Source organism: Neoarius graeffei, chromosome 20 (genome assembly GCF_027579695.1).
Source record: "Neoarius graeffei isolate fNeoGra1 chromosome 20, fNeoGra1.pri, whole genome shotgun sequence".
Classification (NCBI taxonomy): Eukaryota; Metazoa; Chordata; class Actinopteri; order Siluriformes; family Ariidae; genus Neoarius; species Neoarius graeffei.
This window is the reverse complement of record NC_083588.1, coordinates 55,660,490-55,782,404: the sequence shown is the minus strand read 5'-3', so window position 1 is coordinate 55,782,404 and position 121,915 is coordinate 55,660,490. Positions and strand designations below refer to the sequence as shown.

At 41.6% G+C, this 121,915-nt stretch overlaps 1 protein-coding gene and 1 pseudogene across 2 annotated transcripts; one reads left to right on the top strand and one right to left on the bottom strand.

Annotated features, from left to right (window-relative positions):
- Nucleotides 1-38,317: 38,317 nt before the first annotated feature.
- Nucleotides 38,318-115,265, bottom strand: si:ch211-198m17.1 (mucin-2). 2 transcript variants are annotated; one of them, XM_060902045.1, is made up of 14 exons: nucleotides 114,976-115,265; nucleotides 69,167-69,643; nucleotides 64,961-66,757; nucleotides 64,774-64,875; nucleotides 64,569-64,678; nucleotides 57,333-57,391; nucleotides 56,290-56,417; nucleotides 51,722-51,859; nucleotides 51,008-51,050; nucleotides 50,787-50,824; nucleotides 50,487-50,580; nucleotides 45,382-45,553; nucleotides 43,115-43,126; nucleotides 38,318-40,085 (listed from the first exon to the last, which is right to left on the bottom strand). In XM_060902045.1, the coding sequence occupies exons 1-14, from the start codon at nucleotides 115,043-115,045 to the stop codon at nucleotides 39,948-39,950; spliced, it is 3,378 nt and encodes a 1,125-aa protein (XP_060758028.1). In that variant the 5' UTR covers nucleotides 115,046-115,265; the 3' UTR covers nucleotides 38,318-39,947. The 2 variants fall into 2 exon arrangements, with proteins under 2 accessions (XP_060758028.1, XP_060758029.1); XM_060902046.1 differs by lacking the exon at nucleotides 43,115-43,126.
- LOC132869374 (zona pellucida sperm-binding protein 3-like) lies at nucleotides 74,817-77,638 on the top strand (annotated as a pseudogene).
- Nucleotides 115,266-121,915: the final 6,650 nt, after the last annotated feature.

Here is a 121,915-nt window from a genome sequence, read left to right as displayed (position 1 = left end):
TAATTCTTTTCAGCCCTGTGATGACCTGGCGACTTGTCCAGGGTGTACCCCGCCTTTCGCCCGTAGTCAGCTGGGATAGGCTCCAGCTTGCCTGCGACCCTGTAGAACAGGATAAAGCGGCTAGAGATAATGAGATGAGATGAGATAATTCTTTTCTTATTATAAGCATGTATTTCTAGAAAGAAGCTAAATTATCTGCTCCTAGAATAAGACAACTGAAAGCTTGAAATGAGATAAAGCGTCTAAAAAAGGATGAATAGCTTTATATTTTGTTTATAATAATCTCGTGTGAAGAAATAAGAGGCACGTTTGCTCATATTCAAAATATTCTCCCTTGCTAAAACACAATTCTGTTCAGTGGGTTTGCAGTGGGTTTTTTTTCGTTTTAGTTTTGCAGTGGAGCTGTAAGGCTAGCTCAGTGGTAAAGTAGTCTAGAGTATTCTTTAAGTGAAGAAAGCAAAAAGACCAATGGGGTTTTGTTGTTGTTGTTGTTGTTTTTGTTTTGTTTTGGGGTGTGTGATGTGGATGGAGCTCTGTCTCAAATCAAATCAAGTCAAAGTCCCTCTCACACCAGAATCTGGTCTTCCCAGGCAGTCTCCTGTCCCAGTACTAACCAGCTCTTTGAGGCGTATGGGTGCAGCGCCAATCTCCATTTCGATAGCCCTCGGCCTCTCGCCTATACAGCTAGGGTTACAGTGGGGGGCTAGTCTTCTGGTAACCGCGAGAGTTTGACTTCCCTACTCGCATCTACACTACCGTTCAAAAGTTTGGGATCACCCAGACAATTTTGTGTTTTCCATGAAAAGTCACACTTTTGTTTACCACCATAAGTTGTAAAATGAATAGAAAATATAGTCAAGACATTTTTCTGGCCATTTTGAGCATTTAATCGACCCCACAAATGTGATGCTCCAGAAACTCAATCTGCTCAAAGGAAGGTCAGTTTTATAGCTTCTCTAAAGAGCTCAACTGTTTTCAGCTGTGCTAACATGATTGTACAAGGGTTTTCTAATCATCCATTAGCCTTCTGAGGCAATGAGCAAACACATTGTACCATTAGAACACTGGAGTGAGAGTTGCTGGAAATGGGCCTCTATACACCTATGGAGATATTGCACCAAAAACCAGACATTTGCAGCTAGAATAGTCATTTACCACATTAGCAATGTATAGAGTGGATTTCTGATTAGTTTAAAGTGATCTTCATTGAAAAGAACAGTGCTTTTCTTTCAAAAATAAGGACATTTCAAAGTGACCCCAAACTTTTGAACAGTAGTGTACATTGCAGCATGCCTTGCCAGACAGTAGTAGGTACCATTTTTATGGTGGTCTTTGGTATGACCCAACCGCAAGTAGAACTCGCAATCTCCCAGTCAAGAGGCGGACACGCTAACCACTAGGCCAACTCACGGTCTCTGTTCCAAATATAACCCCTAAAAACAAACTATGCCTTTTGTTCTGACCAGAATATCACATGGTTTCTTGTCAATCAGTAAAAGTGCCTCACATAATCTGACTTAACCTAACCCCACCTAATCTGAGAGAGCGAGCGAGAGAGAGAGAGAGAGAGAGAGAGAGAGAGCATACTCTCTTTCCTTCTGTCTTTTTTCACCACAAACATCTGTCTCTGAATTTGAATGTAACTGTAGTTAGGAGACTATGAGACATAGATCAATACTGTTACACTGTTATTTAGGCTTATCATATTTGACTTCGTGGGGCGGTACGGTGGTGTAGTGGTTAGCGCTGTCGCCTCACAGCAAGAAGGTCCGGGTTTGAGCCCCGTGGCCGGCGAGGGCCTTTCTGTGCAGAGTTTGCATGTTCTCCCCGTGTCCGCGTGGGTTTCCTCCGGGTGCTCCGGTTTCCCCGGAGGAAACCCAGCTGGTTCAAAATGCAGCGGCGAGGGTTGGCAGCTTCAAATCTAGGTTAAAGACTAAGCTGTTTTCAGATGCTTTCTGTTAAATAATTAATATTTTTACATTTTTTATAATCTTTACTTTCTCTGCATGTTTTAAATTTACTTTAATTTTATTCTATTTTATTCCGCTGGTTTCTTTTTCTTTTTCTCCTTTTTTCTTTTTGGCATTTTATCATTTTATTATTTTAGTTCTACTGTTGTTTAATTCTTATTATTTTCTTTTAATTCTTTTAATTAATTGTTTTAGATTAAAAATAAAATTATTTTATGTAATTTTATTTCTCTATTGTTTACTGTTTTTGTTTTTGCTTCTGTAAAGCACATTGAACTGCCATTGTGTATGAAATGTGCTATATAAATAAACTTGCCTTGCCTTGCCTTCCCCCACAGTCCAAAGACATGCAGGTTAGGCTAATTGGTGGCTCTAAATTGACCGTAGGTGTGAATGTGAGTGTGAATGGTTGTCTGTGTCTATGTGTCAGCCCTGCGATGACCTGGCGACTTGTCCAGGGTGTACCCCGCCTTTCGCCCGTAGTCAGCTGGGATAGGCTCCAGCTTGCCTGCAACCCTGTAGAACAGGATAAAGCGGCTACAGATAATGAGATGAGATATTTGACTTTGGGATTTTGTGTGTGTGTGTGGTCTGAATGTGAATCACAGGATGATTCTGTTAAAGTTGTACTTTCATAAAGCATAAAAGGACAGGTACTAATGAACTGTACGGTTTTAAGAAGAATATGATGTTTACGAGTTCAAAACATTTTACATTACAGGCATTTAGCAGAAGCAATGTACAACACACCCAGAGCAGCCTGGGGAGCAGCTGGTGATTAGATACCTTGCTCAAGGGCACTTCAGACTTCATTCCCGCTGTCCCTTGGAACCAAACCAGTGACCTTTTGGTCCCAAAGCTCCTTCTCTAGCCTTTCAGCCATGGCTTCTCCATTGAATGGTGTTTGGCCTTATTCCTGTGTTGTCTTGTGTTCTGACTTACAGCACATCATTAAATACGATTCATTTATAAAGCACAGAGTAATCACAGGTAAGCTCTAATAATGTCTGATAGCTAACTTTCAGAAACCTTATCACCTGTGGCGGATCATCCATAGCGCCAGGTGACCCGTGCTCAACATTTTTGAACATTTCCAGTCAGACAGGATAATGACAGGATTGCCAAATTGGGCTAGTTTATAGTTTAGTTACAATATACTGTGGCATCCCATCCATTATATCAAAGTAGAAGGGCGCTTGGAGAGCGCAGACCTCCACCAAGGACAAAAGTCGATTCTTCTATGATATACAAATCTGCAGGGAGAACCACTTTATATGTCTGGGTATACTCCCAAAACTATTAAATAGTATGTGCCTACATGTATATCCCGGAAGATTACTGGTACCTGTGAATGTGGATCGCGATATGGGTATCTTATTTCTACATTAGCTATGTTTCGTCACTATTGAACTTTACTGCCCTGTACTGGATTTTAAGATGTATTGCATTGTTGAGCACAAACTTCCACCGAGGCCAAATGCTGTATCCTGCAACATTAGTGAAACTGAAACTAAATGTGTGGATCTGCCATGTGACTCACGCTCCAAAATTTAATGGGTTTTTCCTTGGCCTTACACCTTTCCACCAAGTTTCATGGAAATTGGGTAGGTAGGTTTTGCATAGTCCTGCTTCAAATCAGACAAACTGAACTGAAAACCTAACCTGCTTGGTGAAGTCTCATCTCATCTCCTCTAGCCGCTTTATCCTGTTCTACAGGGTCGCAGGCAAGCTGGAGCCTATCCCAGCTGACTACGGGCGAAAGGCGGGGTACACCCTGGACAAGTTGCCAGGTCATCACAGGGCTGACACTTAGACAACCATTCACACTCACATTCACACCTACGGTCAATTTAGAGTCACCAGTTAACCTAACCTGCATGTCTTTGGACTGTGGGGGAAACCGGAGCACCCGGAGGAAACCCACGCGGACACGGGGAGAACATACAAACTCCACACAGAAAGGCCCTCGCCGGCCACGGGGCTCGAACCCGGACCTTCTTGCTATGAGGCGACAGCGCTAACCACTACACCACCGTGCCGCCCAGCTTGGTGAAGTAATAATCAGAAATCAAATTAATTTCCATGAGCAACGTGTAGGTCCAGATGGAGTGCCTATGATGTACAGAACCATTTCTAATTAACAGTTATTAATTCGAGAGCTAAAGATGTTGCGGTAATGTTGTAGGAACATGAAAAATTGTTATTGAAAAGTTATTCCATGAAATCGAGTCGTACATGAGCTGATAGCCGATGAGCGCTGGGTTGGCTATAAGCCATGTACAATGAGATTGAGTGGAATAACTGTTTTATTCTAGCCACATTCACTGGATTTTGAGAAACAGGACATTTTTATTTTTTGCAAATTCAAGAAATAAAAACTTTATACAAAACGTCCGACAAAATAATTTCCACTTAGAATGTAAACAAACCAGCGAAATGACAGGAGCAATTTGTGAAAAATGCTCTAATAATTCTTGAAAAATAAAAAAAGATATGTTCTTACCATCAAATACTTTCATTCCATAATTTGTTGCTTTTTTGTATTTTTGGGGTTTTGTTTTTGAGTAGAGTTTTTATTTCATCCTTGGTTGGCTCTGCAAAACATGCCGCCATTTTGTTTTTCTCTACTCACAGTATATGAGCTGATAGCCTAGTAGTAGAGTAGCCAATCAGAGCATGCGATTACTTATATCCAGTGAATGTGGATAGAATAATTTAAGATATATTGCAAAGATTGAGAGAACGAAAGCTGGATTATGGAATGGAGAATGTCCATGCACATGACAAGGAACATTTTTTCCCCAAACACAAGCTAAGAAAATGAATTTTAAAAATGTTTTCCAATGTTCAGATATTTGGGACTAGTTTTAAGTCTATTGTGTGGATTTTGTGATGTAGTTGGGCTGGAACCTTTGCTGAAACGTGGCTCTAAATGAGCTGCGAGCCTGTATGCTGGATGTTATTGCATGGGCGCCGCCAGGGGGGGAAAGGTTAGAACAATTCTAGGGGCCCAGCACTGCCATGGGGCCCTTTAAGGGGCTGATAATATGCTTTTAATGATTTTAATAAGACTTTTGAAATAACAACAATGCAATATTCCATCTGGTAAAATGAGCTAATTGAACAAGGTTGTCTATTTCTTGAGTTCTTCAACATATTGTCATTTAACCCTCCCCCTTTTGCGAAATGGTACGGTCCAGTTCTGGTAGAAGCGCGATGCGTTAAATCTGTGTGCTGATCAGTGCAACGCTACTTGCTGCTGTGTCGCGGTGCAGCAGCCAGCCAGCCAGCAGTGGAGTGCGTATAGTCTATGATCGCTAAATATGAAGCGTGGCTGTCAAAACTGTAAAGAAAGGCAGCTGAAAGCTGAGAGGGACCGGAGAGGCAGGCAACTGGTCACTCAGTTTTTCCCAAAGAAAGGTAGCTATCGCTCACATGTGTGTTCAAAATATTAGCGAATGGTAAATGAACAGTACGAACGTGGTTGGATTAGCCTATCAAGAGAACACTTTTACAGTTTGTACAGTGACATTTTTTCCATTTTAATAACTGAACTGACTTGTGTGATAAACAAGATGAAATATTACGTTATGCTGGTGCTAATAACTAGTGCTAATAACCAGTTTCATAACTAATGGGGTGCCCTAAATATGCACAGATTCAGCCTCAGGGGGACCTCCGCCCTACCAAACCACTGAACCCCCCTTTGGAGAAGGAGGTAAGCAGCAATACAACCCATAAATGCTTTAGGATTGAAGTTTTTAATGAGCGAGCGCCATATACAGTTTGCTAGATTAAAGTGTTGCTAATAACGGACACCAGTCAAGTGTTTGACATGGTTGTGTGTGTGGAATGTTCACACGTTCTAAACCATTGGTTTCAAATTGAGGAGCTGGAGAAAGCGCAGCACACATAAAAGAGGGATATTGGTTACAACATATGACGAAATACGTACGTAATTGATTTCCATAGGTATTTTGATGGTGGGTAGAAAACTTTTTCTATGATTTATTAGCAGTCACATCACACATTTCACTACCAATTGTCCTAGCACAAGAAGGCATGTGGCAAAATCTTGAATTTTCATTTGTGATTGTAAATGCACCAGAATTAGTCACTGACCAGTTTTCATCTAGTCCCTGGTAGGTTAATACATAAAATGTAATAACAAAGTCACAAACTCAAGGTCCATGGGCTATCAAAAGTCAAATAATGACAATAGTGCAATTGTGACGAGGGTGGGCAAAGTTGGGGGGCCCAAAATTCTAATCTTTCATGGGGCCCAAAATTTCTGGCGGCGCCCCTGGTTATTGACTCTCAATGGGGTTACTCTAAAAATTCACGAGATAGTTGACTATAGCATGAGTTAACTGTAGTAGCACGATGTTATCAAGGTCGTCCTTCCCCAACAAAACCTACAGTCATGAGCTGCTGAGTTATAGCCGATATACAGTATATATAATTAAAGGCGCAAAAAAAACCTTAAAAAGGTCGAACAGTAAATAAATCAAAAGGATGCAACATTATTATTTTTTTTTTGACACACAAGCAGCAGTACCGCACTTTTGACACCACTCTTACATTTGCGTGAATGTTCGCAGAGGAGTATTACAGCGTAAAACCTGTTGTAAGGAAGTATCTATTATTACAGGAGTGTCTCATCTGTCTACTTATTCTCTCCAGAGCCTGGTCCAAGCAGACTGGATGAATATCAATACTCATATGGAGGTCGATAGGTGAGGAATGGAAAACATGGTAGCTTCCTTCCCTATACACTGCAAAAAATGGCCTTTCAAAAATAAGAAGTAAAAGACTAAAACAAAGCATATTTGCTTGAATCAGGTGAAAAAAATCTGCCAATGGAACTAGTCAAATTTGACTTGGTAAGATTTCTTAAAGTAAGATGAAAAATCTAACCTGTTTTTAGATGAAATAATTCCCAAATAAGATTGGGGAACTTATTATGCGAGATCTGATTAACTCAAAATAATCAAAATAGTTCTTATAACAAGATCGTACTTCTTACATTTAGCCATTCAAGTCATTTTTATTTATTTCATTTTAAGGGTATTTCACTTAAATTCATGACAAAGTCTTAGCAGTAAAAACTGAATTGAAGATAAATATACTAATATTAGGATTGTTAAATTCTACAGCTAAGCATTGCTAGCTTAAAAGATTCTCCTTTTGTGACCTGTAATTAGTAAAATACTCTAGATATGAGACCAGAGACTATCTTGAATCAAGGTTGTTGTTTTTTTAAGATTTCTTTTGGGCTTTTTTCACCTTTATTGGATAGGACAGTGTAGAGACAGGACAGGAAATAAGTGGGAGAAAGAGACAGGGAGGGATGGGGAAATGACTTCGGGTCAGAATCAAACCCGGATTTATGGTATGGCGCCTTAGCCACCTGAGCCACGATGCCCCGTCTTGAATCAAGTTGACGACACGTGTAGCATTGCAACAAGTTTTTTTTTTTTTTTCCCCATTTCAACATTCAAACATTAAAACATCTCTTAAGATTCCACTTCCCCAGGACCTCAGGCACCAAAAAATAAATATATATATATATAAATAAAAGGGGCGGCATGGTGGTGTAGTGGTTAGCGCTGTCGCCTCACAGCAAGAAGGTCCGGGTTCGAGCCCCGTGGCCGGCGAGGGCCTTTCTGTGTGGAGTTTGCATGTTCTCCCCGTGTCCGCGTGGGTTTCCTCCGGGTGCTCCGGTTTCCCCCAAAGACATGCAGGTTAGGTTAACTGGTGACTCTAAATTGACCGTAGGTGTGAATGTGAGTGTGAATGGTTGTCTGTGTCTATGTGTCAGCCCTGTGATGACCTGGCGACTTGTCCAGGGTGTACCCCGCCTTTCGCCCGTAGTCAGCTGGGATAGGCTCCAGCTTGCCTGCGACCCTGTAGAACAGGATAAAGCGGCTAGAGATGATGAGATTTTTATTTTTTGCAGTGTAGGTGAACATACAGTATATACAGTACACTGTAACTTTATGTAAAGACAGAGAGGTAACGAATGTACACACACACACAAGCTAATGCCTACAATTTAATAAACCTGGATATATTAGTTCTCCATCATTACTTCATGCAGGCCAGCTCCATTTTCTCCCAAAGACAATCGAATAAGTATTAGCTGTAATTGCTAACGTACTGTGTCAAACTCACACTCCGTGAGTTCAAGGACAGAGGCTTGAGGCAACCCTTAAATTGAGTTTAAAGCAAATAAAGTGGAGGTGGAAAAAAAGCGTGTGCCATCTTATTCGTACTGCACGCCTTCTCTCAGTGGGTGATGACATCATTCCCAGTCCCAGAGTCCTTACAGTGATATCATCACCTTGTGGGATCAGTTACAGCAAGTGTTCAGAAGGCATGGGATACACTTAGCTTGTTTATGCCGTGTGGGAGTGTGTGCAAACAGGAGTGGGAATATTTACCCAGCTCACGATTTTCACGATTGTTATGATGCGATTATAAAAAAGATTGTTAATTAACTTTGGGGGTTTTGTTGTTTGTTTGTTTCTCTTGTTGTCTACTGACTGCTTTGAAAACATAATAGTTATAATAATGCTATTTATTATGAAATATGCAAGAATTCATGTATTTCTACCTTTCCTTCAAAGATGTATACACCGATCAGCCACTGACAGGTGAAGTGAATAACATTGATTATTCTATCCACATTCACTGGATATGAGCAATTGCGCGCTCTGATTGGCTACTCTACTACTAGGATATCAGCTCATATACCATGAGTAGAGGCAAAGCAAGGCAAGTTTATTTGTATAGCGCATTTCATACACACAGGCAATTCAATGTGCTTCACAAAAAATAAAAGCATAAGAACAGTAACAAAGAATTAAAGTAAAAGTAAAATCATTAAAATCCAAGATTAAAAAGAAATTAAAGAAAGTAAAATCATTAAAATCAAAATTAAAAGAAATTATGTTAAAGGAAATTAATTACACTTTAGGTAAAAATTAATCACGTGAAAGCATCTGAAAACAGCTTTGTCTTGAGCCTGGATTTAAAACTAACAACAGTAGGAGCATTTTTGATCTCATCTGGAAGTCGGTTCCAAAGCTTAGCAGCATAGCAACTAAAGGCTGCTTCACCACACTTCGTTTTGACAGCTGGTATTACTAGCAAGTTTTTCTCCTGTGATCTTAGAGACCTAGTTGGTGCATATAATTGAAACATATCCAGTAGGTAGCTGGGTCCCATCCCATTTAATGTTTTAAATAGAAGAAGTAATGCTTTAAAGTCAATTCTATAGCTCACTGGGAGCCAGTGCAGAGACCTTAGGATTGGAGTGATATGGACGACCCTTTTTGTTCTTGTAAGAACCCTTGCTGCTGCATTTTGGATTAGTTGAAGCTCTTCGATGGTCTTTTTTGGAAGACCTGTGAAAAGGCTATTGCAGTAATCAACCCTACTGGAGATGAAAGCATGAATAAGTTTTTCTAGATCATGTTTTGACATGAGACCCCTGAGTTTAGAAATGTTTTTTAGGTGATAGAATGCAGACTTTTTTACCACTTTCATATGACTGTTGAAGTTAAGTTCGCTGTCAATAAGGACACCAAGGTTTTTGACAGTATCCTTTGCTTTAAGCCCCTTAGTTTCAAGAACAGTGGCAATCCTAAGCCTTTCCTCCTTTTTGCCAAATATAATTGCTTCAGTTTAATCTGCGTTCAGCTGAAGAAAATTGTGAGACATCCATTTGTTAATTTGGTCAATGCATCTACGAAGAGACTCAAGAGGGGCATAGTCATTAGGTGACATAGCTAAGTAAAGCTGAGTGTCATCTGCATAGCTATGGAAGTTTATTGAGTTATTCTTAATAATTTGTCCAAGTGGGAGCATATAAAGGTTGAATTAATGGTCCCAGGATTGAGAAAAACAAAATGGCGGAGCGTGTTGCTGAACCATTTGAGGACAAAATAAAAACAAAACCTCCAAAAAATACAAAAAAAAAACTGGAATGAAAGTATTTGATGGGAAGAAGGTATCTTTTTTGTTTTTCAAGAATTATTATTATACTATTTCTCACAAATTGTTACCGTCATTTTGCCGGTTTGTTTACATTCTAAGCGGAAATGATTTTGTCAGACGTTTTGTACAGTGGTGCTTGAAAGTTTGTGAACCCTTTAGAATTTTCTATATTTCTGCATAAATATGACTGAAAACATCATCAGATTTTCACACAAGTCCTAAAAGTAAATAAATAGAACCCAGTTAAACAAATGAGGCAAAAATATTATACTTGGTCATTTATTTATTGTGGAAAATGATCCAATATTACATATCTGTGAGTGGCAAAAGTATGTGAACATCTAGGATTAGCGGTTAATTTGAAGGTGAAATTCGAGTCAGGTGTTTTCAATCAATGGGATGACAATCAGGTGTGAGTGGGCACCCTGTTTTATTTAAAGAACAGGGATCTATCAAAGCCTGATCTTCACAACACATGTTTGTGGAAGTGTATCATGGCACGAACAAAGGAGATTTCTGAGGACCTCAGAAAAAGCGTTGTTGACGCTCATCAGGCTGGAGTCAAAGTCCTGACCTTAATCCAGTCCAAATGTTGTGGAAGGACCTGAAGCGAGCAGTTCATGTGAGGAAACCAGAGCATTTTTTAACATAGTTACTGGGAGACCAAATGGTCTCCCAGTGGCCAGATTTGGTCTCCTAGTCAATGCCAAACCAGCTTCACTGGGAGACCAAATTTTAAACCAAGTCATGTCTTATCATTTGGTTCAATCAGTTGCAATTAATTAACCAAGTACTATGTAAGTATACATTTAACAAGGAAAACGAAGATCTATGTTATAAGATATACACACAAGATCATGTTGGTTAAGAAAAACAAAACTAAAATTTGGTTACTGAGATGGCTGATGTCAGAATCTGATGTCATTACTCTGTAACTTTGAGTGTCCTTGACATAACATTTGTGCTTGGTAATTGCTCTTGATAGCTGTGTAGTCACTGTAGTGTGTTTGTCTGTATGGTGATTGGTGAACCATTTTGCATCACAGAATATGCCGCAGCGGTGCAGCCGCATGGACTCTGGGGCCTGTGATTGTATTGCCCAGACCAGTTGGTCTCCTATTGGAAAATCCTTAAAAAATGCTCTGGAGGAAACCCACCAACATCCCAGAGTTGAAGCTGTTCTGTACGGAGGAATGGGCTAAAATTCCTCCAAGCCGGTGTGCAGGACTGATCAACAGTTACCGCAAACGTTTAGTTGCAGTTATTGCTGCACAAGGGGGTCACACCAGATACTGAAAGCAAAGGTTCACATACTTTTGCCACTCACAGATATGTAATATTGGATCATTTTCCTTAATAAATAAATGACCAAGTATAATATTTTTGTCTCATTTGTTTAACTGGGTTCTCTTTATCTACTTTTAGGACTTGTGTGAAAATCTGATGATGTTTTAGGTCATATTTATGCAGAAATATAGAAAATTCTAAAGCATTCACAAACCTTCAAGCACCACTGTATAAATTCGATATTTATTTATCGAATTTGCTAAAAATAAAAATGCTGTTTCTCAAAATCCAGTGAATGTGGATATAATAAAACAGTAAGTAGCTAGTCAGCTAGGTATTTGCGATATCAGGAGATATTTAACAGTTATTCCACTCAATCTTGTCGTACATGGCTTATAGCCAACTCGGTGCTATGCGCCTCATCGACTATCAGCTCATATACGACTCGATTTTGTGGAATAACTGTTAATTCTCTCATTACAATGGTACCTGTCAAGGGGTGGGATATATTAGGCAGCAAGAGAACAGTCAGTTCTTGAAGTTGATGTGTTGGAAGCAGGAAAAATGGGCAAGCGTAAGGATCTGAACGACTTTGACAAGGGACAAATTATGATGGCTAGATGACTGGGTATGAACATCTACAAAATGGTACATCTTCTGTGGTGTTCCTGGTATGCAGTGGTTAATACCTACCAAAAGTGGTCCAAGGAAGGACAACCGGTGAATCAGCAACAGGGTCATTGGTGTCGAAGGCTCATTGTTTTGCATGGGGCACGAAGGCTCAGCCATATGGTCCAATCCCACAGAAGAGCTACTGTAGCACGAACTGCTGAAAAACTTAATGCTGGCTAAAACAGAAAAGTGTCAGCATTAACTTTTTCAGCAGTTTGTGCTCCAGTAGCTCTTCTGTGGGATTGGACCATATGGCTGAGCCTTCATGCCCCATGCAAATCAATGAGCCTTCAACACACAATGTAACTTCCATTTGCCCGTATCGACGAGCTAAAACATTTTTGCACAAAATCCCACACACATAAACCTGCCTGTTGTGCACTTAGTCTCTCAAAGCTGAACGCTAAAGTGCAAATTATCAACCCAGCATGGATTCTTTTATTTATATCACTTCCTATTCTTCTCCATTTTTGGACTTAGACTTTTTTCTCCATTGTTAGACTCTTAGACTTTTTTTCTGATCATGATTTCATTTCCTTAATAATAGTTATTCCATCCATCCATCCATTATCTGTAGCTGCTTATCCTGTCCTACAGGGTCACAGGCAAGCTGGAGCCTATCCCAGCTGACTACGGGCGAAAGGCGGGGTACACCCTCGACAAATCACCAGGTCATCACAGGGCTGACACATAGACACAGACAACCATTCACACTCACATTCACACCTACGGTCAATTTAGAGTCACCAGTTAACCTAACCTGCATGTCTTTGGACTGTGGGGGAAACCGGAGCACCCGGAGGAAACCCACGCAGACACGGGGAGAACATGCAAACTCCACACAGAAAGGCCCTCGCCGGCCACGGGGCTCGAACCCGGACCTTCTTGCTGTGAGGCAACAGCGCTAACCACTACACCACTCTGCCGCCACCCCAACAACTATTGGCACAAATTTCGTCTTTGAATTCAATAGCTTTCCAACCTCTCTAGCTAGATCTTGATACTTGTCACGCTTTTCTAATTCTTTCTGTATGAGTTTACTGTCCCCAGGGACAGCGATGTCTACAGTGCTCGTCTCCCTAGTCTTCTTTTTCTGAATTACAATATCTGGTTTTCAGTAGTGAATTACTTGGTCAGTTTGAATAATAAAATTATTATTATTACTCAAAAAAATGTCTTTTAATTTTTTAAATATTTTTCATAATAAATCATAAATAATTCCACAATATATATAGGGGTCCGTGGAATTTATTTTACAGTTAAAGGGGTCTCTGGCTACAAAAAGCTTGAGAACCACTGTTTTATTCTGTCCAGCTCTCTCATGTCCTCGTATGTACAGTCAGCTGAAAGCTTCTGCCATCAACGCCAACTCACTCGTCATCCCAGAGATCACAAACTAGCTGAGATGGGTCTCTGCCAAACTTAGTGCATCTGTGTTGTATATAGTTGCATTGCATCCTGGATCTGTGACTCTGCAGCAATGTCTCCACCACTTCTGCGTTGGATTTGTCATTAATCCTGAACACTGCTGGAAAATAAGCAAAAAACAGGGAAAATATGCTCGCAATATCCCCTGCGGCGTACATCATCAGCATCAACCAACAAATTAGCACCAGTACTACGAACCAGATCATAAATATTTCTTATAATATGATCATTTCCATCAGCCCTTTCTTGAAATTATTACAGTCCATCTGCTGTTCAGCCACTGTATCTGTCAGTGTAATATTTTGCTGGGATGAGATGATAATTTACTGGGGTAATGGGATGGAGTAAAGAATTTATACTGCACGTTGCATCGTTGATGCTGATGCAAAAGCTTGCTGTGTTTCGGTGCAAACTGTTTTGTGGTTTTAACACCAGCTTGTGCTGCATAGCATCAGTAAATTTCAATAAGTCACAATGCACGTTTATCTCTTCAAAGGAAATGTACGAATGACAGTAAACAATATATATTTATTGGATAAAATTAGAAAGCTGCCAAAGAAATTGGCAGTAAAAGAAACTGACCATCTAGCAGAGATCATTATTAAATAAAACTATTTAACAAGTTGTAATTAGGGCGGCACGGTGGTGTAGTGGTTAGCGCTGTCGCCTCACAGCAAGAAGGTCCGGGTTCGAGCCCCGTGGCCGGCGAGGGCCTTTCTGTGTGGAGTTTGCATGTTCTCCCTGTGGGTTTCCTCTGGGTGCTCCAGTTTCCCCCACAGTCCAAAGACATGCAGGTTAGGTTAACTGGTGACTCTAAATTGACCGTAGGTGTGAGTGTAAATGGTTGTCTGTGTCTATGTGTCAGCCCTGTGATGACCTGGCGACTTGTCCAGGGTGTACCCCGCCTTTCGCCCGTAGTCAGCTGGGATAGGCTCCAGCTTGCCTGCGACCCTGTAGAACAGGATAAAGCGGCTAGAGATAATGAGATGAGATTGTAAGTAAATTAGCTTGTATCGTTCTAGAAATAACGTTTCTGCTCCATTCTAAAAACAATCGCCGTAATAAAGGTTTGCTTAACAACGTTATTAGAATGTTGCTCACACAATGTTCCCAGACATTAAAGAAATGTTAGCGCTAATATTTATACAGCTAAAGATGTTGCAATTATGTTGTAGGAACAGGAACAAATGTTATTTAACAGTTATTCCATGAAATCGAGTCGTAGATGAGCTGATAGCCGACGAGGCACGTAGCGCAGAGTTAGCTATAAGCCATGTACAACGAGATTGAGTGGAATAACTGTTTTATTCTATCCACATTCACTGGATTTTGAGAAGCAGAGCATTTTTATTTTTATTTTTTGCAAATTCGATAAATAAAAACTTTATACAAAACGTCCAACAAAATCATTTCCGCTTACAATGTAAACAAACCGGCGAAATGTCAGTCGCTATTTGTGAAAAATGTGATAATAATAATTCTTGAAAAATAAAAGATACTGTATGTCCTTACCATCAAATACTTTTATTCCATATTTTGTTGCTTTTTTGTATTTTTGGGGGTTTTGTTTTCGAGTAGAGTTTTTATTTCGTTCTCGGTCGCTTCAGCAACATGCTTCGAAATTTTGTTTTTCTCTACTCACAGTATATGAGCTGATATCCTAGTAGTAGAGTAGCCAATCAGAGCGCATGATTGTTCATATCCAGTGAATGTGGATAGAATAAATATGAATGTTCTCAGAAGTTCTCATAACTTGACAGATTAAATGTTCTTGAAACTAAAAGTTCCAAAAATTATACCATTCACAAAAAAAAAAAGCTGCCGAGTTGATGCTACATTTATGCAGTGCTTGTGTTTAGCTAGAAGTTCACCAGTTCTGGTGCTGTGCTAATATATATATTTAGGCACAGCCGAAAAGCAGAGCTCCCGATGAGTGTAAAATGTGTTAATAAATAATCCCATGTTTGTTTGTTTTTTTAAACAAATTAAAAATAAGCACTGGGTAAAAAAGCATCGATCTTATGTAAATAAAGACAAATTTAATTGTCTGGTGGTCAAGTGTTTATGAGACACATTGCCTTGGACTTACGATCACTACACTGTAGTGGTACATGTATGTACATACGGATGGACGTCATACGGTCACAAAAGCCATTAAAAATCATGTCGATGCATTACTATCTTCTCTTTAGGGTGAAGCTTCACTTCGCGAACATTTTTCAGTCTGGTTAGTGGTTGATGCTCAGTGTCATTAGAGTGTAATTTTTGTTTTTTCAGACTAATTAAGAACACAAAATCTAAGACACATGTGGATACTCCTCGTGCTTTTGTTTTGTTTTTACTCTGACCATGCCTTCACTGAATCAATTTAATTCTAAGAGTCCAAATTTCCAAAGTTTCCAACAAACATGAATTTATCAACACATCTGTGGCAAATGTTTAGAATTACAGATGGTTTTTAACTAGTTTTCATTGTCACCATGTCTTTTACCTTTAACTGTGAACAATCTAACAGTGATGTAGTAGATGTTTTCTTACAAAATTTACAACTTAAACAACACGGGTGGATGTTTTCTTCCTCCCATGTTCAAAGCACAAATTCACAGTAATCTGTGGTTGGTTGAAGAGAGCAACTGGACTTGTTTGAAGATTCTTGAAAACGTTTCGCCTCTCATCCTAAAGACATCCTCAGTTCTGTCTGACTAATAGGGAGTATCCAGTATTTATCCTCTCATGGATCATCATAGAATCCGAATCAGAATGCTAATGGCTGCATTGTCGGTGGCTGATCAAAGATGTCCTAGACACCCACCTCTGTTCAATGATGGTCGTTCCAGGTTGACAAAAATGAATGATCCTCTCTGGCTAAGATGTCTGCCAGTTTTCTGGAAGTCCTCTCATAGGGATCTCATCCCAAAGTGCGTAGAAACATATCTGTGACGAATCTCAGTCATCCAGGTACATAGTAATCTGTGGTTGGTTGAAGAGAGCAACTGGACCAACCACAGATTACTATGTACCTGGATGACTGAGATTCGTCACAGATATGTTTCTACGCACTTTGGGATGAGATCCCTATGAGAGGACTTCCAGAAAACTAGCAGACATCTTAGCCAGAGAGGATCGTTCATTTTTGTCAACCTGGAACGACCATCATTGAACAGAGGTGGGTGTCTAGGACATCTTTGATCAGCCACCGACAATTAGCATTCTGATTCGGATTCTATGATGATCCATGAGAGGATAAATACTGGATACTCCCTATTAGTCAGACAGAACTGAGGATGCCTTTAGGATGAGAGGCGAAACGTTTTCAAGAATCTTCAAACAAGTCGTCACAGATACACAAATTCACAGCTTACCAACTTTCCACCAACTGACCACAAACATGTAATTACTCAGGAATGCTACAAACACGAGTCATAAAGTAGCCAGTCATTTTCAGGGTAGTAGTAATACATAATGATGATGATGATGATGATGATGATGATGATGATAGTGTGATGAGAGAACATGCTGGACTGGGGGAGTCGGGTTGAGAAAGTTGTGTCAGTTATCTTTCACAACATGTTCATCATTCTGGGAGTGTTATTTTTTTTTTCTTTTAGCAGTTCATTCTGTACTCACTTGCTCATTTGACAGACAAGTGGCCCTCTGGGAGTCCTGAAATTACTTATCACCATTGTTCTCAACAACCAATCACTGATCATCAGTGTTCTCAACAACCAATCATTAATCACCATTACTTTCAATGACCAACACTGATCATGAGTGTTCTCAATGACCAATCACTGATCACCATTGTTCTAAGAAACCAATCACTAATCACCATTGCTCTCAACAACCAATCACTGATCACCAATGTTCTCAACAACCAATCATTGATCACCACTGTTCTCAGCAACCAATCACTGATCACCATTGCTCTCAGCAACCAATCACTAATCACCATTGTTCTCAACAACCAATCACTGATCACCACTGTTTTCAACAATCACTGATCGCCACTGCTTCTAATGACCAATCACAAATCACCACTCTTCTCAGCAGTCACTAATCGCTGTTGTTTTCTGTGACCAATCACTGATCACCAGTGTTCTCAACAATGAACCACTGATCAACATTGCTCTCAATGACCAATCACAGATCACCATTGTTCTTAATGACGAAGCACTGGTCACCACTGTTCTCAGCAACCAATTACTGATCAGCTTTGTTCTCAACAATCAGTGATCACCATTGCTCTCAGAAACCAATCACTAATCACCATTGTTCTCAATGATCAATCACTAACTTCTGTGGTTCTCAATGACCAATCACTGATCACCATTGTTCTTAATTAATCTATTATCTATCAACTCTATTTCTATGTATCTTTATGAATAATATATATTAGTTACTCCATCTCTACCCATTTCTTTCACATCTATTTCCCAGCTTCTTCCTACCACTGCTTCGTTTTGTCTGCATTCTTGATTTAACAAACTTCTGTTTGTGATTTATAGTATTTTGATGTCCATAGATGTAAATAGCTTGCTAATGGTGTCAGGAACAAAGACATTTTCGTTCAGAAATGATTTCTATTCTATTCTATTCTATTCCTTGTGTTTTCAGAAGGACTTCCTTCTTCTCAGAACATGTTTCGATATGCAAATGAATAATTACCACAATGTCATCTGGTGACTTCGAGCTACTTTTTGAGCATACATTACCTACCTTCCCCTGAAGAATGTTAGAAACACTACATCCAAACTCTTTTTTTTTTTCTCATGCAGTGTATGACCTGAATGGAATTCTACTGGGTAAAAGTAAATGTGGCACAATGAGCTGCCCCACATTCTGCTCTTCTGACTTTCCTCATGAAAAAAAAAACTTTAAATATAGAATCATGTTTGATTGGATAGTGGATTAAATCAAATATGGCCTGTTCTGGGGCTTTACAAAGTTAATGGTTAATGAGATATGGAGTCAACTATTAAATTATGCTGCACTGCCTAATCAAATGAGTCCATATCCATCCTATTTGTGTGGGTAACTTTAAATACCAAACAGCTGAGCTGCATTTGGATGGTTCTTTTAAAAAAATATTTCATTTTAGATGTAAGGCAGGGCAGCACGGTGGTGTAGTGGTTAGCACTGTCGCCTCACAGCAAGAAGGTTCTGGGTTTGAGCCCAGTGGCTGATGGAGGCCTTTCTGTGTGGAGTTTGCATGTTCTCCCCATGTCTGCGTGGGTTTCCTCCAGGTGCTCCGGTTTCCCCCACCATGTGTCAGCCCTGCAATGATCTGGCAACTTGTCCAGGGCATACCACAGTCCAAAGACATGCAGGTTAGTTTAATTGGTGGCTCTAAATTGATCGTAGGTGTGAATGTGAGTGTGAATGGTTGTTTGTCTCTGTGTGTCAGCCCTGCGATGATCTGGCAACTTGCCCAGGGTGTACCCCGCCTCTCACCCATAGTCAGCTGGGATAGGCTCCAGCTTGCCTGCGACCCTGCACAGGATATGCGGTTCTGGATGAATGGATGGATGTAAGGCAGCTCAATGACCTGATATGTAACTCACTCACTCACAAAGTGAACTTTTGTCCCACCCGTTCCCTCTCCAGGGATTTTAAAAAAAATGTAATGCTAAGTTAAGATAGCGTTTTTAATCAGTAAAGAAGGGGCACAGCATGTCCTTGTGTTTGCTATTGATGCATGCTTGAGATAATCCTGGTGTGAAGCAGAATCGAAAATGCCCCTTTCACATCCAGCTTCCTTTCATATTCAAATGAACTTTTCTATAAATAAGTGAAAAAACAAAACAATAAAGAATGATGTGAAAAACTGTTGAAACAAAAATAAAACTGTTGGCAGAGCTGTATAAAAAGGTAAGAGCAGAAAGGGCAGACTGGTTCAAGCTCACAGGAAGGCAACAGTAACTCAAATAGGCACTCTTTACAACCATGGTAAACACAAAAGCATCCCAGAATGCACAACACATCGAACGTTGAAGAGGAATTTGAGGCTCCACTCACCAAAACTGGCTCACCAAAACTGGACAGTTGCATGTTGGAAAAAGATCAGGCAACATTTTGTTGTGTTTATCTGTCATTAAGTGAAGTTCTTGACCTCTATCTGCATGATTTTATGCATTGCTACCATATGTGACTGGCTGACTGGATAATAGTATGAATGAGCAGGTGTAGAAGTGTTCCTATGACACTGAGTGAATAGATAGATATTCGATATTAATAATTATTATACATACAGGACACTTTTTCAATGGAATTAAAAACGTGTTCTATTCCCTTCCAGCGGGTTTCATTCATTTGGTTTGATAGCATGCAATATTGTAAGCATATCGCTTATCCTACGTGTATTACATCACTCTACCCAATGGAGAATGAGTGTTGAATATGGTTTGTCAAGACAACATGATGTCACACGTCAGAGCTGATGCAAATATTCAGTGAGAAAGCTTTCTGCTGCGCATGCACAGAAGCGTTTCTTTGTTCGCCGGGAAAGAGAAAGACGCACTGAACACCTGAAAGGTTACCAAAACTTCATTAGATATTCTTCACACATATTTACAAGAGAAAAACATACCAACAGACATTGAAAAACTGGAAAAGAGACACGTCAGAGATGTAAAACTGCCATGCTAGCAAGCAACTGTGACAATTTGTAAACAAACATGGCCGCCAGGTTTGCTTCATTAAAAATGAAAGAATTTGAGATAATTTTGAAAGACAAAGATGTGTTGAACACCCGAAAGGAGTGCGTATAATAATAATAATAATAATAGCTTTTTTTCTTGGTCTATCAGATGTATTCCATTCAGCTACCCATCTTTGACTCATTCAATATCATGCTAGCTGAATGGAATACATCTGATATACCACTCAACGCCAGCCAATATTATTTAAATGACTGTTATTGTTCAGGTGTCAGTGATTTAGTATACTTCTACTGCATGTATATGAAGGGTGGCATAAATTCAACAGAAAAGATACTTAAGTCATTAACAGAAGTCGTGTGTTTCACTCATTACCATCAGCAAAAAAAAAAAAGAAACTGCAGAGTTTTAGCAAAATTGTGGCATAACTCTGAGCAAGAAAGGTTGTTACCTGGGTGTGTATATATATATATATATATATATATATATATATATATATATATATACACACACACAGACAGTTAAAACGCAATATAATGGTATTCGTCTGGTATTTTAACATTAAAAAGGATGAACTATGAGTTCTAGTTAATATCACTCCTGAGATACAGCCTCGAGTAGCTGGATTCACACACTGTCAGAAATAAGGGTACCATAGGAGTCCATTTCTGTCCCCCATGGTACAATCTACACTCATGTACCCCACAAGGCTCATTATTGGTCCTCAAGGTAACTATTGCCGCTTTTCCACAACCAACGCGGCTGAGTTGGGCTGAGCCGTGCGGTGCTGAGTTGGGCTGAGTCGAGCTGAGCGGGGCTGTTGGAGTTGCATTTTGACTACAACCGCGCTGAACCGTGCTGGCTGGAAGTGGGTGGACACATTGGGTGGAGTTAGCGAAAGTGGGTGGACGTCACGTGATGTCGTTAGGCGGCGCAAACAGTGACATCAGTGACCTTTTAAGCGGTAGTCTCACGACCCCGATAGTAAACAATAAACATGGAGTCGTTAGTGTTGCTGGTCTTGGTGCTGTGGCTTGTTGTCACCGACAACGCCAACAGATACTGGCAAGAGCGTATAGATGAGGCGAGGCGCATAAGGCTTCAGAAATTCTCGTAATTCGTAATTCTTCTTCTTCCGGGTTTACGGTGTTTACAGATCCCAGCGTGCTCGCGGGGCGTGTGTGGGCATGTGAGGACACTCCTCCTCACCAATCAGTGCACAGAGGAGTGTCTGCTCACGCCCCCAGCCCCACTAGGCTCGGTTTGGCTCGCTTCAGCCCCACTCCAAAACCGTGCGAGTTTTGGGGGCTGAGCAGGGCTGAAGCGAGCTGAGTCGTGCTGTTCTGAGGTAGTCGAAACGCGAGCCGTGTCGGGCTGAAGCGAGCTGAAGTGAGCTGAAAAAGGGTAGTGGAAAAGGGCCATATGTGTACCTTTTTAGGGCCAAAAAGGTACATATGTCCCAACAGTATATAAATGAGACAAATAAGTACCTTAGAGGGTCCTGTTCCAGCGACAAGCCAGTGTACCCCTAAAGGTACAATAATGTACTTTATTTTCTAAGAGTGCATTCACTTCATCATCAGTCCTCTGTTTGGTATCTGAGCGTTTCTTCTCATCGATACTGTCTATATAGGGCTAATGAATAATGCTGATGATACACTTACAAACACACACATACACACACACACACATACACACACACACGGGATGTTGTGTCCCTAAAACCACTAAAGACCTAATCAGCCCATTGCACTCCCTGCAGCTTGCTTGCACCGACATGTGGTTCCTGTGTGTGTGCCTGCCTGCCTGTCTCTCTCTCTCTCTCTCTCTCTCTCTCATACACACACACACTGAGATAAACACACGCCCCTCAAAATATTGTCTCATGCCTGCCTCTCGATAGAGGAGGATCCCTTTGTGTGTCTCTCTGTCTGTTTCTCTGCAGTCAACCTGCAGTGCTGCTCTGCTCTTTTGGCAGAGAAAATAAAGGTCCCTGAGATGCATTCATAGGAGGTAAGACACACACACACAAATAAAGAAAGAAAGATATATGTATATAATTACATACATATGTTGTGGAAGATCTCCTTGTTTGTATTTACATTTATAGCAGAGAGAGAGAGAGAGAGAGAGAGAACGCCATCCTACCTGTATCCCTCTCTTTACGTCTGCCTGCTCCTCACCCAGGATCTGGATCTGTTGTTCCTCCTCTCGGTTATCCTTTCACTCTCTGTCTGCTGCTGCTACCTCCCTGCCTCTTTTCCTCCTCCCTCCCTTTCTCTCTCTCTCTCTCACACCAACACATACACACTCACTCCCCTTTCTCTCCTCCCTCTCCCATTGATTCATAACACTGCTCTCTCTCTCTCTCTCTCTCTCATCTAGGCATTTGAGTAGCAGGTGGGTGTAGTAGCAGATGGAGGGCTGGTGTGTCGTTAGTCAACACTGATATGTCCATTTGACTCCATCCATCCCTATCTCGCTCTCACCCACCCACACATGTACACACACTCTTTCTCCAGCCCATCCGTCACCATGGCATTTTATTTCAGAGGTAATTGTATTCACTTCATCAGAACTGAAAGCCCATGCACTCAAAAAGACGAAGAAAGAAGCCACTCCCCTCATCTACCATCCCCCAAATTCCAATTCAGTCTCGTCCAGTCCAGTCCAGTCCAGTCCAGTCCAATGCTCACCTCACTTCCTTTATACTTTTTCCATTGGCCACCAATCCAGTGCCAAATATTCCAGTTGTATGGTTTGTAGTATCTGCTCAAGACTGGCACCAACAGGAACTGAACAGGAATGCACCAATGTTTTTTGACTACAGTGGTGTTTTTTTTTTTTTCAAAAACATCTGCAGTGTATATGTGATCATCACATGCAAGAACACATGCTTTTTCAAAAACATCTGCAGTGTATATGTGATCATCATGTGCAAGAACACATGCTTTTATTTGAGTCATGTATATAAGTGACACCTTCCGCCCTGGTCACGCTCCAGCTCGCGATGGGTTTGTGAATACTTGGTGATGAAAACTTGGTAGCATCGCCACCAATCATGCGATGCATGGTGAATGTTCTCCAAGTTTGTGAGTTGTTTATTGGTGTGTCTCCACCTCATAAGTGGCCAAAAGCATTGAGAAAATTTTCAGTGCCCACATTGAAATTTGGTGGCGAAATGTGGTTTTTGTTGGCAAACTAAATGCCGAATACTCGCAGATGGGTTTGGGAATTCTTCCCGAAGCTCAGGGAAGCATCACCACCAAGTGCCTCATTTTCATCGATGACCTATCACAAAGCTTCACGAGCTGTAGTGTGACTAGCCTTAGTCAACTTATAGCACCTAAAAAATGACCATTAGATCATGAAGCTGCATAGCATGATGAAAGGTTTAAACTCAGGATAATAATCGAGATCCTGTGAGTTGCTATATTTCATAAAGCTTATTTAACAGGTCAACAACAATTTGTATTCATGTAGACACCAGTAGTTGCCCTGCCGTAATCGAATCCTATGTTTTAATGCTACATAGAGCCTATGCAGAACCAGCCAGCTGACCAGACCATAGCCAAACACAGAGAGGGATAAAATAGGTTTTTTTTGTTTTGTTTTGCCACGCAGTATTAATGTCGACAATAAATTTGTGTTGTCCAGATACAACAAATGAGCTGCTGCAGTCAACTGAGCCTGGATGCATTGGAGAAAATGGTGTTTATGTGTGAGAGAGAAACTTGGAAGCCATCTTTATATGATCACAGTCTTGTGAGATGGCATGTCATCTGGGATTTTGAATGTTGTAATATCTCATCTCATCTTATCTGTAGCCGCTTTATCCTGTTCTACAGGGTCGCAGGCAAGTTGGAGCCTATCCCAGCTGACTACGGGCGAAAGGCGGGGTACACCCTGGACAAGTCGCCAGGTCATCACAGGGCTGACACATAGACACAGACAACCATTCACACTCACATTCACACCTACGGTCAATTTAGAGCCACCAGTTAACCTAACCTGCATGTCTTTGGACTGTGGGGGAAACCGGAGCACCCGGAGGAAACCCACACGGACACGGAGAGAACATGCAAACTCCACACAGAAAGGCCCTCGCCGGCCACGGGGCTCGAACGCGGACCTTCTTGCTGTGAGGTGACAGCGCTAACCACTACACCACCGGCATGGTGGTGTAGTGGTTAGCATGGTTGCCTCACAGCAAGAAGGTTCCGGGTTCGAACCCAATGGCTGGCAAGGGCCTTTCTGTGCGGAGTTTGCATGTTTCCTCCGGGTGCTCCGGTTTCCCCCAAAGACATGCAGTTAGGTTGACGTGGGGTGGCCTTGAGCAAGGTACCTGACCCCTGACTGCTCCCCGGGCACTCTGGTGTGGCTGCCCACTGCTGTGTGTGTGTGTTCACTGCTTCAGATGGGTTAAATGCAGAGGATGAATTTCACTGTGCGTGAAGTGTGCATGTGACGAATAAGGGTTTCTTAGTTTAGTTATAATATAGCTTAGAATTTGTCTTTGTGGTCCTAAAGGAGAGAGATGTGAGTGAGAAATGATATTTTTATTAAACTGATGATAAATTTTAGGGCGGCATGGTGGTGTAGTGGTTAGCGCTGTCGCCTCACAGCAAGAAGGTCCGGGTTCGAGCCCCGTGGCCGGCGAGGGCCTTTCTGTGCGGAGTTTGCATGTTCTCCCCGTGTCCGCGTGGGTTTCCTCCGGGTGCTCCGGTTTCCCCCACAGTCCAAAGACATGCAGGTTAGGTTAACTGGTGACTCTAAATTGACCGTAGGTGTGAATGTGAGTGTGAATGGTTGTCTGTGTCTATGTGTCAGCCCTGTGATGACCTGGCGACTTGTCCAGGGTGTACCCCGCCTTTCACCCGTAGTCAGCTGGGATAGGCTCCAGCTTGCCTGCGACCCTGTAGAACAGGATAAAGCGGCTAGAGATAATGAGATGAGATGATGATAAATTTTACTCATGATATTTAATAGTCAATGGACACATGCGTCGGTTTCCTGAGACATTATGGATGTTGACAATAATAACTTAATAATAAGGAGACAGAAACTGAAGTGAACTCCATAAATGCAAAAAGAGCAGTGCAAAAATCACGAATAAAAATGACATAACCTTTGAACGTGTGTGAGTGATATTTCTTGTAAAGTTAGATAGAACCTCGCCAACTTATCAATGCCAGTCTCCTTTAAATAATACAAGCCCCAGGAAAACCTGACTCAGCCCCTGGTCCTTTCAACAGCCAGAAACGGCCCGGCTAGGGACCTCCCGGCTAGGGACCTCCATCTGGATTTCTGTGAAGCTGCTTTGTGACAACGTCTGTTGTTAAAAGTTCTATATGCATTAAGTTGAATTGAATCAGGGAACACATCGACACATCTGGAGGTGAATAGAGTGGAACTGGAGCGGCAATTTGCGAGTTTAAAGAACATTTCTGTTCATGGATACAAAGAATACTGCAGTGTTTGTGTGTTTGTGGGAGTCGTGTTGAAATGGCCTGGTGTGAGATTTACGCTGTGTGTCCCTCATGAATTAGTGTAGAGTTCGTTTGGGGTCATGAAGGTTATGGGCTTCTGTCTAATTGATTCGCAGGTGGCATCTGTTAACACTGATTCGGCCCTCTGTCTTCGTGGGAAAGATTTACATAAGTCTTACTGCCTGTGAACGAACACACACACACACAGAGGGAGGGATAGAGAAAAGAAATACAGCAAGCAAACAAGCATCATTACTCACATCTCACTCAAGCATCTGATATTTTCTCCAAAACTAGATTCGATGTGTCTTTAATAATACAATTTATTTTTCCAGCAGGTAGTGTGACTGCTCAGGGTTCTGAAGCTGAATATATACAGTGGTGCTTGAAAGTTTGTGAACCCTTTCGAATTTTCTATATTTCTGCATAAATATGACCTAAAACATCATCAGATTTTCACACAAGTCCTAAAAGTAGATAAAGAGAACCCAGTTAAACAAATGAGACAAAAATATTATACTTGGTCATTTATTTATTGAGGAAAATGATCCAATATTACATATCTGTGAGTGGCAAAAGTATGTGAACCTTTGCTTTCAGTATCTGGTGTGACCCCCTTGTGCAGCAATAACTGCAACTAAACGTTTGCGGTAACTGTTGATCAGTCCTGCACACCGGCTTGGAGGAATTTTAGCCCGTTCCTCCGTACAGAACAGCTTCAACTCTGGGATGTTGGTGGGTTTCCTCACATGAACTGCTCGCTTCAGGTCCTTCCACAACATTTTGATTGGATTAAGGTCAGGACTTTGACTTGGCCATTCCAAAACATTAACTTTATTCTTCTTTAACCATTCTTTGGTAGAATGACTTGTGTGCTTAGGGTCGTTGTCTTGCTGCATGACCCACCTTCTCTTGAGATTCAGTTCATGGACAGATGTCCTGACATTTTCCTTTAGAATTCGCTGGTATAATTCAGAATTCATTGTTCCATCAATGATGGCAAGCCGTCCTGGCCCAGATGCAACAAAACAGGCCCAAACTATGATACTACCACCACCATGTTTCACAGATGGGATAAGGTTCTTATGCTGGAATGCAGTGTTTTCCTTTCTCCAAACATAACGCTTCTCATTTAAACCAAAAAGTTCTATTTTGGTCTCATCCATCCACAAAACATTTTTCCAATAGCCTTCTGGCTTGTCCACATGATCTTTAGCAAACTCCAGACGAGCAGCAATGTTCTTTTTGGAGAGCAGTGGCTTTCTCCTTGCAACCCTGCCATGCACACCATTGTTGTTCAGTGTTCTCCTGATGGTGGACTCATGAATATTAGCCAATGTGAGAGAGGCCTTCAGTTGCTTAGAAGTTACCCTGGGGTCCTTTGTGACCTCGCCGACTATTACATGCCTTGCTCTTGGAGTGATCTTTGTTGGTCGACCACTCCTGGGGAGGGTAACAATGGTCTTGAATTTCCTCTATTTGTACACAATCTGTCTGACTGTGGATTGGTGGAGTCCAAACTCTTTAGAGATGGTTTTGTAACCTTTTCCAGCCTGATGAGCATCAGCAATGCTTTTTCTGAGGTCCTCAGAAATCTCCTTTGTTCGTGCCATGATACACTTCCACAAACATGTGTTTTGAAGATCAGACTTTGATAGATCCCTGTTCTTTAAATAAAACAGGGTGTCCACTCACACCTGATTGTCATCCCATTGATTGAAAACACCTGACTCTAATTTCACCTTCAAATCAACTGCTAATCCTAGATGTTCACATACTTTTGCCACTCAGAGATATGTAATATTGGATCATTTTCCTCAATAAATAAATGACCAGGTATAATATTTTTGTCTCATTTGTTTAACTGGGTTCTCTTCATCTACTTTTAGGACTTGTGTGAAAATCTGATGATGTTTTCGGTCATATTTATGCAGAAATATAGAAAATTCTAAAGGGTTCACAAACTTTCAAGCACCACTGTAAATGAATGACTTCATCAAAAAGAGCTGTAATGCATTCTAACAGCACTGTGCATGTTCTATTACAGGACCATGGAGAAATTCCTTCTTCTCATTTGACAGTTTTTCTTTTATTGCGTTCATGTGTCATACCTGCATGTTGTTTGTGAGGTGGGTGAGAAGGACACTGGAGAACAAACTCAAAACTCTGCACAGATGTGAAGAAAACCTGATTTCATGACTGTACCGGGGAATTTGGAGCTGTGAGACAGCAACACTACCCACTTAGACAAACCCAGAGCTCAGGAGAGCTGACTCAGAGACTTGTGATGTAAATTTTATATTCCTGTTTTGCAGCACAAACCACATACACGGTTATTTTAAAGGAGCGCTTCGTATACTGTATACGGGTGCATTTATTACTGGGCTGGACGCCAAGAACAAGCCTGAAATCACTTCTCCAAACCGGCTGGATAATTTACTGCACAGGAAGATATATAGCCTGATGGAGTGTGTGTGTGCGTGTGTGTGTGTGTGTGTGTGCGCAGGAGTTTCTGTTATAATTCCATGCCTGGATTAGTAGGACTTAAGCTTAATGGCCTAAAAGCCTCATTTCATAAATGAACCTATTTATTTATTTCTATATTTATTATAATCTATAATTTCTTATAATTATCTATCATTTATTCAATAATCTGTAATTTATATCTATAATTATTGACATTTATTTTATTTATTATGTGATTGTTATATCTAATTATTTATTAATCATTAAGTTAATTTATGTTGATAATTTATTATAATTATAGTTATTATTATCATTAATTTGCGCTAGCAGCGCTGGCTCAAATTGTCACTTTCACTCAGAATCTTTCTACTTTATTATTATTATTATTAATAACATATTAGAGAGTATTTACTGTACCCTTCAATCCTACCACTACATGGATTTCTCAGCTATTCACACATCTTGGCCTTCAGACTTCACTTTTTCTGTCATTATTTTTTGCAGGGAGACATGAGACATTGAGGGAAGCTATGGGACATTATGTTGGGAGACTTGGGACATAGAGAGGAGACATGGAACAAAAAAAAAAAAAATACCAAGGCCTACATGTTTAATTTTTATTTATTATCAAAACTTGTGGCGGCACGGTGGTGTAGTGGTTAGCGTTGCCACCTCACAGCAAGAAGGTCTGGGTTCGAGCCCCGGGGCCGGCGAGGGCCTTTCTGTGCGGAGTTTGCATGTTCTCCCCGTGTCCGCGTGGGTTTCCTCCGGGTGCTCCGGTTTCCCCCACAGTCCAAAGACATGCAGGTTAGGTTAACTGGTGACTCTAAATTGACCGTAGGTGTGAATGTGAGTGTGAATGGTTGTCTGTGTCTATGTGTCAGCCCTGTGATGACCTGGCGACTTGTCCAGGGTGTACCCCGCCTTTCGCCCATAGTCAGCTGGGATAGGCTCCAGCTTGCCTGCGACTCTGTAGAAGGATAAAGCGGCTAGAGATAATGAGATGAGAACTTGTGGCGGCACGGTGGTGTAGTGGTTAGCGCTGTCACCTCACAGCAAGAAGGTCCAGGTTCGAACCCCGTGGCCGGCGAGGGCCTTTCTGTGTGGAGTTTGCATGTTCTCCCCGTGTCCGCGTGGGTTTCCTCCGGGTGCTCCGGTTTCCCCCACAGTCCAAAGACATGCAGGTTAGGTTAACTGGTGACTCTAAATTGACCGTAGGTGTGAGTGTGAATGGTTGTCTGTGTCTATGTGTCAGCCCTGTGATGACCTGGTGACTTGTCCAGGGTGTACCCCGCCTTTCGCCCGTAGTCAGCTGGGATAGGCTCCAGCTCGCCTGCGACCCTGTAGAACAGGATAAAGCGGCTAGAGATAATGAGATGAGAATGAGATCAAAACTTGTACCATATAAACTGTATGAACACACATAAATGCTGGTATATCGATAGAAAAATGTCTGTTTACCAAAAACCTGATGAGACAAAACAGTTCCATTCTTAAGAAAGAATGAAATAAGCTTCATCCTCATGCAGGGGCATGCCTGAATTTAACAAAAAATGTTTAAACAATTTTATATTTGTAAACCATAAGAAAAAAACCTGTAACATGATGAACTGTCCTAACTCTCTCTGTTTTGAGAAGGGAAAAAGTGCAAACCAAGGAAGTAAAACAATGGACTGCGGAATCAGTTATGTGCCTTCGGGAGTGTTACGACTGCACAGATTGGGACATTTTGAAAGAATCTTGTAATGACTTGGATGAAATTACTGATGTTGTTTGTTCATATGTGGCCTTTTGTAGAGATATGATTATTCCCTGTAAACAAGTTAAGATATAGTTAGGTCCATAAATATTTGGACAGAGAGAACATTTTTCTAATTTTGGTTCTGTACATAACCACAATGAATTTTGAACAAAACAATTCAGATGGGGCGGCACGGTGGTGTAGTGGTTAGCGCTGTCGCCTCACAGCAAGAAGGTCCTGGGTTCGAGCCCCGTGGCCGGCGAGGGCCTTTCTGTGCGGAGTTTGCATGTTCTCCCCGTGTCCGCGTGGGTTTCCTCCGGGTGCTCCGGTTTCCCCCACAGTCCAAAGACATGCAGGTTAGGTTAACTGGTGACTCTAAATTGACCGTAGGTGTGAATGTGAGTGTGAATGGTTGTCTGTGTCTATGTGTCAGCCCTGTGATGACCTGGCGACTTGTCCAGGGTGTACCCCGCCTTTCGCCCGTAGTCAGCTGGGATAGGCTCCAGCTTGCCTGCGACCCTGTAGAACGATAAAGCGGCTAGAGATAATGAGATGAGATGAGACAATTCAGATGCAGTTGAAGTTCAGACTTTCAGCTTTAATTCAGTGGGTTGAACAAAATGATTGCATAAAAATGTGAGAAACTAAAGCATTTTTTAAACATGATCCCTTCATTTCAGGGGCTCAAAAGTAATTAGACAAATCAAATAATTGTAAATAAAATGTTCATTTCTAATACTTGGTTGAAAACCCTTTGTTGGCAATGACTGCCTGAAGTCTTGAACTCATGGACATCACCAGACGCTGTGTTTCCTCCTTTTTAATGCTCTGCCAGGCCTTTACTGCAGCGGTTTTCAGTTGCTGTTTGTTTGTGGGCCTTTCTGTCTGAAGTTTAGTCTTTAACAAGTGAAATGCATGCTCAATTGGGTTGAGATCAGGTGACTGACTTGGCCATTCAAGAATATTCCACTTCTTTGCTTTAATAAACTCCTGGGTTGCTTTGGCTTTATGTTTTGGGTCATTGTCCATCTGTATTATGAAATGCCGACCAATCAGTTTGGCTGCATTTGAGCACACAGCATGTCTCTGAATACCTCAGAATTCATCCGGCTGCTTCTGTCCTGTGTCACATCATCAATAAACACTAGTGACCCAGTGCCACTTGCAGCCATGCATGCCCAAGCCATCACACTGCCTCCGCCGTGTTTTACAGATGATGTGGTATGCTTTGGATCATGAGCTGTACCATGCCTTTGCCATACTTTTTTCTTTCCATAATTCTGGTAGAGGATGATCTTGGTTTCATCTGTCCAAAGAATGTTCTTCCAGAACTGTGCTGGCTTTTTTAGATGTTTTTTAGCAAAGTCCAATCTAGCCTTTTTATTCTTGAGGCTTATGAGTGGCTTGCACCGTGCAGTGAACCCTCTGTATTTGCTTTCACACAGTCTTCTCTTTATGGTAGATTTGGATATTGATACGCCTACCTCCTGGAGAGTGTTGTTCACTTGGTTGGCTGTTGTGAAGGGGTTTCTCTTCACCATGGAAATTATTCTGCGATCATCCACCACTGTTGTCTTCTGTGAGTGTCCAGGTCTTTTTGCATGGATGAGTTCACCAGTGCTTTCTTTCTTTCTCAGGATGTACCAAACTGTAGATTTTGCCACTCCTAATAATTGTAGCAATTTCTCGGATGGGTTTTTTTTCTGTTTTCGCTGCTTAAGGATGGCTTGTTTCACCTGCATGGAGAGCTCCTTTGACCGCATGTTTTCTTCACAGCAAAATCTTCCAAATGCAAGCACCATACCTCAAATCAACTGCAGGCCTTTTATCTGCTTAATTGAGAATGACATAACGAAGGAATTGCCCACACCTGCCCATGAAATAGCCTTTGAGTCAATTGTCCAATTACTTTTGGTCCCTTTAAAAACAGGGTGGCACATGTTAAGGAGCTGAAACTCCTAAACCCTTCATCCAGTTTTAATTTGGATCCCCTCAAATGAAAGCTGAAAGTCTGGACTTTATGTCCATGTCTATTATATAACTATAACTTGAATATGTTTCAGTAACAGGTAAAAAAACAAAATTTATGTCAGTGTCCAAATATATATGGACCTAACTGTATACCTATAACAAACCATGGGTGAATAGGTCTACAGTATAAATGATAGTATAGAGAAAGAAAGGCAGGCTCATAAGCAGGGAACTGCCTCTGATTTACGTGTAGCCACCAAGGAGCTTAAAATTGAGATATCTAAAGCAAATCAAAGATATAAGTCTAAACTTGAAGATAGGATGGCCAAAAATAACCTTGGCTCTGCCTGGTCCAGTATGAAAACCATAGCGGGCATCCAGAATCAGAGTAACAGTAGCCATGTCGATCTAGAGGGTTTTAAATCTGATGCTGAGCTTGCCAATGCTTTTAATTGTTTCTATATCCATTTTGATAAGTTTGATTGTAGCCAGGAGGTTCAAGCACTCCAACACAAATTCAAGGATAATCAGCATTTCAATATCACATGTAAAGATGTTGAAAATGTCTTTCGTAGGACAAAGATGAATAAAAGTCATGGACCAGATAATATTTGTGGACGTTTACTCTGTGGGCGGCGCAGTGGTGTAGTGGTTAGCACGGTCACCTCACAGCAAGAAGGTTCTGGGTTCGAACCCAACGGCCAGTGAGGGCCTTTCTGTGCGGAGTTTGCATGTTCTCCCTGTGTCTGCGTGGGTTTCCTCTGGGTGCTCCGGTTTCCCCCACAATCCAAAGACATGCAGGTTAGGTTAATATGGGATGGCCTTGAGCGAGGCACCTAACTCCCAACTGCTCCCTGGGTGCTGTTAGCATGGCTGCCCACTGCTCTGGGTATGTACCTGTATGTGTTCACTGCTTCAGATGGGTTAAATGCAGAGAGGAATTTCACAAGTGTGTGATGAATAAAGTTGTGCTTCCTTTAATTAAAACATGTACAAGAGAGCTGAGTTACATATTTCAATATATTTTTTAATAAATCCCTGCAGACACAATGTGTACCAAAAGTCTGGAAGGATGCTGTAGTGGTTCCAGTCCCTAAATGTAGTAGTTCTAAAACTCTTAATGATTTTAGACCTGTTGCTCTTACTTAAATTTTAATGAAAATTTTTGAAAAACTGGTAAGGTTACAGATTTTAAGGATCACTGAACATGCATTGGATCCCATGCGATTTGCCTACAGGCCATGGATGGGAGTAGTAGACGCCACTCTCACTCTGCTTCATTTGCTTTTTAAACACCTTGAGGGAAGTAGGTCCCATGCACAAATTCTTTTTATTGATTTTTCATCCGCTTTTAATACAATTCAACTTCATATTTTAGCCAATTGCCTTCTTGAACAATTTGGTTTAAGCTTTAATCTTGTTGGTTGGCTTTTGGATTTTTTTAACAAACAGGACACAGAGAGTAGCCCTGTGATGACCTGGCGACTTTTCCAGGGTGTACCCCGCCTTTCGCCCGTAGTCAGCTGGGATAGGCTCCAGCTTGCCTGCGACCCTGTAGAACAGGATAAAGTGGCTAGAGATAATGAGATGAGATGAGATTTCAGCCAATTGCCTTCGTGAACAATTTGGTTTTAGCTTTAATCTTGTTGGTTGGCTTTTGGATTTTTTTAACAAACAGGACACAGAGAGTAGCCCTGTGACGACCTGGCGACTTGTCCAGGGTGTACCCCGCCTTTTGCCCATAGTCAGCTGGGATAGGCTCCAGCTTACCTGCGACCCTGTAGGACAGGATAAAGCGGCTAGAGATAATGAGATGAGATGAGATGAGATGAGATGAGATGAGATGAGATGAGACAGAGAGTAAGGGTAAGGGTGAACAAAGTTCTGTCTGGTCAGCTCTGCTCTTCCACAGGCTCACCACAGGGGTGCGTACTTTCACCCCTCCTGTTTATTCTATATACGAACATGTGTCAGAGCAAATATGTAAATAGGACCATTATTAAGTATGCGGACGATTCAGTCATCGTGAGCTTGCTCCATAAAAATGGCAGAGGCCATGGACCAATAATTGAAGACTTTGTCCAGTGGTGTGAGGAGTCACACCTTCAATTGAACATATCTAAAACAAAAGATATGTATATTGATTTTGGTAAAACTCCAAGATACGAGGCCACAATTATAAATGGTTAACTTGTGGAACAAGTAGAATCCTATAAATATCTAGGGACAATTATTGATTCTAAATTAAATTTCCAGCAGAACTGTGAAGCTGTCTGTAAAAAAGGACAACAGCGTCTATATTGTCTGAGAAAATTGTTTCATTTTCATATAGACAGGACCATGATGACATTGATTCGATAAAAGCACAATAAAACAATCATATCTTTCTCCCTAGTGTCATGGTTTGGGTGTATTTCAGTTAAGCACAAGAATCGCCTAAATCAAATTGTAAGATGGTCAAGTAAACTGACTGGTGAGTCTCAGCTGTACCCCACATCCCTGTATGCTAAACAACTACAGCGGCTAGCTATGGCTATCTTAGAAGATAGCCTGCACCCTTTGAATAGGGAATTCCAGTATCTTCCCTCCGGACGGAGGTTATAATCCCTGGTTGTAGAACCACAAGATTTAAAAACAGCTTTGTTCCAGCTGCAATCACTCTGTTAAACAGGCTGTAGAGTTATTTGCACACAAAGCACTTTGGTCATGTACTGTAGCTGTATCCATGTTCTGTTGTCTGTCTTATATGTTTAATGTTTTGTGTGTTGTGGTGGTCTATAAAGTGTAAAGGATGCCCTGCCTCTTACACTGTAAACCTAGTTTACCTACGGGTACCAATAAAGTAACCTGAACCTGAACTCTCCCTATCGGGGCATTAAAAAAAAAAAATCCTTAAATGTTTTTTCCCCGGAATTTAAGTTTAATAAATAATACTATATCTGGTCACTCTAGGCTACATACTTTAATTCCTAACAAATCCCCAATTCTCCAGCGTACATTACATCATAGAATGAAGATAGAGGCGAAGTAGAAAATACAAGTTTTGGTTGAGAAAAATATTGAACTGCAAAAACCTGACTGCAGTGTCCAGCTTCGTGGCGCCAAAGGAAGTCGGTTACTCGAAGGGGCAACATCTAACTTCTGATGTCATCGAAAACCTGATTGGTTGGAATTCATCTCATCTCATCTCATTATCTCTAGCCGCTTTATCCTGTTCTACAGGGTCGCAGGCAAGCTGGAGCCTATCCCAGCTGACTAGGGGCGAAAGGTGGGGTACACCCTGGACAAGTCGCCAGGTCACCACAGGGCTGACACATAGACACAGACAACCATTCACACTCACACCTACGGTCAATTTAGAGTCACCAGTTAACCTAACCTGCATGTCTTTGGACTGTGGGGGAAACCGGAGCACCCGGAGGAAACCCACGCGGGCACGGGGAGAACATGCAAACTCCACACAGAAAGGCCCTCGCCGGCCACGGGGCTCGAACCCGGACCTTCTTGCTGTGAGGCGACAGCGCTAACCACTACACCACCGTGCCGCCCTTGGTTGGAATTAATTTATGCAAATACAAATTGTCTCATGTCTCCCCCATCCCAAGTCTCCCCACTCTCCTCTACCTGATCACAGGACTGATGGCTACTTCTTGTCTAAAAATAATAAAGAGAGAAATGTCTCTTCTGAAGAAAAATAAGAGCTTAGATTGTGCTGTTATTTCACAGAAGTATGCTGATATTGGTCAATAAATTCTCTCATCTCATCTCATCTCATCATCTCTAGCCGCTTTATCCTGTTCTACAGGGTCGCAGGCAAGCTGGAGCCTATCCCAGCTGACTACGGGCGAAAGGCGGGGTACACCCTGGACAAGTCACCAGGTCATCACAGGGCTGACACATAGACACAGACAACCATTCACACTCACATTCACACCTACGGTCAATTTAGAGTCACCAGTTAACCTAACCTGCATGTCTTTGGACTGTGGGGGAAACCGGAGCACCCGGAGGAAACCCACGCGGACACGGGGAGAACATGCAAACTCCGCACAGAAAGGCCCTCGCCAGCCACGGGGCTCGAACCCGGACCTTCTTGCTGTGAGGCGACAGCGCTAACCACTACACCACCGTGCCGCCCAATAAATTCTCTCATTTCTCTAATTTGGAATATTGGAATGTAAAGAGGTTTGAGACTTTTGTATTTGTTTCGAATATACAATGAGTAATAATGTACAACTCGGTTATCTAAATAAATTTATTTGGTTTTTTTACATCTTTAATTTGGAACGTCAAATTACAAAAATTATTTACAAAAAAAAAGTTGATTTACATTTTGAAAATAACACATTTGTGGACATTTGAATAAAAGATAAATGATATTATATGTATATCTAAATAAATTATTCATTATTGGCACTGCCACTGCAATAAATGAAATGCTTATCTGTGCATAAAGTTCCTATGTGTAAAGGAGCACTGAGAGGCGTACAGAAATAATTAATACCAGAGTGTGCACAAAAACAAGTCCCTTTGGAGAAATGAATCACTAGCCCTCGAACAAAGAGCTTCAACCCTTCTTAAACATTCATTTATATCTAAGGCAACACAATACATCATTTAGTCGTCTTTATCACAACTTTTAATACGTTTTAATTATTGTGATGTCATTTTCTCTCCATATTGCGATGCCCTACTTATAGCATCCTAAAACATGTGCAAAAAAGTGCAGAAGTGAGACAAAAAGGTGAAATGAAAACAGTAAAACAGTCACAGTACAACAGTGATTAAATCTGGCCCTGATTCAGAAGTAGTTGTGATGATGGAATGAGTGAGTGGATTTCCAACATTCAGAAAATGCTGGGAAGCAAAATTATTTGATCTAAAGTCTCTCTTCTTGACAGTTTTCTCTTCCTAAAGCAGTTTTTCATTCTAGTGGATATTTAACAGTTATTCCAAGAAATCAAGTCGTATATGAGCTGATAGCCAATGAGGCGCGTAGCACCGAATTGGCTATAAGCCATGTACGAGGAGAGTGAGTGGAATAACTGTTTTATTCGAGCCACATTCACTGGATTTTGAGAAACGGAGCTTTTTTTTTATTTTTTGCAAATTCAATAAATAAAAACTTTATACAAAACATCCGACAAAATAATTTCCACTGAGAATGTAATCAAACTGGCGAAATGACAGTAGCAATTTGTGAAAAATGCTTTTATAATAATCCTTGAAAAAAAAGATGCATTCTTGCCATCAAATACTTTCCTTCCATTTTTTGTTGCTTTTTTTGTATTTTGGGGTTTTGTTTTCAAGTAGAGTTTTTATTTCATCCTCGGTTGGTTCAGCAACATGCACCGCCATTTTGTTTTTCTCTACTCACAGTATATGAGCTGACAGCCTAGTAGTAGAGTCGCCAATCAGAGCATGTGATTGCTCATATCCAATGACTGTGGATAGTATAAAATATAATAGATAAGATAATATTAAAATTGGTCAATGGATGACACTAATTGGATGACCCCAATGATGTGGGATGACTCGTTTACAGCCCGATTCAGAGTGACACAAAAAATCATGAATAAAACCAAACACACACCATGTATAGACATGATGGTTTCATCATAGTTGTAGCATATTCTTTCCATGACTTAATGTTGCTCTAAGGGACTTTTTTTTTATTTAACATGATTCCTTGAACTTCATAATGCTGTTTTTTTAGGTAACAAACTCTTAACTAATTGCGTGAATTCTGAGAACGAATTGAGAGGTTTTAAATCAATAGGGGGTGAATACTTATGCAATCACATCTTTTTTTCTTTTACAAACTATATTGATTCTTCTTCCAGTTCAATGTTCTGGGATATTTTGTGCAGATTCAAGCCATATAACTCCATTACAGCCATTTCAGTTCCAGGTTGTAACACTATAAAATATGGAAATGTTCAAAGGAAGTGAATATTTTTGCAACACACTGTATAAAACGTCATCGTTCAGTTGTAGAGCGAACATGACAATAAACACAATTTCTACTAGTTACGATGATTTTACATTACTTACAGTACTTTTGGGAAACCAAGCCCTGATTATATTCACCTGAGAATAATAAGGTGAAATAAAAGTGTTGAAAGTAAGGACAACAAAAAGATTTCTCTGATTCAAGAGTGGGCTGGATGAAAACGCTACCAAGCCGAAGCCATCCCTCTCTTTCAAGAAAATACAACCAGATGAGAGAAGCAATATTGTTTGCTTGCTGTATGGCTAATTATTATGATCAAGATTTGATACACTACATGACCAAAAGTATGTGGACACCTGCCCATTACACCCATATCTTGACAGCCTTCAAATCTCATCTCATCTCATCTCATTATCTCTAGCCGCTTTATCCTTCTACAGGGTCGCAGGCAAGCTGGAGCCTATCCCAGCTGACTACGGGCGAAAGGCGGGGTACACCCTGGACAAGTCGCCAGGTCATCACAGGGCTGACACATAGACACAGACAACCATTCACACCCACATTCACACCTACGGTCAATTTAGAGTCACCAGTTAACCTAACCTGCATGTCTTTGGACTGTGGGGGAAACCGGAGCACCCGGAGGAAACCCACGCGGACACGGGGAGAACATGCAAACTCCACACAGAAAGGCCCTCGCCGGCCCCGGGGCTCGAACCCAGGACCTTCTTGCTGTGAGGCGACAGCGCTAACCACTACACCACCGTGCCGCCCAGCCTTCAAATTATTGTCAAAAAGTTAGGAGCACACACTTTATTATCTTTCTTTGTTGTAACATTAAGATTTTCCTTCACTAGAAGAAAACAGGTCAAGCCCAAACGTTTATATTAAAAGGTTGATGTTTAAGAACTCAATGACCTGCACAGAGCCCTGACATCAACTCCACTCAATATGTGAGATGAACTGAGCACAAATCCCCACAGCCATGCTCCAAAATCTAGTGGAAAGCCTTCCCAGAAAAGGGTAGGGACCAACTCCAACAACAAGTATGGGTGTGATGGGCAGGTGTCTGGATACTTTTGCATACATGTCAACCTATACGGAATGTCCGTATTTTATATGGATTTGATTCAATAAACGTAGTATACGGGCGTATAAATAAAGTTATACGGATTCTTTAAAAAAACTTCAATATTTATTTAGAGCTATAATCAATTCCCACGATGATAAAAGAGCGCATAACATTTACAAACGTACTGTACACCACAGACAGCCAGTAAAGAGTCTTATGAAATCGCGCGTTATCTTGTGGTAGCGAGACTTCGTTCCACTTTTGATCATGCGCACACCGCATTGCGAGAATCCCGCCAACTGTGAAGTCATAGACATATAAACATAGACGCCGCCTTCTGCGTAGAATCATACGTCATCCTCGCCGCCATATTGGATGTGGCAAAGTGGAGATTCTTCAACCGTCTCTGGTATAGCGTCTAGACAGTAGCCAAGAATAAAGATGCCTCATTCATGTGCTGCGTTTAACTGTACCAACAGGTTTACCGTCCAAACGAGATCACATGGGATTACCTTTCACAGGTGAGACTGGAAAAATACTTTTCATTGTATTTGGTCATTATAACGTAATTTTACGAACAGATTTTTCTGACTTTGTGGCTAATATGAAGTCTCGCGCAGTGAAACCCGTCTCCAAACAACGAAGTATTTCCTTCGTAACTACGCTGATAACACTTTATGTTTTTGTCAAACATTGGAGCTTTGTATTCATTCTGAAGGTTTATTGTTATTAATATTGAATAAAAAGTAACTGGGATATATCATTGTTAATTATCATTCAAATTTTAGGTAAATTATTTTAATTTGCATCTTATACGGATTTTATAAGGGAAATACGGATTTTGGAGGTTGGTTATACAGGTTTGATTGACCAAAGGTTGACATGTATGCTTTTGGCCACATACGGTAGTGTATACTGGACTAAAGACATGGTCTGGGTCAAAGAGATATTAATTGCTAATTGTTAAACAGTGAACATAAGGAGTTAAGGGGTTAAGACTTTATGAAAGCAGCTGTAAAGCCAATGCTAGCAATATGTTAAAGAACTCAAAGCCATCTGTTACAAAGACATTTTACAGTTTTACATAAAACAGATTGGAAGGAGGAACAGATATACAGAATTTTCCTCAACAGAGCTGAAACTGGACCAAAGAGTATGAAAGACTGGGTTTACACCCATCTTCGTCATCTCCTACACTTCACAAGTGTCCTACGTATTAACCAGTCTCCTCTCGTCTCCACTCATGATGCCGTCATTTGCTCATCTGCTGAACTGAAGTAAGGGTTTTCACGGCCTTCAACCAAGTAAGAATAGTGAGAGGGGTTTTTGCCCTTAAAAGTTTTCATGTCATCTAATGGCATGAGGTCGTAGGAGCCCACCTGAAAGAGAAGCAGCAGCGAATATTAGATCAATTGATCAACGTAAGCCTTGAAACTATACATCTCTGTCTTTCACCCCTTATATCACCCATCATGCAGGAGGATAACTAAATGTCTGTCATGACACAATAAAAAAGTTGGTCAGCTGATTTAATAACTAAAGAAAAACCATGCAAAGCAAGTAGGACATACACTGTACGTTCAAATGGAAGTCGTTAATTTATGCTTTCATGCCTGGCAACTGGGGAATATAGGCGAGTTAAAGATGACAGCTAATTATTTAGCTAGCACATCGCGATTATGTCTGTTATACTGACAATGTAAAGGCAAAGTGACAATAAAAAGGAGACAAAACTGTCTGGAATATCAACATTTCTCTCAGGTATGATGTTACATTTTTAAGAAAAGGCTTCAAACAAATAAAATAACTGTTAAAAAGTGCAATTACACTTAGCATTGAATGCTAACAACTCCAGGCTAACAATACAGCTACAGTGGTGCTTGAAAGTTTGTGAACCCTTTAGAATTTTCTATATTTCTGCATAAATATGACCTAAAACATCATCGGATTTTCACACAAGTCCTAAAAGTAGATAAAGAGAACCCAGTTAAACAAATGAGATAAAAATATTATACTTGGTCATTTATTTATTGAGGAAAATGATCCAATATTACATATCTGTGAGTGGCAAAAGTATGTGAACCTTTGCGTTCAGTATCTGGTGTGACCCCCTTGTGCAGCAATAACTGCAACTAAACGTTTCCGGTAACTGTTGATCAGTCCTGCACACCGGCTTGGAGGAATTTTGGCCCATTCCTCCATACAGAACAGCTTCAACTCTGGGATGTTGGTGGGTTTCCTCACATGAACTGCTCGCTTCAGGTCTTTCCACAACAATTCGATTGGATTAAGGTCAGGACTTTGACTTGGCCATTCCAAAACATTAACTTTATTCTTCTTTAACCATTCTTTGGTAGAACGACTTGTATGCTTAGGGTTGCTGTCTTGCTGCATGACCCACCTTCTCTTGAGATTCAGTTCATGGACAGATGTCCTGATATTTTCCTTTGGAATTTGCTGGTATAATTCAGAATTCCTTGTTCCAACAATGATGGCAAACCATCCTGGCCCAGATGCAGCAAAACAGGCCCAAACCATGATACTACCACCACCATGTTTCACAGAAGGGATAAGGTTCTTATGTTGGAATGCAGTGCTTTCCTTTCTCCAAACATAACGCTTCTCATTGAAACCAAAAAGTTCTATTTTGATCTCATTTGTCCACAAAACATTTTCCAATAGCCTTCTGGCTTGTCCACATGATCTTTAGCAAACTGCAGATGAGCAGCAATGTTCTTTTTGGAGAGCAGTGGCTTTCTCCTTGCAACCGTGCCATGCACACCATTGTTGTTCAGTGTTCTCCTGATGGTGGACTCATGAACATTGGCTAATGTTAATGTGAGAGAGGTCTTCAGTTGCTTAGAAGTTACCTTGGGGTCCTTTGTGACCTCGCCGACTATTACACACACTGCTCATGGAGTGATCTTTGCTGTTCGACCACTCCTGGGGAGGGTAACAATGGTCTTGAATTTCCTCCATTTGTACACAATCTGTCTGACTGTGGATTGGTGGAGTCCAAACTCTTTAGAGATGGTTTTGTAACCTTTTCCAGCCTGATGAGCATCAACAACGCTTTTTCTGAGGTCCTCAGAAATCTCCTTTGTTCGTGTCAAGATACACTTCCACAAACATGTGTTGTGAAGATCAGACTTTGATAGATCCCTGTTCTTTAAATAAAACAGGGTGCCCACTCACGCCTGATTGTCATCCCATTGAATGAAAACACCTGACTCTAATTTCACCTTCGAATTAACTGCTAATCCTAGAGGTTCACATACTTTTGCCACTCACAGATATGTAATATTGGATCATTTTCCTCAATAAATAAGTGACCAAGTATAATATTTTTGTCTCATTTGTTTAACTGGGTTCTCTTTATCTACTTTTAGGACTTGTGTGAAAATATGATGATGTTTTAGGTCATATTTATGCAGAAATATAGGAAATTCTAAAGGGTTCACAAACTTTCAAGCACCACTGTAGTTATTACATAGCTGTTCAGAATATTACAAGTAAAAGAAGACTGACGGTGGAAACAAAACCAGCTCAAAAATCAAATTTGCCTCAGATGTCTTGGTAAATGACTAAGAAATGACTTTGAACAACTACAATTTGACCACGAAGCGAATGTTCATGGTTTCCACCATACTGAATAATAACGACACAACACTGCATCATGAGCCGTGAGCTCAGTCAAAGCTGTCATAAAATGAATTAATTACTAAGACGAAGCTGTTCATACGACAAACATGACCCAATTTGACCCAAATGGAGCAATACTTCTGCAGCATTTCTGCAGTATAGCTGTTTATTCCACAAGCTAGCAAGCATATATGCAGCTTTTAAGTCTAATGGCAGACAGACTGACAGTGGAAATGGGCCAAGCTGTTCAGAATATCAACATTTACCTCATTTGTTGGTAAAAGTCTTAAAAGCCTTGAGAACTAAGGCATCTCTGAGGTCATGTATGCAGAAGAGGGTAGACGGCGCTTGCTTCCAAGTATGTTATACTGCCCTGTGATGCAGCGTAGCTTCACGTCTCACAGGAAGCACATGTTAGCACCTTAGTCCCACCATTTGGTAGTTGAAAAAACTTAGCATTGGCATTACAACATGAAAACGCATGACATGGAGGTGTCAAAAAAATTATCGGCTGCTTATGTTTAATCTTCTTGCAAACACAGCAGACACGACTCCGTTTGAACGTAGCAATAGCCTTTATTTTTGAAAAACCTGTTTTGCATGATACAGTGGTTTCATTGTGTTGTGTTGTGAGTAGTAAAGTGATCTGATGAGAAAACGGGGACCTGACCACCACCAGCAGCCACACATGCAAACCCAAAACTATTTGATTGGGCTGGATAAGAGAGCAGATCAGCAGACAAGACCTTGTCTTGTCGTGTCTTACCTTTCCTCTTAACTTGTAAAGCATCAAAATGGAGGGATTGAGGAACATGCAAGGTAAAGCGAGATGGACATCACATGCATATCAACAACAGCGCACACACACACACACACACACACAGAGGTTTAAGAAGGTGTTAATGTGTGATGCAAAGAAATCCATCAAACATTCATAAGTATGTTCCTTCTCAAGTCTCTATCTTCTTGGAAGTCCATTTGGGAGTACCCAGTGAGCACTGACTAACAAGAGATATGTATATGTATGTCTTCGACTCATTCAATATCATGCTAGCTGAATGGAATGTATCTGATATACCACTCAACGCCAGCCAATATTATCTCATCTCATGTCATTATCTCTAGCCGCTTTATCCTGTTCTACAGGGTCGCAGGCAAGCTGGAGCCTATCCCAGCTGACTACGGGCGAGAGGCGGGGTACACCCTGGACAAGTCACCAGGTCACCACAGGGCTGACACATAGACACAGACAACCATTCACACTCGCATTCACACCTACGGTCAATTTAGAGTCACCAGTTAACCTAACCTGCATGTCTTTGGACTGTGGGGGAAACCGGAGCACCCGGAGGAAACCCACGCGGACACGGGGAGAACATGCAAACTCCACACAGAAAGGCCCTCGCCGGCCACGGGGCTCGAACGCGGACGTTCTTGCTGTGAGGCGACAGCGCTAACCACTACACCACCGTGCCGCCCCGCCGATATTATTATTATTATTATACATACACATTCCTTTCGGGTGTTCAATGTGTCTTTCTCTTTCAGAATTCTCTCAAAATCTTCTGCTTTTAACAAAGCAAACCTGGCGGCCATGTTTGTTTACAAATTGTCACAGTCGCTCGCTAGAACAGAAGTTTTACGTCTCTGACTTGTCTCTTTTCCAGTCTTTCGATGTCCGTTGGTATGTTTTTCTCTTGTAAATATGCGTGAAGAATATCTAATTAAGTTTTGGTAGGCTTTCAGGTATTCATCGCATCTTTCTCTTTCCCTGCGAACAAAGAAATGCTTCTGTGCACGCGCAGCAGAAAACTTTCTCACTGAATATTCACATCGTGTGACGTCATGATGTCTTGACAACCATGCAATATCATAAACCATATTCAACGCGGGCGGCACGGTGGTGTAGTGGTTAGCGCTGTCGCCTCACAGCAAGAAGGTCCAGGTTCGAGCCCCGTGGCCGGCGAGGGCCTTTCTGTGTGGAGTTTGCATGTTCTCCCCGTGTCCGCGTGGGTTTCCTCCGGGTGCTCCGGTTTCCCCCACAGTCCAAAGACATGCAGGTTAGGTTAACTGGTGACTCTAAATTGACCGTAGGTGTGAATGTGAGTGTGAATGGTTGTCTGTGTCTATGTGTCAGCCCTGTGATGACCTGGCGACTTTTCCAGGGTGTACCCCGCCTTTCGCCCGTAGTCAGCTGGGATAGGCTCCAGCTTGCCTGCGACCCTGTAGAACAGGATAAAGCGGCTACAGATAATGAGATGAGATATTCAACGCTCATTCTCCATTGGGTAGAGTGGCGTAATACACTTAGGATAAGCGATGTGCTAACAGTATTGCATGCTATCAAACCAAATGAATGAAATCTACTAGAAGGGAATAGAACATGTTTTTTATTCCATGGAAAAAGTGTCCTGTATGGATAGTAATTTGATATATTACTCCACAGGCAACTATGGGTGGCTGGTATAAATGGACTAGCAGGCCATTTATCTTTCGAAGATAAATCGATATCAGATTTTGTCTTAAAGCAGATTATTCTGGATTTTTGTGTAACCGAGTTGTGTTACTGAGAGTATTAATAAATACACCGAATGGTTTGAAGAAGCAAGGTGAGGCTGGGACTGATTTCTTTCCAGACCAGACTGTATCATAATCTTTTCACTGAAAGAAAGTCACTGAAACCTTCAACTTCTCGTAAATGTCTCACTGGGTATAAGGTCTGTTCTGTACTTACAGGCAGGAAAATGATAGAGCTTTGTGAAAGATCTCATCATCGTGTACATTGGTGGTGGCAGCAGTGCTCTCATCATTTCAATTATCATCATTATTGGGCAAGTCAAATACAAGCAAGTGTGCATATCAGTTATCATCATACACACAGTGGGTCATGCATTATATAACAGCCGGATAGATCTGTTAATAAGAATTAAATAAATAATTGAAGCAAATGACGTCCACTGTGAGATGAGCAATAACTGGCGGGATTTAGAAAACGTGTCGAGGCGAAGTAGACCAGGACTTGCGGGAACTTACCAAGCCGTTGCTGGGTTTTCTTCTGTCTGGCATGGGCATCTCCGTACCATAGAGCTCAGAGTGAGCACTGTGGCCAAGAGATGCACGAGGGATGGGAATGACTGGTTGAGAGGACCAAGTCTTAAACTCGTCTGAGGAGTAAGGACTTAAGGGGCTGGAGGCATGCTTTGTCCTGTGAACACACACACACAGAACATGTATATGTTACAGGTCAAAAAATTTCAACCTAGTTGATTTTTTATTTGACCTGGGTTAAATTTTTTAACCTAGTTCAGAATTTCCAACGTAGGTAAAATTTTGGCTTATCGAAGATTCTTCAAAGGGATTTTCCATCACTTCTTTTGTCTCTCTTTTTCCATGCACCTCCTCATTGTCTACACCAACCGAGTATTTTCTCTTGTCTCCCTAATTAGCATTTTTTTTCATACTTACACTACCGTTCAAAAGTTTGGGGTCACCCAGACAATTTTGTGTTTTCCATGAAAAGTCACACTTTTATTTACCACCATAAGTTGTAAAATGAATAGAAAATATAGTCAAGACATTTTTCTGGCCATTTTGAGCATTTAATCGACCCCACAAATGTGATGCTCCAGAAACTCAATCTGCTCAAAGGAAGGTCAGTTTTATAGCTTCTCTAAAGAGCTCAACTGTTTTCAGCTGTGCTAACATGATTGTACAAGGGTTTTCTAATCATCCATTAGCCTTCTGAGGCAATGAGCAAACACATTGTACCATTAGAACACTGGAGTGAGAGTTGCTGGAAATGGGCCTCTATACACCTATGTAGATATTGCACCAAAAACCAGACATTTGCAGCTAGAATAGTCATTTACCACATTAGCAATGTATAGAGTGGATTTCTGATTAGTTTAAAGTGATCTTCATTGAAAAGAACAGTGCTTTTCTTTCAAAAATAAGGACATTTCAAAGTGACCCCAAACTTTTGAATGGTAGTGTAACTGGGATTTAAACTCAGAACCTTCTGATACTTAACCCAACATCTTCACCACTAGACCAGCAATGACTGCAATGGAAGGAGTGATATATGTATATTTTGAATTTATTAACGAGTCCAGTCTTATTACATCATCAAGTAGTTGAAAATACAAAGTCTTCCCAAATCCTAACCTTCAACCTCATTCTAGATATAGTACGTCTCCCAAATACAAGTAGCAAATTATGAACTGGGTTAAAAATTCTAACCTAGGTTAAAAAATTCCACCTGACCAACAATTCTGACCTGTAACATTCTGTATATTATTGAATTTCTCATTCAAAATACTTTCCACTTCTGGATAAATATACTGATCGTCCATATGGGGACTCACGCAATATGGACACAACAGTCTTTAATGCCATCATGTATGATGATACACAATAAGCAAACACATTTGGTGAAACTTTGGGGTCACATTAATGCAAATTTTGGAGATATCAGGATCACAAAGTCTGCTGTTGGAATGCAAGAAAAAAAATTCTGTCATGTCCTGACTGAAATTGTAAGCTCCGCATGCAAGGATAGTTTTGTGATGTTGTTGTTGTTTTTCCAGGGAAGTTGGGAAGGATCAATCAATCAAGACTTTATTTATCATCGATATGTACGGTATAATGAGTCAAAGACTCATAGCAAATACATTCGAGCTAATAGTGCTATAGTGCTTTTAAACTTGATTAGAGAATCAAGATGTCTCAGATCTCATCTCATCATCTCTAGCCGCTTTATCCTTCTACAGGGTCGCAGGCAAGCTGGAGCCTATCCCAGCTGACTACGGGCGAAAGGCGGGGTACACCCTGGACAAGTCGCCAGGTCATCACAGGGCTGACACATAGACACAGACAACCATTCACACTCACATTCACACCTACGGTCAATTTAGAGTCACCAGTCAACCTAACCTGCATGTCTTTGGACTGTGGGGGAAACCGGAGCACCCGGAGGAAACCCACGCGGACATGGGGAGAACATGCAAACTCCACACAGAAAGGCCCTCGCCGGCCCCGGGGCTCGAACCCAGGACCTTCTTGCTGTGAGGCGACAGCGCTAACCACTACACCACCGTGCCGCTCACATTAAACTACTATAATAGATAAATATATCAATGAGGTCTTATATAAGACATAATATTAAATTTAAAAAGCGTGGCATGGTGGTATAGTGGTTAGCACTGGCGCCTTACAGCAAGAAGGTTCTGGGTTTGAGCCCAGAAGCCGACAGGGGTCTTTCTGTGTGGAGTTTGCATGTTCTCCCCATGTCTGCATGGGTTTGCTCCGGTTTCCCCCAAAGACGTGTAGGTTAGGCTAATTGGTGGCTCTAAATTGAGTGTGAATGGTTGTCTGTGTCTATGTGTCGGCCCTGTGATGACCTGGCGACTTGTCCAGGGTGTACCCCGCCTCTCACCCATAGTCAGCTGGGATAGGCTCCAGCTTGCCTGCGACCCTGTAGAACAGGATAAAGCGGCTACAGATAATGGATGGATGAGATGGATGATCACAAATATTACATTTGCACAATGTGCCACTAGTAAGATTCGTTTTCTTTATAGTGCTTTTAAACTTGATTAGAGACTCAAGATGTCTCTAATTCTGTAACAAAAACTGCATCAGAAACAATTTAAAGCTTGTGTAAGGAATAAAACACTTGGTGTCATGCTGTTATAGGAAATAATCAACAACAGGGTGACGTGACATTACAGGCAGACAAGATAGCAGACGCTCTTACCCAGAGCAACGTACCGGCACAACAGGACCCTGACATACCCACAGCAATGAGCAGATGGGGGTTGGGTACACTTTAACCATTCCTGCTGGTCTAGGGAATTGAACTGACAACCCTTTGGTCCCAAAGCTGCTTCTCTAATTTTTAGGCCATGGCTTCCCTATGGCCTAACGTGACACAACTTGATACAAAGCTGCGTTCCAGTGACGACCCAGAAATGGATTATTTTCCAATCACAGCATGTTATAACAGCTTGTTATTCCTTCTTCTTGCCAGTGCAACCAAACCAATGAACACGCCATACGGTATGTTCTATCCAGTTTTCGCTACATTTACTGTCACTAATGTCCACAAAACAATTTAGTGTCCCTGCATTGCATTTCATTTTCAGCATGCTATTTTAAAACCACTCTTAAATTGCTAATGACAGCCAAAAGGGACACCTTTATGTCTGAATGAGCAGAAAATCGTACCAGGAAACTGGGGGACCACTAGTGAAGCTAATCACATTTCCCATTTCACGACAAGGAGAATACATTACTGTAATGCACTCTTATCTGTTTTACTCAAGAGTCCTGAACTTAAACGTGCTCAGAATTGACACTCGTTACATTTTCCTAAGTTCACTCCACAGGACACTGATAGCTATAAAACTGATTTTAACATCCACATTGGCCACTTACATCATCTAACCTCCACCTCCTGGTTATTTCTGGAACCAAGCTAAAGTGTAGTGAGTCTAACAAAAGTGTACAATTTACTAGCACATGAACTTTTAGTGGGCAGCACGGTGGTGTAGTGGTTAGCGCTGTCGCCTCACAGCAAGAAGGTCCTGGGTTCGAGCCCCGGGGCCGGCGAGGGCCTTTCTGTGTGGAGTTTGCATGCTCTCCCCATGTCCGCGTGGGTTTCCTCCGGGTGCTCCGGTTTCCCCCACAGTCATGCAGGTTAGGTTAACTGGTGACTCTAAATTGACCATAGGTGTGAATGGTTGTCTGTGTCTATGTGTCAGCCCTGTGATGACCTGGCAACTTGTCCAGGGTGTACCCCGCCTTCCACCCATAGTCAGCTGGGATAGGCTCCAGCTTGCCTGCGACCCTGTAGAAGGATAAAGCAGCTAGAGATGATGAGATGAACTTTTAGTGCCATGGACTTACTGACTTTTTTTTTTAATAAACATATTTGTAGGCGGGCGGCACAGTGGTGTAGTGGTTAGCACTGTCGCCTCACAGCAAGAAGGTCCGCGTTCGAGCCCCGTGGCCGGCGAGGGCCTTTCTGTGCGGAGTTTGCATGTTGTCCGCGTGGGTTTCCTCCGGGTGCTCCGGTTTCCCCCACAGTCCAAAGACATGCAGGTTAGGTTAACTGGTGACTCTAAATTGACCGTAGGTGTGAATGTGAGTGTGAATGGTTGTCTGTGTCTGTGTGTCAGCCCTGTGATGACCTGGCGACTTGTCCAGGGTGTACCCCGCCTTTCGCCCGTAGTCAGCTGGGATAGGCTCCAGCTTGCCTGCGACCCTGTAGAACAGGATAAAGCGGCTAGAGATAATGAGATGAGATATTTGCATGCTATTTATTTTGAATAAGTGACCATTTTCCCTGGATTTTATTTTACACCATGTGTCCATCATTTTTAAATATGAAGCTAATATAAATCAATTTTTATAATATAAATATTATATATTTAAACATTTTTAAAATATAATATATTTGAAATATGAAATGTTTTTAAACATTTTTAAATGTGAACCTATTATAAATAAATTTTTATAATATAAACATTATATATTTTTATCAGCTATGTATTTAAATATGAAGTGTTTTTAAACATTTTTTTAAAATATGATAAAATATTTATCAGCTATATTTTTAAACATGAAATGTTTTTAAACATTTTAAATATGAAGCTATTATACATAATTTTATAATAATATATATTTTTATCCGCTATATTTTTAAATTATGAAATGTTTTTAAACATTTTTATATATGAAGTTATTATACATTAATTTTTATAATAATATACATATATATTTTTATCAGCTATATTTTTAAATATGAGGTGTTTTTAAACATTTTTAAATATGACACTATTATAAATAAAATATTTATAATATAAATATATATTTTTATCTGCTATATTTTTATTATTTTATCAGCTTAGGATTTATTATATATTATATATAATAATATATCATAAATCCTGACCTGATAAAATGTTTCAACATTATATGCAAAGTATATTTTAATCCTTCAAAGCAATATTTTGATGAAAATCAGAAGAAAGGTATTTCTAACCTTAATACATTTTGGATAAGATAAGATAAAGGTCCGATGGAACTATATAATTCCAAAGTGGTGACCGATTTTATTTTCTCCTGCATGTACGCACCCGTAGATCGCACAGTAGATGATCAGGGCCAAAACCAGGATTAGCAGAATCCCACCTAAAACAACGGCAACCACCACCAGTGCCAACAACGCCGCTACCACAGAGAAACACAGCATTAGTTTGTTTATACAGGACAAAAGGAATTTATTAAAGAAGCAGTTTGTAATTTCACTTAAAATACTAACGATCCTTTTCATTCCGTGACTTATCCCAAAAATTTCCTTCCTGAAACTATATATGTATTGTGAGATATTATAATAGAGGTCATTTGAAATCCTGAATAAAATGATCGTAACTTACAGTCATTGCAGTTGAAGCCGGAATAACCAAACGCACACCTGGAAAATAAATGACGCTATTAAAAGTGTTGAAAATGACAGTGACAGCGACAGCAATATTATTAGCATCTCTTTATCATGCTGATATATTACTGCAGCACTAGGGGGCAGTAGATACAAACACATGAGACGATCATCATAACAAAGCCAACCTTGAGTTCGACTTAAGGTAGATTTACTTACGGCACACACTTTTGGCCTTCTGCTTTCTGGCCACTGGGACAGGCTGAAAAAAAAAAACAGGCAGATTACGGTTAGAGTTTGTGTGAGTGTGTTATACTTGAAAAGTCGAATCAATTTTGTCTTTTTTTTTTTTGCCTAAAAACCTCACTAGATTGGGACTGACAAGGTCAAATGGAATTGATTTTACAGTTAAAGTGGTTAAAGTATGAGAACCTTTGTTCTGTTCTGCATTTTGAGATGCTTTTCTGCTCACCGCAGATGTAAAGAGTGGATGTTTGAGTCACTGTAGACTTCCATGCCAGTCAAAATCACCAAGATTACAATTTCTTCTGATTCTGATGTTTGATGTGAACGTTAACTGAAGCTCTTGATGTGTATCTGTGTGATTTTATGCATCGAACTGCTGCCACATCATTGACTAAGTGGAGAATTGCATGATAGAGCAGGTGTTTTGGTGTAAAGTGGTCGATGACCATATATTCAATTGCGTGTGACATTGAGACATGAACTGACCCCATAAAAAGAAAAAAAGTGCAATCAGCCAAGCAATTTAATGTTTCATCGCTCAAGAGGAAGTACGTCAATATCCAGAGTCAAATAAAGACATTTCATGGTTACTTTAAAGCAATTTGAATGCCTTTGGGAGAACTCGGTATGCTCATTCAAACACACACACACCCATGCACACACACACACAGGGACATGATGACATACCCATACAGCTTTTATTACTAAATCCAGTTGATATGTAGCCCGGCTGGCAGAAGCACATAGCAAGGCCATCTGATTTACTGCTACACATCGTGGTGCTGGTGTCACATGGAGGTGGATCCTGAGCACAAAGCTCCGTAGCTATATAAAGAGATACAAGGAAAGAAAGAAAGAGCGAGAAGAAAGAAACAAAAAATACTCAAATTTATCAAAACATTTTACTGATTTTCTCACGAACGACATTTAGAGATTTACAGGCAGCACGCTGGTGTAGTGGTTAGCACTGTCGCCTCACAGCGAGGAGGTTCTGGGTTCGAGCCCAGCAGCTGACAGGAGCCTTTCTGTGCGGAGTTTGCATGTTCTCCCCGTGTCCGCGTGGGTTTCCTCCGGGTGCTCCGGTTTACCCCACAGTCCAAAGACATGCAGGTTAGGTTAAAGGAACAGTCCACCGTACTTCCATAATGAAATATGCTCTTATCTGAATTGAGACAAGCTGCTCCGTACCTCTCCGAGCTTTGCGCGACCTCCCAGTCAGTCAGATGCGCTGTCACTCCTGTTAGCAATGTAGCTAGGCTCAGTATGGCCAATGGTATTTTTTGGGGCTGTAGTTAGATGCGACCAAACTCTTCCGCGTTTTTCCTGTTTACATAGGTTTATATGACCAGTGATATGAAACAAGTTCAGTTACACAAATTGAAACGTAATGATTTTCTATGCTATGGAAAGTCCGCACTATAATGACAGGCGTACTAACACCTTCTGCGCGCTTCGGCAGCGCATTGATACGGAGCTCAGATATCAATGCGCTGCCGAAGCGTGCAGAAGGTGTTAGTACGCCTGTCATTATAGTGCGGACTTTCCATAGCATAGAAAATCGCTACGTTTCAATTTGTGTAACTGAACTTGTTTCATATCACTGGTCATATAAACCTATGTAAACAGGAAAAACGCGGAAGAGTTTGGTCGCATCTAACTACAGCCCCAAAAAATACCATTGGCCATACTGAGCCTAGCTACATTGCTAACAGGAGTGACAGCGCGTCTGACTGACTGGGAGGTCGCGCAAAGCTCGGAGAGGTACGGAGCAGCTCGTCTCAATTCAGATAAGAGCATATTTCATTATGGAAGTACGGTGGACTGTTCCTTTAACTGGTGACTCTAAATTGACTGTGAGTGTGAATGGTTGTTTGTCTCTATGTGTCAGCCCTGTGATGATCTGGTGACTTGTCCAGGGTGTACCCCGCCTCTCGCCCGTAGTCAGCTGGGATAGGCTCCAGCTTGCTTGTGACCCTGCACAGGATAAGCAGCTACAGATAATGGATGGATGGGGGCTGTCACCACCTAGTGGACAAATGATGAATTGCATTTCATGGTTATGGTTGACGCAAAGAATGGGAAAATCTTTGGTTGATGTTTGGGCCATTTTGAATCTTTGTGCAGGCTGGATGTGGCCCACGGGCCATATGTTTGACACCCCTGCTTTAGATTCTTTAATGTAGTCAGTGTTTACCTTGATGACACTTTGCACACTATTGGTGTTATCTTAACCAGCTTCATGAGGTCGTCACCTGGAATGCTTTTCAATTAACAGGTGCCTCGTCAAAAGGTAATTAGTGCAATTTCTGGCCTTCTTAATGCATTTGAGATCAAACAGTAAATAATAATAATAATTATACAGTTAACAGCCCTATTCCACAACTGTAGTAATCCAGATTATGTCAAGAACCACTCAGCTAAGTAAAGAGAAACGACATCAATCATTACTTTAAGATATGAAGTGACTTAATTAATAAAAATAAAGAAAAACTGTTGAATTAGAAGGGGTGTCCAACATTTTGACTGGTCCTGTGTGTGTGTGATATATATATATATATATATATATATATATATATATATATATATATACACACACACACACACACACACACACACACACACACACTTTATTTATCATATGAACTCACTACGTAAGCATTCTTCCACTCCACTGTGTTGATGTTTGTAGCTAACACTAACTGCTAGGTAGGTAAGATCAAAGAAGATTAAAAGATGGTTACATGGGTCCGATTTTCTGACATGCTCTGGGGATAAAATGATCAAAGTGCCCCATCCGTCCACCCTCATGGAATGGATAGACAACATGAAGTTGTGTCCCGATGTCAGCTACGTTGACATTGTCAATTATTTTATTCTTAGTGAGAACGCTGATGGCAAGGAGCTAAAGAACTACCAAAGCACGGAGGCATATGTGACCTCTCACCGAATCCAGGGACGCATGTCGGCCGAAACGAATCCGAGATAATCGCAAAAGAAGCGTTTTTTTTTCGAAATTTGTGATTTTCGTTTTTTTTCCATTATGTGCAAGTTGAGATCTTGAAGAATGCAATCAGTATTTCAGATAATAGATTGTTTTGTGGCGGCACGGTGGTGTAGTGGTTAGTGCTGTCGCCTCACAGCAAGAAGGTCCGGGTTCGAGCCCCATGGCCGGAGAGGGCCTTTCTGTGCGGAGTTTGCATGTTCTCCCCGTGTCCGTGTGGGTTTCCTCCGGGTGCTCCGGTTTCCCCCACAGTCCAAAGACATGCAGGTTAGGTTAACTGGTGACTCTAAATTGACCGTAGGTGTGAATGGTTGTCTGTGTCTATGTGTCAGCCCTGTGATGACCTGGCGACTTGTCCAGGGTGTACCCCGCCTTTCGCCCGTAGTCAGCTGGGATAGGCTCCAGCTTGCCTGCGACCCTGTAGAAGGATAAAGCGGCTAGAGATAATGAGATGAGATGAGATGAATGAGATTGTTTTGTTGGAAAAGCATACATTTTTTGTTGCAGATTGTCTCGTTTTTGTCAGGACTGTAGCCTGCTGGGGGGTGTGGGTAAATTACCATATGGGCCATTCACGTGACGATTTAAGTCTTTTTTTTTGCGTGAATCAGCTGTATGATACGAGCTGAGCTCGTGGCTACTTAAGCTGCATACAGGCATGTAATTTCACTATGGAATGAGCAAGCTAAACAGAGCGCAGAGGAGCTGACACACCGCGAAGCAAACAGATGCACGGTATTTACATCGGAGATCACCATTTCTAGCAAAAAAACCGCAACCTCGTTTTCCAGATTGAATGGAATACTTGAATGATCGGATGATACACGGACCGTTCTAGGACTACATTCCATCGGAGGCATTGGTGTGTGCAAGGCGATGTTTCTCTTTCTGATGGGGTAAGTTTATTAATCTAAGGCTGTGTGGTTATTTTTGCATGTAACGGAGAGTGTTGTGGTTTGGTTAAGCCTAGGTCACAACCGGACGTACGATTTTTTGGCCGTGCAATTTTTGGCATTTCCCAAATCGCTGCAGTTTTTTTTGTTCATGGAGAAAGACACGCGTTGGCCGTAAGTTTGTCTTGCAACCTGAAAAAAACGTAAGCGCCCGTAGAGTTTGTTTGACATGACAAAGAACCTCTGCGGCCGGTCTGCGGCTCGAAAATCAGCACATCACACGCGCGCTCTCGTGCGTTTCACGCGCGCCCTCCATGCGTTTCTTGCGTTTTTTGCATGTAGACCGGCTGTAGGAGCACGTACGGCCGGTTGTGACCGAGGCTTTACATGAAACTAGTGTTGTGTTAGTTGTGTCATCATCGTGCTATCTTTCTTTCTTACAGTGTGAGTAATTTTTCAACCACAAAACGTTAAAGTATACTTTAGAACTTATTTTTGTACTTCATAATTGTGTTGGGCATACTTTGCATGGAAGGAAAATTGACGTGGTGATCTTTGTTTACATGAAAGTAGCATCGTGCTAGCTCGTAGAGGGTAGGGCTTTCCTTAATGTCATGCAAATGAGCACCATTATGTGCCCGCCCTGCACCCAGAGTAGCTGAGATGGAAAACTTTGAGGGCGATTTTCTCCCTTTTCTGTTTTAAGAGATATGCACTTTCAAAAGGCCACACATTCTTCAAATATTGTCAGATCTCCACATGGAAGGCATCATTGGAAAGCTTAGAAACTGTACTTTCTGAATCTGTCAATAACTCAAAATGCCCCCGGGCGGACACGTGTCCCTGGATTCCGTTATCTGACACATATAGTTATCTACACAATAATAAAATCGTCAAAATTATGTGTAAAAGAGAAGGTGAGTTTGTTTGCTTAAAGGCTGAGGTTGAGCCTAGCCAGAGCAAAAAAAGGGGAAATTCTGCAGTCATGCAGCAGCAGTTATTATCTGGAAGGTAGGCTATGTCAGAGTAGAGCGACTGTATTATTATGTTAGTTTACTAATAATGTAGTGTTTATATCTTGTAAGTCGCTTTGGACAAAAGCGTCTACCATAACTATAAGAGTTACTGAGCACTGGAACTGGCTCTCGTTTATAATAATAACTGAATGCATTTTTTTGTCATGGGGTAGAACTTAATCCTGAATGAGACACTGTACACTAACACTGTATGATGCACATGAACAATTTGACATGAGAAACAACTCAATAAAATTTACTGAGTTGCACTAAATTGAACGCAATGACTTTCCATAATGTAAACACAAGTTATATTCAAGTCTGCAGTGCCAGAGCTGAACTTACGGGTAAAAGCAGCATCACGGATAATGCCGTTTTTTATGGCATCATTTATGGTCTGGTTTACAGACTGCTCCGTGGCGGAAGAGCTGGTTTGAAACACATTGTTCACTGTCGCCACCACACTGCCCTCACTGCAAATACAGACAGACACAGACACACGCACACACATGACTGGTTAGTACCTTGAAGTGTGGTTAAAATGTAATAATGCTTGTCAGAGTAGATGGTGAGAGTGTAGAGTAGTGTTGCACCGATACCATTTTTTTGGCCCCGATACCGATACCTATACCTGGCTGTGCAGTACCGGCCGATACCGATACCAATACCATACCGATACCACTCCGTTTGAAATGTGTGTGTGTATATATATATATATATATATATATATATATATATATATATATATATGAAGAGCTGCATACTTGGATGTAAAATCATTGCTATCATGGCTTTGTCAGGCTGCTGCTTACCTTTGTGAAACAGGAAAAAGACTAATACAAAGTGAATCCAGTAGAAACTCTTTGTGTTCGTTCACATGTTTCGTCTTCAAATGTTTTATCAGGTTCGAGGTATTGAAACTGGCCGATTTAACTCCACCTCTCGAAACTTTCAGGCCGCAAATCTTGCATGTAGCCATTGTACTCGCCGGAGTTTCTACGCTGAAATATATCCAGACCGCCGACATTTTCTTCTCGTGGTTTGTTTTTCCTCCGCATGAAAAAGCTGCCCCTGTATTGGCTAAGAGCGGCTATTGGCCCGCTCTCATTGGTCTGGAGCAGGTCAATAGCAATAGCTGCTTGGCGTGCTTGGCAGGCATGCACAGTGATCACGTGTGATCACACAACACAGAGTGTAGTGAGTGTCGGGAGAGAGAAGGCTGCGTTCAAGTGTCATACTAGCATCGGTAAATGGTATCGGCGCCCTATTTCTTGCTACTCGCCAATACCGATACCACCATTTTAGTGCCAGATCGGGGCCCCGTCCGATACTGGTATCGGTATCGGTGCAACACTAGTGTAGAGAGTCGTGGGTAAGAAGTCACTTACCTTAGTTTCAGAACTGTAGAGGTTATGTAGCTTTCTGATTTACTGAAAGCTTCATTCAGCTGGAAAAGTGGAAAAAAAGAGCAAGAAAACAAGAGAGAAAGTGGATGTCAGTTGGTATTGCTCCTAAAATATGGTGGCAATGCAGTGAAAACATAACATCTATTTGACTACAAATATATTGCCCTGAAATGTAGAATAAAAATTAAATCTGCTCGCAAGTCTATTTTTGCACTCAGTTCATTTTATTTAATTATTTGACGTCAACAAAGCACGACCTTAAATTCTCCGAATGTGTACTGACTCAGCACAGGCCATGTTACAAAATGTTCTACCTCAAGTAGCTAAAAGTTACATATTTCAACCAGAGAGAATCCTTAATGGCGGCACGGTGGCGTAGTGGTTAGCGCTGTCGCCTCACAGCAAGAAGGTCCGGGTTCGAGCCCCGTGGCCAGCGAGGGCCTTTCTGTGTGGAGTTTGCATGTTCTCCCCGTGTCCGCGTGGGTTTCCTCCGGGTGCTCCGGTTTCCCCCAAAGACATGCAGGTGAGGTTAACTGGTGACTCTAAATTGACCGTAGGTGTGAATGGTTGTCTGTGTCTATGTGTCAGCCCTGTGATGACCTGGCGACTTGTCCAGGGTGTACCCCGCCTTTCGCCCGTAGTCAGCTGGGATAGGCTCCAGCTTGCCTGCGACCCTGTAGAACAGGATAAAGCGGCTACAGATAATGAGATGAGAATCCTTAATCTTATATCCTGCAGTGAATAGTTGTTTATGATATCAGAATCACTTTTATTGCCAGGTATGTGGACACACACAAGGAATTTGACTCCGGTTTCACTTAGCTCTCATAGTACAAAACAGATAAAAAAGCGTACACAAAGCAAACAAAAAATAAAAAATAAAAATAAAAAATGGTGCAATAGGTGCATAGTGCAAAGTAATCCAAGTAAGTCAAGTATGAAATAGATAAATATAAAGTATACAGTGTGCACAGAATGACAGTATGAGTGTGCAGATATTTTACAAGTGATATTACTGATATATGAATCTGGATTTTAGCTGTTCATCACAGAAAGGATTTTCCCTTTTGGTGCAATATGGTGCATAGTGCAAAGATGAAATAGTAAATATAAATAAGTATAAATATAAATATAAGTAACAGTGAGCACAGAATGACAGTATGAGTGTGCAGGTATTTTGCAATTGATATTATTCATTCTCATTCTCATTATCTCTAGCCGCTTTATCCTTCTACAGGGTCGCCAGCAAGCTGGAGCCTATCCCAGCTGACTACGGGCAAAAGGCGGGGTACACCCTGGACAAGTCGCCAGGTCATCACAGGGCTGACACATAGACACAGACAACCATTCACACTCACATTCACACCTACGGTCAATTTAGAGTCACCAGTTAACCTAACCTGCATGTCTTTGGACTGTGGGGGAAACCGGAGCACCCGGAGGAAACCCACGCGGACACGGGGAGAACATGCAAACTCCAATTGATATTATTGATATATGAATCTGGATTTTAGCTGTTCATCACAGAGACAGCCTGAGGGAAAAAACTATTCTTGTGTCTGGTTGTTTTTGCATACCGTGATCTATATCGCCTCCCTGAGGGGAGAAGATTAAACAGATTGTGACCAGGGTGTGATGGGTCCACAGAGATGTTACCTGCCCGTTTCCTGACTCTGGACAAGTATAGGTCTTGGATGGAGGGCAGGTTGACACCAATAATTTTCTCTGCAGACCTTATTGTCCATTGCAGTCTGTTCTTCTCCTGTTTGGTGACCGATCCAAACCAAACAGTGATGGAAGAGCAAAGAACGGACTGAATGATGGCAGAGTAGAATTGTGTCAGCAGCTCCTTAGGCAGGTTGAGCTTCCTGAGCTGGCACAGAAAGTACAACCTCTGCTCAGCCTTTTTGATGATAGTGACTGTGTTGGTCTCCCACTTCAAGTCCCGAGAGATTGTGGAACCCAGAAACCTGAAGCTTTCAACAGCAATCACAGTGTTGTTGGTGATGGTGATGGGCAGCAGAGTGGGGGGGGGCTCCTCCTAAAGTCCACTGTCATCTCCACAGTTTTGAGCATGTTCAGTTCCAGATTGTACTGACCGCACCACCAGACCAGCTGTTCAACCTCCCGTCTGTATGCAGACTCGTCACCATCTCGGATGAGGCCAATGACCGTTGTATCGTCCGCAAATTTCAGGAGTTTAACAAATGGGTCTCTTGAGGTGCAGTCGTTGGTATAAAGGGAGAAGAGCAGTGGGGAGAGCACACACCCTTGGGGGGCGCCAGTGCTGATAGTCCGAGTGCTGGATATGATGCTCCCCATCCTCACCTGCTGCTTCCTGTCAGTCAGGAAGTTTGTAATCCACTGACAGGTGGAGGAGGGCACAGTGAGCTGGGTGAGCTTGGTGTGGAGGATGTCTGGAACAATGGTGTTGAATGCCGAACTGAAGTCCATGAACAGGATCCTGGCATACATCCCTGCAGTGTCAAGGTGTTGCAGGATGTAGTGTAGACCCATATTTATTGCATCATCCACTGACCTGTTTGCCCGGTAGGCAAACTGCAGGGGGTCTGTGATGTCCTTCAGGTATGACAACACCAGTCTCTCGAAGGACTTCATGACTACAGATGTGAGGGCAACAGGGCTGTAGTCATTCAGTCCTGTGATATTGGTTTTCTTAGGAACCGGGATTATTGTGGAGCATTTGAAGCATGAGGGGACTTCACACAGCTCCAGGGATCTATTAAAGATCTGGGTGAAGATGGGAGCTAGCTGGTCAGCACAGACCTTCAGACAAGAGGGTGACACACCATCTGGGCCAGGTGCCTTCCTGATCTTCTGTCTGTGGAAAAGCTGACAGACATCCTCTTCACAGATCTTGAGTGCTGGTGGGGGGTCAGAGGCGGGGGTGGCAGAATGGCAGGGGGCATAAATGGGTCTTTCATGACTGAAGGGAGGAGAGGTGTGAATGTGTCGAATCTGCAGTAAAACACATTCAGCTCATCAGCCAGTTGATGGTTCACTGCAGTGTTGGTGGATGGTCTCCTATGGACCCTTTTCATGTGACATCACGACAAACGCGGCCGCCATTTTGGACATGTACTACCAGTAGTTTACCACAGTCAACATTGAGGAACGGCAGCAAAGAAAGTTTTTACTTTCAGCAAGACTTCCATCATGCCACTATATTGTTGTGCACCTAGATGTAGTAACCATCAACAAACAAGGCAAGGTTTATCATTTTATCGGATCCCGACAGAGAAGATGGATAGCGGCCATTAACAGGAAAGATTGGCAGCCCTCGGCATACCAACGCTTGTGTAGTGACCACTTTGTTGGAGGTAAGACGAATAAAATTAGCCAGAAAAGGCATTACATTGCTGTTAACATTCTGTGGCGGCAAGTGTGTAACCAAGTAGGTTAAAATAACCCATTGTAACCTCTTTGTTCTTCTGTAGTAGCTATTGTTGACTAGCTAATGTCAACAACACAGTAGCTAGTATGTTACTGTAGCAATGTTTACGTTCAGTCATTTGGATGACTGTTAAAACCTTTCAGTCTCAAGTTTTTCCTTTACTGTATTTACTAGTTTACTGTAATTATGATCCGGCAGCTATTTATACCGGATCCAGTGTAAATAGCTGCCGGAGCCAACGTCCAAGGTTCCGGAGCGCGCTCCAGCTTGCTCCCCCTCAAATTAAGCAGCGTGCTCCAGCTTGCTCCCGGAGTGCTCCGGCTTGCTCCCCCTCAAATTAAGCAGCGCGCTCCGGCTTGCACCCCCTCAAATTAAGCAGCGCACTCCGGCTTGCTCCCCCTCAAATTAAGCAGCGCGCTCCGGCTTGCTCTGGAGCAAACCGGAGCGCGCTGCTTAATTTGAGGGGGAGCAAGCCGGAGCGTGCTCCGGAACCTCGGCCGGAGCACTCCTGGAGCAAGCCGGAGCGCGCTTCGGAACCTCGGACGTCGGCGTGTATGTGTATGGCGATGGGTTTTTAACGACATAGGTATACAGATCATGTGGGCCGAAGTCAGGTAAAGACAAGGGCTTCGTGTACTTCCGTACGTCAGTGAACAATCCTGGTGGAAGCAGGTAAACGTCGTTCTCTAAGCCTGCTAACCTCAATTTTTGCAAATACCTCTCCCTCTGCTCGCCCTGTAAATGCCCTACGTCGCTGGATAGTGAAGGTGTTTTCTGCATCTCGCTCCTTTTTCTTTTATGTTTTTCGTTTGTCGCCTTCCTCGCATTCAAACTGATTCGAGCCGAAGTCCACTACATGTCCAAAATGGCGGTCGCGTTATACGAAGGTCACGTGACTGAAAAGGGTCTATAGTTAGTAATGTTCTGCAGGCCTCTCCACATTGACGTTGGGTCATTTGCTGAAAGGCTGTTTTTAATCTTATCAGCATAGCTCCTCTTAACTGCTTTCACCTCCATTGTCAGTGTGTTTCTGGTCTGATTATACGGAACTCTGTCTCCACTTTTGTAGGCCTCTTCTTTGTTCTGACGAAGTTGCCTGAATTTTGCAGTGAACCAGGGTTTATTGTTGTTGTATATGCGGAAGGTTTTGGTAGGCACACACATATGCTCACAAAAACTGATGTAAGATGTCACAGTATCAGTCAGTTCATGCAGATCTGAGGCTGCAGCCTCAAAAACACTCCAATCAGTGCAGTCAAAGCAGGCTTGTAGTTCCACTTTGGCCTCATCGGACCATCTCCTCACCATCTTAACTACAGGCTTAGCAGATTTCAGCTTCTGCCTGTAGGACGGGATAAGATGAACCATACAGTGATCAGATAGTCCCAAGGCTGCACGGGGGACAGAGTGGTATGAGTCCTTTAAAACAGTGTAACAATGGTCCAGAGTGTTAGAGTCCCTGGTGGGACACTTAATGTGCTGTTTATATTTTGGCAGTTCATGGCTGAGGTTTGCTCTGTTAAAGTCCCCCAAAACAATGAGCAAAGAGTCCAGGTGTTTTTTCTCCACATTCTTTATCTGGTCAGCCAGGTGTTGTAACGCCTCAGTAACACAAGCCTGAGGGGGGGATGTAAACTCCAACCAGAATAAATGAGGAAAACTCTCGCGGAGCATAAAACGGTTTGCAGTTTATGAATAATGACTCCAGATGAGGACTGCACGATTTGTTTAGAACTGTGACATCAATACACCAACCTTCGTTAATATAAAAGCAGATTCCACCTCCCCTCGTTTTCCCCATGAGCTCCGTTTTGCAGTCCGCTTGGTGCAGGTGAAATCCAGGCAGATGGAGAGAAGAGTCTGGGATGTGCTCACTGAGCCAGGTTAAGGTGAAGCACAAGGCAGCATATCTGTTAAAATCCGTGTTAATTGTGTTGAGGAGCAGCAGTTCGTCCATCTTATTGGCCAGAGAGCGGACATTAGCCAGGTGAATAGACGGGAGCGCAGTGCGAAAACCCCGCTGCCTCAGTCTGACGAGCGCGCCGGCTCGCTTCCCCCGGTGTCTCCGGCGTCCTCAGCGTAATCCATAGAGAGCTGCTGCTCCTCCAACAAGTAGCTCTGGAAAACTTTCCAGATCAATGAAAACCGATGAAAAAACTTTACTGGTGGTTATTCCAATGTTTATAAGTTCTTCTCTGGAGTATGTGACCAGCAAAGGAGCGCAAAAAACACAACAAATACACAAAAACACAGAAAGTACGAGAGAGCAAAGTACCGAGGCAACCATCCACGGCGCCATCTTGGATGGATCAGTATCGACCCATATGGACAAGAGTGTTTTACTGGGAAATACGCCACTCTTATTTTTCATACAAACTACATCCGGGTAACATATTTTCCAATATCCTCACTCGTGAGGAAATCAATGAATTGTTTTGATAAATTTGGGTGCTTTTTGTTTGTGAATGCATCGATATAATAAAAAGAAAATCACATGTTGGCTTGAAGATATGAAGTTTATCTTCTCGTGTTGAAAAACTCGCATTTTTCATACGAAATATATCGTGGATCTGATTGACATATTTTCATAATATTGGCTGGCGTTTAATGGTATATCAGATATATTCCATTCAGCTAGCATGATACTGAACGAGTCGAAGACAAGTATATCAGCATTCTCAAAGGCCAACGCGAGCTTATCCGCGAGTCAGCGCAGCAGTGAAATCACTTCCAGCTAGTGTAGCGTTCATCAGTAGTGTTAGCGAATGCTAATAAAGTGGTCAAGCCAGTGCTATTGAGAGAGCAAGTAGCACAGGCTAACGACCAAGAAACTAAAATTTCTATCTCCAGACTCTTCTTCCACACTGCACGCTCACTACAGTATTTTTTATTCAGACTTAAGTATCCATTTCCCTGTGTAATTTACTTAGTTACTGTACTTTTGACAGCTACACACAACGGAGCGACCTGACAGCCTGCCGCTAATCCCTTACAAAATCCTTTGCCCTGTTGCTTTTTTGGTGTCTGGTTAAGTTTTGACTGAGCTAAAGTCCCAGCTCTAATAGTAACGGTTTACGACTATTTGTAAATATGCATGAAGAATATCTAATGAAGTTTTGGTAGCCTTTCAGGTGTTCAGCGCGTCTTTCTCTTTCACGGTGAACAAAGAAACGCTTCTGTGCATGCTCAGCGGAAAACCTTCTCATTGGATATTCGCATCAGCGCCGACATGTGACGCCATGTTGTCTTGACATCGTGCAATATCGTAAACCATATTCGACGCTCATTCTCCATTGGGTAGAGTGACGTAATACACGTAGGATAAGCGATATGCTAACAAATTGCATGCTATCAAACCAATTGAATGAAACCCGCTAGAAGGGAATAGAACACATTTTTATTCCATCGCAAAAGTGTCCTGTTTGTATAATAATTCCCAATATTTCACTCCGATGATGTCACTCCCAGTGTTTTCCCACTGACTAAATGTGCATCATCAAAATGGCAAACCGGTTCAAAATTAAAATTCTTTTGATTAACTTGCATATTTTTTTTCTCTCTGTGTCCATATAATATAAAGAATATTACACAGTGGCACAAAGGTATGAAGTTTATCTTCTCATGTTGAAAAATATTTCAGTCATTCGCTTTGCTCACTTGTGAAATATTTTCATCACTCAAAGATAAACTTCATATGTTCACGCCATCCTGTAATATTCTCTATTTATCAAATGGTGTTTCACAGACAAACTAATTTGACATGTAGAATAAAGGTGGATGGGTGGAATTCATCAGCACCTCACCGATTTAATGATCCTAGCAGCTGTTTTGCGAAAGACCTCAGAGGTAGGATTACTCATTTCAGGTTGAAATTGTTCTTTCAATAAATGCAGCATTCCTGGAAACACTTTAGCTAAAGATAAAGAATAAGAAGACACAAATATGGTTATGTCCAAATTTGGAGTATTAATGATTCTTATTTTCCCAAGCTTGCCCTCTGACCCCTACCTTCAATACACTGGCCATGTGACATGTATGTTCCAGCCAGACACTGACAGATGGAGTTTACACAGATGCTGAAAAGTGGACAGGGCATGGCTGGACAGATAGCTACATTACAGAGAGACAGAGAGTTATAAATAACCTTTTCTAATATTTCTGTTATGTATGAAGGCAGAGATGCAAGTTTACACACCTGGTGCGGTTGTTGTGTTAGTAGGTTTAGTAGTAGGTGGAATTGGAGGCCCAGTTGTGACATTGCTCTTTGGTGTAGTGAAGTTGCTGGTTTGTGTAGTTGTGGTGGTGATGTCGTGTGTGGTTGCAATGGTGTTGTTTGGTGTGGGTGTAGTGGTGAAGTTCTGTGGGGGTGGAGTAGTGATGTTTGGTGTGGGTGTAGTGGTGAGGTTCTGTATGGGTGTAGTGGTGTTGTTTGAGAGCGTACTGGTGAAGTCTGAGGCTGTAGTTGTGTCGTTTGAGGGTGTAGTGGTGATGTTTGGTGTGGGTGTAGTGGTGATGTTTGTTGGTGTAGTAGTGATGTTTGGTGTGGGTGTAGTGGTGATGTTTGAGGGTGTAGTGGTGATGTTTGGTGTGGGTGTAGTGGTGATGTTTGTTGGTGTAGTAGTGATGTTTGGTGTGGGTGTAGTGGTGATGTTTGTTGGTGTAGTAGTGATGTTTGGTGTGGGTGTAGTGGTGATGTTTGAGGGTGTAGTGGTGATGTTTGGTGTGGGTGTAGTGGTGATGTTTGTTGGTGTAGTAGTGATGTTTGGTGTGGGTGTAGTGGTGTTGTTTGAAGGTGTATTGGTTAAGTCTGAGGCTGTAGTGGAGTCATTTGAGGGTGTAGTAGTGATGTTTGGTGTGGGTGTAGTTGTGTTGTTTGATGGTATAATAGTGAAGTCTGAGGCTGTAGTGGTGTCGTTTGATGGTGTAGTAGTGATGTTTGGGGTTTGTGTAGTGGTGATGTTTGTTGGTGTAGTAGTGATGTTTGGTGTGGGTGTTGTTGTGTCATTTGAGGGTGTAATAGTGAAGTCTGAGGCTGTAGTGGAGTCGTTTGAGGGTGTAGTAGTGATGTTTGGTGTGGGTGTCGTTGTGTCATTTGAGGGTGTAATAGTGAAGTCTGAGGCTGTAGTGGAGTCGTTTGAGGGTGTAGTAGTGATGTTTGGTGTGGGTGTCGTTGTGTCGTTTGAGGGTGTAATAGTGAAGTCTGAGGCTGTAGTGGAGTCATTTGAGGGTGTAGTAGTGATGTTTGGTATGGGTGTAGTGGTGTCGTTTGAGGGTGTAATAGTGAAGTCTGAGGCTGTAGTGGTGTCGTTTGAGGGTGCAGTAGTGAAGTCTGATGCTGTAGTGGTGTCGTTTGAAGGTGTAATAGTGATGTTTGGTATGGGTGTAGTTGTGTCATTTGAGGGTGTAATAGTGAAGTCTGAGGCTGTAGTGGTGTCATTTGAGGGTGTAATAGTGAAGTCTGAGGCTGTAGTGGTGTCGTTTGAGGGTGTAATAGTGAAGTCTGAGGCTGTAGTGGTGTCGTTTGAGGGTGCAGTAGTGAAGTCTGATGTTGTAGTGGTGTCGTTTGAAGGTGTAGTGGTGAAGTCTGAGGCTGTAGTGGTGTCGTTTGAGGGCATAGTTATGACATTTGTGGGTGTACTGGTGATGCTTAGTGTGGGTGCAGCGGTGATATCTGATGTAAAATCTTCAGTAGTATTCAAATAATCTGTTGTAGCAGTCATTTCTGTACTATGTACTGTGTCTGTTGAGGTATTGACTGTTGTTACAGACGTAAATGGAGTATTACTTGATGGAAAATCTGTAGTGGTACTCAAATCAACTGTTGTTGCACTGATTGGTGGTGTTTCTGTTGATACATTTGCAGTTGTTTCAAAATGAGATGTAAGATTGACATGCGTTGTAGCTGCAGAACTGGTTGTGTTGTCCGTCATGGTTGTATCTGTGACAGGAGTATCTGGGGTGTTAGTTGGTGCTATGCTGGAATGGTTGGTCACTGAAAGTTGTAAAAACAGAAAATCATAAATGGAGCTTAAAACATTAAAATATGCTTTGGAACGTCACTCTGTTCTTTGGTTAATAGCTGCTGAAAATTTACCAATGAGCTGTTCTAATTCACATTATTACATCAGATAATTTGAAAATACTTGTCACACCTAGATAGCACACCATTGATTACACATAAAACATTCAAAACAGATGGATTTTCAGGACCCGCTGGTATAAATGGACTAGACAGACTAAGCCCTCGTTTCCTTAAAAAAATAATAATAATAAGGTTGAATTTTTGCCATCCACATAATGCTATTTGCTATTAGCATGACTTGAATTGGATTTGTTCTTACAACCCCATTTCCAAAAAAGTTGGGACGCTGTGTAAAATGTAAGAAAAAACAGAATGTGATAATTTGCAAATCATGGAAACCCTGTATTTAATTGAAAATAGTACAAAGACAACATGTCAAATGTTGAAACTGAGAAATGTTATTGTTTTTTGAAAAAATATATATGCTCATTTTGAATTTGATGTCAGCAACACCTTTCAGAAAAGTTGGGACTGGAGCATGTTTACCACTGTGTTGCATCACCTCTACTTTTAACAACACTCTGTAAATGTTTGGGAACTGAGGAGACCAATTGCTGTAGTTTTGAAAGAGAGATATTGTCCCATTCTTGCCTGATATACAATTTTAGTTGCTCAACAGTTCAGGGTCCCCTTTGTTGTATTTTGCACTTCATAATGCACCAAATGTTTTAAATAGGAGACAGGTCTGGACTGCAGGCAGGCCAGTTTAGCACCCGGACTCTTTTACTATGGAGCCATGCAGTTTTAATATGTGCAGAAAGTGGTTTGGCATTGTCTTGCTGAAAGAAGAAAGGCCTTCCTTGAAAAAGATTTTGTCTGGATGGCAGCATATTGCTCTGAAACATGTATATATAATTCAGCATTGATGATGCCTTCCCAGATGTACAAGCTACCCATGTCATGTGCAATAATACACCCTCATACCATCACAGATGCTGGCAACAAGCTGGATGGTCCCTCTCCTCTTTAGCCTGGAGGACATGGTGTCCATGATATCTAAAAAGAATTTCTATTTTTGATTCATCAGACCTCGGGACAGTTTTCCACTTCACCTCAGTCCATTGTAAAAGAGCTCGGGTCCAGAAAAGGTGTAATGAATTGTTTTCACAGACGATGGTTTTCTGAAGTGTTCCTGAGCCCATACAGTGATTTCCACTCCAGACACGTGTCTGCTTTTAATGCAGTGTCACCTGAGGACCTGAAGATCACAAGCATCTCAACCTTGTCTTTTGCATGCAGAGATTTCTCCAGGTTCTCTGAATCTTTTAATGATATTATGTAACATAGATGATGTGATCCCCAAATTCTTTACAATTTTACATCGAGGAACGCTATTCTTAAATTGTTGCACTGTTTGCCCGCGCAGTCTTTCACAGAGCGGTGAACCCCTCCCCATCTTTACTTCAGATAGACTCAACCTCTCTGGGATGCTCTTTTTATGCACAGTCATGTTACTGACCTGATGCCAATTAACCAATTGTTTTTTTAGCATTACACAACTTTTTCAGTCTTTCGTTGCCCCGTCCCAGCTTTTCTGAAATGTGTTGCTGACATCAAATTCAAAATGAGCATAGATTTTTGAAAAACAATAAAATTTCTCAGTTTCAACATTTGATATGTTGTCTTTGTATTATTTTCAATGAAATATAGGGTTTCCATGAGTTGCAAATCTTCACATTCTGTTTTCATTTATGTTTTACACAGTGTCCCAACTTCTTTGGAATTGGGGTTATAAGAACACCAGCACCACCAATGGTGGTAAGAAAAACATACGTATAAGGCTCGGGTTGATTTCGTCCTTGCCCAGACCATAGTTTGACGCAGCTTGTCACCAATAGTGATTGAGAAAGAGCAAATGAAATAACATAGCAGGTATAATAAACATTAAAGAGCTGGATTATTGATTAATTATTAATACGGCAAAGCTGGTTTTTATATTCAGTATTAGCTGCATGTTTATCAATCCCATGGCAATGAGTACTGTCAAGAAAATTCTCTCAGCGAAAATTTTTTCAATACACAAGTGTGTGGTAAGATTCAGTTTTACTATTCCAAGAGTGTCTTTGAGATCCAGACTCGCCAGAGTTACAGGGGAACAAAAGAACAGATGGAAAAATCGTACTTGCATATGGTTTTCTTCACCTTCTTAAGTCTAATACCATTTACAGTATGCATGAACCCTACTGCACCTTTTTGATGATATCTCTTATATACACAACATGGCCACTATAAACCCATATTTTCCACTTTATCCGATCTTATTAGGGCTCTTAAGAGTCGAAAATATACTATTCTAAATATTAGCATGGAGTCCCATACCTTCGTTTGTTGGAGCTGGTGTATAAGGGGTGGTACTGTTGTTGGACAAAGGTGGAACAGTCGTAGAAGTGCTGGACATGATGGTACTCGTGGTGCTATATGAAGAAACAGTGGGAGTAGATTTAGTGTCAGTAGAAGTAAGTATAGAGTCATGGGCTGTAGTTGCACCAGGGGCCGTGGTCTGTAGTGCAGTTGTGGAGTTGCTGAAGGTGCCTGTTGTTATGCTGCGAGTGGATGATAAAGGTTCTGATGTGTTCCTGTCAAACGTAACAGGTTGTGTTTTTGTGGTAGAGGCCATGCTGCTTGCTGGGGAAATTGGTTCAGTGTGATCTGCAGTTGGAGAAGCTGTTTCTGCCATAACAGAAGTTCCTGTGAGGTATGTTATGGTAGAAGAATGTTCTGCAGATTCGTTCATGCCAAGAGAGATCGTGGTTGAGACGGCTGGCATTTCTGTAGGAGTACTGCTGCCCATGGTAGCTGTAAACACAAATATAACAGTAAGTAAGTGGAAAAACAGTACAAACAGGCAGGTAAAAGAAACTAAGGGCTTCACATTTGTTTAAATCATGGAGATCCCTGCAAAGGTTGGTATTAATCTTAATCTAGCACACCTGAATCAGTTAACAAAGCCTTATACTTCAGTTTGGCATGTTGGTGAAGGGACTATGAGTCTTTCACAGGATTACACAAGATATCAGTCATAACCTTTAATTGACATCATGTGTAATTTTGCCTGAGGTGGCATGGTGGTGTAGTGGTTAGCACTGTCACCTCACAGCAAGAAGGTTCTGGGTTCGAGCCCAGTGGCCGACGGGGGTCTTTCTGTGTGGAGTTTGCATGTTCTCCCCGTGTCTGTGTGGGCTTCCTCTGGGTGCTCCGGTTTCTCTCACAGTCCAAAGACATGCAGTTAGGATAATTGGCTACTCTAAATTGCCCATAGGCGTGAATGTGTGTGAATGGTTGTTTCCCAAGCCCAGAAATGGGAGGGCTGCGGCAGGAAGGGCATCCGGCGTAAAGCTCCAATTAATACGGCATGTGGATCAATAGGGTCCACATGGACCCCGACCTGGCAACAGTGCTGGACAAGGGAGAAGATAATGTGTAATTTTGCCTATTTTGTTTGTGTAGTATGTATAAGTAGGCCATGCAGACTTTCATTATTGAACATCAAAAAAAGCAAAACTGAAGACGTATTAAGATTTATCCAGATGCTCAGTAAATGTGATGTTTATTTAGAAATTGATGCAATCGTGTCATGCTAGGAGCCACCGCTCCAGGAAGTGGCTCCATTACAGAATTCACTCCAGTTCCAACCTGGACTTTGCACACTCTTCATCACCCGTATTTTAGTTCACACACCATCACATAGAACAGCTGTTCCCAACTCAGGTCTTAGAGTATCTCCTGTCTTGTTCACTTTAGTGTTTTCCCTGCTATACCACAACCACTTCAATTCAGAAGGGGCAAATTGGTGGATAGTTGGATCTGGTGTGTTGGGAGCAGAGAAACATTAAAATTACATTACATTACAAGCATTTAGCGGACGTACGACGTACCCAGAGCAGCTTGGGGAGCAGTTGGGTGCCTTGCTCAAGGGCACTTCAGCCATTCCTGCTGGTCCAGGGAATCAAACTAGTGGTTTTTTGGTCCCAAAGCTGCTTCTCTAACCATCAGGCCATGGCTGTGCAAGGCATAGGGTACTCCAGGGCCAGGGCTATCCTGGAGTACCCTGTCCTAAACATTTGTCTTCCCAGAAAGACTATGCCAAACATGTTGGGGTAAGCCTTCCTCTACTATCACTTTCAAGACATCAAATATGAACAACGATTCAGCTCCATGACCACTCATTGTGCTTTCCAGCCCTTTTAGACTCTGGCTCAGTGGTAAACATTACAGCCAGCAACTTGGTGAAACAAAACTTAAATCCACCCATTACACTGGAATCTTAGTTCCTGGTATCAATTGTCAACCCAGTGAGGAGCATTCTATGAACCATTACACAAGTCCATCCAACTTATAGTAGAAGCAACACATGATGATGAGATCTTCTATTCTCTATCCTCTTCTTACTGCATGGTGTTTGGCTCATTAACCTAATCCCAGTGTTGATTGAGAAGGTAAAAACAGATGTTATACCATAACATTTTTAGAAGGCACCATGTAATTGTATATACTCTGTCAAAAAGAAACCAAAGCCATGGAGGATTACAGTCAGGAGGCATTACTACAGAAGCTTATCCGTATTTCAGGTTCTCCAGTCTCGGATGGATGTTTCTTCATTCAAATGAAACAGAAACCACCATGTCCTTGCATCCATTATAGAGGTTTAAACACTGTCATTATCAAGTACAGACATCCTCTTCCATTAGTGCCCATGGCCACTGAACATCTCTGAAACTCACTGCATACACAACTGCACATGCAAGTTATCAGAATCATTCATTCATCTTCAGTAGCTGCTCTATCCTGTTCAAGGTTGCTGAGGATCACAGGACAGGTGCAGGAGAATTCATCCAGGATAGGATTTATGCCCATTGGCAATTTAGAGTACGTAGCCAATCTACCAACTGGCATGCTGGAGGAACCAGGGCAGCTTAACGGAAACCTATGGGAACACTGAGAGAACTTACAAAACTCTGCATGGACAGTAACCTGAGCTCAGGATCTAATGAGGCTTCCTGGATTTGTGAGGCTGCTGCACTACAGTACCACCCAACTTCTCAGACTGCACACTCAAATTAGACTCTACAATTGGGATCTTATAGACCTGAATGTACCTTTTAGAAGGCCTCTGGGCTATTGCTCAGCAGGTTGTGAGTTCAAGATGTCACTGTTGAAAATTTGAGCAAGGTCCTTAAATCTCTCTGAGAAAGGTACCAAGCTGGGGTAATTGTATATGTGACAATATAGTCATATATATTCAGTACTGCTACTGTGGACACTTTGAAAACTTCATATTATACTGTAATCACTATCCCTGTTTCATTCAGGAGGATCTGCTTGTGTAGGTCAGAAGTAGGGCATATACCTTGGCGAGATTCCCTATTTTGGAAAAATGTGAAGGCAGCAACATTCAGTTCTGTTCAGATACAAAAGCTAATAACCCTTGTGATTTTATTTAGAGCTCAGATAAATGTTTGTAGCCCTGTGATGACCTGGCGACTTGTCCAGGGTAGACCCCGAAGCCGCCGCCAGGCGCCGCTAAAACCGCCATTTAGAATTTGAGCCGCCGCCAGCCAATAATTTTGTAAGCCAATTTGAGCCGCTATCTAATAAAATTTGGCTGAGCCACTAAGAATTGTGTACATCAAATAATGGGTTTATCCACATCATGAGCTACAAAAAAAGTGACACAAACATGATCAACTGTACACACTAGTAGTAACACAATAGAGACGTATAGGCATACACTGTAGAGATTTAGAACTGATATCACAGCACAGAGAGCCACCACAAGCTTGCCGTTGTGACTACCTGTCTGGCTTCCCGCCCCTCACACCGTTACCACGATACACTGGGGAACCCGGGAACCCACCCAGAGCATCAATCGACTCCGATATCGACGAGATGGCTGCATTCTTTGCCGCTGCTGAGGGAAAGTGTAAAGGTATTTTTTGTTTGTTTGTTTGTTTGTTTCACATACTTCGAGATTGATAAAAAAAAAAAGTACTCCACCACTCTACTTTCATCATAGTAAGATAGCTGCCAGTCCTTCACTGGTCATTGCTAGTGAGAGTAGATAGCTAGATGCCTTCCTCGAACAATCCAGATTAGCTTATTATTAGCATTGAACTACAATCTTGCTAGATTTATATTTACAATGAAGTAAGAGACCAGGGGACCTGTGGTAATTTGCTATTTATTCCCCCCATTTGTTTGATCCGTTCGCCCGGATATATGCCACACAGTGACGTCCAGTATCAGCCATTTGTAGCCATAAACATTTTGGTGGCTGCAGCAGCCATTAAGGTTTTGGCTGAGTCAGCTAGCCAGCCAATAATTTCATCAGCCAGCCATTATCCTGAAAACAAACGGCTTCGGGGTCTAGTCCAGGGTGTACCCCGCCTTTCGCCCGTAGTCAGCTGGGATAGGCTCCAGCTTGCCTGCGACCCTGTAGAAGGATAAAGCGGCTAGAGATAATGAGATGAGATGAGATAAATGTTTGTTGTGAGGAAGCATTGCTAATACCATTGTCTTTCTGTTTTCTATCAATCAGGGGCCTGATGCTGTTATTACCAGATCAAGTGGGATGGACTGTGAGGTTTTTATATGCCAGCACTGTGTGTGTGTAATCATACACCCTACCTTCAGGCCTAATTAACTAAGACATAGCATGCGTATGCAAGACCAGCATTGTTCTAAGAATTTGTTCTCAGCTGGTAAGCCTGGCAAGACAAAAAGATTTTTTTACACTCATCAAGATAGGACTTCAATCTCATTAAGACAGGACTCTAGGTGATGCCAGGGATTTCAGTCTGTCTTTAATATGTCCCTTTCTCTCTTCTTCCCTATTCCCTAAGTCACTATGTCGATCAGGTTGAGCCTACCAGCACAACAAATCTCTCTCTGTCAAGTTACACATCAAGCCTGAGATACCAATGATGCTGGCCTCTCCTGCTCTTTGGACCTGCCTGATCCATCTTGATGCCCTACTTCTGGCTGGAGTTCTCATCACTTGGCTCCTATGGAGGACGGCCCCATATGGACAATCTAAAGATAAGCTTAGAAGATGGCTCTGGACACTTACAGTTTTGTAACGATGGCTTAGAACTACAATTGCCATGATAACTTTAGGACAGTAGTTGTCATGAACAGTCTTACGCTCAAGTCTCCATCACTGAACAGTTGTTAAGGTCAACAAAACAGACTTCATGTTAAACTATAATGAATTCAGTAATAGTTTAATCGTATTTATAAGTGGCTCATAAGCTTATAGATTCCGAGTTACACGACTGCACTTCTTGGCTATATAGCTATAGAAGGGAAATTGTTTATAATCGCACTATTTGGTGTCACCCAGATGAAGATGGGTTCCCATCTGAGTCTGGTTCTTCTCAAGGTTTCCTGTTCATATCATCTCAGGCAGTTTTTCCTTGCCACCCTCATCTCTGGCTTGCTCATTGGGGATAACTGAAATTTTATATGTGGAATTTATATATTTATGCAAAGCTGCTTTGTCTCCATTGTACAAATAAAACTGAATTGAAAAAAAAAACCTCAAACCATACAGGTGTTTCTATTAAAGTGGACAGTGAGAGTATGTAGATTGTGCAGACCAACTAACATGAACCAGTCTCATGACTTATCACAAAAAAGAAGTCTTCTGTAGTAGGTATTCTTTAAAACAAGCACAGTTACAATGAATGTGCTCTGGTAACATAAGACGTCCCTTTTTTTTTAACATTTCTTTTTTAACCCAAGTCCTCAATCAGGGGCTGTCATTATTATATTTCTGTGTTTGCCAACTTGCTTTGCTAGGTCATGTGTCCTAGACAATTAAGACAATCAAGCTCTGGGTCCAATCAAATGCGGGGGCAGTAAAATTCTAATTGCTGTCTTCTGTTAGGCAGCCTAATTAGTAACTCAACAGGCCCAGAAGCCTGAATCACTGCATAAATAGAAAGTGCTCTGCAATCATCTGTTAGCAGCAATGGGGTTCAACCAAGTTGGCTTTGGTGTACTGATGCTTGTTGTAACTGGGTTGTCAACAGCATAGGGGCCAAGCTTGGGGAATATCCAAGCTCCTGCTGGACTTCAATCTAATGAGTCAGGGTATCCTTCACTGTGAGTGAATGCTGGGTTGCCTTCTTAAAGTGCTTCCCAAGCTGGAAGCCCTGCTGTAGCCTCACTTGGATGACAACTTCAAAGTCCTTCGGGTGCTCAAGCCCAGCAAATAATTCAGCAACCAGTAAAGAACCTGACTTGGTGTTTTCCAGTAACTCCACAAATCCTGACACCACCAGCCCTGGTACACTTTGTCAGGCAGCCTTTTCCTGTTCTTTATGCAGGGGTAACTGCAAGGTGCAATGAAACTGCAGTATACATCAAGGTGATGCATGAACTACTTGGACCTGATCTAACCAGCAATATTGCTGCTCTCATGTTGTGCTGCCAAAGGGATGGATGCTTCTTCCCAATTCCTTATCTATGAATCAGCACTGCATGACTACAACAGCAAGTTGACTTGTACTTGGCAATAGCTTAGTTTTGCTTTAAGCTTGTTCTGGATGGTTTTTACATCTTTTCCTTTTTTCATTCAGGTAACTGCAAATGATCCATATCTTCACCCTTGGTTTTGCTCCAGTGCCTCTAAGTGGTCCTCTACTTCTCAGAAGTGTTGGTGCTAAGGTTTTCATTGAGTATCATTATCTGAGGTATGCAGCCATACCTACCAATAAATCTTTTTGGGTTTATTTGAGAGGTTGTACTCCTTTTGTGATGGCCTTTTTTTCTAATGACTTCCAGATTCCACAATGTGAGTAGCAATGGTCTCATGCCTGCTTGGATCCCATATGCTTCTACCCAAGCTGCTGAGGAACTTCTTGTTTTCTCCTTGTGGCTCATGATGGGTTTGTATCCTGGTTGAGCTATAGCTTATTTGAGTAAGATACTTACGGATGAGGTTTCTTGTTCTAGATGACTGGCTATTCTAAAAGCCATCCAACTAGTACTATTTGGGCAAGCTTATAAATATTGAGGGTTCAGTACTGTAGTTCCTACATGTGTCCTTGTAGGTGGCTGTGTGGCCACTCCTGTCCCTAATGTAAATGCTGTTGCAAGATATTACTTCGGTGTTAATCAAGGGTGAGTGAGGTTCTTTTGAGCCTCTGTAAGCTGATCTGAACTTTCCTAACCATAAATTCTTCCAGGTGCCTGCCTGATGCCAAGTTTATGCATTCCAGTTCTCACTTTGTGCCCTACACTCAAGCAGCTAAGCTGAGGTTTCAGCTGGAAGCCTTCAGATTCTTCCAAGGGAACAGTCGCTTGGTAGGTAATGACTGCTTGGTTAGGGGTGATGGGCTTGTTCAGCTGTCAGATTTTGGCAGGTCTACATTGCATGCATCTTGAAGGCAACAGCTGGATCTTCTGATGCTTGTTCATTCTCTGACAACTTTGACCATGACTGTACAGTGCTGCTGAGCTCTGACCACTAAAACACTACTGTGTCTTCCTGGATGGACTGCTGCATATTAACCCCTTTCACATGACGTCACTGCGCCGCGAGATTTTGTTAGGCGCCATATTGGAAGACCAAGTACATGCACTCACAATATAAAACAAAGTACGAGCGAGACTAAAGTGACACGATGGCTGACAATTCTGGTTATGTGAGTACATTACCAGCTGCAGAAAGAGCACGGTATGTGGAGAAACTGGCTGTGATTGATGGGTTTGACCCATATGATAAGACTCGTGGCAAGGGAGAATGGAAACATAAGGAGGACCTGACACCAATTCTGCCATCTGTTTGCTACCCAGACATTGTAAACTATTTGTTGTTTACACCCAGTGCCTACACACAGTGTTCGAACTATGACGATATTTTCGGGGGGTCCTTTTTTTTTTTTTCCCTTGGGGCGCTTGCGCTTGTCTCGGAGCGCGGATCTCCAAACACATGAGAAGCCTATCTTACGCACATATCACGTGGACTCCACACACGCATCGCATCTGAAGTCATAACTCATCAGGGGAAATCGTGTCCACATTGGCATGTTCAAAAAACAACCTCGCGTCAACAATGATACCACACGCAAGAAAAAAAAAAAAAGTCAGGCTACTCAACAACCAACCTGGCAGCAGCGAGCAAGCCCCAAACCATCTATTATTATTATTATTATTATTATTATTTATTAAATTGTAGAAGTCCGGGAGGCTTGCTCCTCATACAGTTATCAACTTGGGGCCAATTTAGCATGTTTTAAATCTGAATTTCTTGCGTTTGCTTACCTCAGTGTCCACAGATCATGCACAGGCTTATCCATTATATCCACAATTTTTTGCCAAGTCTCACACAGGTTTCTTTCAAGTCTACTGTTGGGCCAATAAATCATAAATAAAACAGCTCAGATTTGTTTAAGTCGTTTGCCACTCCACTTTATTCTCGTGGGTTCACATACCGCTGCCGTTATTTCCCCCTAATCACGAGTTTGTTGGTCTTCCAATATGGCGCAGGGTCTGTTTACTTCCGGTTTCGGGTGATGTCAGTGAAAGGGGTCTATAGTGCTGACCAGGTGTGTAGTTGTTGCAGCAGCTGTGGAAGCAACAGCATGAGGAAGGGACATGATCTGTCATCAGAACAAGGTATTTGGGAGAACCATGTTGGCTTTTTTTGTAACTTGCATCTTTGCACTCTTGAGACCTGAACTGGCACTAGTGGCTTTGGTTTTGGACCCCACTCATGCAGCTTGCCTTTGTTTGCAGCTGGAGAAAAATGTAAGCTTTGGCCCAATTGTGGTTCTAGATAAGGTTTAGTAGTCTAATGACTGACTTTGCATCAATTTAAAAAAAAAAAAACCTACAACTTTGTCTTGTGCAGTGGTTTCCCCCAAACATGGGTGGGGTTTCTAGAACTACAAAACTAGGGGCTTCCCCAGCAGACTACAGTAGGTACACTCTTGTGAGATGTACAGTATGGTATGTTGTGGGTGGAGTGCAAGCCAGCCCATGTATAACTCCAGATAAGCATCAGATCCTGTTTGCTGTGGTTAACTTAATTATTTTTTCCAGGAACACAAGGATGTCACGCATTATTGCCTAGTAACCAAAATGCAATGACTGGTTAAAAGGCAAAGAAATGAGCTCGGGAACCTGCCCACCTTGTCAAGTGCCGCCCCCTGCCGGCAATTTGTTGCTCCCTGACCAAACACACACCCACAGTGAAATAATGATACTCTAATGACAACCAAAATATGGACACTTCTGTTCCACTGCATCTGTGTGGGTTCATGCACAGAGATGCTTAATCCCTTAAGCAGCTGCACTTTTAGACTAAACTATTGTGATTTAAACAAAAAGCTTTAAGAGGTAGGCTCTGCCTGGACATGCAGGGACATTGTGTATAGTGTTTCGGAAAAAGGTTTTCCATGTTAACAGGTTTAGAGGGTTTTCCTTTGATACTCAATTCATATGTACATATACAGTGGTGCTTGAAAGTTTGTGAACGCTTTAGAATTTTCTATATTTCTGCATAAATATGACCTAAAACATCAGATTTTCACACAAGTCCTAAAAGTAGATAAAGAGAACCCAGTTAAACAAATGAGACACAAATATTATACTTGGTCACTTATTTATTGAGGGAAATGATCCAATATTACATATCTGTGAGTGGCAAAAGTATGTGAACCTTTGCTTTCAGTATCTGGTGTGACCCCCTTGTGCAGCAATAACTGCAACTGAACATTTCTGGTAACTGTTGATCAGTCTTGCACACCGGCTTGGAGGAATTTTAGCCCATTCCTCCATACAGAACAGCTTCAACTCTGGGATGTTGGTGGGTTTCCTCACATGAACTGCTCGCTTCAGGTCCTTCCACAACATTTAAATTGGATTAAGGTCAGGACTTTGATTTTGCCATTCCAAAACATTAACTTTATTCTTCTTTGGTAGACTGACTTGTGGGCTTAGGATCGTTGTTTTGCTGCATGACCCACCTTCTCTTGAGATTCAGTTCATGGACAGATGTCCTGACATTTTCCTTTAGAATTTGCTGGTATAATTCAGAATTCATTGTTCCATCAACGATGGCAAGCTGTCCTGGCTCAGATACAGCAAAAGAGGCTCAAACCATGATACTACCACCACCATGTTTCACAGATGGGATAAGGTTCTTATGCTGAAATACAGTGTTCTCCTTTCTCCAAACATACCGCTTCTCATTTAAACCACAAAGTTCTGTTTTGGTCTCATCCATCCACAAAACATTTTTCCAATAGCCTTCTGGCTTGTCCACATGATCTTTAGCAAACTGCAAACGAGCAGCAATGTTCTTTTTGGAGAGCAGTGGCTTTCTCCTTGCAACCCTGCCATGCACACTATTGTTGTTCAGTGTTCTCCTGATGGTGGACTCATGAACATTAGCCAATGTGAGAGAGGCCTTCAGTTGCTTAGAAGTTACCCTGGGGTCCTTTGTGACTTTGACGACTATTACACGCCTTACTCTTGGAGTGATCTTTGTTGGTCGACCACTCCTGGGGAGGGTAACAATGGTCTTGAATTTCCTCCATTTGTACACAATCTGTCTGACTGTGGATTGGTGGAGTCCAAACTCTTTAGAGATGGTTTTGTAACCTTTTCCAGCCTGATGAGCATCAACAACGCTTTTTCTGAAGTCCTCAGAAATCATCTTCGTTCGTGCCATGATACACTTCCACAAACATGTTGTGAAGATCGGACTTTGATAGATCCCTGTTCTTTAAATAAAACAGGGTGCCCACTCACACCTGACTGTCATCCCATTGATTGAAAACACCTGACTCTAATTTCACCTTCAAATTAACTGCTAATCCTAGAGGTTCACATACTTTTGCCACTCACAGATATGTAATATTGGATCATTTTCCTCAATAAATAAATGACCAAGAATGTGTCTGATTTGTTTAACTGGGTTCTCTTTATCTACTTTTAGGACTTGTGTGAAAATCTGATGATGTTTTAGGTCATATTTATGCAGAAATATAGAAAATTCTAAAGGGTTCACAAACTTTCAAGCACCACTGTACACACACCCTCCCTCCCTAAAAGTGCTACTCCAGTGGTACTAACAAGAACTAGAGCCTGACTGCTGTGAGAAATGTCTTATTTAGACCTCAGATATAAATGGGGACTTAAGCGCTATTTGGATAGTTATATGGGAATTGTGTGCACCAGGCAAAAACGGTTGTTTCAGTTAGACACCGCTTTTGGACTTGTTGCTCAAATGAGCTTATTAACTAGAGCAAGGAGTTGTATTAAAGGGCATATCACGGGTAAATTCAGGAGCAAGATCAATGTAATTCTCCTATTTTATATTAAACTTTGGTCAAATATCTGTAACGTTCTGCAATTTTATTTTTATTTTTTTTACCTTGTGCAATACCAGAAAAATTCAGTTGAAATCAAGCCATTTGAGGCGAATTCGTCCGCCTCTGAAAAAACTTGGCAAACATTGATTTTCGTGATGTCGCATGCGGGATGCCTCCTTCTGAATCCTATGTCAGCGCTGGTTTATGAGAATACAACTGGTGGTTTTCTGCAAGTTTCTTCGTTATCGCATAATTATTAATGTAGTGCTGTCAAAAATGTTGCGTTATTAACACGTTAACTTGACTCAATTTTAATGACGATAATTTTTTTTTATCGTGAGATTAACGCTCTGTGACATGATGTAGGTTTTTCATAAGCTTTTGAAACTGCCAGGAACTTGGAACAGCGACTTTGCTTAGAAAACCGATAGCAGCTAGACTGTAATGCCACGCCCCGCACAGCCAGAGTCCTCTGCCCTCCTCCCAAAGAACCAGCGCGGGCAGGGCGCGCTAGTAGAGATGGGATTTATGGCTCTTTGATGGGATCCGCATCTTTGTGATCCGTTCTTTGAAAAGAGCCGTTCAAAAGACTGGCTAATTTGGCCCTTTTTAAATATTTACTCAGTTTTAAGAAGACAGCGTCTAAAGAAGCCAGATCCCTCTGAACTGTAAACTCAATGCTATCCCAGAAATCCTTCCTGTAATATGCAAATTTGGCCGCCTCTGATTGGACAGCGCGACGCATCAACAGGCAGAAAGTGTAAAAGTACAAAATGTGTTAAGTGAGCTGAAACAGTAAAGATCAGATTCAATGCAATATTTATCAACGAACAACGGAGATTAAAAAAAAAAGATGGATAATTCAACAGTAGATCATTTCACTCATGGTTCTCTTGCTAGCCCTGCGCCGGTGCTCGGCTTAGGTTTCACTTTGCAGTGGCTGTGTGAAGACGTGTTATGCTTTGCAATAAAAAAAAAAACATTGGTACAAAGCAAGCCCATGCACTCTTTTATGCTGATAAGAGAATTATAATGGTTTTTTATGTGACAAAAATGTGCGATTAAATTGCGATTAATCGCGAGTTAATTATGACTGTCGCGACATTAATCGCGATTAAATATTTTAATCGCTTGACAGCACTATTAAAATGATTAACAGATGTATCGTGGGAGGGTGTAGCAACACCAATCATGACGGGATTAGTACTTATCGTTTTCCAAAAGCCTGGACAATGAGAGAGAAATGGGAGCACTTGGTCTACACAGGCTGTGCACTGAAACCGTGCAAAGCTCGCGCAGCCTGCTGGCGCTTCCGCAGATAACGTCACGAATCTGGCTCCAGACTATTAGTGTGTAAAGGGACGTACTTTCACATTAAAAAAAAAAAACCCTGAAATTGGTCCAGAATATGCCCTTTAAGCTTATATATTTAATAAAAAAAAAAAAAAACCACACCTTTGAGTGCATCTTGGAGACACTATCTTGACAGAACTTGTAATGGAGAAAACTGAACAAGTCTTAAAGTAAGATCGGAGTGTAGCAGATGAGTGCTCGGTCAGCTTAACCTTCAAACCGTGGATGCTTTTCCTTACAGGAGAGCAAATAAACATCAGTGTTGTATTTAATTCAACAAATCAAAATGAATCTTTAAAAGCTCTGGTAAGAGCCTGTATCCCATGCACAAGTTACAATTTCCTGATCTCAATTTAGTATCTCCTGGCTTCATTAATTTGTGCTAAATTGCCTGGTGTGGGATATAAAAAAGCAAAATAATAGGATGTGCTGAAATGATGCATCTTACAAGCTGCTTAAAGTTGGAAGCCGTATTATTAAAACCAAAATAACACTGATTTAAAGGCATGTTGGGTTTTTTTTTTTTTTTTTTGGTAAACTGGTCTGTATCCTATGGAGCGGCTTCTTTTCGTTTAGCCAGTAGCTTGTTGGCAAGCTTGTTTGCTTTGAGGTTAGTAGGCATGTTCCAGCTGTACTATTCCAGCAGCCAGGCTTCACTATCCCCACCCCTTTCTCCATTTATGGAGGAGTTAGGCGGAGTCAGGTGTGGCCAAGATGGTGACGCCCATAGCCTCCTTATTTGAGCTTCAAATCTGCTCTTCGGAAATCTCATGAGTGACATCAGAGGCTTTGTCCATCCATTTTTAGTCCATGATCTGTTTTATGCTAGTATTTATATTAGTGTCTATGCTAATTTGTGTTAGACTGTATTAAGCTAGCTTTTATGTATGCAAATTTTTTGCTAGTCTGTTTATTCTAATACTAGTTGTTTGCCTGTATGCTAGTTTTTGTGCTAGCATGTATGTTAAAGTGCAGATCATGGGTAAATTCAGGAGCAAGATCAATGTAATTCTCTTATATTAAACTTTAGTCAAATATCTCAAATTTTGTGCAATTTTTTTAACCTTGCACAATACCAGAAAAATTGTTGAAATCAAGCTATTTGAGGCGAATTGATCCGCCTCTGAAAAAACTTGGCATTTGGATTTCCCGGGAAACACTGATTTTCATGACGTCGCGGGCGGGACACCTCTCTCTGAATCCTATGTCAGCGCTGGTTTGTTTATGAGAAAACAACCTGGTGGTTTTCTGCAAATTTCTTCAATCTTGATGGGATTAGTACTCAGTGTTTTCCAAAAGACCAGACAATGAGAGAGAAATGGGAGCGCTTGGTCTACACAGGCTGTGCACTGAAACCGTGCAAAGCTCTCACAGCCTGCTGGCACTTCCGCAGGTGACGTCACGAATCTGGCTCCAGACTCCCTTGAGATTTTTCCAGACGTGTTTTGTTTTTGTTTCTGCTGTAGACAGATGGCCTTGTGCAAAATTACCCTTCTGGATGAGTGTGTAAAGGGACATACTTTCACATAAACAAAATTGGTCCAGAATATGCCCTTTAATCTGTTTTTATAATGTTGTTTTTTTCCCCCCCGTATGAGTTTGTTTACTATAATGTTGGTTCATGTGTCAGTATGCCCCCCCCCACCACCACCACCAAAAAAAAAAGTTGTAATTCAGGCCATTATTAAAAAATGTTCTGTTTCCGGTCCACGGGCCGGGTGAGTGCCGTTTTGTGCAGTTTAAATTAATTTTTTTTTTTTTTAAACGCCGGTTTTTCGACACTTTTTTTTTTCGGGTTCGTAAATCTAAAATTGAACTTGACATTCACGCATTCCCAGGGCTTTCCACTAAGGCTCATACTAGCCAGCCATGACAAATAAGTAGCCAGCCGGGGGGAGTAAACACAAAATAAACTCTTGTGCACGCAGTTCCCAGGATTAAATGCATTTTCCACAGACCATTTATTTATTCACTTTACTCAAATACAAAGTAAAATGGCAGTAAATCTTTCTTTTCTTGCGTATTGCATCATGAGGCGTTCCTGGCTTGTAAATCTCTTATTTTCGGTGCATGACACATTCACGCAGCTGAGCATGCTATGAATTAACGACAACGGTCTGCAGTGGGGCTACACAAACACTCAGCGAACATTTCTCCATTTGGGTATGAAAATACACTCCAACGACTCAGTTTGGTTTCATTTACAACCAACGGTGTCTTTTGATGCCAGCACGTAATTGAACGAGAGAAGACTGGTTTACCGGAGACAAAATAAGTGTTATCTCTGCTTCTGTTCCCTCCGATGGCCCCGATGCACTACTGCCTCTGCCGAGTGCGTGCGCGCACACCGCATGTCGGGGCCGCGGATGAGTTACTCTCCCTTGATCAACGAAGTCGGCGGGGAATTTGTGGTTATTATCGGTACAAACAGCGCAAATCACAACTTAAATGAGTGCGGTTCAGTTTGACATTATTGTCAGTCCGTTAGATAAACATTTAATTTTATTAAAATCGAAAATTAATATTTAGAGCCTGTGGGCTACAAAAATAAGTCATTAAAGTAGCCGGCTGGACTTAATCGTGTAGTCGGCTGTATGGCCGGCAGCCGGCGCTTGTGGAAAGCCCTGCATTCCGCGCAGAATATAGAATTGAATCAGCTCTGCGCATGCGCCGTGCGGCACAAAAAAATAGCAGCCACCATGAAGGAAGGAGATCCGGAGTTTTCTAACATTTGCTTAAGTGTGAAATCGCAAAATGGTATTCTAGCGAACAACAAAATAGTAAAGATTCAGAAAAACAAATCATTCAGTGATCATTTTAATAGTGTAATTTCATCCGAACTAGGCCTAACGGTCGATTTAGAACTACAAAAAGTCCGTGTGTCGGACATTTTAAGTACCTTTTTGTAAAAGTTTTGTAAATGTTGCAGTCAGCATTTAAAATGCTAACTTAGTTTTTGCACAAGTTTCAGTTGATTAAACTGTCATTTTATTAAATGTCTGCTTTTGTAATAAAGTACTGAAAGAAAAAGCAAACACAGCATTGCGATTTCTTATCCATCCATATAAAAAAAAAAAAATCCCTCCCTCCCGACTGAATTTTTTTGCTCACCCGGTGGACAGGAAACAGATTTTTTATTTTTTAAAGGATGGCCTCGTTCGGATACAGAGCAGAGTGAGATGTGGTGGTTTCACTGACTTCTGAAAATATCATATTAAATTCACTCTGTCTCAGACAGAAGGTGCAGAAATGTTGCTATGCATACAGTACACTGTTTACACAGTAGTTATATTATCATCAACACACCCAGACGCCAGAGCACAGCTGATAAACTGGACTTTTATATTCCATAGAACTTCACTGGAAAAAAACTGTAAAAAGTTGGCTGGTGATCTTGCTTACAATCATAAAGATAAATACATATTGGTTTCTGTCTTACATAAGGACTGAGATGAATAAGATGCGAATACTTATTAAATTGTAAACATGTACAGTGATGCAGACAGTGATATTTGTGTGATAAGTGACCGTCACTCACACCATCTCTCTCTATGTGTGTTTGCTAATAATAGCCATATGCAAAACATCACATGCACGCACACTCGTACGTTAGGTACATCGCTGTCCTTTTGGGGTTTGTGCAACTGCTGTGAATCAGACGGTGACTCCCAAGTTGTTTCTGTCAACATTTATATCTACTTGAAACACTGCACCCAAGTGTTTTTCCTTTTGTTTTTACCTGACAGGCTGCACTGAAGTGAAAATACACTGTTTTAAAACTACTAATTTAACATTATTTGCCAAACAGCCATACATGTTTATTCCAGTGCTAGATTGTGTAGTAACCTCTTCATTAGAACACTATAATGCTAGTTTATATGTAGGCTGTTCAAGATTCGTTTGCGTATTAGCCTTCAAAATAATGCCAGAAATCTGTTAGTTTGTGCTAACCTATTTACTGTGTTGCTATATTTTGTTGGCTTGTGTGTTAATGTTTAGTATAACGCTACTTTAGTGTGTTAGCTTATCTACAACAGTAACTTGTTTCCTAGCCAGTTCAATAAATCTAGTCTGCTCACTATGATCCTAGTTTGTGTTAGGCAACATAACACCGTTTTGTATGTTGGTCTTCAAAATAATGCTAGTTTCCATGTTGGCCTATTTACTATAGAGTAGAGTGGGGGGAAAAAGCCCCCCTTAAGGAAAATTCAGTTTTTCTCCAAGTTGAAATGAACCATGTGTTTAGTTTTAATCATAGTTTTTGACAACAGTGACATGAACAATAATGCCACCTAAAGTTAATACTTTGTTTTTGTTGAAAAAAAAAAATATTAACATTGTGCCAAGGGGGCCTTTTACCCCCCAGTGGGGTAAAAGGCCCTTGAGGTGGGGCAATAGGACCCCTCACTCAAAAAAAGCTGTTTGGATAGCAAAAGTGTTTACTTAAGCCTATAATGTGAAAGAAACAAGAAAATATCCCTGAATTAATGAATAGATGCATTATTTTATTATATTTCGCATTTTAATTTCAATTATTTTTAATATTAAGTTCAAATTACTTGCTTTACTCAACCAGGTAAGCGAGATGTTATTAAAAACTATGTATCTGCTATTCAGAAATGTATGAAATACAGTAATTATGATAAAAGGAAACGATGCCCCCTGGGGGCCATTTACCCCGCCATTAAGGGGGCATTTTAGCCCACAGACTACACTTTTACAAAAAAGGGTCTTACTTTCAAAATGTGATTCAACTTTTTATACCTAATGTATTTTTTTTAACATACTGACTTGTCTACTCATACCATATACACAGCTGTGATATCTGACGAAATAGCAGCTATCTAAATACAGTTTTACTGATATCTGAAAATTATATCACTTACCATGAAATTTGATTTCTCTCCGCTGCGTTGCTGATATGCGATCCACAGTGGATATTTGTATATCCCCGTTGTCAAGCCAGTCCATAGCAACAATAGAAATGTAACTTTGCGCCATCTGGTGGTTATTTTGGGTAAAACAGGCCAGGGGCGTATTACCCCACTCTACTCTAACCCTAGTGTACATTTTAACTTGTTCATGATCATGCTAGATTCAGTCTTATAGCTAGGCTGATCAGACGCTCGTCTAAGTTTTCAACTCTGTCATTGCTCAACTCTTGAATATTTTATATTGTGAACACCATTAAAAAGCTTACATTTCTTTGGAAAGCAGAAATTATCTCGTTAAGATCTGTTCAATATTTTTGGGAGTAACAGCAGGTTGAAGTTGGTACGACGGAGTTCTCACTCTGCTTGTGTGATGTTCGGGAAACTGCCGGTGCTTTTCTTTTTGAGTCACAGGAAAGCGGTCAGGTTCTCTCTCTTCTGATAGGTTTCCAACTGGATTACTCATGAATATCAATCAGAGAACTTTTATAGGGATGTTCTCTCGCTCTCACTGTTTTCTGACGAAGTATTCAGCAAAAATTTCCGTCAGCTAGTTTTGATATGATTCACGGGAGACTTTAAAGTGAGTTTTCATAGCTTTACCTACTTATTTTTGCAAATCAAACTGATTCAAGTAAATAACTGTTTTAGAATACAACTGTAGCTGTTTTGATGAAAAATATTGAGATCTTAGTGGTCGGAATGAAATAAAAACAGAAGTCAGAAACGCGAGCGTCAGCTTCACTTCAATTAATGTGAATTGTTTATTGGATGTGGCTTGCATGGTTTTTTTGAGGTTCACCTTGAAAGCTGTGATTTCAACTAATCATTTTATATTCTTTCATATAAACGCTAGTCGGCCCTGCTTTTGAGAAGTACAAAGGCCTACAGAGCAGAGGGTACAAGAAATGTTATTTTATTACTTTATTTTGATAATGGTAAATGTGAATGACTATGCTTATTTATGCATATTTTATAATTAACATTGATTTCTCCTATGTGATGTGTAAGAGTTAAGATCAGCTTTATATTGCACAAATAAAGACATTTGGTGAAACTTTGAAAAGGGTGTACTGATTTTACATAATACTAATTAAATATTAATCTGCATAATTTTTTTTTTTTTACTTTTTTCATGTTCAGTATACAACCATCTGTATGCCTGCCAATTTCCATGTACATATCTTGAAAAATAAGTTATGAAGAAAAAAACATTTGATTCACTGAGACTCATTTTTGGACCATGTGATCCTCATACAGAATATTACAGCTGTTTTCTAAAAAATTAAGCCGCTTTTTAAAATTTCTGATTGGTAATATCTCAAGAACGGATAAATATTTTAATTCTGTAAAAAGTATGTTTAGCATTCAGTTCTGAATTTAATGAGACCAGTTTCAAGTGATTTGGATTGAATTTGAGTTTTCACCTGATATGCCTAACGTAACTAATGCTTGTGCGTGAGAGCATTCTTATTTCCCTATAGCGTGACTGTCAACATAATGCTCAACGATATTTGTGTATGAAGCGAGTAAACACTGTTACTAACATGGTGCTGGTCATCAATACATGAAACCTGATAGGGGAAGGGGAAAAAGTCAACCAAAGTCAGACAGGGACCTGAAATTCAACTGCAGTGTTTAAGTGTTTTTGTATGTACAGACAGGAGACAGGAACACCTGTCTGTCTGGTGTACCAGGCTGCAGCAAAAGATGTGGGCTATTTGATATCCAGCTAATCAGTACAAGAAGGCATCTCTACTGGCTTGTCAATCATCATGCATATTCAGAAAGCTCCGCCTCTTGCACAGGGTGTTTTATCCTATGCTTAAATTGAGAAGCCTAAAGGTCATCAGCTTGTTCCTCTGAAGGAACCTTGAACACACATACAGAACCCAACAATAGCATGCTTCCTTTTCAGACAGGGTTCCAAGTAAAACCCTCAAGGAACTGTTCTAAAATTATCAGTAGGATGTATTTTGGTGGGTGTGGGAGCAGTCAAAGGAGCGGGTGGATTTGTTTAGGTTTTGAGTTTCGAAACTGCTAGCTTCAGATAACTGGCAGCAAAATCGCTGAGTGTAGAATACAAAATGGAAACAATAAGTCATCTTTCTTCCATAACGTGTCATGTTTATGAAGCTAAACCAGATCTTCAGGATTGTAAAAAAAAAAAAAAAATGGCTGGTAAAAGTACCTAAATTCTTCACTCTAGTACACATGTAATTACTAATCTGAATAAATAATTTGGAAAAAGCTGAAGTCCAGCTTCACTCATGTGAAAGTGGAAATGTACATGAACTGCCCCCTTTATTAGGAACATCTAGTGCACATTCAAGCAAGTATTCAATCAGCCAATAACGCAAGAGAAATCATGCAGAAACGGGTCAAGAGTTTCAGTTAACATTCATATCAAACTTCAGAACTGGGGGAAATTGTGACTTTGACCAAGACAAGCTTTCAGAAATAGCTGATGGGTTTTTATACACACAGTCTTTAGAGTTTACCCAGAATGATTGGGGGGGATCATCCAGTGAGTGGATTTGCTCATGAGAGGTTGGAAAGACGTCCTAACTGGTTCAAGTAACCAGGAAAGCTACGTTAACTCAAACGAGACCATTAGTCGGTGCGTTTACATGCACATCCAAATCGAGCTAAGGGTCCCAGCAGGGGTGCCAGAGAAATCCAATCCTACATGCACACAAGGAAATCGAGCTATTGTGTGAGGTACATTGTGCACCCGAGCCACAGGTGGTGCTACACGCCCCATCGTGTTGGTACACTTCCGGTTGTCATCATGAAGAAGAGCTATTCAAGAGTATAAACAAAGTTATCAGCAGTGTTGCCAGATACTGGTGACGTTTTCCAGCCCAAAACATGTTCAAATCCGCCAAAATGCACTTAAAACCGCCCAATCTGGCAACACTGGCAGTTCCGTGTTCACAAGTTCCGTGCTCAAGCTGTTTGGCTTGCTCTAACAGACTGTATGGCTACAAACTGTCCTGCGCAGACCACTGTTTTGTAAGACAACTTATTTTGCACAATTGTATACTTTTCTAAAGTCCATTTTTTCGCTTACAATTTAACTTGTGTCTTAATAAACACAAGTTCAATTGTATTGTTTTTTATTGACATTCTTCAGATGTTGGATATACACACACACAAATACAATGACTTGTTTATGTACACAATTCACAGCTATGCAACAGCTGTACAGATGTATTTGGTGATACAGTAAGTGAGCTAAATTTTAACAGTGCAAACAATGCCACAAAAAGAAAAGATTCATGCTGTTGTCATGATTCGTTGTCATGCCGACCGAGGCTGTTGTGTTTCCCGCTTGTGGTCTCGTCACTCGTCACTTCCGGTAGGGGCAGTGCTGAAGTAAGTAGCTCGAATACGTGGCTCGATAGGGTATACATGCACTAAGTAGCCCGGCAGAAATCGCATAATCTAGGTCGTGTAGCTCGATTCCGAGAAATCAAGTTCGGTTCAATTTCAGCCGAATTAAGGTGTATACATGGCATTTTGAACTTCGATTTCAGTCGAGCAACGGCAGAAATTCGATTCTCTCTATGTGCATGTAAATGCACTGAGTGATGGCGTAGCTCACTCCAGCCCCATCTAGTCCAGAAGGAATGATCTAAAGTGGGCCACTTTGCACAATAAATGTTGCAAGCTATATATAGAAGCTCTATCCACCCTAGGAATACCTACCTATTTGCCAAAAAGAATCCAAAACGGTGAGGAATTGACTGAAGAAGCAATTTTTGTTGAATTGCTCATTAAGGCTTAATTAGTCCATAACTTCATTAATAATTGCAGTGAAGTAAATCTGGGTAGAAGTTATATGCATTCTAGGTCCCCCTACCTTCATGCCAGAAAGAATCAAAATCAGTGAAGAATTGAGGGAGAAGAAGTGATTTGTGTGGAAACTGCTCATTAGGGATTGATTGATTACTCCATGTCGGCCGACAGGCCAATGAGCTTTGGAGCTTATCCGCCTCATGGATATGCGTGTGTTCTGAGATGCTTTTCTCTTTACCATACTTGTAAAAAAGTGGTTATTAGCTCATCTGGCCGACAGGCCAATGAGCTTATGCCATCATGCATTGCCTTTTGTCTGTCAGAAAAGCATTTCTTTAATTTCCCTGAGGGAACCCTTCCAAAGGGATCAATAAAGTTTTATCTAATCTAATCTAATCTAATCTAATGTCTTCATTATTAATTGCAATTATGCAAGTTTGGATAGAAGCTATATGCACCCCAGGCAGACCTACCTTCCTGCCAAAAAGAATAAAAAATTGGTGAAGAATTGAGAGAAGAAGCAATTTTCGTGAAGTATGGACGACATCGGATAGATGACAGACAGACAAAAGACAACGCATGACGGCATAAGCTCATTGGCCTGTCAGCCGGATGAGCTAATAACCACTTTTTACAAGTATGGTAAACAGAAAAGCATCTCAGAACACACAACGCGTATCCATGAGGCAGATAAGCTCCAAAGGCTGAGGAACACATCAGGTTTCACTCAGGACTCTGAGCCTGTAGTGGGCGTTCACTGAAACTGGAGAGTTCAAGGCTGGAAAAAGGCCAGGCGAGGTTCTTCTGATCTTTAACTGACTTGGGATGTGAACTTACCAACCATGTAGACTAGATTTCATAATTTATAATACAAACTGCCCTGATCAATACAAAAAGTGTACACAGTAGCAGGTTACATACTGTAGATTATATGTTAGGTGCCTTGCTCAAGGGGACTTCAGCCATTCCTGCTGGTCCAGGGAACCGAACTGGTGACCTTTTGGTCCCAAAGCTGCTTCTCTAACCATCAGGACATGACGACTGTATTGACTGTACATATGAAATGTTTGAGATTATACAGAAATGATGTACTGTTTGAAAATGTAGTTAGTAGAAAGTGAGGAATTTCTTTCTTTTCAAAAAAGAAAAGTCGAGCTGCATCGGCTGCCTCACCAGAAGTTTTTGTAGACATCGAAGTGTTAAAGGCGAAGCAAAATCTCCGATAAAGTGCAGATGCTTAAAACCAGGCTTATAGCATACATGTCAACCTTTGGTCAATCAAACCTGTATAACCAACCTCCAAAATCCATATTTCCCTTATAAAATCTGTATAAGATGCAAATTAAAATAATTTACCTAAAATTTGAATGATAATTAACAATGATATATCCCAGTTACGGAGTTTGCATGTTCTCCCCGTGTCCGCGTGGGTTTCCTCCGGGTGCTCCGGTTTCCCCCACAGTCCAAAGACATGCAGGTTAGGTTAACTGGTGACTCTAAATTGACCATAGGTGTGAATGTGAGTGTGAATGGTTGTCTGTGTCTATGTGTCAGCCCTGTGATGACCTGGCGACTTGTCCAGGGTGTACCCCGCCTTTCGCCCGTAGTCAGCTGGGATAGGATCCAGCTTGCCTGCGACCCTGTAGAAGGATAAAGTGGCTAGAGATAATGAGATGAGATATCCCAGTTACTTTTTATTCAATATTAATAACAATAAACCTTCAGAATGAACACAAAGCTCCAATGTTTGACAAAAACACAGTGTTATCAGTGTATTAGTCAGAAAAATCTGTTCGTAAAATTACGTTATAATGACCAAATACAATGAAAAGTATTTTTCCAGTCTCACCTGTGAAAGGTAATCCCATGTGATCTCGTTTGGATGGTAAACCTGTTGGTACAGTTAAACGCAGCACATGAATGAGGCATCTTTATTCTCGGCTACTGTCTAGACGCTATACCAGAGACAGGTGAAGAATCTCCACTTTGCCACATCCAATATGGCGGCGAGGATGACGTATGATTCTACGCAGAAGGCGGCATCTATGTTTATATGTCTATGACTTCACGGTTGGCGGGATTCTCGCAATGCGGTGTGCGCATGATCAAAAGTGGAACGAAGTCTCGCTACCACAAGATAACGTGCGATTTCATAAGACTCTTTACTGGCTGTCTGTGGTGTACAGTACGTTTGTAAATGTTATGCGCTCGTTTATCATCGTGGGAATTGATTATAGCTCTAAATAAATATTGAAGTTTTTTTAAAGAATCCGTATAACTTTATTTATACGCCCGTATACTACGTTTATTGAATCAAATCCGTATAAAATACGGACATTCCGTATAGGTTGACATGTATGTTATAGATTAGCAAAGTGAAAAAGTACCGGTTGATATTTTCCCTTCCTGACAGTAGTGTAAAAGTTTCGAGGTGGGCAAAAGTCACTGCATTTGGATTGAAGATTGTCAGGCAAGGATGTCGTCTTTTAGGTGACTGATACTGATGAATCAGAGAATGAACTGAAGGTCAGCTGTAATTTGAGTGTCGTTAAGTGAGCAGCAGCAGTGACAAGTCTCATTTGTGTGAATGTACCATAGCTGATCATCCATATCACTTGTTATATATAAACAGATGTGCGCATGCTGTGTTCTACGGTGTCAAGCGATATAGAGTTGCCGTAGAAACATCCCGTTTTTGCTGGCAATGTGAGTCAGCAAGTGAGGGAGGGAAAAAACACAAAGCGGGCACAGGCCCTCGTTCTCTGTTCTTGTCACACAACACCGCATTTGTGTGAACCGGAAATTCTGCTTATGAATGAGTGTGTGTGTGTGTGTGTTGGCTTGAGACAGCATGACCTTGCCGATCACTTCTCGTCTCCCACATCCACCCACTTGCACGCACGTAAGTACAAAAGAGAAAAATGGCAGCTTGAAGAAAATGCTGGTCTCCATGACCTGTTTTGCTTTTTCATATCACAGGAACAAAAAATGCATGGAAACAACAGATCAATCTCATCTCATCATCTCTAGCCGCTTTATCCTGTTCTACAGGGTCGCAGGCAAGCTGGAGCCTATCCCAGCTGACTACGGGCGAAAGGCGGGGTACACCCTGGACAAGTCGCCAGGTCATCACAGGGCTGACACATAGACACAGACAACCATTCACACTCACATTCACACCTACGGTCAATTTAGAGTCACCAGTTAACCTAACCTGCATGTCTTTGGACTGTGGGGGAAACCGGAGCACCCGGAGGAAACCCACGCGGACACGGGGAGAACATGCAAACTCCACACAGAAAGGCCCTCGCCGGCCCCGGGGCTCGAACCCGGACCTTCTTGCTGTGAGGCGACAGCGCTAACCACTACACCACCGTGCCACCCCACAACAGATCGATACTTGACAGATTTGTACACAAACACACTCACTGAGCAAACACCAACAATGCACTGTATCGAACACGTATACACTACGACGATTACAGAATGGCAATTCAAAGTCATGAATAGAACATAAAGGGGTATGATGTTAAGGTGATGATACATGGGGCAACTTTTTGGGCAATGTCGCCAGGCAGTGTTGCTGGCAACCAGGTGAGACACAGGGCAACTAATTAGGGCAACAGATAACTGGCAACAACCAATCAGATAAGAGCGAATCTATTGCCAGGGAGACACACCGCAAAGATGGATACTGAAACATCGGTCACTTTTTCAGCCTTTATTTCACTCAAGTATCAATCACTTCTGGAACAAAACTGAATAGATACTCTGCTCAAAAGATAATTTGCCATTATTTTAATATTTATAAATCAAAATGATCACATTCTGTTAATAAAACACTTTAAATCTCTTTAAGAGATGCTGCTAGCCTCAATCACATATGCTATAACTAATAACTGACATCACAAAAACATCATCGTTTAATTCTCGTCTCAGCAAAAAAGACATGGACCAGGAGATGCTGCTGAGGAAGAAAAGGGTATGACTGAGCTCCTGAAAGGCTTTCTTTCTTTTTTAGATCCTGAAGTTTGTACGGTTTCGCCCTTGGGTTCCACAAGTAGTCGTGCTCTGGATGTGAATTAGATCAGACGATAAGTTAGATAATCTTTATTACAGCTCACAAAAAAAAAAAAAATTAGCTGCCCATCACTTTTAACTTGATGTAACAGAGCGAACACTATCCCTACATAGCTAGCAATAACTTTCAGCGAACTACTGTACCGTATGTTAGCAAAAAACACCGCTAGTCAGCTAAATCCCATACAATCTCTATGGAGCGGTGGTTAGCTAACAGCAGGTTACACTTGGCTGAAAAAAATTGGTGCCTTAATTACAACCTGAGTACAAAAATAGATGGCCGTTGGTTTAGCATTTCCTGAAGTAAATTCACCACTTTGGGTTTACACACACAAAACAACTTATTGGCATAAAAAGATACAAGATGCCTTTTTTCCTTCACTCCACTGCTGGAGACGCCACCATCTTTGTTAAATTTCAGAAGTTCTCACGTGGTCACGTGATTCACTGCTAGCACTCTGATTTTAAGATCATCCAAATTTGCCCCAATCAATCAAAATTGCTCAGATAGAAATTGTTGCCCAATCTCAATTGGAAAGTGTCGAAGCGCAATTACCCAGCAACGCTACCCAAAAAGTTGACCTGTGTATCATCACCTTTACAGGAAACTAATCAGTGATAACATCATATCACATCACACCTCGTTAAGTGTTCCTATAGCAGCACATCCTGAACTGAAATCCTCTTGTATCACATAGCAGTTAGTTTATTAATTAAACAATGACCTGATGTACATTTTTACGGAAGCCGCGAAAGGCCCTTCATATAATCCTTTTTTTATTCACCTTGTTATCCCGAGATAACGACATAATTAATTCAGGATCTCAAGAAAACAACACAATTCGAGATCTCAAGAAAACAAGACAATTATTCCGTGATCTCAAAAAAACAAAACAATTATTTCATGATCTCGAGAAAACAGCTGAGATTTCTAGCAGAGCTGAGACAAAGCCGGGCCAGTCTTCTGCGGAGGTGCCGCGGACTAATTTTGAAATGATCCCTTATTAAAAGACTTAATGCAATCTCTCCCTGTGTCAACCCCTGATCAAAATATTGCCTTATTAGGTGATCGATTATTCCAGACATTCTAATGACCAAAATTGCATTTATACAGAATGAGAAATAGCCCCAAAGTCAGCATATCACAAGTCTCTTGGCGCCCCTGAATGAACCATTTCTCAGTTGTTTACTCGAGATCACGGAATAATTGTTTTGTTTTCTCGAGATCTCGAAATAACGGTTTTGTTTTCTCGAGATCTCAAATTAGTTGTGTTGTTTTCTCGAGATCCTGAATTAATTATGTCGTTATCTCGGGATAACAAGGTGAATTAAAAAAAAAAAAAAAAAAAAAAAAAGGATTACCGTATTTTCTGGACTATAAGCCGCTACTTTTTTCCTAGGTTTTGAACCATGCGGCTAAGGCCGAATCCCATTTCACCCCTTGGACCAACCCCTTGGCCCTTCCCCTCCATTTTGCGCGTTCACGTGAAGGGGTAGGGGTATCCCAATCCCAGTTAACGCGGAGGGGTAGGGGAAGGGGGAGGGCTTCTGTACCCCTCCAAACGGAGATTTTCCTGGAGCTGACTCCGAACGAAGGGGTTTGAGTGATTTCCCACAATGCCATGCGGATTTCAGCGAGATTTCATGCGGATTTCAGAAAGATGGCGGTTCCCGCAGCGAAAGATTGTCATAAATGTATTTTCTCCATTATTTACGTGTTTTAAGTTGTTATCCAGAGGAAACACGCCGCTTGATTCGCTTTCGAGCTGAGAATGAGCAGCGATTTCTGAAATCCAAGCTGCTGCTAAAAAGCTTTGGGAGTGAGTATTGTTTTCGGTTGCTTTACTGCGTACGTTTTGTTCTGTTATTCTCGCTTTTATTGTTTACATGAGTGTTCTGACACCTCATTCTGTCGGATGTGGTGCACGAAGCGCCAAAGATATCCCATTCAGTGGTGTTAGTTAACAAATCACACCCTGCCAGCAGAGATTTCTGTTCTGGCTCTGACTGTAGCGGCTGGTCGCAGCCAATGACGCATTTGGTCGCGTTTTGCTAACGTAAACGCTGACGGAGGTACGCGATGACGTATGCGATCATTGAAGGGCTATCCCAATACGTAAGGGTTGAATTTCAAGCCCTATCCCTTGTAGCTCAGTTTCAAGGGGAAGGGCCAAGGGGAAGGCGGAGGGGTAGGGGTAGAAATTAGAATTGGGATTGGGCCTTATATAAAGGTGCGGCTATTCTGTGGATTTTTCTTCCACCGCTAGGGGCGCTCTAACCGGAAGTAGAATCAAAAATAAGATAGACGAAAAATCAATGCAAAGAAGAATTAGCAGATCTTTAGCAGATAGAACACGCAAGACAAATTACTAACTGGTAATTATTTTCAAATCCAGCGAAGATGATTAAAGTGACTTGTGGTTTCAAACACAGGAGAAATGAAGGTAAATAAATACCGGTTATTTTCTCTTGGTTCTGTTCCGTTTTAATCAGCAAAGTTGCTGCCGTGTTAAAAGGCACTGTTCGGAAAGAATCTGTTCAGGTACATACATGTACATTTACAGTACAAAATTGTTCTGTACATGCAGTAAATATCTAATTTTTCAACATAGATATCTGCGGCTTATAGCCCGGTGCGGCTTGTATATCTTTTTTTTTTTTAAATAGAGCGGATGCGGCTTATATACAGGTGCGCTCTATAGTCCAGAAAATACGGTATATGAAGGGCCTCTCTCGGCTTCCGTACATGTTACCCATTTAGAGTTACTTTAATGTTATGGAATGACTGTGAAACTAAACAGGTTCTGCTCTTACTTGGGTTATAAAAATGATAAACGGTTGTTCGGTCAACAGTCGCTAATTCTTCTCTAATAATATATGAAGGTGGCACAGTGGTGTAGTGGTTAGCGCTGTCGCCTCACAGCAAGAAGGTCCGGGTTCGAGCCCCGGGGCCGGCGAGGGCCTTTCTGTGCGGAGTTTGCATGTTCTCCCCGTGTCCGCGTGGGTTTCCTCTGGGTGCTCCGGTTTCCCCCACAGTCCAAAGACATGCAGGTTAGGTTAACTGGTGACTCTAAATTGACCGTAGGTGTGAATGTGAGTGTGAATGGTTGTCTGTGTCTACGTGTCGGCCATGTGATGACGTGGCGACTTGTCCAGGGTGTACCCCGCCTTTCGCCCGTAGTCAGCTGGGATAGGCTCCAGCTTGCCTGCGACCCTGTAGAAGGATAAAGCGGCTAGAGATAATGAGATGAGATAATATATGAAGAAAATATAAGTTGAAATAAAAAAAAGTTTCTCTATCACAGCTTTCCTGTTTTCCTTCATTCATATTTTAACAAAATCTTGCAGTGACGTCTGAGAGACTGTTTCAGAGAGGTCACAAATTCACAAAGCTCTCGAGTCTTTATCTGTGCAAACTCGCTGTATTCCTGTGTACGTTCTTTTAAGGTGTTGTGAACGCAAAGTTAAGGAGACACTGCGCTTTATCATCTCAAGGCCTTAGTGTGCAAGATGCCCCTCCTTCCTGCCCCCTCTACCCCTCCATCCATCACTCCACATCCCTCTATCTCGTCAACTGAATCGGAGTATTACAGAGGAATGCAGACGAGCACAAATCCAGCCTCATAAGTCGACTCTCATACCGGGTACGTCCTCAGAGTTGAGTTCCTCGCGACGTTATGAGGAGAGAAAGGATCTATGCGTATGAAAAAGAGGAGCCCTGAGGCTGTTCGTTTTTGCCCTCCAGGCCGTGACATCAAAGGAGAGAGTCTGACGCCAGTGCAGGTATCTGATGGTCATGAACAGCTCTCACTCCCACCTCTGACAAGCTTGCCTTTTTATCTGACTCTCTCTCGTACACACACGCAATCACTGCTTCATTCTTTACTGACAGAATCACACCCACGTCATCTCAGCCCCCATAAGCATGGATACGTTTGTGATGCAGTTAAGCATGTAATTAGTCACCCATGCCATGATTCAATTCGATTCACAACACTGGGTTCATGATTCAATTTTCATGATATTTTTGAAAAAAAAAATTAAATGAAGGGGGGAAAAAAAGCAACATTTATTTTCCTATATTTTTATCATAATATATTTCCCTACATTATTACTTTGGGAAAGCCATAGCTAAAGAGTTAGAGAAACAGTTCTGGGACCAAAATTTCACTGGTTCAATTCCCTGAACCAGCAGGCTTGACTCAAGTGCCCTTGAGCAAGGCAGCTCCGGCGAAAGTGGTGGTGTATTGTGGCAGCAGGGGCGTGGCCAAGCATCGGTCTGTGAATGGAGGGCGGAGTCAGGGAAGGTAAGTGGTGGAATCATTGCACCTGATGGGGATTAACCTGTTTGTGTGTGTCTTCCTGTTGCGCCAGCACCAGGGCTTCGAAGCGTTGCTCTTGCTCCTTCCGGAGGGTGATCAGTGCCTGGTGCTGGCTCTGTTGGGCCGTGGCGAGGGTATGGACCAGGTCCTGGAAGGGGGAGGACTCCATGTGGCCGTTCCCTTCTGCACTTTCCTGGGTTTCAGCACCACTGTTGTATTGGACCAGGTGGGTGGAGCACAGAAGCACGGCAGGCCAGAACTGAGTTCTCAATGAACTATTTATTGCTAGCTTTTCAGCCTTTTATCACTTCCTAGTCACACGCGCGCGCACACAAGTGTTCTGGTTGGGGAGAGCTCCCTTTCTCTGCTCTCCTCTCCTTTTAAAGGGCGCGGTCACTGGGGAAGATACACAAACAGGTTAATCCCCATCAGGTGCAATGATTCCACCACTTACCTTCCCTGACTCCGCCCTCCATTCGCAGACTGACGCTTGGCCACACCCCCGCTGCCACATGTACCTTGTGTCTGATTAGCCAAAGAAAAACTGATGATGTGATTATCAGTTTGGGCAAGCACCTGGCCATAACTAACGAACATTAATATTTTTATCAACATAAATATTCCTTTTGTTAAATTAAACAAAACCCCAAAACTTTTGTTTCATTTTCTTAATAACGACAATAATTGTTTACCCACATTTGTGATTGCTTATTAACTAAAATACTCCTTTTATTAACAATAGAAAAATGTTAATAACAAATTGGCCTTGTATTAATACACTTTCATGAACATTTGTACTGCCTCCATTTTCTTCTCCTTTCTTTAACTTTCAGCAGTCTGTAAAGAGAGAGCTTTACTTAAATCTACTTGTATAGCCAATCACACAGCAGCAGTTTCCCATTTTAGATCTTTTTCTTTGTGTGTTTTCACAGCATTCAAGCTGTATTACTTCCGCCTAGGCTGAAGTCACATGCGATCCTGCTATAACCCTGTGCTGTCTAAAGAGCACAATTACAGCTAGGAAAATCTAAGAGATTACGCAGCCTGATGATAATCATAATTCATTCTTTATTTCATCGATTTGTATCATGATTCATCATGGCACGATATATCGATACACGCCGGGATACAATAATGTGATCATACATCACAGCACTGGCGCATAATCAAATCTGATTGCTCAGAAGGTGTTGATTGATTTATTTCCTACAACAGCAGCTCCTTTACATCTCTGATTTGGAGCTGAGCAGAATAAAGTTAGCATCCCGAATACATCCGGTTTGTATTGCTACATGATGCAGTATATGTGTCGAGCTATTGGGAAGAGACACCCAAGAACGAAAGTCCACGGATGTAGGTGGCAGAGCCTGTCACAGCCTGATGACATTATCATCGTCCTGCTCTGGACTTTGGACTGTTAGGCAAGGAGGGGATATGAGTTTAAACCTTCAGGGAGATGAGACGTTTCTCCAACTGCCATGTGCCTTTACAGCCAGGAGGCCCAGATTCGATACCATTGACCTAAGCTTGAGGTAGTTTGACCCCAATAAAAATAACCACAAGCAGTTAAGGGTACACAAAATAACGTTACGCAACCTCAACAGGTTCAAACCCAGCAGGTCGAGAATAATACACAGTGTTATACATTAGATATACATTGAACAGCTACGAAAAAGCTTCATGTTGAGACTAGAGGCGTGCATCAGGTCAAAGACCCCACAGTTTTTACTTTAATGTAGAGCTTGAAGCATGCAAGTACCGTATGAATCTGGTGGCATGGTTGCCAGGTCTCTGAAAATCCCTCACGGCAAAAACCACACAAAAAGATTGTGATGTGGTGTGAATTGGAGGCATTTCTAACGCAACGTTCACACTGCAAGGCTTAATGCTCAATTCCGATTTTTTTGTGAAATCCGATTTTTTTGTGAGGTCGTTCACATTAACAAATATATGCAACTTGTATGTGATCCTCAGTATGAACGAAAAGCAACCTAAAAGTGTTCCGCATGCGCATTGCAGGATACGACGACGTCACACGCAGTGAGCATGGCCAGTGTTTACGGAAGTAAAACCGCCCGGTTGCGGTATGACCCATCCAATCTAGCTTGAATAGCTGTATCCCCCCAAATGAAAATCAGCTCCCTAACCTCTGCGTCCTTCCATTGAGAAGATTCAGAACCTTCACAGCCCGAAGCGTCCCTCGCATTGATGTCATGCGCAGGGGCGCAGATACGTTTTTTGAACTGGGGGGGACAAAAAACTGGGGGGGACAAAGCTGCCAGCAAACCAACCCCAACCCCGATATGCCTGTCAAACTTGTTGTGGGTTACCATAGCAACCAAGCTCGAGCTCGCAACCTGTGCAGTCTGCACAGCTCAACCAACCGAATATCAGTCTTTGTTTTGTTTTATGTGAGTTGTTGCAACTATGTGTGTACTGCTGTGCACCTCAATAAACCGAATGGTAATTAGTCTTTTGATTTTTCCGTGAGGTTTGCCTTATGCAAAGTGGGGGGGGACCGAACGAAGTGAATTTAAATCTGGGTGGGACGAATCCCACCCATCCCATCCTCTATCTGCGCCCGTGATTATGCGCCATGTTGTTGTAACTTTGAGAGACCCGCCGCCTACTTCAGCGCAGAATAGTGACGTTTGTGGCTTGTTGATGACGTGTAAGTCGGATGAATGCGACCTGGCGGTTCAGACTGAAGTCGCATATGAAAAGAGCGGATAGGGATCGGAATTAGGACCACATATCCAAACGGCCTGGGTCGGATTTGAAAAAATCGGATCTGTGTCGTTCATACTGTCAATAAAAGATCGGATACAGGTCACATATGGGCGAAAAGATCGGATTTGAGTCACTTCAGCCTGCAGTGTGAACGTAGCCTAATTTGCAGCATCTGCAATACACGGACATTATCCACTCCATAAACACCTTTTCCCTCTTCCAATGTTTGCAATATATCTTAAAACATAAACTGACTTGGATATTGTGTTTACACTGGCTGTATTTATATTTTCCCCTTGGTTTGCCATAGCCATCGTTCACAACATTCATGCCTTTTGACAGTCACATGCCTGTTTGATGAACTGCACTATTTTAGATGATGATAACAGATGTTTTATACTCGTGCTACAATTTTGTGACCTGTGCTACAAAACTATCAACCTCTGTAGCACCAGTGCCGCAAAGAAAGTAAACAAAGAGCCGTGCATTATCAGTTTAAATCTGAATATGGATATTTATAGTACTAAACAAATGCAGATACAGATTGTGGCTGTGTTACTCTTTTAATGCAAATATGTTCACCAAGCCTATTATTTGTTAAATATAGTGAAAGGAATAGAAAGATGCGCAGTTACAAAAGTGAGGACTCGCCAACAGCTCCTAGGACTTTATAAGGTTTGTATCAAAGTCCCAAATTTCTTTTTTTATCGATCTGACATATGGATTGATGTACGACTTGAATACTTATGCTATACGGGATAGAACAATTCACATCAATCATAAGTGAATATTATTACACAATGTGCTGTTTATTAAGGCTATAATCGTATTTCCAGATTATATGGTCTAGTATATTGTTCACATTACTCTGACAAGGATTTTGAAATTGATTCAGAGGTGTGTTCAACAGAATATACGATTTTAGGAATAAAATATAAAAGAGAGCGCTGTTTCCTGTTTACTAAATTCGCTGAATTATTGTGACGTCTAATAGTTAATTATATCTCCTCCATTTCTCCATCGGTTTATCATAATATCTCTCTCCGGTTCCTTCATATTTCCTCTAACAGCAGATGGCCCCCAGGAAGAGCCCTTGTTCACTAGGACCAGGAAGACAGACACACACACAGTGTCATATCCTATTAAAGCATGGCCAGCACATGGCTACCAATTATGGAGGCGGATTTACTGTCAGTAATCCAATAGAACAGAAAAGGGAGCAAGAAAGGGAGTGACTCAGAGAGAGAGAGAATTTGAGGGGAGGACAAGAAACGAGCAATGAACAAATACACCACCAATACGCCTTATTAATAAACACAATCACTAAGAAAGAGAAAAGAAACTCAGACTATTTAAACAAAGAAAAAAACACGCCCTTGATTTAATTGCCAGTTTTGATCGCTATTTAATATGCGAGTGAAAGAAAAAGGCTGTGGATGGAAAGAGCTTTATTGAAACAATGCATCATTAACCTACAGGCACGCAGATTAGTGTTAACCCACCATCTTTAGATTATTGTGCACTCCAACAATCCTCTTAAAACTAAATCTCTCTGCAACACACACAGTAGCCTCACTCACTCTGAGACTGAGACGGTTTTCATGTTCGGTTCAGTTGCTGCACTGGTGTTTGCCTTTTATGACGTATCCTTTAGTTACATTTTTGGCTTAATTTGGTCGGATCACATGGTTTCGAATACACCAAACTGTTTGGTTTGTACACCTGGTATAGTCCTTCAGGATTTTTACCCTGATGCGATTTGTCAGTTCACGAAAGTTGCATTTTTATTAGAAAAATTATATATGATGACTGCTAGCTACTCGTTAATAATTTGACAATATTATGCATGAGCTGTTTCATAGTCGTCTTTTTAAATAACACAAACTAACTAGGTCCATTACATTAATGGCATTTAACAGATGCTCTTATCCAGAGCAGCACAGTGGTGTAGTGGTTATCGCTGTCGCCTCACAGCAAGAAAGTTCCAGGTTCGAACCTTGTGCCAGACAGGGGCCTTTCTGTTTGGAGTTTGCATGTTCTCCAGGTGCTCACAGTTCAAAGACATGCAGGTTAGGTACAATGGGGCTACTGTAATTGGTGCAAGCTGTAGTGGTTTCCCAGCCATAATGTGTGTGTGTATATATATATATATATCTTGCTAAGGCAAAGCTATCAAATCAAAACCACGCAGACAACATGCCCAGGGTTAGATGCCTTGTTCAAGGGCACTTCAGCCATTCCTGCTGGTCCAGGGAATCGAACCAGTGACCTTTTAGTCCCAAGTTGCTTCTCTAACCATTAGGCCATGGCTTCCCTATGTTCTAGGTTAAAAACGCTGGAGTTTCTTATACCTTATTTTACAGGGACACACCTACAGCACTATTGTCTCTAATAAGTTCTTATAAATATGTCTCTTAGAGTCAAATACAGGCTCAGTTTTGATCTCGTGGTCACTTCATTTATTTCTACTTTACTTATTAGATAAGATATGGATAAGTTAGGGGCTTGAACCCTAGAGCTGTTGGTTGTGTCCATTTCTTCTTTTCACAAGGCTAAGTGGTCCCTGTGGAGTCCTCTCCATAGTGGCAGCTGGACCACTACCAATGCCATGCCACCGGAACATTGGGGGAAATTAAGTTTTTTGTTTTTCTTCTTCGAGACACCATCTCTAGGAAGATTGTCAACCAAGACTAAAGAGCTCTTCCTCCTCATGAGACACTGTTATCCCCTGTTGGACACCAACCCGGTATTTCTAGACCAAGGGGTAACTAGGGTAAAATTGGACACTTCTTCGTCTGGCCTCTTCCCTTTGACCTATCTGGCTTGAGAGGCCCTACCAGGAGCGATAGCTCCCGCCAGTATAGCTCTCAGGATCATCAAGACACACAAGGCTCTCCACCATAATAAGGTGGTCGTCAGTGGAGGGCAAATTATTACACTTAGGCTACATCCACACGACAACGGCAACAAGATTTTTTTTTTTGTTAAATATCGCACCCACATGGGCAACGGATCAGTAAAATTTCAGGTACATATGGCAACGCAACACTTGCTGAAAACGATGCAATACACATGCCACACCACTACGTGCGCTGTAAGACGGTCCCAACGGAGACACCAGAATAATAGAAGAAGTAGACACATGCGCATAAACCCCTTCTTCTGTAGCATTAGCCACATAAAGTTTTGATTATTAATCAGTAGTGTAAAACGAAAGACACGGAAAGAGGAATGAATGGGGGTAGATGGAGAGGGATGAACGGGGGTAGACGGAAGCCGGTACGCCAACATCCTGATATCCTCCAGAATTCTTTAATGGTCTGGAATAAATTGAATGCTACACGTTGATGGATTACTTTGTTCTTCTATGCCCTTTTTGAGGAATGTATTGTCGGACTTAAACCAACATCTGAAGAGGTGAGATCGCTCCTTTTTTTCCCTATTTTTGCTGGCGGGATTGTTTTTGTTTTTGGAAAGCAGTGAAAATATTTTTTAAGCGCGTTTCATGAACCAAGTTATAGGATTTGTTGACAACTCGCATCGAGTTCGTTACACTTCTACCCGGCATGAAGCACTGACAGTCATGTGGTTGTGACATCATCGTAAACAAATCCGTTCTACTCATCCAGATGACTTTGCAACGGCGCCGTTGCCAGATTTTTCCACTCTGGAACCCGTTCTCAAAAGATTTCGTTTTGGGGCACCCAAAACGCCGGTACCGTGTGGACGCCAGGCCGAAACGATAAACAATTTTATCAGATTCACCTGAATCCGTTGCCGTGTGGACAGGGCCTTAGATTTTACTGGTTAAATTAGGAATTTTGTTTTTTTCCAGCACTAACTCTAGGCCATTTACTGTGTTCTCATTCACAATAGAAAGATGTTTAAGTGGAAGTTACTTTTTTTAAGTGTCTCTGACAGGATCCTTTATCCGCCAAAAATGTCCTCTCTGGAAATCACTCTCCATATGATGAGGTTGTAAATGATTTTTGAAGAAAATATTTGTTTCTTTTGAAGCAGAATACATCCTCGGTTGTTGCACAGTAAAAAACAGGACTTGAAACAGACACGATACACATTTGGTTTGCAGTGGAGCTTCACATGTGGTTGAAATGTGAGCTGGTCAAAAAGTGTCCTCTCTGGAAAACGACAAAGATCAGTTATTACAGTCACCACCATGTACAAACATCACTGCACAGTATGTACTTGAAAATTTGTACTTAAAATCACACACAGTGTCCTGCAAAAGTATTCATCCCCCTTGGGTTTTGTCCTGTTTAGTCACGTTCCAAGCTGGAATTAAAATGGATTTTTGGGGGGGGGGTAGCTCTGAAATTCTGTGCAGTTCATTTCCATCTCAAAAGGTCATTTTTGGCAGCGGAGAAACAAACATCTGAGGTTTGATTTTTGGGCCTGAGAAGCATACCCTGATTGTGAAACAGTCTGCATAGATTCTGACCAATAAACCAGTTTCTCTGATTAACGTTCAACCATTCATCATCAGTAAGCACTTTATCCTGGTCAAGGATACAGATTCTTGGGAACTCTGAGCATGAAGCGAGAGCACACTCAGTATGAGACACCCATTCATCAAAGTCCTCTGGAACAGTCCTGTTGTCCTCGTGTTAACTCTTCCTCCTACATCATCCATCCTCATTCTCCAGCCACCCTAACTAACATCAACGTTGTAATATTGTTTCTCATGATCTTTCCAGTTCCTCCCTCGCATACCTCCTGTCCTACTCACAATCATATCACCTCACGCTATCTCACACTTACTCCCTTTTGACCCCCTGAGACTCTCCTCTCATCCCTCACTCCTCTGTCCATGCAGCCCATCCTTTCCTAATCCAGAAGGTATGCGTGGTGCCAGACACAGGCAGATTTGAGCCTCAAGGCTGTTCCTTTATTCTTGCTTTCAAGTTTATGATTGCTTTTCCCTCTTACCCTCATACACACTTTTTATTACGAGCAAAATCACACCCTGAGGCAAGCAAGACCAACATTGCCCTGTCTGAGAAGTCCACATTTCCTGGAAGATGGTGTTTCAATGTCAAATCTGCCTTTGGAAAAGTCAACTCAAATGACAGCTGTGTATACAGTACACACACGCGCGCGCGCATGTGAGTACGCACGATCTACATGCTACACCTGATAAATAAAGCAGGTCTGATCTATTAAAGGAACAGTCTGCAAAAAAGGGAACAAGACATCACACTTTCAGGTAGCATGAACCCTATTCAAATTGGATTAGTTTTACAGAAAGGTGAGTTATGTCATTATAACTGGAATATCTTGGAGGGTTTAGTCTTGTCTTAATCTCTGAATATTTCTTTGAATAGACTGAGCACGGTATGGACACACCTGGAAAGATCACACCATATTCCACATTCTGTAAAACATCCAGGAGAAATAACCCCATGTCATATTCTACATCCTGTCCAAACTGAAGTGGCAGTAAACATTATATCTCATCTCATTATCTGTAGCCGCTTTATCCTTCTACAGGGTCGCAGGCAAGCTGGAGCCTATCCCAGCTGACTACGGGCGAAAGGCGGGGTACACCCTGGACAAGTCGCCAGGTCATCACAGGGCTGACACATAGACACAGACAACCATTCACACTCACATTCACACCTACGGTCAATTTAGAGTCACCAGTTAACCTAACCTGCATGTCTTTGGACTGTGGGGGAAACCGGAACACCCGGAGGAAACCCACGCGGACACGGGGAGAACATGCAAACTCCGCACAGAAAGGCCCTCGCCGGCCACGGGGCTCGAACCCGGACCTTCTTGCTGTGAGGCGACAGCGCTAACCACTACACCACCGTGCCGCCCTAACATTATATCTGTATTACATAATATCCTGTTGGAAGAGGTTTTGCACTCATTCTTCAATATAAAGGCACTCCAGAAAGCACTCCAAGAATTTAAACCAAATTTGAAAAATGCAGAGCAATAAAATCTTGATGATATTTGAAAAGATGTGTCTGAGAAGCAGTTCTTCTGCAGGCTTTAGGGAAGTTATTGAGTTCTTACTACAGGTAAGCTACAACGTATATGTTCTGCTTGCTATGTTCACTTCTTGTCCTACTTATGTGTGTGGGGTCGCTGCCATGTGGACCCTATTGATCCGCATGTCATATTAATTGGAGCATAGCGTTACGTCAGATGCCCTTCCTGCCGCAATCCTCCCATTTCCGGGCCGACCAGTCACACACAGACAATTTAGAGTAGCCTGTATGTCTTTGGACTGTAGGGGAAATGGGAGCACCCAGAGGAAATCCATACAGACATGGGGAGAACATGCAAACTCCATGCAGAAAGGCCCCTGCTAGCCACTTGGCTCAAACCCAGAACCTTCTTGCTGTGAGGCTACAGTGCTAACCACTATACCACTGTTCCACCCCTATATGTTCTGCTCATGTACTGTATATAGACCTTTTGGAGTCATGGCACTGCAAACATCATGAACACACGTCCACTGCGAGCTGGCCTAGTGGTTAGCATGTCCGCTTCTCAACCAGGAGATTGTGAGTTCTACTAGCAGTCAGGTCATACCAAGGGTTATCATAAAAATGGTACCTACAGTACTGCCATCTGGCGAGGCACGCTGCAATACGGATATGAGTATGGAGTCAAACTCTTACGATTACCAGAAGACCAGTCCCCTCAGGCAAGAGGCCAAAGGGCTACAGAACTGGAGATTGATGCCATGTGGTTAGTACTGGGACAGGACACTGCCTGGGAAGACCAGGTCATGGCACGGGACAGACTTTGATTAGAAACATCCAGCAACATGACTTAACACACATATCCCATCTGAATAATACTATAGATGTCCATTGTTGTTCGCTATAACAGCACAAACACCAAACAAGTCTAGCTTTGTCATCTACATTGAGTGGAAATTTGTCCAAATGTGTAAAAGTCTCCATTTTTGGCTCAACTGCGTCATTAAAATCTGCTTAACCAGAACAGTTCAAGGACCACTTCAGCTGAAATAACAATATCCAGTTCATTAAATCCTGAACAAACAACTAATCTGCTTGTGGCACACCGCAGTTTTGTCATACAGTTATCCATACAGCCTTTTCCACCAGCAACACACAGGTACAGTTGCACTGCAACTTCAAAGTTTACATTGGTGTATTTCTGAGAATCCGAAACAAACCTGGAGAGTTTCATCAACAGAGCACTGAGTCAGTTTTACACAACAGCGTCTTACTGAACACCTCAGTGCCTTAAGGGTGACTCAGGTCGCACTAAGCAAGATGTTTCGAGATCCGCAGAAGCAAAATCCTAATAACATTTTAGAAATGGTGCATTCTTCGATACTACGGTAGAGCAAATCATTTCGAATCAGACATGAATCTGAATCAGGTTCAATCGCTAAGAGATGTTTCACAAAACAAATCATTTTTATTTATTTACAACCAATCCCAATTGTGCACCAATCCCTTGCAGAACAGTCTCATGGGAACAATCAATCACTTGGTTCACGTGAATTTTACACATACATTTTTCACATATTTTTACACAATTCACTTAGTTTCACATGATTTTTAGATTTGTATGATTCATTTAAAAGGAAATGAATCACATGGCTCATGCATGTAATTGACATGTAAATGAATCGCATCATTCACTTGTGTTCATGTGCGATTCGTTTATCGCGTGTGAACATAAATGAATCATGCAACGCGTGATCATAAATGAACAGATATGGGCCATTTTCAAAAAATTGTACCAATTACAGTAAAGAAATGAAGAAAAATTGTCACTCTTTCTATAAATGTACAAAAAGATTGCTGATTGATTAAAATCAAGTCCTACTAATCAGCAAAGCTAGATTCCTATTATTTTTATAAAAAAATTAATTTTTCTGAAATTGTGGCTTTCTTTACCGTTACCATACCAAAAAAAGCTTTTTATTATATTTCATCTGGTACACAATGACTTAAAATATTTTAAATTCAATTCTATTTGCCTATTTGGCCCGGAAATCTAGAGAAAAACAGACATTTATGCATGATTTTCTCTTTACCGTTACCAAAGTTTCTTTACCGTTACTAGGAATGGTAACGGTAAAGAAAGTATATGGTAACGGTAAAGAGGTGTCTCATTCTCTTACAGCACAGCATGACAGTTATGCTTTCAAATAATTGCTCATATTTCATCACTCAAACTTAATCAACAACTACAAATAGTTTCTATTTGATCACTGATGTCTATAAGATGATATGTGCATCACAGTGAAGAAAGTATATTTGTGTGACATGAGTAATTAATGAAATGTTTTGCTCACCTTTCAGCCTCAAAAAAATTCAAAATGGAGTCCCAACATCCTGGCACTTCAGGATGTCAAACAGTTCCCTCTTTAGCAAGCACTAGGAACTAATTATTTTCAAAAATGTTTTTGGGTAACGGTAAAGAAACTAAAGTAACACAACAATATTTTTTGAATTTATAAAAAAAAAAAAAAATCAGATAATGTACTCAATACTTTTTGTTTAAACACCTAATTAGTTATTTTTGTGAAAAATAAAATTTACTCCTGAGTAAGTTCAAGAATGTAAGATATATTTATGAATAATTAGTTTTTGCATTGGTAACGGTAAAGAAAAATTATAACGTAAATCACTCTTATTAAATAAGATTAAAAACCTCTAAATTTTCATACTGAAGTTTTTTTGTCTATGCAGTTATGTGAATCATTTTTCAATTAAACCCCTCTGTTCTGATAAGAAACTGAAAAATAAGTGAAGACTTCTTCTTTACCATAATAGGTACATTTTTTTGAAAATGGCCCATATGAATCATGACTCATGAGTCATTTCTGTTCATTTATGATCACGCATAAATGAATCGCATAATTCATTTATGCTCACATGTGATTCATTTATCACGTGATCACAAATGAATCATGCAATGAATCATTTATGTTCATTTATGATCACACATGTTCATGTGTAATTCATTTATCACATGATTCATTTCAAGGTCATACGCAACGGTCGGAGGTGAAACGTAGAATATCAACTTTATTGTCGAGAAGAACGACCCAAAAAGTGAATTCAGTCTTCCTAGTGTCTAATTTGCACCCTAAAATTGAATAAAACGGTTAAAATATACAGTTTTGCCCAATTTCCAAAGGTTTGTTTTCATCTCACTTATGCACACTTTCACCGCCAGGGGCCCGTCGTCATGACGTCATTTAAGCCAAACAGACCGGGAGCAGCTCTGTGTTTACCTGCGAACCAAGCACACGTGTACGGACTTTGGTCGTGAGAGGCTGTGTAAAATGTCTGAAAGCAATAGCGATTTTGAAATAGGAACTCTCCAAATTAAATATCGAGAGGTGAAAGAGGTAGAGCGAGAGGATTGGCTTTTTCTGAAAAAGGAGAAGAGACTGAGCAAGTGGGTTGGCTTTTTCCGAAAAAGGAGATGAGGCGGAGAGAGTGGATTGTGCACGTGAAGCCAGAGGGTTGTTTTTTTCAGTCTCCTGCACGGTCCCCTGGCAGTGAAAGTGCGCATAAGTGAGATGTAAACAAACCTTTGGAAATTGGGCAAAACAGTATATTTTAACCATTTTATTCAATATGTATGAACCTATGGCCGTTGCGAAGCAATCGGTGAATGTGGCTCACTGGTTTGACCGTGAGGCCTCAGAATCTGACAGCGACTCGGCCGACTCTGATCGCGGTGACCCCGGACCTCAACAAGACTCACGCCCAAACGATTTATCCTGGTAGTTATGATAAATTCCTACTTTCATCGTAATACTAAATAAGAGCCCTTTTGAAGAATAATTAACCCGCCCTCCCTCATGGATATAGGTAACGATTACTTGACAGCGCGCCGGTAGGCCACATTAGCCTGCCATCTGCGGCATTATACCATTTATAGCCAACTCGAAGCAAGGAAATATCCCTTTGTCTCATTTCCACAATGACTGTACAGGATCCCTCAGGATTCTTGACTTGTCAATTGCAGCAAAAGTAAAAATGTTTACCTCCAATCTTCTCCTTCTTGCTTGAGCGTTGCTGCTCCGTTTCTTCTTTGACTGCTTGATTTTGTTTCACGCGCACAACCCACTCTCTCCGCCTCTTCTCCTCTTCCGGAAAAAACAACCCTCTGGCTTCACGCGCACAATCCACTCTCTCCACCTCGTCTCCTTTTTTGGAAAAAGCCAACCCACTCGTTCCGCCTCTTCTCCGTTTTTGGAAAAAGCCAACCCTCTTGCTCCGCCTCGTCTCCTCTTTCAGAAGAAGCCAACCCACTTGCTCCGCTTCTTCTCTGTTTTCGGAAAAAGCCAACCTTCTCGCTCCGCCTCTTCTTCTCTTCCGGAAAAAGCCAATCCATACTCTCTGCCTCTTCTCCTCTCTCAGTAAAAAGGTAAAAACTTCTTCCTGAACCGGTCCCGTTGTTACAGTTCACTGCACAACAATAACGCAGGGGGTTTTTCTTTGGAAATTCCCGAACGCGTGTCTGCACTCAAGCCGAACGGCAATGTAAGTAAACAGAAGTGGACTCAACTCAAGCGGTTTGTTTGTTTTAAGTGACGTCACGCAAATAACCGAACAGAAATTCGCCACGATCCGCGCTAACTTACTTTAATTATTACTTATTAACAATACTTCTTGGGACTAGAAGAAAATTACAGAGGGTTTTTTAACACAAAGTTTCAAATGTGCATAAAATTAAAACCGTTGCCTATGAGCTTTAAGTGGTTCATTCATTGTTTTACATTACATCATTCATATGCCACGTTTTTACACGAGTTCAAAAGCGTCATTTCAGGCTATAACATTATGACATGAACTTTTGCATGGTTTTTTTTCACTTAATCATATGAAATGTATGTGATTTTTCCACTTGAAACATCACCATGAAACTGATATTAACCCCTTCAACTCCCAGGTGTTACTCACCCATTTTTCCAGTTAGTTTCATTGTAGTTACTGAATAGTATGCTTTTTATAAGGGAAAATTCCAAACTCCAGCATGTTTACAATAAACAAAGATGGTTCATGTTTCAGAACATAAGGTTTATGACACTCATCTGAATTTTTATTCATGAATCAATATTAATCAGGACGCAAGGAAAATCTCAATCTGTTTTTTCTTTATATATGTTCCTTTCCTGGCACTTTTTACTCTTAAGACTGTCAAACAAAGGGTTAAAAAACAAAAGGATTGCAAATGAAGGTTTTCAAGGAGAACCACTTAAGGTGCATATTCTGGACCAATTTCATGTTTTTTTTTATGAAAGCATGTCTCTTTACACACTCATCCAGAAGGGTAATTTTGCACAAGGCCGTCTGTCTACAGCAGAAAAAAATAAAATAACAAAGCACATCTGGAAAAATCCCAAGGGAGTCTGGAGCCAGATTCGTGACGTTACCTGCGGAAGCGCCAGCAGGCTGCGCGAGCTTTGCACGGTTTCAGTGCACAGCCTGTGTAGACCAAGCGCTCCCATTTCTCTCTCATTGTCCGGTCTTTTGGAAAACGATGAGTACTAATCCCATCAAGATTGGTGTTGCTACACCCTCCTATGATACATCTATTAACCATTTTTAATAATTACACGATAACGTTGAAGAAATTTGCAGAAAACCACCAGGTCTTTTTCTCATAAACAAACCAGCGCTGACGTAGGATTCAGAGGGAGGCGTCCCGCAGATGACGTCACGAAAATCAATGTTTGCCAGGAAATCCAAATGCCAAGTTTTTTCAGAGGCGGACCAATTCACCTCAAATGGCTTGATTTCAACTGAATTTTTCTGGTATTGCGCAAGGTAAAAAAAAATTGCAGAGAATGCAGAATGTTACAGATATTTGACCAAAGTTTAATATAAAATAGGAGAATTACATTGATCTTGCTCCGGAATTTACCCATGATATGCACTTTAAGAAAGTTAAGGACCTTTAGCGACTCAAAGAACACTTAAAAACCTTTTGTTAAGAGTGTATCTCACAACAACAATGTAATAATGATCTTTAATTTAATAATACAGCATTATTAAAATGGATCATGATTCATTATTATTATCAAACACCACATGGCCACTCTCAGGTCCTAATCCTTATCCGAACCTTGTATTTCCCAATCCTGCTCCTGTAAAGCTCCCTGGACTGAACATGTTCAGTGGGTTCTCTCTAACCTCATAATGAACCGAGTCAGGTACGTTAGACCAGAAATACCAACAACTAACCAGCCAACCAAACATATAAATCTAAAATAAGCATGTAAGACTGTTCTTTCCTATAGTGTGAAGAAGTAGTGATAGAAGAATTGATGTATTGTAAGTATATACACAGTACACGGTGTCTCAAAAGTCTCCATATACCTAGGGGATGGATGAATCAACAGTTTCCAGGTTCTTGGTTTGGTCACTGTCACCCAAGTGGCGTGACCTCCGAGATCCCTTTTTCGACCAACAGGGAACGGGTTCGGTTCTTGTTCATGCACCAAATTTTGAACCGTTCGGAGCATTTCATCCAAAAATATATGGGTTTAGAACTTGAAAAGTTGGTTAGCTGGAAACAAATTATAGCTGGTTTTTCCAGCACAAACCATGATTTCATCAGTGGGTGTGTCATTAGTTTGGAGAGGAAGCGGAGCGCAGCAATGGAGAACACTACGCAATGGAAAAGGATGCATCTAGAGAAAAAAATGGACCAAAAAAAAACAAATGTCTGCAATAACAGGAACAAAAGCTCAGCCATAATCAGTGTGATCCACCATCTTCCTATTACTGTTTACTCCCTTTGTTTATTGTGCAACACTCTCTGTTCATGACACATCCTTGATTACAACAGTTTTGCTCAAAACACGTTCCAGATTCAAAGAATCCTGAACGGAACCGGTTCAAGAACCAGTTCCCTGTTGGTCAAAAAGGAGTCCCAGATCTCAGCCCAATTGAATTTTACCTGTGTGAGACTGTAGGGACACAAAGAGTAAATCACACAAGGACTGATGTAAAGGGTTGACCAAAGTGTCTTATCAGGGCCATGAGATTTATATAAGTGTGTGAAAACACACATATTCAAGTCTGGAGGACATTATAATAAATACTTATCGCAATTAGCTATTTACAAAACTGAATATCTTATTTGTTTAAAAAATTATTATTAACTATTAACATATCAGCTGAAAGAAGGAAAGGTTTTGGACTATTTGGTTAAGAGAATTCTTTTCATTCATTTTTTTTCCTCCTTTAAATATCTAAGGTGCGACTGAAACCAGAGAAAAGCATAAAGATTTATTCAGGACCAAAGGAAAGTTCATTACTACCTGCACAAACAATACAAAGCAGATGTCATGAAGGAGGACAAGCTTGAATGAGATGCTAGACATATTTTAAAAAAAAAAAAAAAAAAAAAGAAAGTTTAATCCAGGACCTCCAGCCTAAGGTTCTTGTCTTTTACGCACAGAAATGAATCAGGATTGGGAATCGATACACCTCAGACTGTCCATGGTCCTTAAATCTCCATGCCAGTGTGGAGGATGTTTTGTTTGGGTTTTTTTTCCACTCCCCTTGTCTTGTTTATCCATCAGTAAATAAATCAAATTCCGTTACCTGATGCCACGCAAAGTGCCAGGACAAGTTGGCGCAGGAAATCCGTGGTGCGCTGCTCAACTCGGGCCATTGCGCAAACTCGAGTATTTGCGTAAAAGATGGAGAAAGGAAGAAAGAAAAACTTGTAGTCACAAACAGACTTCAGGATGAAAGCCGTGTGATCCTGTGAAACGCACAACAAGGGCAGTGATGACCGAGCAGATCCGCTACAGGTGCTTTTTCCCAGTGCGCTAAAGTCTTGGCCCCTCCTCAGTGCGCAGGAAGGGCGCTGCGGCTACGCCCTAAACCACACACCACCACATGAGTGTCATACTAAAGAGCATGCTAAAGTACTACATCAAACCGTATCCTAGCCTAAGTAGCCTCCTATTTAGTGCCCTTGGGTACATTTTAGGACAGAGCCAAGAGACGCGCGTCATTCTTTGTGCCGGGGATATGGACTGTTTAGCGCGCAGATTGTTCACAAATGTAACTTTAACATCGACTCTGCGTCATAAATACGAACCTTTAGACAAGAAACAAGGGGGAAAAAAACCCTAAAGACTGTTCAAATATACACTGATCAGACCTGTCAAGCTGAGAACAGTCAGTTCTTGAAGTTGATGTGTTGGAAGCAGGAAAAATGGGCAAGCGTAAGGATCTGAGTGACTTTGACAAGGGACAAATTGTGACCGGGTCTGAGCATCTCCAAAGTGGGACATGTTGTGGGGTGCTCCTGGTACACAGTGGTTACTACCAAACAAAAGTAGTCCAAGGAAGGACGACTAGCAAACCAGTGACAGGGTCATGGGCATCCAAGGCTTATTGATATGCATAGGGAGCGAAGGCTCTGTAGCTCACCTGGTCCAATCCCACAAAAAAGTTACCGCTGGCTATTATAGAAAGGTGTCAGGATGCACAGTGCATCACTGCTTTTGTCATTCAATATTTTTCCATATTTTCAAAAGCAGGGGCGGCACGGTAGTGTAGTGGTTAGCGCTGTCGCCTCACAGCAAGAAGGTCCGGGTTCGAGCCCCATGGCTGGCAAGGGCCTTTCTGTGTGGAGTTTGCATGTTCTCCCCGTGTCCGCGTGGGTTTCCTCTGGGTGCTCCGGTTTCCCCCACAGTCCAAAAACATGCAGGTTAGGTTAACTGGTGACTCTAAATTGACCGTAGGTGTGAATGTGAGTGTGAATGGTTGTCTGTGTCTATGTGTCAGCCCTGTGATGACCTGGCGACTTGTCCAGGGTGTACCCCGCCTTTCACCCGTAGTCAGCTGGGATAGGCTCCAGCTTGCCTGCGACCCTGTAGAAGGATAAAGCGGCTACAGATAATGAGATGAGATGAGATGAGATTTGCAAAAGCACCCTTATATTTATATTACTGCTTAAAAAATATTCAAACAATTAAACCATTTTGTAATTACAAGGGTGTGGTTTCATGAAACAGTACAGGGTTGGTCAAAATTATGTTAACGTTAAAGGATTATTTTTCTGCTGAATGCGTGGTGCGCCATGACCGCTGCTGGCATAACTGGGACCTGCTTTTTTGACACCCCAACAGTGACATCAGACGTCTACTTACAGATGGTGCAGCAGTACGCCACTGATGAACTTCCACGACAGATCCGATTGGTTTCTACCATTTAAGTGATAACATAATTTTGGGGGCGGCGCGGTGGTTAGCACTGTCGCCTCACAGCAAGAAGGTTCTGGGTTCGAACCCAGCAGCCAACGAGGGCCTTTCTGTGTGGAGTTTGCATGTTCTCCCTGTGGCTGCGTGGGTTTCCTCCCACAGTCCAAAGATATGCAGGTTAGGTTAATTGGTGGCTCTAAATTGACCGTGAGTGTGAATGGTTGGTTGTGTCTCTCTGTGTGTGTCAGCCCTGCGATGAGCTGGCGACTTGTCCAGGGTGTGCCCTGCCTCTCGCCCATGGTCAGCTGGGATAGGCTCCAGCTTGCCCCACGACCCCACATGGGATAAGTGGTTACAGACAAAACAACGTAATTTTGACTAACCCTGTATTAGCAATGGGGAGGCAAATATGAACAATTATAGGTCAAAATATTGCAAATATGTCTGGTTTCAGTGAGAAAAGAATCATCGGGGAATCAAAAGAGTCTGTTCTTATTGGTGAGCCGAGACAAATGAGCTGACTCCATGAAAAGAGTCAAAATTACCATCAGTTAGTAGATAATATTAGGATGGCATTTATCCCAGGAACTGCGAGTTGGCCTAGTGGTTAGCATGTCCTCCTCTTGATCAGGAGATCGTGAGTTCTACTCATGGTTGGGTCATACCAAAGACCATCATAAAAATGGTACCTACTACTGTCTGGCAAGGCATGCTGCAATACAGATGTGAGTGGTGAGTCAAACTCTTGCGGTTACCAGAGGACTAGCCCCCCACTGTAATCCTAGCTATGTAATAGGTGAGAGGCCGAGGGCTATGGAGATCGGTGCCACATGGTGTGGGAAGGACTTTGATTTGATTTATCCCAGGAGCAAGCACACTAATTTATTATATCTATCTTCTGAAGATATCTCGTATTTTAAGATTTGGATAATCAAAGAATGGATCTGCCGATATTTGGAGGGGAAAAAAAATTGTATCGAGTTCTTCAGGTTTGTCTGACAGCATTGATGATTTGATCCAGGAAAGTAAATTTACTGCATTCTATAATAATGAACAAAACTTGACTTGCTGAACTTTAAAGTTGGGGGGCGGCCATTTTGATTTACAGTGTAGTACGTTAGCCACATTAGTTTCCTATCACTAAGGAAGGAAATGTGTAACACTCAGCAACATCTCATGGACTACATATTAAGTGTTGGGAAAATTGTTTCGGTTTCATTCTCATTATCTCTAGCCGCTTTATCCTGTTCTACAGGGTCGCGGGCAAGATGGAGCCTATCCCAGCTGACTACGGGCGAAAGGCGGGGTGCACCCTGGACAAGTCGCCAGGTCATCACAGGGCTGACACATAGACACAGACAACCATTCACACTCACATTCACACCTACGCTCAATTTAGAGTCACCAGTTAACCTAACCTGCATGTCTTTGGACTGTGGGGGAAACCGGAGCACCCGGAGGAAACCCACGCGGACACGGGGAGAACATGCAAACTCCACACAGAAAGGCCCTCGCCGGCCACGGGGCTCGAACCCGGACCTTCTTGCTGTGAGGCGACAGCGCTAACCACTACACCACCGTGCCGCCCAGTTTATACCAATTAAGTAGATATTAATTTCGTGGACAGATAGAAAGAGCATAAGTACCAAATAGCATAATTAGCTTTCTAGCCTTCTCATCATTACACAAAGAATTTCATACTACAGCAATGAAATTGATTGAATTCGCTATTTTGCTGGTCAGAAGGTGTTGATTAACCTTTTAAGGCCTTGGGTGCTGGGAGGTGTCGCTCGCCTCGACAGACATACCCAAACTTAATCAAAAATAGTTCCACAGTTATCAGGTCAATATACCGGTACCGGCCACTTTAACAGGAACTTGTTCTGGATTCTAAGATTCCTGTTCTTGGCTGCAGGACTGGAACCCAATATGGTGTTCTGCTGATGCATGCTGAGATGCTTTTCTGCTCACCACGGTTCTAAAGAGTGATTATATGAGTTGCTATATCCTTCCTAGCAAAAAAAAAAAAAAAAAAGCTCAAACCAATCTGGCCATTCTCCTCTGATCTCTCTTATCAACAAGACATTTGTTTCCACCCACAGAACTGTCGCCCACTCACTCTGTTTTTTTTTTTTCGTTTTTTGCACCATTCTGTCTGTGTAAACTCTAGAGACTGTTGTGTGTGAAACCCCCAGGAGATCATCAGGTTCTGAAATACTCAAACCAGTCCATGGTTCAAGCCAACACCCATGCCACAGTGAAAGAAAGTCACACTTTGAGGTCACAATTTTTTTCCATTCTGATGTTTAAAGTGAACATTAATAACCGAAGCTCTTGATGTGCGTCTGCATGACTTGATGCATTGTGCTGCTGTTAAGGAATCGGCTGATTTAGAGAACTGCATTTATCTAAATCAGTATAATCTGTACAACTCCTCTCTGGGGGGGAGGAGGGGTAGCAGGAGGACAGAGGACGGGAAGGAGCAGTAGCCTAGCCTGACAATAAGCAATACCGGACAATGTGCAATATAAAGTGCAATATCTCTCCTGCTGCCCCCCCCCCTTTTTTTTCTTTCCCCCTCCTCTCTCTCCCCCATATCTTATTCTTTTTATATTTGTATATCTCATCTCATCTCATTATCTCTAGCCGCTTTATCCTGTTCTACAGGGTCGCAGGCAAGCTGGAGCCTATCCCAGCTGACTACGGGCGAAAGGCGGGGTACACCCTGGACAAGTCGCCAGGTCATCACAGGGCTGACACATAGACACAGACAACCATTCACACTCACATTCACACCTACGGTCAATTTAGAGTCACCAGTTAACCTAACCTGCATGTCTTTGGACTGTGGGAGAAACCGGAGCACCCGGAGGAAACCCACACGAACACGGGGAGAACATGCAAACTCCGCACAGAAAGGCCCTCGCCGGCCACGGGGCTCAAACTCGGACCTTCTTGCTGTGAGGCAACAGCGCTAACCACTACACCACCGTGCCACCTATATTTGTATATGTAACTACTTAATTTATTTTAATTTATCTAGAAGTTTTCTCTATTTATCTGTAATGATGCTGCTGGAATCTTAATTTCCCTGAGGGAACCCGCCCAAAAGAATCAATAAAGTTTTATCTAATCTCTAATCTAATCTATAATAAAACAGCAGGTGGATGGGTGTTCCTAATAAAGTGGCCAGTGATTGTACATAATCTTGGTCTCTATGGATATGTAAGACTTCAGAAAATATATTTCCAGTGTCAGTAACATTGTGATCTCTTACTACGCCGGATTAAATTGTGATAAACCAAAGAAGAAACTGACTTTTTTTTTTATCCTCGCCTAAAGTTTATTTTAGATTAGACAGTGGATAACAACGGGCCCATACGCAAAAGTTGCCACTTTTTTTCATTCAGCAACTCCTTGGCTACATTTGGACAAAAAAAAAAAATTAACTAAAAAAAAAAAAATCAAGAATACCACAAAGTACATAAATACTACAAAAAAGTGTTAGTAAGTATAGAACGTACCAAAACAGCAGTATTATTATTATTATTATTATTATTAAGGGGCAGCACGGTGGTGCAGTGGTTAGCGCTGTTGCCTCACAGCAAGAGGGTCCGGGTTCAAGTCCCGTGGCCGGCGAGGGCCTTTCTGCGCAGAGTTTGCATGTTCTCCCTGTGTCCGCGTGGGTTTCCTCCGGGTGCTCCGGTTTCCCCCACAGTCCAAAGACATGCAGGTTAGGTTAACTGGTGACTCTAAATTGACCGTAGGTGTGAATGTGAGTGTGAATGGTTGTCTGTGTCTATGTGTCAGCCCTGTGATGACCTGGCGACTTGTCCAGGGTGTACCCCGCCTTTCGCTCGTAGTCAGCTGGGATAGGCTCCAGCTTGCCTGCGACCCTGTAGAACAGGATAAAGCGACTAGAGATAATGAGATGAGATGAGATCTCGTTATCACTTATAGCTGCTATAAACAGTTGCTCATTAACCAAGCTCTATTTTTCCACTCTCTTGAAGTTAATAATACAAAAAAAAGGCCCCTGTTATATTCTGTATAATCCTCAGACAGGGCAAAATCCTCTGGTCTGGAAGATTTTACCATAAAGGACCAGCTTTGTCTCAGACAAAAACGCTAAACATACGTTTACTTAGAGAAAACCTTTAACAAGCTTTTTTTTTTAAATTACTATTTGTTTATATGGAACATATCCAGTCCAAGTCCTTGTGTAAGCTGTTGCTAAAGAAACAATAACATATTATACAAATACAAATGCATTAATATACACTCACCGGCCACTTTAATAGGAACTTGTTCTTGATTCTAAGATCCCTGTTCTTGGCTGCAGGACTGGAACCCAATGTGTTGTTCTGCTGTTGCAGGCTGAGATGCTTTTCTGCTCACCACGGTTCTAAAGAGTTGCTATGAGTTGCTATATCCTTCCTGGCAAAAAAGCTCGAACCAATCTGGCCATTTTCCTCGGACCTCTTTTATCAACAAGGCGTTTGTTTCCACCCACAGAACTGTCGCTCACTCACTCAGTGTTTTTTTGTTTTTCGCACCATTCTGTGTAAACTCTAGAGACTGTTTGTTTGCGTGTGAAAACCCCAGGAGATTCTGAAATACTCAAACCAGTCCATCTGGCTCAAACCAACACCCATGCCACAGTGAAAGTCAGTCACACTTTGAGATCACAATTTTTCCTGTTCTGATGTTTGAATGTTAGTGAACATGAACTGAAGCTCTTGATTTGTATCTGCATGATTGTGCTGCTCTCAAGGGATCGGCTGATTAGAGAACTGCATCAAACAGCAGGTGGGGGGTGGATGGGTGTTCCTAATAAAGTGGCTGGTGAGAGTAATCCTGTGGCTTGAATTAGATAGAGGTGGTACTCTTTCTTTTCAAGCTGAAAAAGTCAGCAGAACTCAACTTGCTTGAAAAGTCTTGAAGACGTTTTGCCTCTCGTCCGAAAGGCATCCTCAGTTCTGTCTGTCTAATAGGGAGTATCAAGTATTTATCCTCTCATGGATCATCATAGCATCCGAATCAGAATGCTGATGGCTGCATTGTAGGTGGCTGATAGATGTCTTAAACACCCACCTCTGTTCAGTGATGGTCATTCCAGGTTGACAAAAATGAACGATCCTCTCTGGCTAAGATGTCTGCCAGTTTTCTGGAAGTCCTCTCATACTCCCGCACCAGTCGAAGGGAACTCATCCCAAAGTGCATAGAAACATATCTGTGAAGATACTCAGTCATCCAGGTACATAGTAATCTGTGGTTGGTAGAAGAGAGCAACTGGACTTGCTTGAAAAGTCTTGAAGACGTTTCGC

Bases quoted from the DNA above. Each gene is read 5' to 3' on its own strand.
- si:ch211-198m17.1 (XM_060902045.1), bottom strand. From the start codon at position 115,045: ATGGCCCGAGTTGAGCAGCGCACCACGGATTTCCTGCGCCAACTTGTC. The intron at 69,644-114,975 runs GTAACGGAATTT...TTGTGTTTACAG, and splicing joins GGCACTTTGCGTGGCATCAG to CTACCATGGGCAGCAGTACT. The intron at 51,860-56,289 runs GTAAGTTCAGCT...CTCTTTATATAG, and splicing joins CCGTGATGCTGCTTTTACCC to CTACGGAGCTTTGTGCTCAG.